A 144,179-nucleotide genomic window follows, 5' to 3' on the forward strand; every position below is an offset into this window, starting at 1 on the left:
GAATACACGCTAACTGTTCCTAGATAATTGTTCCTAGCTAACTGATTACATTTTATTTATCGCAATTTACATTTTCGCAATTTTATTTATCGTCATTTAATTTCTGTTATTTACTTTACGCACTTTATTATTCGTTATTTAATCTCTGTTATTTATTTTACGCACTTTAAATATCGGGACACGTATACAAGGTTTTGACATATCATATCGACGCATTTATATATATTATTTGGAATAACCATAACACTCTATATGCAGTAATGATCGAGTTCTCTATACAGGGTTGAGGTTGATTCTACAATAATATATATAATTTGAGTTGTGATCGAGTCTGAGACATGTACACGGGTCACGATATGTATTAATTAATTCGAATATTATATATTAAACTATATATGAATTATTGAATTGTTAACTGTGGACTATCGACTGTGGACTAATAACATTGGACAATTAAAATGAATTAAAATATTGATTATAACATATGAAACTAAACAATTCTTCAAGTTTGCCACTTGATTTCATTTTAAACCTCATTTGTATCTTGACGATTACAATCTGCGATTCAAACCTTTCATAATTCTTGAAAACACTTCAATCAATAGGATGAACCAACCGCACTACATCTACGAAAGAAGAGATTGATGCATATAGTTATGCACCTGAAAACACTCGGAACTTGTGTAAACGTTTAACACGTAGCTGTGCTAATTCCTTTAGCGTTATTATTACCGAAAATAACTTTGCAATCTCTTTCCAAAATAGCCAGTTTTGTCACAGCTTCAGCAAGTCAACTTCGACTTTTCATCCGGATTGGTCTTATTATAACCTTGATATATAAGTTTTCCTTTCGTCATTATTACCGGGGAATCGATTATATTCCACCACATTAGCAGTAAACTTACCAGCAATTTCTTTGATCTTTAATTTTTCGAAAAATTATTATATTCATTGAAACTCTATCATATACTAATCCGCATCATGTAACGAGAACTGTCATACCAAATACCGGAAAGCAGCAAATCTGTATTGTGAGTCTCGCAACGTTTCCACAACAACAGTTATATGTATCTATATAACATTTATTTCTTAGAACTATGATCTTCCATTTTGAAATTCTGAAAAGCACCCAGCCTGCGAATTAATAATCTGAATTTTGAAGAGTTGAATGAAGCAACAAAAACTGTAAACGACCTTAATAGCCAAAAGTTGATGATAAAGAATTGTATGTTTGCAAAGCTCAGAAAAAGTTTGAAACTGAAAAACTGATTGAGCAAACTACGAAGAAGTCTCTGAATAAATCACAAGGACTAAACTTGTACATTAAGAATCCTGATAATTCTGTTTCTGATGAAATCTTTAGCGAATACCTTACTCCTGACTCTAAACCTTTACGGACAAATTTTCTTCACCATCCTTCGATATTAGAAATTCCAAGATATTATCGTATCTTTCATTATAAATATCCTTCTTATTTCTGAAGATAATTTCATAACTATTCTTATCTGAAAGCATTAATCTCTTAGTGATATCAGTGTTACATCAAATAGAAACTGTTAGTTTCTATATTCTGTAAACTATCGAGTTTAAATTATGAATGTTTTTGAAGTAGTGTTGGAAATTGATGCATGAGTTAGTATAATATAATGACACTTGATCATGTGATTATATTACAGTAAGTCATGCTGAGTTTCTAAATGGAATGTGATGATTCACAGATCATAACGTCATCATGTGCTATGTTACACGACTCTTACGTTCTGTCTAATCTATAAACATATCAAGAACATATTTTTCTTAACAGTCCTATCTTTCCTTGAATTCTATTAATTTGACAAGTCAAATGGTGCAATTACCGTTTCTTTCTTAGGACATTAACAATGTTCATTCTGAAACTTATATCTGCGAATTTTGGACCATTACAAGAGATGCCCAATCGCAAGAAGAAGAAACGAAGGGACAAAGCTCCGAAATAGAATTTGGAGTATAAATCGCAGAAAATAGGGGGGGTATTAACTGGGGATGACAATGATTATAGAAAACAGAAGCAAGGACTTCGAAGTATAAGAGAAGATATAAAGCCCGATAACAACACATAAGTTACAAACCATGGATATTAATACGAATAGCAATATAAAGACATGGGAGAATGAGAAATACAATAATCCCTAGAGCATAGTAGACATAAACAGATTCCCCTGATGGTAGTTGAAAAAGAAGAGAGATTGATGCGATAATCAAGAAAATATCAAGGACTAGAACTGGATTAAGCATTTTCACAATTCTTGGAATTATGAATTAAGAAAGAAAGTATTGAAGTGGTGAAAGTAAGGGAACGGAAAAGGTAAATTTATAGTGAAAATATCAGACAAAGCACTCGAGGCAGATGATCGCATTTAATTAAAGAGATCCTAATTTTCTTATTCGTCGAAGAATCAAATCTTTTAGATTTCGAAGATTTTCTTTAAATCCCTTGAATTTCAAAATTCAACCAAGACAACGCCAAAAGTTAAGAAGCACCTGAATTTCTAATTTCCACCGTGACTATGTCAAAAATTAAATCTCTATCTCAATCTGTTGTGACAGCTTCACTCGTACGCTTCACTTAATCGAATCGTTTTATATATATTAGTCAATAATGATAAAACACCATTTATCAACTCATATTTGTCATGGAAACATTTTTATGGTTAGCCATGACCACCTCACTCAAATTTCGGGACGGAATTTCTTTAACGGGTAGGTACTGTGACGACCCGGCAATTTCCGACCAAATTTAAACTTAATTCTTATATGATTCCGACACGATAAGCAAAGTCTGTTAGGTTGAGTCACAAAATTGTGAACTGTTCACTTACCCTTAGACTGCTCTTGATGATTCACGAACAATTGTTTGTAAATAAATATGTGTATATATAGATTAGTAAGTACTATATAAAATATAATATTAACATATCAAACTTAATTACAAGTTATAATATAAGTTTTTTATTATTATTGTTAATATTAACATTATCATAATATTATTATCACTATTATCACTATTGTTATTAATATTAGTACTAGTCTCATTATTATTAATAAAATTAATGTTAATTACTAATGTGTATATATTTAATATTATTTTGTTTCTTTAAATAATTAACATACAATATATATATATATATATATATATATATATATATATATATATATATATATATATATATATATATATATATATATATATATATATATATATATATAATGATATATGGTATATGGTAATGCAGATACAAATATATACCTATACATATATGAAAAGCAAGTTTACATATATAAAATTTTATAAAGAAAATATATATACGTAAATACTGATTATAAGTAAATATAGATACAAATACATATTTTAAACATATACATATTCTGTTTCATCTCAACATCACCCTTTTTCTAAATTGTTTCTTATCTCCAATTCTGTGATAGGATTCGAATTCAAACAAATCGTACAATCAGTTAGACTTCACAATCACTTTATTTTTTTATTCTTCTGATTGATCTTCCTATCTAAATTCGTACAAATCAACACTAAATCCATAGATAACATCCAAGAATTTGTTAGAAATCCACATCTATCCTTTTCTTCTTTTATTTCTTTTGTCGTCTGTATTTGTAAACCACTCTGTTAATCACCAAACCCACCACTAGTGTTTACGTTTTCTATAGCCATCTTAAAGCACCTTGTAGTTTCATTTTTGTTTCCTCAATCACCAACACAACACCATAATCACCAAACCATCTTGCTTTTATACGATAACCATGTTCATCAATCATCATTCATCGACATCATCATTTTCATCGATGATCACCAACACGAAACCCACCTATTTAACTTGCTCATTACAAACCCACAATCATCAAATTTAGATCATCACCTACGAACAAAACCTTGACCACCACCTCCCATAACCCACCACCGTGAGCTTCCACATCCCTTTCTCTTTATCATTTATTTTCTCTCTTTCGTTGTTATTAATGATCCAAGCAAAGGACCATCGAACCACCATGATCACGACATCACCTTACTCTCTATCTTCTCTCAATCTCTTCTTATTTTTATTTTTTTACCTTCGTGGACAATCAAACCCGAGTACCTGCTTTGGGACTTTGATCGGGTTCTAAATGGGCCGTAAATACTTGGTCCATCTCCAAACATTAACCTTGGTCGAATAATCAAACCAGGCTACTCATAAAATTTGCTTATCTGTTTGCTGTTTTCAAAACCATCACACCCTTCTGTTCCTCCTCGTATTGTTGCAGTGTTCAACGACCAAAAACCGCCATTTAAAACGTTTTCTTGCTGCATGATAAATGCTAATGAAAGTGTTATTTTTTTTCTGTTTCATCTTACAAAACTGCCATCTATGTGCTTTTATTTCGAAACCCCATCTATGTGCTTTTATTTCCAAACCCCATTGCTAATAAAATTTGCATGATGATTTCCCTTGGTGGCCGACACTCTTTGGAACAAGTAAACCACTTGTGTTAATTTATTTACAAGACATATACTTTCTATTAAATGGACAGCTCGATAAACCCCACTTGGAATAATTAATCGATATAGTTTGATACAAGAGGAAGGAGATGCAAGTGGGAAACAAATTCACATGATTGTCAAGATAGGATATTTTTTTTTCTTTCTTGGATCCTAAAAAAGAACATCGTTTCTTTAATCTAATGTCCGATCCATATTGCACCTCGTGGGAGTGTGGGACAAGGATAGAAATAGGTATTCTGATTATGCTGTTCATGGGACTGCAACACTTGGCCACACAAATGATGAAGATTAATATTTTTTTTCCTTCTATCCCACCTGCACTTAACCATACAAGTGTTTAATATGGCAGAACTAAAAAAAATACGTATTTTTAGTTGGGTTTGTGAGGCTATTGAGCCGTGATCAGATTATTAGGCGTAGGCTGCGACTTCATTTTGTTATTGGACTTTTTACTTGGGCTTGAGTAAATTATAGTTTGGGCTGATCGATGTATAACCTACACTCACCAGGTTTCTATATTTTTTTTCTTCTTTCGAAACCTTTAATAGTGAAGAAGTAATTGATGATGATGAAGTGATAGGATGATCACGATAATGGGACTGGTATTAAGATAATATTAGATGATAATCTTAGGATTAATGATTAGGATGATGATGATAATTCGATTGTGATTATGTTGTTAAATGGTGATAAATGGGTGATGTTGAAATAAAGATAAAAAGATGAATACAAGTTGATGATTAAGAAGAAGCCAGGGAATTCGAATTAAAAAGGATTTAAGATCCTAATCATAACAGAAAATCAGAAATGGTTAGAAGGGCTATTCAGTTAGGGGAGGTCGTGGGTTCGAACCCGAACTTGGGCATTTTTTTAAGGGAATACTTCTTGAGGTAGTTCACTTGTTATTGTTATTATTATTATTATTATTATTACTATTATTATTATTACTAGTATTATTAGAAAAAGTATTATTATTATAATTATTAATGTCGTTAACAATATTATTATCACAAATATTATTATTATTATTAACATATGACTTTTTATTTATTTTAGTAGTATTATCTTTATTACTAATATAACTATAGTTATAAATATTAAAATACAAAATAAATATATATAACTTTAAAAATAACAAATATATGACTAAACTAAATAAATAATATATATAAATATAAATTAGTTTGATTATTAGTACATGTTAATTATATGTTTTAATATATATAACTGATATAGGTTCGTAAATCCGAGGCCAACCCTGTAATTGTTCAATGTCATCATATGTATTTTTTCTACAAAATACATTAGGTGAGTTCATTTGCTCCCTTTTACTCTTTATATAGGACTGAGAATACATGTGCTGTTTTTATAACTGCTTTATTAAAGGCTTTTGAAATATATTTTGAACTGCGAATACATGAAATGCTTTTATAAATGTTTGACGAGATAGACACAAGCAAAACATTCCTCGAATGAATTATTATGCAGACAGAAGTTCTGCGGATTATTATTGAATTATGTGGACATGATAATTGCCACTATTGAATTATGTGGACATGATAATTGCCACCAGTTGATGTGAATGTTATATATCGAGAGAATGATTTTATACACATGTTATGTGTATGTTTTTTTTGTGTGCACAAGATATGTGTACGGTTACTATGATTTATGAAAATGGTTCCGTACACGAGAAAGATGTACTGTATTTAAAAGATATAGCATGTACATTACATGTGGGTATAGGATTCGGGCCCATTTGTACCATGCAGCTTTTAAATCTTGTGGTCTATCAAAATGATAAATTTTATTGTTTTAAGATAATCCTATGAAGTCACCAACCTTTTAGTTGACACTTGAAAGCATGTTTATTCTCAGGTATGAAAGAAATCTTCTGCTGTGTATTTGCTCATTTTAAGGACATTACTTGGAGTCGATCATCGCTCTGGGATCAAATGTTGATGACTTCGTTCAGATGGATTAGGACGGGACATTTTAGTTGGTATCAGAGCGGTGGTCTTAGTGAACCAGGTCTTGCATTAGTGTGTCTAACTGATAGTCGTTAAGATGCATTAGTAAGTCTGGACTTCGACCGTGTCTGCATGTCAAAAGTTTTGCTTATCATTTTTGTCGGAAATCATCTGCTTATCATCCTTAGAAAATTACCTGCTTATCATTCTTAATCTAGACATGTCTTACTGCCTCTATTGCATAGACAGTGTATAGATAAGTTCATATCTTAGCGTATCTGTTATTGTTACCTTTGCCTGACAACTTCCGTAGATTCCTCCGTAACTTATGGGATTTTAGTATTATATATGCATATGTCAATTATGTATTACAGGGTACTAATTTACAACCTATAATCTATTTCTTATCAAAAATCCTTCATCTAATCGTACGAGATGAATCCCTCAACCAGTTCGAGTCCCTCAGATTTCGATAGCTATTTCGATAGTTATTCCGACAGCTATTACGACATGGATATTCACCTAAGCTCCGAAAGAGGTGTCACCAGAATGAATCAATAAATCAGCCATCCCCAATTCATCTGATGGATTCGTAGTCGACCTAAAAAATGGAAATGCGAAGAAGGCGATCCTTTCCACCAATCGAATTCATCTTTTGGCAGAGAACCTGAAGTACTTACCGGCGAACCACTTCGATACACTATATTCACTCTCATTTCCAGGATATCTCGCCATGATTATATGATATCCAAAATTCTCAACCTTATTCATCCTCTCGTTCCAACCGACAATCATTCTGGGATAATGGAAGAAGTCAGCGAACTTCACGCTTGAGTAATCAATTTGGAGAATATGGTGCAAAACGTACCAGCTTCAGCAACATCACCGGCACCAACAGTACCATCAATAACAGCACCAGTACCATCAACAATCCATGCCTCAACATCTCATTCTGTACCTCGAGTATAATCATCGTTCTACATATCGTTCTACATCAATTATCTTCGTTCTTCATGGAGATTATGTAATCTCTAATATTTTTGAGATTATATATTCTTGTTCTAATGGTAAATCTAATGAGTTTAATATCATATTGACTCATTAAATCCATGATTTCATCTGAAGAAAATATATATGTAAATATGTTTTCATAAAGAGTGTAATTAAAAATTCTTTTGTACAAACTGATAATGATGAAAATATTTTAACGGGTAGGTAATACTCGAGGAATATTTAAGATTTCACATTAACAAGTTACACTGTACATTCTTCAAGTCTGATTCAATGGTCGTTTACTATCCTATTTACATTCACCGTTATACAAATCCGTTCACCACGGAATAACCATTTTCATCCAATTTCATATTTGGATTTTGATTTATCAGAATCCAACAAGTGGCATAGTGAAGAAAACATTTGACAAAAATATAATTTGTTAGAAACAAACAAATTAACTATGAGAAAATTTTGTTAAGAATACACGCTAACTGTTCCTAGCTAATTGTTCCTAGCTAACTGATTACATTTTATTTATCGCAATTTACATTTTCGCAATTTTATTTATCGTCATTTAATTTCTGTTATTTACTTTACGCACTTTATTATTCGTTATTTAATCTCTGTTATTTATTTTACGCACTTTAAATATCGGGACACGTATACAAGGTTTTGACATATCATATCGACGCATTTATATATATTATTTGGAATAACCATAACACTCTATATGCAGTAATGATCGAGTTCTCTATACAGGGTTGAGGTTGATTCTACAATAATATATATAATTTGAGTTGTGATCGAGTCTGAGACATTTACACGGGTCACGATATGTATTAATTAATTCGAATATTATATATTAAACTATATATGAATTATTGAATTGTTAACTGTGGACTATCGACTGTGGACTAATAACATTGGACAATTAAAATGAATTAAAATATTGATTATAACATATGAAACTAAACAATTCTTCAAGTTTGCCACTTGATTTCATTTTAAACCTCATTTGTATCTTGACGATTACAATCTGCGATTCAAACCTTTCATAATTCTTGAAAACACTTCAATCAATAGGATGAACCAACCGCACTACATCTACGAAAGAAGAGATTGATGCATATAGTTATGCACCTGAAAACACTCGGAACTTGTGTAAACGTTTAACACGTAGCTGTGCTAATTCCTTTAGCGTTATTATTACCGAAAATAACTTTGCAATCTCTTTCCAAAATAGCCAGTTTTGTCACAGCTTCAGCAAGTCAACTTCGACTTTTCATCCGGATTGGTCTTATTATAACCTTGATATATAAGTTTTCCTTTCGTCATTATTACCGGGGAATCGATTATATTCCACCACATTAGCAGTAAACTTACCAGCAATTTCTTTGATCTTTAATTTTTCGAAAAATTATTATATTCATTGAAACTCTATCATATACTAATCCGCATCATGTAACGAGAACTGTCATACCAAATACCGGAAAGCAGCAAATCTGTATTGTGAGTCTCGCAACGTTTCCACAACAACAGTTATATGTATCTATATAACATTTATTTCTTAGAACTATGATCTTCCATTCTGAAATTCTGAAAAGCACCCAGCCTGCGAATTAATAATCTGAATTTTGAAGAGTTGAATGAAGCAACAAAAACTGTAAACGACCTTAATAGCCAAAAGTTGATGATAAAGAATTGTATGTTTGCAAAGCTCAGAAAAAGTTTGAAACTGAAAAACTGATTGAGCAAACTACGAAGAAGTCTCTGAATAAATCACAAGGACTAAACTTGTACATTAAGAATCCTGATAATTCTGTTTCTGATGAAATCTTTAGCGAATACCTTACTCCTGACTCTAAACCTTTACGGACAAATTTTCTTCACCATCCTTCGATATTAGAAATTCCAAGATATTATCGTATCTTTCATTATAAATATCCTTCATATTTCTGAAGATAATTTCATAACTATTCTTATCTGAAAGCATTAATCTCTTAGTGATATCAGTGTTACATCAAATAGAAACTGTTAGTTTCTATATTCTGTAAACTATCGAGTTTAAATTATGAATGTTTTTGAAGTAGTGTTGGAAATTGATGCATGAGTTAGTATAATATAATGACACTTGATCATGTGATTATATTACAGTAAGTCATGCTGAGTTTCTAAATGGAATGTGATGATTCACAGATCATAACGTCATCATGTGCTATGTTACACGACTCTTACGTTCTGTCTAATCTATAAACATATCAAGAACATATTTTTCTTAACAGTCCTATCTTTCCTTGAATTCTGTTAATTTGACAAGTCAAATGGTGCAATTACCGTTTCTTTCTTAGGACATTAACAATGTTCATTCTGAAACTTATATCTGCGAATTTTGGACCATTACAAGAGATGCCCAATTGCAAGAAGAAGAAACGAAGGGACAAAGCTCCGAAATAGAATTTGGAGTATAAATCGCAGAAAATAGGGGGGTATTAACTGGGGATGACAATGATTATAGAAAACAGAAGCAAGGACTTCGAAGTATAAGAGAAGATATAAAGCCCGATAACAACACATAAGTTACAAACCATGGATATTAATACGAATAGCAATATAAAGACATGGGAGAATGAGAAATACAATAATCCCTAGAGCATAGTAGACATAAACAGATTCCCCTGATGGTAGTTGAAAAAGAAGAGAGATTGATGCGATAATCAAGAAAATATCAAGGACTAGAACTGGATTAAGCATTTTCACAATTCTTGGAATTATGAATTAAGAAAGAAAGTATTGAAGTGGTGAAAGTAAGGGAACGGAAAAGGTAAATTTATAGTGAAAATATCAGACAAAGCACTCGAGGCAGATGATCGCATTTAATTAAAGAGATCCTAATTTTCTTATTCGTCGAAGAATCAAATCTTTTTGATTTCGAAGATTTTCTTTAAATCCCTTGAATTTCAAAATTCAACCAAGACAACGCCAAAAGTTAAGAAGCACCTGAATTTCTAATTTCCACCGTGACTATGTCAAAAATTAAATCTCTATCTCAATCTGTTGTGACAGCTTCACTCGTACGCTTCACTTAATCGAATCGTTTTATATATATTAGTCAATAATGATAAAACACCATTTATCAACTCATATTTGTCATGGAAACATTTTTATGGTTAGCCATGACCACCTCACTCAAATTTCGGGACGGAATTTCTTTAACGGGTAGGTACTGTGACGACCCGGCAATTTCCGACCAAATTTAAACTTAATTCTTATATGATTCCGACACGATAAGCAAAGTCTGTTAGGTTGAGTCACAAAATTGTGAACTGTTCACTTACCCTTAGACTGCTCTTGATGATTCACGAACAATTGTTTGTAAATAAATATGTGTATATATAGATTAGTAAGTACTATATAAAATATAATATTAACATATCAAACTTAATTACAAGTTATAATATAAGTTTTTTATTATTATTGTTAATATTAACATTATCATAATATTATTATCACTATTATCACTATTGTTATTAATATTAGTACTAGTCTCATTATTATTAATAAAATTAATGTTAATTACTAATGTGTATATATTTAATATTATTTTGTTTCTTTAAATAATTAACATACAATATATATATATATATATATATATATATATATATATATATATATATATATATATATATATATATATATATGTATATATATATATATATATATATATATATATATAATGATATATGGTATATGGTAATGCAGATACAAATATATACCTATACATATATGAAAAGCAAGTTTACATATATAAAATTTTATACAGAAAATATATATACGTAAATACTGATTATAAGTAAATATAGATACAAATACATATTTTAAACATATACATATTCTGTTTCATCTCAACATCACCCTTTTTCTAAATTGTTTCTTATCTCCAATTCTGTGATAGGATTCGAATTCAAACAAATCGTACAATCAGTTAGACTTCACAATCACTTTATTTTTTTATTCTTCTGATTGATCTTCCTATCTAAATTCGTACAAATCAACACTAAATCCATAGATAACATCCAAGAATTTGTTAGAAATCCACATCTATCCTTTTCTTCTTTTATTTCTTTTGTCGTCTGTATTTGTAAACCACTCTGTTAATCACCAAACCCACCACTAGTGTTTACGTTTTCTATCGCCATCTTAAAGCACCTTGTATTTTCATTTTTGTTTCCTCAATCACCAACACAACACCATAATCACCAAACCATCTTGCTTTTATACGATAACCATGTTCATCAATCATCATTCATCGACATCATCATTTTCATCGATGATCACCAACACGAAACCCACCTATTTAACTTGCTCATTACAAACCCCCAATCATCAAATTTAGATCATCACCTACGAACAAACCGTTGACCACCACCTCCCATAACCCACCACCGTGAGCTTCCACATCCCTTTCTCTTTATCATTTATTTTCTCTCTTTCGTTGTTACTAATGATCCAAGCAAAGGACCAACGAACCACCATGATCACGACATCACCTTACTCTCTATCTTCTCTCTATCTCTTCTTATTTTTATTTTTTTTACCTTCGTGGACAATCAAACCCGAGTACCTTCTTTGGAACTTTGATCGGGTTCTAAATGGGCCGTAAATACTTGGTCCATCTCCAAACATTAAACTTGGTCGAATAATCAAACCAGGCTACTCATAAAATTTGCTTATCTGTTTGCTGTTTTCAAAACCATCACAGCCTTCTGTTCCTCCTCGTATTGTTGCAGTGTTCAATGACCAAAAACCGCCATTTAAAACGTTTTCTTGCTGCATGATAAATGCTAATGCAAGTGTTATTTTTTTTTTCTGTTTTATCTTACAAAACCGCCATCTATGGGCTTTTATTTCCAAACCCCATTGCTAATAAACAAATAATAGTGCTTGTTGCATGATGATTTCCCTTGGTGGCCGACACTCTTTGGAACAAGTAAACCACTTGTGTTAATTTATTTACAAGACATATACTTTCTATTAAATGGACAGCTCGATAAACCCCACTTGGAATAATTAATCGATATAGTGGGATACAAGAGGAAGGAGATGCAAGTGGGAAACAAATTCACATGATTGTCAAGATAGGATTTTTTTTTTCTTTCTTGGATCCTAAAAAAGAACATCGTTTCTTTAATCTAATGTCCGATCCATATTGCAACTCGTGGGAGTGTGGGACAAGGATAGAAATAGGTATTCTGATTATGCTGTTCATGGGACCGCAACACTTGGCCACACAAATGATGAAGATTAATATTTTTTTTCCTTCTATCCCACTTGCACTTAACCATACAAGTGTTTAATATGGCAGAACTAAAAAAAATACGTATTTTTAGATGGGTTTGTGAGGCTATTGAGCCGTGATCAGATTATTATGCGTAGGCTGTGACTTCATTTTGTTATTGGACTTTTTACTTGGGCTTGAGTAAATTATAGTTTGGGCTAATCAATGTATAACCTACACTCACCAGGTTTCTATATTTTTTTTCTTCTTTCGAAACCTTTAATAGTGAAGAAGTAATTGATGATGATGAAGTGATAGGATGATCACGATAATGGGGCTGGTATTAAGATAATATTAGATGATAATCTTAGGATTAATGATTAGGAGGATGATGATGATGATAATTCGATTGTGATTATGTTGTTAAATGGTGATAAATGTGTGATGTTGAAATAAAGATAAAAAGATGAATACAAGTTGATGATTAAGAAGAAGCCAGGGAATTCGAGTTAAAAAGGATTTAAGATCCTAATCATAACAGAAAATCAGAAATGGTTAGAAGGGCTATTCAGTTAGGGGAGGTCGTGGGTTCGAACCCGAACTTGGGCATTTTTTTAAGGGAATACTTCTTGAGGTAGTTCACATGTTATTATTATTATTATTATTATTATTATTATTATTATTATTATTATTATTATTATTATTATTATTATTATTATTATTATTACTACTATTATTATTATTATTACTAGTATTATTAGAAAAAGTATTATTATTATTATTATTATTATTAATGTCGTTAACAATATTATTATCACAAATATTATTATTATTAACATATGAGTTTTTATTTATTTTAGTAGTATTATCTTTATTACTAATATAACTATAGTTATAAATATTAAAATACAAAATAAATATATATAACTTTAAAAATAACAAATATATGACTAAACTAAATAAATAATATATATAAATATAAATTAGTTTGATTATTAGTACATGTTAATTATATGTTTTAATATATATAACTGATATAGGTTCGTGAATCCGAGCCCAACCCTGTAATTGTTCAATGTCATCATATGTATTTTTACTACAAAATACATTAGGTGAGTTCATTTGCTCCCTTTTACTCTTTATATTTTTGGGACTGAGAATACATGCGCTATTTTTATAACTGCTTTATTAAATGCTTTTGAAATATATTTTGAACTGCGAATACATGAAATGCTTTTATAAATGTTTGCGAGATAGACACAAGCAAAATATTCTTCGAATGAATTATTATGCAGACAGAAGTTCTGCGGATTATTATTGAATTATGTGGACATGATAATTGCCACTATTGAACTATGTGTACATGATAATTGCCACCATTGAATTATGTAGACATGATAATTGCCACCAGTTGATGTGAATGTTATATATCGAGAGAATGATTTTTTACACAGGTTATGTGTATGTTTTTTTTTGTGCACAAGATATGTGTACGGTTACTATGATTTATGAAAATGGTTTCGTACACGAGAAAGATGTACTGTATTTAAAAGATATAGCATGTACAGTACAGGTGGGTATAGGATTCGGGCCCATTTGTACCATGCAGCTTTTAAATCTTGTGGTCTATCAAAATGATGAATTTTATTGTTTTAAGATAAACCTATGAACTCACCAACCTTTTAGTTGACACTTGAAAGCATGTTTATTCTCAGGTATAAAAGAAATCTTCTGCTGTGTATTTGCTCATTTTAAGGACATTACTTGGAGTCGATCATCGCTCTGGGATCAAATGTTGATGACTTCGTCCAGATGGATTAGGACGGGGCATTTCACAAAGTTTGAATATGAGTATTACCTTGTATTAGAAAGATATCTTACTGTAAATAAGAAAGATTTCTTGAGGTTGGATGATCACTCTACAAGATTGGAAGTAAGCTAGCAAACTTGGAAGTATTCTTGATTTTATGAAACTAGAACTTGTAGAATTTATGAAGAACACTTAGAACTTGAAGATAGAACTTGAGAGAGATCAATTAGATGAAGAAAATTGAAGAATGAAAGTGTTTGTAGGTGTTTTTGATCGTTGGTGTATGGATTAGATATAAAGGATATGTAATTTTGTTTTCATGTAAATAAGTCATGAATGATTACTCATATTTTTGCAATTTTATGAGATATTTCATGCTAGTTGCCAAATGATGGTTCCCACATGTGTTAGGTGACTCAGATGGGCTGCTAAGAGCTGATCATTGGAGTGTATATACCAATAGTACATACATCTAACAGCTGTGTATTGTACGAGTACGAATACGGCTGCATACGAGTAGAATTGTTGATGAAATTGAACGAGGATGTAATTGTAAGCATTTTTGTTAAGTAGAAGTATTTTGATAAGTGTCTTGAAGTCTTTCAAAAGTGTATGAATGCATATTAAAACACTACATGTATATACATTTTAACTGAGTCGTTAAGTCATCATTAGTCGTTACATGTAAGTGTTGTTTTGAAACCGTTAGGTTAACGATCTTGTTAAATGTTGTTAACCCAATGTTTATAATATCAAATTAGATTTTAAATTATTATATTATCATGATATTATGATGTATGAATATCTCTTAATATGATATATATACATTAAATGTCGTTACAACATTAAATGTCGTTACAACGATAATCGTTACATATATGTCTCGTTTCAAAATCATTAAGTTAGTAGTCTTGTTTTTACATATGTAGTTCATTGTTAATATACTTAATGATATGTTTACTTATCATAATATCATGTTAACTATATATTTAACCATATATATGTCATCATATAGTTTTTACAAGTTTTAACGTTCGTGAATCACCGGTCAACTTGGGTGGTCAATTGTCTATATGAAACCTATTTCAATTAATCAAGTCTTAACATGTTTGATTGCTTAACATGTTGGAAACACTTAATCATGTAAATAAAAATTTCATTTAATATATATATATATATATAAACATGAAAAAGTTCGGGTCACTACAGTACCTACCCTTTAAATAAATTTCGTCCCGAAATTTTAAGCAGTTGGAGGTGTTGATGTATCTTCTGGAAATAAATGCGGGTATTTCTTCTTCATCTGATATTCTCGTTCCCAGGTGAACTCGGGTCCTCTACGAGCATTCCATCGAACCTTAACAATTGGTATCTTGTTTTGCTTAAGTCTTTTAACCTCACGATCCATTATTTCGACGGGTTATTCGATGAATTGAAGTTTTTCGTTAATTTGGATTTCATCAAACGGAATAGTGAGATCTTCTTTAGCAAAACATTTCTTCAAATTCGAGACGTGGAAAGTTTTATGTACAGCCGCGAGTTGTTGAGGTAACTCAAGTCGGTAAGCTACTGGTCCGACACGATCAATAATCTTGAATGGTCCAATATACCTTGGATTTAATTTCCCTCGTTTACCAAATTGAACAACGCCTTTCCAAGGTGCAACTTTAAGCATGACCATCTCTCCAATTTCAAATTCTATATCTTTTCTTTTAATGTCAGCGTAGCTCTTTTGTCGACTTTGGGCGGTTTTCAACCGTTGTTGAATTTGGATGATCTTCTCGGTAGTTTCTTGTATTATCTCCGGACCCGTAATCTGTTTATCCCCCACTTCACTCCAACAAATCGGAGACCTGCACTTTTCTACCATAAAGTGCTTCAAACGGCGCCATCTCAATGCTTGAATGGTAGCTGTTGTTGTAGGAAAATTCTGCTAACGGTAGATGTCTATCCCAACTATTTTCGAAATCAATAACACATGCTCGTAGCATGTCTTCAAGCGTTTGTATCGTACTTTCGCTCTGCCCATCAGTTTGTGGATGATAGGCAGTACTCATGTCAAGACGAGTCCCTAATTCTTACTGTAATGTGTGCCAGAATCTTGAAATAAATCTGCCATCCTTATAAGAGATAATAGAGATTGGTATTCCATGTCTGTAGACGACTTCCTTCAAATACAGTCGTGCTAACTTCTCCATCTTGTCATCTTCTCTTATTGGCAGGAAGTGTGCTGATTTGGTGAGACGATCAACTATTACCCAAATAGTATCAAAACTACTTGCAGTCCTTGCCAATTTAGTGATGAAATCCATGGAAATGTTTTCCCATTTCCATTCGGGGATTTCGGGTTGTTGAAGTAGACCTGATGGTTTCTGATGCTCAGCTTTGACCTTAGAACACGTCAAAAATTCTCCCACGTATTTAGCAACATCAGCTTTCATACCCGGCCACCAAAAATGTTTCTTGAGATCCTTGTACATCTTCCCCGTTCCAGGATGTATTGAGTATCTGGTTTTATGAGCTTCTCTAAGTACCATTTCTCTCATATCTCCAAATTTTGGTACCCAAATCCTTTCAGCCCTATACCGGGTTCCATCTTCCCGAATATTAAGATGCTTCTCCGATCCTTTGGGTATTTCATCCTTTAAATTTCCCTCTTTTAAAACTCCTTGTTGCGCCTCCTTTATTTGAGTCGTAAGGTTATTGTGAATCATTATATTCATAGATTTTACTCGAATGGTGAGAGGACCCGTTCATATACATTATAAATGATTCACAATAGTTGATTACATCGCGAGGTATTTGACCTCTATATGATACGTTTTACAAATATTGCATTCGTTTTTAAAAGATAAACTTTCTTTACATAAAAAATTGATGGCCTGCATACCATTTCATATTACATCCAACTATAATTGACTTAATATTAATCTTGATGAACTCAACGACTCGAATGCAACGTCTTTCAAAGTATGTCTTGAATGACTCCAAGTAATATCCTTAAAATGAGCTAATGCACAGCGGAAGAATTCTTTAATACCTGAGAATAAACATGCTTTAAAGTGTCAACCAAAAGGTTGGTGAGTTCATTAGTTTATCATAATCCATCATTTCCGTAATAGTAATAGACCACAAGATTTCAGTTTCTATAAATATCCGTACACTCGCAAGTGTATAAAAGTATTCTATAAGTTGTAGGCACCCGGTAACAAGCTTTAATGTTCATGTTTTACCCTCTGAAGTACACTAGATCAGGTGTGTTTAAAATAACCTCGAAGTACTAAAGCATCCCATAGTCAGGATGGGGTTTGTCAGACCCAATAGATCTATCTTTAGGATTCGCGCCTACCGTACATAGACAAGTAGTTTAATGTTACCAAGATAAGGGTATATTTCTGGTTTAAACCCACGTAGAATTAGTTTTAGTACTTGTGTCTATTTCGTAAAACATTTATAAAACAGCGCATGTATTCTCAGCCCAAAAATATATATTGCAAAAGCAATTAAAAAGGGAGCAAATGAAACTCACAATACTGTATTTCGTAGCAATTATGTATATGACGGCACTGAACAAGTGCAGTGTTTGTCTCGGATTCACGAACCTATATTAAGTATATATATTTATATGTTGGTCAATATCTGTCTAACAATTTAGGTCAAGTCGTAGTGTATCACAATCCTAATGCTCGAGACCGACATGCAAAAGTCAACAAAAGTCAACTTAACCCAAAATGACTTCCAAAATCTATACATGTTTATTATATAACTTATATATAGTAGTTTTATATATTAAAATATTTATCAGATCTTATTATACTAAATAATACAAGTCATTTATTAATAAATAAAAATTTATATTAAAATTCATATATGATAAAAATATACTTTTATATATCTCAAATAATAAAATTTATAAAATTCACTTAATATCATAAAAATATAGTGGTATGTATTATTAATGTAATTACATTACGTGTGGTAAAAATATCTTTGTACGCATATTTATTTGATAAAATAATATTGAAAATAATAATAATGATAAAAATAATAAAATGATAGTTTCAATAAAAATAATAATTTTTAGTAATAAAGATAATTTTAGTAATAACATCAACTGATAACAGTTATAATAATCATTTTAATAATAATATTAAAATTAATGATAATTCAGTTGACCATATCTTTTAATCCGTTCATCGAAACCACACGATTTCTAAATGAAAAGTTATTAATTTTTTTCTTCAGATTTTCAACGACATGCATATCATATAACTTATCTTAGTAGCATATTTATCAAATTCGTGATTTATCATAAACTATTTAACGACGAAACTAAGCATACAAACATGCATAATCATATATACTCGAGCACTAGTCAGGGATACACTATTAATATATAAAAGATAAGATATGAATGCTCACGTATCAATATTGTGATTCAATATTGCAGGAAAGTACGTAGACGCAACGAAAATGATAAACGTTAGGTTGACCTCACGAGCAATACCCTCGATCAATACCCATAACCTTCATAGCTATAACCCATAATTTCCTTAGCTCTATCCCATTTGAAAACTTATTTTGAAATCGTCTGAATATAACTCCGTCGTAGTATTTTATGTACACTAATAATATCTTGAAATAATACTAAGTATATATATATATATATATATATATATATATATATATATATATATATATATATATATATATATGTAATTCGATTGAGAGAGTTTAGAGAAATATATTTTCAAGTTTCTATGAAATAATGAAACCTATTGAATTCTATTTATAATAGATTTTTGAATTATTAAAGTGAATTATTAAAGTATGAATTATTAAAGTGAGTTATTAAAGTATGAATTATTAAAGTGAGTTATTAAAATATGAATTATTAAAATGAATTATTAAAGTATGAATTATTAAAGTGAATTATTAAAGTATGAATTATTAAAGTGAATTATTAAAGTATGAATTACTAAAGTGAATTATTAAAGTATGAATTATTAAAGTGAAAGTAAAGTAAAAGTAAAGTAAAGGTAAAGTTAAAGTATAAAACTATGTACGTAGAATACGCGTATAAAAATATATATAATATTAATTTAAATCGTTATATATATATATATATATATATTTAATAAAATAAAATATAAATATCGTTATCTTTATCATACTGGTTAAGTAATGAGTTGTAAAAAAAAATAGATTTCTTAAATCACAGTGGACCTCATAACATAGGCCCGTAATCATATCATAATGTATCTGATAATTCAATCATTTGATATTATCTCTTAATTCTGTCGATAAATATATCGAAACAAATATGTTTATGTAAAGTATCATATATCTAATACTTTGTTAATGTTTTCAGTTAATATTATATATTATATATACATATCTATATACACATAATTGTTCGTGAATCGTCGAACACGGTCAAAGGGTAATTGATTACATGAATGTAGTTCTAAACTTTTTGAGATTCAACATTACAAATTCTGCTTATCGTGTCAGAAACATATAAAGGTTAAGTTTAAATTTGGTCGGAAATTTCCGAGTCGTCACAGTACCTACCCGTTAAAGAAATTTCGTCCCGAAATTTGATCGAGGTCGTCATGGCTAACTATAAAAATGTTTTCATGACGAATATGAGTTGATTAATAGAGTTTTATCATCATTGAGTAATATAGATAAAACAATTTGATTACGCGAAGAGTATAAGTGAAGCTATCGCAAGAGAGTGAAATGAGTAAACGTATATTCGTTTTAACCGATGACGTAGTTATGATTGATTTCCGGAATTCATGGGATTTAAAGAAAATCTTTGCAATAAGATTTGGTTCTTCGGCGATTAAGGAAATCAGGATCTTCTTTGATTAAATGCGATAATCTGTCTCTATTTCTCTGTCTGATATTTTACTATAATTCCACCCCCTTCGTTTCTTTATTTCCACAGCTCACACCTTCTAGTCTTTCTCCCCAATTCATACTCTAAAGCAGTCGTTAATATGCTTTATCCAGTATTGATTCTTGATATACTTTTAACTTTCATATCTGTCATTCTTCTTTTTCATCTACCACCGGAGGAAGTTATTTTCTTCTACCATTACCTTGGGGTTATTGTGTTTTTCATTCTCCCGTGTCTTTATATTGCTATACGCATTTATATACACGGTTTGTAATTTCGGGGTTGTTATCGGGCTTTATATTCTCCATTATATTTCGGAGCTTCATGCTTTCATTTTCTCTTCCCGATCTTAAGTCAAGCGAATAATAGTCCAGAATTCGTAGATATGAATTTTTGGATGAACATAGTTAATGTTCCAAGAAGAAAATCGTAATGGCACGATCTTGATTTGGCAAATTACCAGAATATCCGAAAATATAGAGCTATCAAGATGATATGTTCTTAATATGTTTGAAAATTGGGTAGAATGTAAGAGTCGTGTAAACAGTACATGATGACGGTATGTTCTGTGAATCATCACGTTCCATTAGAAACTCAGCATGACTTACTGTAATATAATCACGTTGATCAAGTGTCATTATATTATACTAACTCATGCTTCAGTTCCCAACACTACTTCAAAAACATTCCTATTTTAAATTCAATTTTTTTTTTTTAAATTTAGAAACTAACACAGTTTCTTTTTATGTTGTAACACAGATATTGCGAAGAGATAAAAGATATCGGATAAGAATAGTTGTGAAAATATCTTCAGGAATATCGAATATATTATAATAAAAGATACGATAATATGGATGATGAAGAAGATTTGTCTGTGAAGGTTTAGAATAAGAAGTAAGGTGTTTGCTAACGATTTCAGTAGACACTGAATCATTTGGATCCTTTGAAGGTAGGTTTAGTCTTTGTGATTTGTCCACAGCCTCCTTCATGGTCTGCTCAATCCGTTTTCCAGTTTTAAACCTTCTCTTTTTTCTCAGCTTTACCACCATACTATTCTTTATCATCAAACTTTTGACTGTTAAAGTCATTTACAGTTTTTGCTGCTTCATCAGCATTTTTCCAATTTCGAAGAACTAGTTCATAGATTGGGATGTTTTTCAGAAAATTCACATTCGAAGTACGTAAGTCTAGGAGATAGACGTTATATGTATAACTTTTGACGTAAAATTGTCGCGAAATTCAAAATACTGATTGCTAATTCCCAGTAGTTGGTGTGACAATTATTGTTACAGGATGTAGGTGAGTACATGATGGGGTTTTAATGAATAAGTATAGTGGCTTTTCGGAGAGGCTTAAGTCGAAGGTTAATGAAGTTGTTGATAAGTTTACTGCTAATGTGGCGAGATATGAAAGGTTCCCCGGTAACAATGATGAAGGGGTAATTGTTATAATAAGGTTTGTTCGTATAAACAAATGAAGGTGATTTGCTGGAGCTGTGACAAAACTGTCTATTTTGGAAAGAGATTGAAAAATTATATTTGGTAATAAATATCAAAGGATCTGACACGGATACATGTTAACCTATAACTTTGGTTTCGAGAGCTTTTCAGATGCATGACAGTGGGTAATATGTGGTTGGATCATCATCTCGCATGTCTTTAGGAATTTCGAAGTGTTTGAACACATATTGTAATTGTTAATATGCATATGATGTTCTAAGATTTTGAATGATACAAATATTTTTGTGAGTTCCATGAATAGAAATGAGGTTCTAGGACAGTTTTGAAGTCAAAGTATAGTTTTGAAAGATGTAGGAATCTAAGAGTGATGCTTTCGGTTATATCTTGAATCGAATTCTGAGATTTCAAAATCAGAATATGTAATTAGATTTTGAATGAGTATGGTTGTTTTGATTTCTATAAAAGAATGTATATTGTTGTGAAAGTAGGGAGTATAATGGATTATTTGCTGAATCAGATTCGAAGAATGTAACATATTAATTGTGAATTTATATATCTCTCGGGTATTACCTACCCGTTAAAAAAAATTTCACAATTAATATTTTGTACAAAAGAATTTTATTACAGTCTTTATGGAAATATATATGTGTATATTTCTTCAGATGTAATATTGATTTAATGAGTTAATATTAAATTAAACTCATTTGATTTATGGTTAAGGCTAAGATAGATAATTTCTAAACTTTAGAAATTACATAATCGCCGTAGAATGTTTCCTCAATGAAGTTATGAATCAATACTTCATCGTTGTGGTATTCCTTGGTATCTACATGGCGTATGACGTCGATGCTCGTGGGAAAGATTGTGAAGTTGAGGTTTGCGATGCGGTTGTTGTTGGTGGTGGTAATGGTACTGTTGATGTTGTTGATGGTGGTACTGGTTATGCTGCTGGTGCTACTGCTGGTGTTTGTAACCTTCGCACCATATTCTCCAAAGCCACTACCCGAGCGCGAAGCTCGTTGACTTCTTCTATTACACCGGGGTGATTGTCGGTTCGGATGAGCGGATAAATAAGATCTAGAATTTAGTGTAGTATATAATCATGACGAGATACTCTGGAAATGTGAGAGAAAATGGTGTTTCGGACAGGTTCGAAGGTAAGTGCTTCAGGTTCATTGCCAAGAGGGCAATGTGGTGGATGAAAGGGATCGCCTTCTTCTTGTCTCCAATGGTTAAGTAGATTACGAACCCATCCCTAATTCATCCAGAATAGATGATGGCTAATTGGTTGATCCATTCCGGTCACGCTGCTTTCTGAGCTCATGTGGAAATCCATATCGGCATAGCTGTCGGAATCCGAGGAACTCGAACTGGTTGAGGGATCCATCTTGTATGATCAGGGAAAGAATTTTTTTTGGTAAGAAATAGATTGTAGAATTTAGATTTGGTATTCTTCAATATATAATTTACATATGTATATATAATACCAAAATCCCATAAATTACGGAGGAATCTTTGAAAGATGTCAGTCAAAGTTCACAGTAACAGATATGCTAAGATAAGAATTCGTCTATACACTATTATGCAATAAATGTAGGAAAACGTGTCTAAACTTAAGAATGATAAGCAGGTAATTTCCTAAGGATGGTAAGTAGATGATTTCCGACTAAAAATGATAAGCAAAACTTTTGACATGCAGACACGGTCGAAGTCCAGACTCACTAATGCATCTTAACAACTATCAATTAGACACACTAATACGAGACCTGGTTCGCTAAGACCACCGCTCTGATACCAACTGAAAGTTGGGGACGCATCCCACTCAGTGCCTGCTCAGCTAACCGCCTGTGACCACTGAGCGTACCTCAGACACTGATTTTACGGCCCGCCTGTCGGCAGTATAGCCAACCCTAATAGGGACCGCGAGGAGTAAGAGCCAATGCTTCGTCACAGGTAACACTGTGAGAACCCCCTCTACGATTAACCCGCTAATAAACGGCATTAAACCAGCTCTGATACCAACTAAGAGGACCCGTTCATATACATTATAAACGATTCACAATAGTTGATTACATCACGAGGTATTTGACCTCTATATGATACGTTTTACAAACATTGCATTCGTTTTTAAAAGACAAACTTTCTTTACATCAAAAATTGACGGCATGCATACCATTTCATATTACATCCAACTATAATTGACTTAATATTAATCTTGATGAACTCAACGACTCGAATGCAACGTCTTTCAAAGTATGTCTTGAATGACTCCAAGTAATATCCTTAAAATGAGCTAATGCACAGCGGAAGAATTCTTTAATACCTGAGAATAAACATGCTTTAAAGTGTCAACCAAAAGGTTGGTGAGTTCATTAGTTTATCAAAATCCATCATTTCCGTAATAGTAATAGACCACAAGATTTCAGTTTCTATAAATATCCGTACACTCGCAAGTGTATAAAAGTATTCTATAAGTTGTAGGCACCCGGTAACAAGCTTTAACGTTCATGTTTTACCCTCTGAAGTACACCAGATCAGGTGTGTTTAAAATAACCTCGAAGTACTAAAGCATCCCATAGTCAGGATGGGGTTTGTCAGACCCAATAGATCTATCTCTAGGATTCGCGCCTACCGTACATAGACAAGTAGTTTAATGTTACCAAGCTAAGGGTATATTTCTGGTTTAAACCCACGTAGAATTAGTTTTAGTACTTGTGTCTATTTCGTAAAACATTTATAAAACAACGCATGTATTCTCAGCCCAAAAATATATATTGCAAAAGCAATTAAAAAGGGAGCAAATGAAACTCACAATACTGTATTTCGTAGTAATTATGTATATGACGGTACTGAACAAGTGCAGTGTTTGTCTCGGATTCACGAACCTATATTAAGTATATATATTTATATGTTGGTCAATATCTGTCTAACAATTTAGGTCAAGTCGTAGTGTATCACAATCCTAATGCTCGAGACCGACATGCAAAAGTCAACAAAAGTCAACTTGACCCAAAATGACTTCCAAAATCAATACATGTTTATTATATAACTTATATATAGTAGTTTTATATATTTAAATATATTTATCAGATCTTATTATACTAAATAATACAAGTCATTTATTAATAAATAAAAATTTATATTAAAATTCATATATGATAAAAATATACTTTTATATATCTCAAATAATAAAATTTATAAAATTCACTTAATATCATAAAAATATAGTGGTATGTATTATTAATGTAATTACATTACGTGTGGTAAAAATATCTTTGTACGCATATTTATTTGATAAAATAATATTGATAATAATAATAATGATAAAAATAATAAAATGATAGTTTCAATAAAAATATTAATTTTTAGTAATAAAGATAATTTTAGTAATAACATCAACTGATAACAGTTATAATAATCGTTTTAATAATAATATTAAAATTAATGATAATTCAGTTGACCATATCTTTTAATCTGTTCATCGAAACCACATGATTTCTAAATGAAAAGTTATTAATTTTTTTCTTCAGATTTTCAACGAAATGCATATCATATAACTTATCTCAGTAGCATATGTATCAAATTCATGATTTATCATAAACTATTTAACGTCGAAACTAAGCATACAAACATGCATAATCGTATATACTCGAGCACTAGTCAGGGATACACTATTAATATATAAAAGATAAGATATGAATGCTCACGTATCAATATTGTGATTCAATATTGCAGGAAAGTACGTAGACGCAACGAAAATGATAAACGTTAGGTTGACCTCACGAGCAATACCCTCGATCAATACCCATAACCTTCATAGCTATAACCCATAATTTCCTTAGCTCTATCCCATTTGAAAACTTATTTTGAAATCGTCTGAATATAACTCCATCGTAGTATTTTATGTACACTAATAATATCTTGAAATAATACTAAGTAAATATATATATATATATATATATATATATATATATATATATATATATATATATATATATATGTAATTCGATTGAGAGAGTTTAGAGAAATATATTTTCAAGTTTCTATGAAATAATGAAACCTATTGAATTCTATTTATAATAGATTTTTGAATTATTAAAGTGAATTATTAAAGTATGAATTATTAAAGTGAATTATTAAAGTATGAATTATTAAAGAGAATTATTAAAATATAAATTATTAAAGTGAATTATTAAAGTATGAATTATTAAAGTGAATTATTAAAGTATGAATTATTAAAGTGAATTATTAAAGTATGAATTATTAAAGTGAATTATTAAAGTATGAATTATTAAAGTGATTTATTAAAGTATAAATTATTAAAGTGAATTATTAAAGTATGAATTATTAAATTTAAAGTAAAGTAAAAGTAAAGTAAAGGTAAAGTTAAAGTATAGTAAAAGTATAAAACTATGTACGTATAATACGCGTATAAAAATATATATAATATTAATTTAAATCATTATATATATATATGTAATTCGATTGAGAGAGTTTAGAGAAATATATTTTCAAGTTTCTATGAAATAATGAAACCTATTGAATTCTATTTATAATAGATTTTTGAATTATTAAAGTGAATTATTAAAGTATGAATTATTAAAGTGAATTATTAAAGTATGAATTATTAAAGAGAATTATTAAAATATGAATTATTAAAGTGAATTATTAAAGTATGAATTATTAAAGTGAATTATTAAAGTATGAATTATTAAAGTGAATTATTAAAGTATAAATTATTAAAGTGAATTATTAAAGTATGAATTATTAAAGTGATTTATTAAAGTATAAATTATTAAAGTGAATTATTAAAGTATGAATTATTAAATTTAAAGTAAAGTAAAAGTAAAGTAAAGGTAAAGTTAAAGTATAGTAAAAGTATAAAACTATGTACGTATAATACGCGTATAAAAATATATATAATATTAATTTAAATCATTATATATATATATATATATATATATATATATATTTAATAAAATAAAATATAAATATCGTTATCTTTATCATACTGGTTAAGTAATGAGTTGTAAAAAAAATAGATTTCTTAAATCACAGTGGACCTCATAACATAGGCCCGTAATCATATCATAATGTATCTGATAATTCAATCATTTGATATTATCTCTTAATTCTGTCGATAAATATATCGAAACAAATATGTTTATGTAAAGTATCACATATCTAATACTTTGTTAATGTTTTCAGTTAATATTATATATTATATATACATATCTATATACACAAATTCTGCTTATCGTGTCAGAAACATATAAAGGTTAAGTTTAAATTTGGTCGGAAATTTCCGAGTCGTCACAAATGGGTTCTCTGTCCTTCCTGCTCAAGGCGTCGGCTACCACATTTGCCTTCCCCGGGTGGTAACGAATCTCAAAGTCGTAATCATTCAACAATTCAATCCACCTACGCTGCCTCATATTCAGTTGTTTCTGATTAAATATGTGTTGAAGACTTTTGTGGTCGGTATATATAATACTTTTGACCCCATATAAGTAGTGCCTCCAAGTCTTTAATGCAAAAACAATCGCACCTAATTCCAAATCATGCGTCGTATAATTTTGTTCGTGAATCTTCAATTGTCTAGACGCATAAGCAATCACCTTTGTTCGTTGCATTAATACACAACCGAGACCTTGCTTTGATGCATCACAATAAATCACAAAATTATCATTCCCTTCAGGCAATGACAATATAGGTGCCGTAGTTAGCTTTTTCTTCAATAACTGAAATGCCTTCTCTTGTTCATCCTTCCATTCAAATTTCTTCCCTTTATGCGTTAATGCAGTCAAGGGTTTTGCTATTTTGGAGAAATCTTGGATGAATCTTCTGTAGTAACCAGCCAATCCTAAAAATTGACGTATATGCTTTGGAGTTTTTGGGGTTTCCCACTTTTCAATGGTTTCAATCTTTGCCGGGTCCACCTGGATACCTTCTTTGTTCACTATATGACCGAGGAATTGAACTTCTTCTAACCAAAATGCACACTTTGAAAACTTAGAGTACAGTTTTTCTTTCCTCAATACTTCTAGCACTTTTCTCAAATGTTCTTCGTGCTCTTGATCATTCTTTGAGTAAATAAGTATGTCATCGATGAAAACAATGACAAACTTGTCAAGATATGTGAAACGACCCGTCCTTATCCACCTGGACGAAGTCATCAACATTTTGTCCCATTGCGATGATCGACTCCAAGTAATGTCCTTAACATGAGCAAATGCTTAGCGGAAGACTTAATTCGTACCTGAGAATAAACATGCTTAAAAGTGTCTGTGATGACCCGGGAATTTCCGACCAAATTTAAACTAAATTTTTATATGTTTCCGACACGCTAAGCAAAGTTTGTAATGTTGAGTCTCAAAATCTTTGAACTGTATTCAAGTACATATTTGATCTTTGACCATGCCCGACGATTCACAAAAAATTGTATGTAAATTAATATGTATATATATATATATTTATATATAAATGAAAGTATATATAATAATTAGAAAATAATAAAATATAATTTAAACATTTAAACTTAATATGTCAAATAAAATATAAATAATTAAGTTGTAATTGAATCGAATCGTTATAAAAATATATGATTTCTATATATAATTAACATTATTATATGTATATTTCAATATATGTTAAAATGTATAAAAGTTAATACTAACTATAATTTATTATGTAATGTATATTAGGTAGATGTGTTACCTACACAATATTATGTAATATTAAAATATAAAATTTTTATTATAAATATAGTTATTATAATAATGTTGTTATTATTTTCAATAGTAATATAAATACTAGTGCTATTAATATTGTTCTAAACATATATAATCTATAGATATGTATGTGATATATGTAAATTGTTAGAGTATTATTATTACTAATATTATTATCAACATTACTAGTATTAGTATTATTATTATTATTATTATAATTAGTATTATTGTTATTATTATTATTAATATTAATAATATTATTATCATAAATGTTATAGTTATTATTATGATTATCATCAATAATATTACTATTATTACTAATATAGTATTATAAATTATATTATCTATAATATTGAGGATATTATTAAAATAATTATATTTATAGGATTTATATAGTAATATAGTTATAATTAGTAAGATTAATTATAATTTATAAATATAAATATATGAAAAACAGATATATACTATTATATAAAATAAATACTAATTAATATATATATACAACATTACGCGTATTATATATCTTCATTTTTTTTCTGCCTCTGTACAATCAAGACACAACAAGTCAAGGAGTACAACCCTACAACTGACTTGATCGCCATTTTTTTGGATTCACTCATTCACATCACACCCTATATTCTACTTCTATTATTTGATAAGAGAAAGGAGTTCCTCATCTAATTATTATTATTATTATTTTTTCCTTTCGGTATCACAAACTGAACCCATATAATCAATACTTTGATTCGATTCAGATTGAAGAAAAGTAGAATTGTAGATATTTTCTCCTTTTGGTCTTGATTGTGCGTGTTAAATTTCATATTCCAATTCGATTTAACGAAAACGAATTTCTGAGTCAAAGATTTAAAGTGAAAAAGTCAACTATTGTTCTTCATTAAAATTCGAATTTGTTTCAAGGTTTTCAGTTAAATTAACGATTGATAAAGATTATATAAGTATTTTGAAACACAATTCATGTTATGAGTTTTCTCCAAAACTTAATCAATTGTAAAATCATTTTTTTTTCTTCTTCAAAAACAGCGAACAGCTGCTGTACATTTTTTTTATTTTTTTTTATTTCTTGTCTACTGTTAATCTCGGATCATTTGCAATTAAATTTGAAACTTTAATTTAAACTTTAAACTGTATTTGGAAGAATGAATACGAGCCCTGTCGATTTAATCTTGAATGAGGAAGAAGATAGAGGGAGAAGGAAAAGAGCAGGTTATTATATTTAGTATTAGATGTAAATCAGAAAAACAGTTTAACTTAAATGGTTAAGGAGTGTGTTGGTGAGCGAAAGGTCACGGGTTCAAGTCCCGCTTGGTGCGTCTTGGTGCAATTCTTTTTAAAGATGGTTCCTAAGGTAGTTTTTAATATCAAAAATTATTATTATTTGTATTTTCATTATTATTATTATTATTGAAATTGTTATTGTTATTGTTATTGTTATTATTATATTTATTAGTTATTAGTATTATTAGATTAACATTAATAATATGATTTATATTTAAGTAACATCATTAAATATTATAAGTATTACTAATATTAGCATTAATAATATTTATAAAAGTATTATTATGATTTTTATTATGTTTGTTATTATTAGTGATATAGTATTTATTACTAATATCATAGTTGCAAGAATTAAAAGTATTACTAGTACTATTTGTATTATCATTATCATTATAATTATTAGAGTTGCCATTATAATTAGTATTATAAGTATTACTATTATTATTATGATTAATTTTATTGTATTATTAAGGTATTATAATTATCATTGTCATTATTATTATTATTATCCTTAGAAATACCATTTAAAAGTATTATGATTAAAATTATAGAATTATCAATATTATTATTAGAAATTGTTATTTGGACTAACAAGATAGTTATTATTTTTAATATTACTAATAAAAGTATTAGTTATCTTTATTATTAGTATTACGAATTACGATTATAGTCACCAATATGAATAATATTATTATTATTAGAATTACTGACTAATCATTTTTTTGTAATTATTAGTATTGTTGTTATTATTAACCTAAGTATCATTTTAAACCATAACATTACTATTATTAGTATTATTATTATCAATAAGATTATTAACATTATTATGATAAAATCATTGTTATCAAAACTATCATTTTAACATATAAATATTTTGTACATAAAATATACTCTTTAAATATACTAAAAATACATTAATATTTTATATACAATATATCAAACATATTAATAGAATTTATATAAATACTTACATATAATCAACTAATGATTTTAAATATAATACTAACCATATATATATTAATATAAATAAATATATAAATATTAAACATTTTAAAGATATACACAAACTAAATAAGTATAAGATATAATTTAAGATATATATATAAACTTGTTCGATTACGATTATACATTTTAATTCATATACAAATGATATAGGTTCGTGAATCCGAGGCCAACCCTGCGTTGTTCTGTTGTTTAATATCGTCATATGTATTTTTACTACAAAATACATTAGGGGAGTTTCATTTGCCCTTTTTACTCTTTACATTTTTTTGTCCTGAGAAAACATGCAAATGCTTTATTAACTGTTTTACAATATTTATATGCGTGAGTTTCATTATTCCCTTTTTAAATGCTTTTGCAATATATATTTTTGCGACTGAGAATACATGCGCTACTTTTATAAATGTTTTACGAAATGGACACAAGTACGTGAAACTACATTCTATGGTTGAATTATCGAATCGAATATCACCCTTTTTAGTCTGGTAATCTAAGAATTAGGGAACAGACACCCTAATTGACGCGAATTCTAAAGATAGATCTATCGGGCCCAACAAGCCCCATCCAAAGTACCGGATGCTTTAGTACTTCAAAATTTATATCATGTCCGAAGGAGGATCCCGGAATGATGGGGATATTCTTATATGCATATTGTTAATGTCGGTTACCAGGTGTTCAATCCATATGAATGATATTTTTGTCTCTATGTATGGGACGTATGTTTATGAGAATTGGATATATGAAATCTTGTGGTCTATTAAAATTATAAAATGATTATTTATGCTAAACTAATGAACTCACCAACCTTTTGGTTGACACTTGAAAGCATGTTTATTCTCAGGTACGAAAGAAATCTTCCGCTGTACATTTGATCATTTTAAAGATATTACTTGGAGTCATTCATGACATATTTCAAAAGACGTTGCATTCGAGTCATTGAGTTTATCATGATCATTATTAAGTTAATTATAATTAGATATATTATGAAATGGTATATATGTCTGTCAACTTCAGATGTAATGAAAGATTGTCTTTTCAAAACGAATGCAATGTTTGTAAAATGTATCATATAGAGGTCAAGTACCTCGCGATGTAATCAACTGTTGTGAATCGTTTATAATCGATATGGACTTCATTCGGATGGATTAGGACTGGTCCTTTCAGTTGGTATCAGAGTAGAGGTCTTAGCAAACCAGATCTTACATTAGTGAGTCTAACTGATAGTCGTTAGGATGCATTAGTGAGTCTGGACTTCGACCGTGTCTGCATGTCAAAAGTTTTGCTTATCATTGCTAGTCGGAAATCATCTGCTTATCCTCCTTAGTAAATTACCTACTTATTATTCTTAGTCTAGACACATCTTATTGCATTGACTGCATGAATAGTGTATAGACAAAATTCATATCTTAGTGTATCTGCTAATTCATATCTTAGCGTATCTGTTATTGTTATCGTTACCTGACAACTTTCGCAAATTCCTCCGTAACTTATGAGATTTTAGTATTACATATGCATATATAAATTATGTATTGCAGGATACTAATCTACATCCTATAATCTATTTCTTATCGAAAATCCTTCATCTGATCGTACGAGATGAATTCTTCAACTAGTTCGAGTCCCTCAGATTTCGATAGCTATTCCGATAGTTATTTCGACAGCTATTCTGACCTGGATATTCACCTAAATTCCGAAAGCGGTGTCACCGAAATGAATCAATCAATCCGTTATCCCCAATTCATTTGATGAGTTCGTAGTCGACTTAAACAATGGAGACGCGCAGAAGGCAATCCCTTCCACCAACCTAATCCACCTCTTGACAATGAACCTGAAGCGTTTACTGGCGAACCTGTTCGAGACACCATTTTCAGTCTCATTTCCAGGGTAACTCGACAAGATTATATTCTATCCACAATTCTGAACCTTATTCATCCGCTCATTCCGACCGACAATCATCCTGGAGTAATAAGTCAACGAACTTCACGATCGAAAAATCAATTCGGAGAATATGGTGCAAAATGTACCAGCTTCAGCAACATCACCGGCACCAACAGTATCATCAGTAACAGCACCAGTACCATCAACAATCCATGCTTCAATATCACTATCTGTACCTCAAGCATAATCATCGTTCTACGAATCGTTCTACATAAACTATCTTCTTCCTTCAAGGCGATTACGTAATCTCTAATGTTTTAGATATTATGTACTCTAGTTCTAGCCGTAAGCCTAATGAGTTTAATATAGCATTGACTCATTAAATCCATGATTACGTCTGAAGAAAATATATATGTATATATATAGTGTTTCATAAAGACTATAATTAAAAATTCTTTTGTACAAAGTGTTAATGGTGAAAATATTTTAATGGGTAGGTAATACCCGAGGAATATTTAGATTTCACAGTAATAAGTTACATAGTACATTCTTCGAATCTGATTCAACAGTCAATTACTATCCTACTTGCAACCACAGCTATACTAATCCATTCATCACAGAATAACCATTTTCATTCAATTTCATATTTGGATTTTGACCTATCAAAATCTGACAAGTGGCATAATGAAGAAAACATTGTACAAAATAAAATTTGTTAGAAACAAACAAATTAACTATGAGAAATTTTGTTAAGAATCCACGCTAACAAAATCCTAGCTAACTGTTCCTAGCTAACTGATTACATTTTATTTATCGCAATTTATTTTATCGTAATTTATATTCTCGCAATTTTATTTATCGTCATTAAATTTCTGTTATTTACTTTACGTACTTTATTTATCGTTATTTAATTTTCTGTTATTTATTTTACGCACTTTAACTATCGGGACACGTATACAAGGTTTTGACATATCATATCGACGCATCTATATATATTATTTGGAATCACCATAGACACTCTATATGCAGTAATGATCGAATTCTCTATACAGGGTTGAGGTTGATTCTACAATAATATATATAGTTTGAGTTGTGATTGAGTCTGAGACGTATACGGGTCACGACACGTATTAATTCGAATATTAAACTATATATGAATTATTGGATTGTCAACTGTGGACTATCGAATGTGGACTAATAACATTGGACAATTAAAATGAATTAAAATATTGATTATAACATAAGAAACTAAACAATTCTTCAAGTTGCCACTTGATTTCGTCTTAAACATCATTTGTATCTTCACGATTACATTCTGCGTTCAAACCTTTCATGATTTTTGAAACCACCTCAATCGAGAGGATGAACCAACCGCACTCCATTTACGGGGGAAAATATTGATGCATATAGTTATGCACCTGAGAAACTCTCGACAACTGAGTAAAAGTTTAACACGTAACCACGTCAGATCCTTTGGCATTTATTAGCAAAAATAACTTTGCTATCCCTTTTCAAAGTAGCCAATTTTGTCACAGCTCCAGCAAGTCAACTTCGACTTTTCATTCAAAGTAGCCTTACTATAATTCTGATATATATACGATTACCCTTTTGATACCAGAGAATTCTTTTATATTCCACCATATTACCAACAGACGTACCAGCAACCTCGTTGCTTCTTAGCTTAAATCTCTCTGACAAATCATTATATTTATTCATTGAAACCCTATCATATACTCATCCACAACTTGTAACGAGAACTGTCATACCAATTACCGGGAATCAGCAATCAGTACTTTGAAAACTCACAGCATATCTACATCAACAGTTATATGTATGACCTTTATCTCTTAGGATTATGATCTCTCATTCTGAAATTATGAAAAGCACTCAGTCGCAAATCAATACTCTGAATGTTGAAAAAGCTGAATGAAGCAGCAGAAACCATAGACAACAGTAAACAACTTAATCATTGGAAGCTTGATGATAAAGAATAATATGTTGGAAAAGCTCAGAAACGTTGGAACTGGAAAACGGATACAGTTAACCATGAAGAAGACCAAGGACAAATACAAGGACCATATCCTATATTCAAAGAATCCAGATGATTCTGTATCCGATGAAATCTTTAGAGAATATCCTACTTCGAAGTCATGTTAAAATCTTGCGGAAAACCTTTCTCCATCAACCATCGAACTTAGAAATTCCAAAATGTCCTCATCAATATCTTCGATATTTCTGAGGATATTTTCATAAATATTCTCGTCCGAAATTATATACCTCCTCGTGCTTCCTGTGTATCATTATATTGGAAACATTCAATAGAAAATTTAGTACCGAAAAGCAGATTATGCGAAACTATGAAGAAAGCCGTGGACAATTCACAAAGAATAAGTTTGACTTCAAAGAATCCAAATGATTCAATGCTCGCTAAAGTCTTTAGCGAATATCTTGCTCTTTACTCTAAACCCTTGCGGACAATAGTTTCTATCATCCTCTGATCTTAGATATTCCGAGATATTATCGTATCTTTCATTATAAATATCCTCAATATTTCTGAATATATTTTCATAACTATTCTTATCTGAAATCATTAATCTCTTCGTGCTATCAGTGTTACATCATATAGAAACTGTTAGTTTCTATATTCTGTAAACTTTCGAGCTTAAAATATGAATGTTATTGAAGTAATGTTGGGAACTGAAGCATGAGTTAGTATAATATAATGACACTTGATCAACGTGATTATATTACAGTAAATCATGCTGAGTTCTAATGGGACGTGATGATTCACGGATCATAACGTCATCATATGCCATGTCACATAACTCTTTCATTCTACTTAACTCCTGAACAAATTAAGAAAATGTATTCTTGATGGTTCTATCTTCCGTGATGATTGATAAATTTGAAAATCAAATCGTGCTATCACGTTCCTTCCTGCTTTGAACATTATAATCATTCGAAACTCTATATCTATAAATTCTGGACCATTATTCGCTTGACTTGAAGTCGGGAAGAGAAAACAAAAGCATAGAGCTTTGGAATATAAGGGAGAATATAAAGCCCGATAACAACACACAAATTACAAACCGTGTATATCAATGTTTATCGCAACATAAAGACACGGGAGAATTAAAAACATTATAATCCCGAGGGCAAAGTAGAAAAGCAGACTCCTCTGGTGGAAGTTGGAAAAGAAGAACGATCATGGCGATAGTTAGAATAAGAACAAAGATCAGAACTGGATTAAGCATTTTCACAATCCTTTGGATGTACGAACTAAGAAAGAAAGTATTAGAATGGTGAATATAATGGAACGGAAGAAGTTCATTTATAATGGAAATACCTGACAGAGCAATCGAGATAAGTGATCGCATTTAATTAAAAAGATCTTAATTTCCATAAATCCCGAAGAATCAGATCTTATAGATTTCATAGATTTTCTTTTAAATTCCTTGAATTCCGAAATTCCACCATGACTAGTCAAAAGTTATGATGAAACATGTCTTTCTCATTTCACTAGTTGGTGATAGCTTCACTCGTACTCTTCGAGTAATCGAATTATCTTATCCATATTACTCAACAGTAAAAAAAAAAAAATTCTATTTATCAGCTCATATTCGTCAGGAAGACATAATTATTGTTAGCCATGATGACCTCACTCAAATTTCGGGACGAAATTTCTTTAACGGGTAGGTACTGTGATGACCCGGGAATTTCCGACCAAATTTAAACTAAATCTTTATATGTTTCCGACACGATAAGCAAAGTTTGTAATGTTGAGTCTCAAAATCTTTGAACTGTATTCAAGTACATATTTGATCTTTGACCATGCCCGACGATTCACGAAAAATTGTATGTAAATTAATATGTATATATATGTATATTTATATATAAATAAAAGTATATATAATAATTAGAAAATAATAAAATATAATTTAAACATTTAAACTTAATATGTCAAATAAAATATAAATAATTAAGTTGTAATTGAATCGAATCGTTATAAAAATATATGATTTCTATATATAATTAACATTATTATATGTATATTTCAATATATGTTAAAATGTATAAAAGTTAATACTAACTACAATTTATTATGTAATGTATATTAGGTAGATGTTTTACCTACACAATATTATGTAATATTAAAATATAAAATTTTTATTATAAATATAGTTATTATAATAATGTTGTTATTATTTTCAATAGTAATATAAATACTAGTGTTATTAATATTGTTCTAAACATATATAATCTATAGATATGTATGTGATATATGTAAATTGTTAGAGTATTATTATTACTAATATTATTATCAACATTACTAGTATTAGTATTATTATTTTTATTATAATTAGTATTATTGTTATTATTATTATTAATATTAATAATATTATTATCATAAATGTTATAGTTATTATTATGATTATCATCAATAATATTACTATTATTACTAATATAGTATTATAAATTATATTATCTATAATATTGAGGATATTATTAAAATAATTATATTTATAGGATTTATATAGTAATATAGTTATAATTAGTAAGATTAATTATAATTTATAAATATAAATATATGAAAAACAGATATATAGTATTATATAAAATAAATACTAATTAATATATATATACAACATTACGCGTATTATATATCTTCATTTTTTTTTTCTGCCTCTGTACAATCAAGACACAACAAGTCAAGGAGTACAACCCTACAACTGACTTGATCGCCATTTTTTTGGATTCACTCATTCACATCACACCCTATATTCTACTTCTATTATTTAATAAGAGAAAGGAGTTCCTCATCTAATTATTATTATTATTATTTTTTCCTTTCGGTATCACAAACTGAACCCATATAATCAATACTTTGATTCGAGTCAGATTGAAGAAAAGTATAATTGTAGATATTTTCTCCTTTTGGTCTTGATTGTGTGTGTTAAATTTCATATTCCAATTTGATTTAACGAAAACGAATTTCTGAGTCAAAGATTTAAAGTGAAAAAGTCAACTATTGTTCTTCATTAAAATTCGAATTTGTTTCAAGGTTTTCAGTTAAATTAATGATTGATAAAGATTATATAAGTGTTTTGAAACACAATTCATGTTATGAGTTTTCTCCAAAACTTAATCAATTGTAAAATCATTTTTTTTTCTTCTTCAAAAACAACGAACAGCTGCTGTACATTTTCTTTATTTTTTATTTTTTATTTCTTGTCTACTGTTAATCTCGGATCATTTGCAATTAAATTTGAAACTTTAATTTGAACTTTAAACTGTATTTGGAAGAATGAATACGAGCCCTGTCGATTTAATCTTGAATGAGGAAGAAGATAGAGGGAGAAGGAAAAGAGCAGGTTATTATATTTAGTATTAGATGTAAATCAGAAAAACAGTTTACCTTAAATGGTTAAGGAGTGTGTTGGTGAGCGAAAGGTCACGGGTTCAAGTCCCGCTTGGTGCGTCTTGGTGCAATTCTTTTTAAAGATGGTTCCTAAGGTTGTTTTTAATATCAAAAATTATTATTATTTATATTTTCATTATTATTATTATTATTGAAATTGTTATTATTATTGTTATTGTTATTATTATATTTATTAGTTATTAGTATTATTAGATTAACATTAATAATATGATTTATATTTAAGTAACATCATTAAATATTATAAGTATTACTAATATTAGCATTAATAATATTGATAAAAGTATTATTATGATTTTTATTATGTTTGTTATTATTAGTGATATAGTATTTATTACTAATATCATAGTTGCAAGAATTAAAAGTATTACTAGTACTATTTGTATTATCATTATCATTATAATTATTAGAGTTGCCATTATAATTAGTATTATAAGTATTACTATTATTATTATGATTAATTTTATTGTATTATTAATGTATTATAATTATCATTGTCATTATTATTATTATTATCCTTAGCAATACAATTTAAAAGTATTATGATTAAAATTATAGAATTATCAATATTATTATTAGAAATTGTTATTTGGACTAACATGATAGTTATTATTATTAATATTACTAATAAAAGTATTAGTTATCATTATTATTAGTATTACGAATTACGATTATAGTCACAAATATGAATAATATTATTATTATTAGAATTACTGACTAATCATTTTTTTGTAATTATTAGTATTGTTGTTATTATTAACCTAAGTATCATTTTAAACCATAACATTACTATTATTAGTATTATTATTATCAATAAGATTATTAACATTATTATGAGAAAATCATTGTTATCAAAACTATCATTTTAACATATAAATATTTTGTACATAAAATATACTCTTTAAATATACTAAATATACATTAATATTTTATATACAATATATCAAACATATTAATAGAATTTATATAAATACTTACATATAATCAAGTAATGATTTTAAATATAATACTAACCATATATATATTAATATAAATAAATATATAAATATTAAACATTTTAAAGATATACACAAACTAAATAAGTATAAGATATAATTTAAGATATATATATAAACTTATTCGATTACGATTATACATTTTAATTCATATACAAATGATATAGGTTCGTGAATTCGAGGCCAACCCTGCGTTGTTCTGTTGTTTAATATCGTCATATGTATTTTTACTACAAAATACATTAGGTGAGTTTCATTTTCCATTTTTACTCTTTACATTTTTTTGGCCTGAGAAAACATGCAAATGCTTTATTAACTTTTTTACAATATTTATATGCGTGAGTTTCATTATTCCCTTTTTAAATGCTTTTGCAATATATATTTTTGGGACTGAGAATACATGCGCTACTTTTATAAATGTTTTACGAAATGGACACAAGTACGTGAAACTACATTCTATGGTTGAATTATCGAATCGAATATCACCCTTTTTAGTCTGGTAATCTAAGAATTAGGGAACAGACACCCTAATTGACGCGAATTCTAAAGATAGATCTATCGGGCCCAACAAGCCCCATCCAAAGTACCGGATGCTTTAGTACTTCGAAATTTATATCATGTCCGAAGGAGGATCCCGGAATGATGGGGATATTCTTATATGCATATTGTTAATGTCGGTTACCAGGTGTTCAATCCATATGAATGATATTTTTGTCTCTATGTATGGGACGTATGTTTATGAGAATTGGATATATGAAATCTTGTGGTCTATTAAAATTATGAAATGATTATTTATGCTAAACTAATGAACTCACCAACCTTTTGGTTGACACTTGAAAGCATGTTTATTCTCAGGTACGAAAGAAATCTTCCGCTGTACATTTGATCATTTTAAAGATATTACTTGGAGTCATTCATCACATATTTCAAAAGACGTTGCATTCGAGTCGTTGAGTTTATCAAGATCATTATTTAGTCAATTATAATTAGATATATTATGAAATGGTATATATGTCTGTCAACTTCAGATGTAATGAAAGATTGTCTTTTCAAAACGAATGCAATGTTTGTAAAATGTATCATATAGATGTCAAGTACCTCGCGATGTAATCAACTGTTGTGAATCGTTTATAATCGATATGGACTTTGTCCGGATGGATTAGGACGGGTCCTTTCAGTGTCAACCAAAAGGTTGGTGAGTTCATAGGTTTATCATAAAAATCTTTTCAATATATTAATAGACCACAAGATTTCATAATCATAAACATAATACACTCGCAAGTGTATGTAAAGCATTCTAAGTGGTTGAGCACTTGGTAACCATACTTAACATTTAATCAACATCGCATATTCCCTTTATTATGAAATCTCACTACACTGTACCAAGTGTAGTCACTGAAACAAAGTACTGTGCAACCGTTGAATACTGGTCGTCCAGTCCGGTTGGGGTTGTCAGGCCCGATAGATCTATCAACAGGATTCGCGTTTACAATACCCATGTAAATAGTAGTTACCAAGCTACAGGAAAATATGCCAGTGGTACAACTCAACGTAGAATATATTTTTAAGTACTTGTGTCTATTTCGTAAACATTTATAAAAGCAGCGCATGTATTCTCAGCCCAAAAATATATATTGCAAAAGCAATTAAAAAGGGAGTAAATGAAACTCACCATACTGTATTTTGTAGTAAAAATACATATGACGTCATTGAACAAATAAATGGTTGGTCTCGGATTCATGAACCTATATCATTTATATATATATTAACACATTGTAATTGTAATCGAACAAATTTATATATTAATAGTGATTTTATTTTAATTGAGTGTTTCTACTTATTTATATTTATTAATATTTGTTATAAAAATATTAATATATTTATGTTATATGTAGTAAATATAGTTTTAAATAACTAGTAGTTTTTAATTAAATTATCTTGATAATAATAAATAAAAAGTTGTTTTATTTTATGAAGAAAAAAAAATGATAATTTCTAAAAATGATGCTTTTAATAATAATGATATAAAGGATAACTTTTTGGTAATAATAATAGCTTTAATGAGAGTGATAATAATAATAATAATAATAATAATAATAATAATAATAATAATAATAATAATAATAATAATAATAAATAAACTACCTTTAAGCTTTTCCCCCAAAAAAAATGTCTTAGACAGGTCTCGAACCCGAGACCTCTTGGTACACAAACAAACACCCTCCTAAACCATTGAACTATATCCCTAATCTTGTTTTAATTCATTTGATTTAGTACTTATTATGCCCGAATCCATTTACCCTTCTTCTTAACTAACAAACCATCATCATCTAATCATATATCATCTTGATTAACGTAGTCATCACCTTGATTCATCACGGATGTCATCATCGTTAATTATCATCGAATCATTAATAGAAATGTATGTACCATTTTCCTTTGATAGTAGTTATTGATTCGGCCCAACATCATCAATAACCATGGCCCAATAAAACAAACTTTACACAGCCCAACAAGCAACTAAAGTCTTCGGCCCATATGTTAGAAACCAAGCAAAAATCATCGAACATTGGTCAATCATGTAGGGTTCGCTTTCTTCTTTTTTTTTTATAACCGTATGGGACCAAGAATATAATAGCTATTATGGAATTTAGGATCCAATGAAAGAAATTCAAAGTTAGGTTGCAATTAGTGGAAGTTTACGTGTACTAATTTTTGTCCCACCTTCATATAAAAAAAATGATGTAATATTTTATGTATTCCATTTGACAATTATCATAAAGTGCACACAAACCACCTATTTCCCTTTGTTAAAATATGCAACAGATGAAAAACCATTTAACAACAATAGCGACTATTTCTTCGAGGTTGTTCATAGCTTGGTTTTGGACAGCAGTTAACAGTAAAGCAGTCGAGTAAAAGCAAAATTGGTGATGATTGTTTCGGCTAAAACAAGAAGAATAAGGTGGCAAGTATGGTGGTTTTAGGCGACGGTTATGGTGGTGGTGTGGAGGATGGCGATAGAAGATCATGGTGGTGAAGTTGTGGTGAGTCTTGGTGGCCGGTGTTGTGGTGTATGGAGTGGGATGAGGGTTGGTTGATGGGTTTTCATGGTGACTGTAGCAGTCGGCATCAAATAAAAAAAATAGAAAGTAGTAGTACCGATGGAGTTCTTGGTGGTTTGGTGATGTAGTTCTTGCTTTAATGGTGGTTGTTCGGAGGTTCACGTATGATGGAAAGGTGATGGTTCACGGCCAAAACATAAGAATAAGAGAGAGAGAGAGGGGTCACAGGTGGTGGCGGTTCATATGGGTCTCGTAGGGGGTGACGACATGATGCTCAACGAAAATGGTATTGATGAAGGTGATGATTAAAGTGGTTTAGAAGTGGTGAAGCGGGTCTTCGAATCACAGTAACAACAGTAGGTTGTAGAAGTTAAAACGAGCGTTTTAATTTCTTAAATGTAAATAGAAACAAACGGAAATGGGAACGAATTGTAGATTATGGTGATGGTTGTGATCGAAGTGGGATTGATGGTTCTCGGTTATGAAAGAGTAAAAGGAGAAATGAGGTTGAATAGTATTAGGAGAGAGAGTTTGATGAAGATAATGATAATATGGAGATTTCTAAATGATGGATACATATAAGTGTTATATAGAAGTTAAAAGCAATTACTGTAGCAAACATGTGTTCTAATTTGTGTGGTGTCCGTGTCAATCCAAAAGAAGAAAAATAAAATAAATTTTTGAAAGATTTAGATGGAAAGGAAGTTCACGAGTGTACAGAAAGAAAGAAGAAAATAAATAAAGTTGAAGGAGATGTGTAACCGATTTCATGTATTTAACTAGTGTATTATATCTATATGCATTATGTAAGTTATCATATAAATATCCAGATATATAGATATAGAAGATATATAGCATATATAATAGAAATAACAAATAATAGTTCAGCTAGTGGGAGTTTATGTGGGATCAATAACACATGATAAAAAGAGAAGATATATATGTGTGTGTTTCCATTTTCAACAAAGTTATTGGTATTAGTATAGATGTAAAGAAGACAAAACAAATAAAGAAATATAATAAACAAATATCCCAACATACAATCATAGCACAGTAATCTTAACGAATCAATCAATTAAGCACAGTATTTTAAATAGTAATTATAATATAATTTAACATATAAATGTGTGATAATGTTAGCCGTTGTCTATTAAATAAATTCGAAATTTACATATATATATTTAATATACTTCAGTTATATATATTGAAATATTTCAAATAATAATTATTATAATATTATATTTTATTTTATTTTACAATATAAATTAAATCATATAATATTTCAAATTATTATTATATATTCATATATTTAAATATATATGTACCTATTTAGAAATAGTGTGGTTCGTGAATCGTCGGAAATTGTCGAAGGTCAATTGAATATATGGAATAGTTCAAAGTTTTTGAGACTCGACCTAATAGACTTGGCTTATCTCGTCAAAATATAATATCGTATCGAGAGTTTGGTTTAAAATTAATCGGAATTTTCCGGGTCGTGACAGTACCTACCCGTTAAAGAAATTTCGTCCCGAAATTTGAGTGAGGTCATCATGACTAACAATAAAATTGTTTTTATGACGAATATGAGTTGATAAATAGAGATTTATCATTATTGAGTAATATAGATAAAACAATTCGATTACCCGAAGAGTACAAATGAAGCTGTCACAAGAGATTGAGATAGAGATTTAACTTTTGACGTAATCTTGGTTGAATTTTTGAAAAATAAGGTTCGTCTTAACTTTTGACGTTGTCTCGATTGAATTCCGGAATTCAAGGGATTTAAGGAAATCTTCTAATCAGAAAGAAAATGTAATAGCACGATTTATTAGCAAACTGTTAGAATTACGGAAGATCAGAAATATCGAGGAAATATTTCCATGATATACTTAGAAATTAAGTAGAATGAAAGAGTCGTGTAACATGGCAAATGATGAGGATAAGGTCTGTGAATCATCATCTCGTTACATTAGAAATTTAGCATGACTTACTGTAATATAATCACGTTGGCCGGGCGTCATTATATTATACTAACCCATGCTTTAATTCCCAACACTTCTCCACAATTCATTCATAATTTATACTTAGATTTTACAGAAGTTTTCAATATAATGGAATACAGAAAACACGAAGAGGTAGATAATTTCGGATAAGAATATTTATGAAAATATCTTCAGAAATATCGAAGATATTTATGATGGTATTTTGGAATTTCTATGTTCGAAAATTGATGACGAAAATTTTTTCGCAAGATTTTAACATGACTTCGGAGTAGGATATTCTCTAAAGATTTTGGTGGATTCAGAATTACCTAGATTCTTTGAATATAGGGTTTGGTCCTTGTATTTGTCCTTGGTCTCCTTCATGGTTAGCTCAATCCGTTTTTCAGTACCAAATTTTCTACGAGCGTTCCCAACACTCCATTATTTATCATCAAACTCTTGGCAGTTTAGACCATCTACCATTTTTCTGTTTCCTCTGCATTTAATGCTACGATGTTTGAATCATCAGTTATCAATTCAAGGTGGTTTCAGGAGAATTGTGTTTTTAGATGATTAAACGCTGATGGTAATATGGTGGAATATAAAAGGTTCCTCGGTAACAACGACCAAAGGCGAACTTATATATCAAAGTTATAATAGAGTTCATTCGAATGAAAAGTCGAAGTTGATTTGCTGAAGTTGTGATGAAATTGGCTAATTTGAAAAGAAATTGCAAAATTAATTTCGGTAATAACAACGTCAAAGGAGTTAGCACATATACGTTTCAAACGTTTACTCAAATTTCGAGTGTTTTCAGGTGCATAACTATATGCATAAGTCTTTTCTTCCGTAGATGAAGTACGGTTGGTTCATCCTCTCGATTGAGATATTTTCAAGAATCATGAAAGGTTTGAACGCAGATTGTAATTGTCAAGATACAAATGAAGTTTAAAATGAAATCAAGTGGCAACTTGAAGAAATGTTTAGTTTCATATGTTATAATCAATATTTTAATTCATTTTAATTGAACAATATTATTAGTACACAGTCGATAGTCCACAGTTAACAGTCCAATAATTCATATATAGTTTAATATATAATATCCGAATTAATTAATACATTTCGTGACCCGTATACGTCTCAGACTCGATCACAACTCAAACTATATATATTATTGTAGAATCAACCTCAACCCTGTATAGCTAACTCCCGCATTACTACATATAGAGTGTCTATGGTTATTCCAAATAATATATATAGATGCGTCGATATGATATGTCAAAACCTTGTATACGTGTCCTGATATTTAAAGTGCGTAAAAATAAATAACAGAAATTAAATGACGATAAATAAAGTGCGTAAAGTAAATAACAGAAATTAAATGATGATAAGTAAAATTGAGAGAATGTAAATTGCGATAAATAAATTGTGATAACTAAAATGTAACCAGTTAGCTAGGAACAGTTAGCGTGGATTCATAACAAAATTCTTTATAATTAATTTGTTTGTTTCTAACAAATTTTATTTTGTCCAATATTTTCTTCATTATGCCACTTGTTGGATTCTGATAGGTCAAAATCCAAAAATGAAATTGAATGAAAATGGTTATTCTGTGGTGAACAGGTACGTATATCGGTGATTGCAGGTAGGATAGTAAATGACTGTTGAATCAGATTCGAAGAATGTAAAATGTAACTTATTAATGCGAAATCTAAATATTCCTCGGGTATTACCTACCCGTTAAAATATTTTTCACCATTAACAGTTTGTACGAAAGAATTTTTAATCACAATCTTTATGAAAAAATATATATACATATATATTTTCTTCAGATGTAATTATGGATTTAACGAGTTAATATGCTATTAATCTCATTTGCTTTTCGGTTTGTGCTAGAATAAGTAATCTCTAAAACTGTTAGGAACCACATATTCTTCGCAGAATATCATTAAAGTTATGGATCAATACTTCATCGTTCATTGTTGCTGGTACTCCTGGGTATCTATGGTGCGTATGACGTTGATGTTCGAGGTATAGGTTGTGAAATTGAGGTTTGCGGTGCGGATGTGGTTGTTGTGGAAGGTGGTACTGGTTATGCTGCTGGTGCTGCTTCTGGCGTTTGTAACCTTCGCACCATATTTTCTAAAGCCACTACCTGAGCGCGAAGCTCGTTGACTTCTTCTATTACACCGGGGCGACTGTCGGTTCGGACGAGCGGATAAATAAAATCTAAAATTTGATGTAATATATAATCGTGACGAGATACTCTGGAAATAAGAGAGAAAATGGTTTCTCGAAAAGGTTCGTTGGTAAGTGCTTCAGGTTCATCGCCAAGAGGGCAATTTGGTGAATGGAAGGGATCACCTTCTTCTTGTCTCCAATAATTAAGTAAACTACGAACCCATCCCCAATTCATCCAGAATTGGTGATGGCTAATTGGTTGATCCATTCCGGTTACACTGTCTTCGGAGCTTGAGTCGAAATCCATATCGGAATAGCTGTCAGAATCTAAGAAATTTGAACTGGTTGCGAGTTCCGTCTTGTACGGTTAGATAAAGGATTTTTGGGTATGAAATGATTTTCGGATATCGGATGATATTCTAATTGCATAGAATACCTAAATATAGTACAGAAGATCTTGTAAATTACGGAGGAAATTAAGGAAACGTGTCAGACAAGACTTAATGTGAAGGGATGTGAATTTGTCTGTACACCGTCTATGCAATAATTGCAATAAGACGCGTCGAGACTGAAAATGACAAGTAGATATATTTCGACAAATGGTGGTAAGCAAACACTTTTAACATGTAGACCAGGTTCAAGTCTAGACTCATTAACATAACCTAACAACTACTAGGTCGAAGTCCAGACTCATTAATGCATCCTAACAACTACTAGTTAGACACACTAATGCAAGACCTGGTTCGCTACGACCACCGCTCTGATACCAACTGAAACAACCCATCCTTATCCACCTGGACGAAGTCCTCAACATTTGGTCCCATTGCGTTGATCGACTCCAAGTAATGTCCTTAACATGAGCAAATGCACAGCGGAAGACTTAATTCGTACCTGAGAATAAACATGCTTAAAAGTGTCAACCAAAAGGTTGGTGAGTTCATAGGTTTATCATAACAATCTTTTTAATATATTAATAGACCACAAGATTTCATAATCATAAACATAATACACTCACAAGTGTATGTAAAGCATTCTAAGTGGTTGAGCACTTGGTAACCATACTTAACATTTAATCAACGTCGCATATTCCCTTTATTATGAAATCTCACTACACTGTACCAAGTGTAGTCACTGAAACGAAGTACTGTGCAACCGTTGAATACTGGTCGTCCAGTCCGGTTGGGGTTGTCAGGCCTGATAGATCTATCAACAGAATTCGCGTTTATAATACCCATGTAAATAATAGTTACCAAGCTACAGGGAAATATGCCAGTGGTACAACTCAACGTAGAATATATTTTTAAGTACTTATGTCTATTTCGTAAACATTTATAAAAGCAGCGCATGTATTCTCAGCCCAAAAATATATATTGCAAAAGCAATTAAAAAGGGAGTAAATGAAACTCACCATACTGTATTTTGTAGTAAAAATAATATGACGTCATTGAACGAATAAAGGGTTGGTCTCGGATTCACGAACCTATATCATTTATATATATATATTAACACATTGTAATTGTAATCGAACAAATTTATATATTAATAGTGATCTTATTTTAATTGAGTGTTTCTACTAATTTATATTTATTAATATTTGTTATAAAAATATTAATATATTTATGTTATATGTAGTAAATATAGTTTTAAATAACTAGTAGTTTTTTAATTAAATTATCTTGATAATAATAAATAAAAAGTTGTTTTATTTTATGAAGAAAAAAAAATGATAATTTCTAAAAATGATGCTTTTAATAATAATGATATAAACGATAACTTTTTGGTAATAACAATAGCTTTAATGAGAGTGATAATATTAATAATAATAATAATAATAATAATAATAATAATAATAATAATAATAATAATAATAATAATAATAATAATAATAATAATAATAATAATAATAATAATAATAATAATAATAATAATAAATAAACTACCTTTAAGCTTTTCCCCAAAAAAAAATGTCTTAGACAGGTCTAGAACCCGAGACCTCTTGGTACACAAACAAACACCCTGCTAAACCATTGACCTATATCCCTAATCTTGTTTTAATTCATTTGATTTAGTACTTATTATGCCCGAATCCATTTACCCTTCTTCTTAACTAACAAACCATCATCATCTAATCATATATCATCTTGATTAACGTAGTCATCACCCTGATTCATCACGGATGTCATCATCATTAATTATCATCGAATCATTAATAGAAACGTATGTACCATTTTCCTTTGATAGTAGTTATTGATTCGGCCCAACATCATCAATAACCACGGCCCAATAAAATAAACTTTACACAGCCCAACAAGCAACTAAAGTCTTAGGCCCATATGTTAGAAACCAAGAAAAAATCATCGAACATTGGTCAATCCTGTAGGGTTCGCTTTTTTTTTTTTTTTTTTTTATAACCGTATGGGACCAAGAATATAATAGCTATTATGGAATTTAGGATCCAATGAAAGAAATTCAAAGTTAGGTTGCAATTAGTGGAAGTTTAGGTGTACTAATTTTTGTCCCACCTTCATATAAAAAAATGATGTAATATTTTATGTATTCCATTTGACAATTATCATAAAGTGCACACAAACCACCTATTTCCCTTTGTTAAAATACGCAACAGATGAAAAACCATTTAACAACAATAGCGACTATTTCTTCGAGGTTGTGCATAGCTTGGTTTTGGACAGCAGTTAACAGTAAAGCAGTCGAGTAAAAGCAACATTGGTGATGATTGTTTCGGCTAAAAAACAAGAAGAATAAGGTGGCAAGTATGGTGGTTTTAGGCGACGGTTATGGTGGTGGTGTGGAGGATGGCGATAGAAGATCATGGTGATGAAGTTGTGGTGAGTCTTGGTGGCCGGTGTTGTGGTGTATGGAGTGGAGATGAGGGTTGGTTGATGGGTTTTCATGGTGACTGTAGCAGTCGGCATCAAATAAAAAAAATAGAAAGTAGTAGAACCGATGGAGTTCTTGGTGGTTTGGTGATGTAGTTCTTGCTTCAATGGTGGTTGTTCGGAGGTTCACGTATGATGGAAAGGTGATGGTTCACGGCCAAAACATAAGAATAAGAGAGAGAGAGGGGTCACAGGTGGTGGCGGTTCATATGGGTCTCGTAGGGGGTGACGACATGATGCTCAACGAAAATGGTATTGATGAAGGTGATGATTAAAGTGGTTTAGAAGTGGTGAAGCGGGTCTTCGAATCACAGTAACAACAGTAGGTTGTAGAAGTTAAAATGAGCGTTTTGATTTCTTATATGTAAATAGAAACAAACGGAAATGGGAACGAGTTGTAGATTATGGTGATGGTTATGATTGAAGTGGGATTGATGGTTCTCGGTTATGAAAGAGTAAAAGGAGAAATGAGGTTGAATAGTATTAGGAGAGAGAGTTTGATGAAGATAATGATAATATGGTGATTTCTAAATGATGGATACATATAAGTGTTATATAGAAGTTAAAAGCAATTACTGTAGCAAACATGTGTTCTAATTTGTGTGGTGTCCGTGTCAATCCAAAAGAAGAAAAATAAAATAAATTTTTGAAAGATTTAGATGGAAAGGAAGTTCACGAGTGTACAGAAAGAAAGAAGAAAATAAATAAAGTTGAGGGAGATGTGTAACCAATTTCGTGTATTTAACTAGTGTATTATATCTATATGCATTATGTAAGTTATCATATAAATATCCAGATATATAGATATAGAAGATATATAGCATATATAATAGAAATAACAAATAATAGTTCAGCTAGTGGGAGTTTATGTGGGATCAATAACACATGATAAAAAGAGAAAATATATATGTGTGTGTTTCCATTTTCAACAAAGTTATTGGTATTAGTATAGATGTAAAGAAGACAAAACAAATAAAGAAATATAATAAACAAATATCCCAACATACAATCATAGCACAGTAATCTTAACGAATCAATCAATTAAGCACAGTATTTTAAATAGTAATTATAATATAATTTAAGATATAAATGTGTGATAATGTTAGCCGTTGTCTACTAAATAAATTCGAAATTTACATATATATATTTAATATACTTCAGTTATATATATTGATATATTTCAAATAATAATTATTATAATATTATATTTTATTTTATTTTACAATATAAATTAAATCATATAATATTTCAAATTATTATTATATATTCATATATTTAAATATATATGTACCTATTTAGAAATAGTGTGGTTCGTGAATCATCGGAAATTGTCGAAGGTCAATTGAATATATGGAATAGTTCAAAGTTTTTGAGACTCGACCTAATAGACTTGGCTTATCTCGTCAAAATATAATATCGTATCGAGAGTTTGGTTTAAAATTAATCGGAATTTTTCGGGTCGTGACAATATGGCCCACACACTCGGTTCATAAGGTCCATGAACACAGCTGGTGCGTTATGAAATGTCCCGTTCTTATTGATTAAAAACATTCCATATTAATTGATTTCGTTGCGAGGTTTTGACCTCTATATGAGACGTTTTTCATAGACTGCATTCATTTCAAAACAAACAATAACCTTTATTTCATCAATAAAGGTTTAAAAAGCTTTACGTAGATTATCAAATAATGATAATCTAAAATATCTTGTTTACACACGACCATTACATAATGGTTTACAATACAAATATGTTACAACAAAATAAGTTTCTTGAATGCAGTTTTTACACAATATCATACAAGCATGGACTCCAAATCTCGTCCTTATTTAAGTATGCGACATCGGAAGCTCTTAATAATCACCTGAGAATAAACATGCTTAAAACGTCAACAAAAATGTTGGTGAGTTATAGGTTTAACCTATATATATCAAATTATAATAATAGACCACAAGATTTCATATTTCAATACACATCCCATACATAGAGATAAAAATTATTCATATGGTGAACACCTGGTAACCGACATTAACAAGATGCATATATAAGAATATCCCCATCATTCCGGGACACCCTTCGGATATGATATAAATTTCGAAGTACTAAAGCATCCGGTACTTTGGATGGGGTTTGTTAGGCCCAATAGATCTATCTTTAGGATTCGCGTCAATTAGGGTGTCTGTTCCCTAATTCTTAGATTACCAGACTTAATAAAAAGGGGCATATTCAATTTCGATAATTCAACCATAGAATGTAGTTTCACGTACTTGTGTCTATTTTGTAAATCATTTATAAAACCTGCATGTATTCTCATCCCAAAATAAATATTAGATTTTAAAAGTGGGACTATAACTCACTTTCACAGACTTTTACTTCGTCGGGAAGTAAGACTTGGTCACTGGTTGATTCACGAACCTATAACAATATATACATATATATCAAAGTATGTTCAAAATATATTTACAACACTTTTAATATATTTTGATGTTTTAAGTTTATTAAGTTAGCTGTCCTCGTTAGTAACCTACAACTAGTTGTCCACAGTTAGATGTACAGAAATAAATCGATAAATATTATCTTGAATCAATCCACGACCCAGTGTATACGTATCTCAGTATTGATCACAACTCAAACTATATATATTTTGGAATCAACCTCAACCATTTATAGCTAACTCCAACATTCACATATAGAGTGTCTATGGTTGTTCGGAAATATATATAGATGTGTCGACATGATAGGTCGAAACATTGTATACGTATCTATGGTATCTCAAGATTACATAATATACAATACAAGTTGATTAAGTTATGGTTGGAATAGATTTGTTACCAATTTTCACGTAGCTAAAATGAGAAAAATTATCCAATCTTGTTTTACCCATAGCTTCTTCATTTTAAATCCGTTTTGAGTGAATCAAATTGCTATGGTTTCATATTGAACTCTATTTTAGGAATGTAAACAGAAAAAGTATAGGTTTATAGTCAGAAAAATAAGTTACAAGTCATTTTTGTAAAGGTAGTCATTTCAGTCGAAAGAACGACGTCTAGATGACCATTTTAGAAAACATACTTCCACTTTGAATTTAACCATAATTTTTGGATATAGTTTCATGTTCATAATAAAAATCATTTTCTCAGAATAACAACTTTTAAATCAAAGTTTATCATAGTTTTTAATTAACTAACCCAAAACAGCCCGCAGTGTTACTTCGACGACGTATATCCAGTTTTACGGTGTTTTTCGTGTTTCCAGGCTTTAAATCATTAAGTTAGCATATCATATAGATATAGAACATGTGTTTAGTTGATTTTTAAAGTCAAGTTAGAAGAATTAACTTTTGTTTGCGAACAAGTTTAGAATTAACTAAACTATGTTCTAGTGATTACAAGTTTAAACCTTCGAATAAGATAGCTTTATATGTATGAATCGAATGATGTTATGAACATCATTACTACCTTAAGTTCCTTGGATAAACCTACTGGAAAAGAGAAAAATGGATCTAGCTTCAACGGATCCTTGGATGGCTCGAAGTTCTTGAAGCAGAATCATGACACGAAAACAAGTTCAAGTAAGATCATCACTTGAAATAAGATTTTTATAGTTATAGAAATTGAACCAAAGTTTGAATATGATTATTACCTTGCATTAGAATGATAACCTACTGTAAGAAATAAAGATTTCTTGAGGTTGGATGATCACCTTACAAGATTGGAAGTGAGCTAGCAAACTTGAAAGTATTCTTGATTTTATGTAACTAGAACTTGTAGAATATATGAAGAACACTTAGAACTTGAAGATAGAACTTGAGAGAAATCAATTAGATGAAGAAAATTGAAGAATGAAAGTGTTTGTAGGTGTTTTTGATCGTTGGTGTATGGATTAGATATAAAGGATATGTAATTTTGTTTTCATGTAAATAAGTTATGAATGATTACTCATATTTTTGTAATTTTATGAGATATTTCATGCTAGTTGCCAAATGATGGTTCCCACATGTGTTAGGTGACTCACATGGGCTGCTAAGAGTTGATCATTGGAGTGTATATACCAATAGTACATACATCTAAAAGCTGTGTATTGTACGAGTACGAATATGGGTGCATACGAGTAGAATTGTTGATGAAACTGAACGAGGATGTAATTGTAAGCATTTTTGTTAAGTAGAAGTATTTTGATAAGTGTATTGAAGTCTTTCAAAAGTTTATAAATACATATTAAAACACTACATGTATATACATTTTAACTGAGTCGTTAAGTCATCGTTAGTCGTTACATGTAAGTGTTGTTTTGAAACCTTTAGGTTAACGATCTTGTTAAATGTTGTTAACCCAATGTTTATAAGATCAAATGAGATTTTAAATTATTATATTATCATGATATTATCATGTATGAATATCTCTTAATATGATATATATACATTAAATGTCTTTACAACGATAATCGTTACATATATGTCTCGTTTAAAAATCATTAAGTTAGTAGTCTTGTTTTTACATATGTAGTTCATTGTTAATATACTTAATGATATGTTTACTTATCATAGTATCATGTTAACTATATATATATATCCATATATATGTCATCATATAGTTTTTATAAGTTTTAACGTTCGTGAATCACCGGTCAACTTGGGTGGTCAATTGTCTATATGAAACATATTTCAATTAATCAAGTCTTAACAAGTTTGATTGCTTAACATGTTGGAAACATTTAATCATGTAAATATCAATCTCAATTAATATATATAAACATGGTAAAGTTCGGCTCACTACAGTACCTACCCGTTAAATAAATTTCGTCCCGAAATTTTAAGCTGTTGAAGGTGTTGACGAATCTTCTGGAAATAAATGCGGGTATTTCTTCTTCATCTGATCTTCACGCTCCCAGGTGAACTCGAGTCCTCTACGAGCATTCCATCGAACCTTAACAATTGGTATCTTGTTTTGCTTAAGTCTTTTAACCTCACGATCCATTATTTCGACAGGTTCTTCGATGAATTGAAGTTTTTCGTTGATTTGGATTTCATCTAATGGAATAGTGAGATCTTCTTTAGCAAAACATTTCTTTAAATTCGAGACGTGGAAAGTGTTATGTACAGCCACGAGTTGTTGAGGTAACTCAATTCGGTAAGCTACTGGTCCGACACGATCAATAATCTTGAATGGTCCAATATACCTTGGATTTAATTTCCCTCGTTAACCAAATCAAACAACGCCTTTCCAAGGTGCAACTTTAAGCATGACCATCTCTCCAATTTTAAATTCTATATCTTTTCTTTTAATGTCAGCGTAGCTCTTTTGTCGACTTTGGGCGGTTTTCAACCGTTGTTGAATTTGGATGATCATCTCGGTAGTTTCTTGTATAATCTCCGGACCCGTAATCTGTCTATCCCCCACTTCACTCTAACAAATCGGAGACCTGCACTTTCTACCATAAAGTGCTTCAAACGGTGCCATCTCAATGCTTGAATGGTAGCTGTTGTTGTAGGAAAATTCTGCTAACGGTAGATGTCGATCCCAACTGTTTCCGAAATCATTAACACCTGCTCGTAGCATGTCTTCAAGCGTTTGTATCGTCCTTTTGCTCTGCCCATCAGTTTGTGGATGATAGGCAGTACTCATGTCTAGACGAGTTCCTAATGCTTGCTGTAATGTCTGCCAGAATCATGAAATAAATCTGCCATCCCTATCAGAGATAATAGAGATTGGTATTCCATGTCTGGAGATGACTTCCTTCAAATACAGTCGTGCTAACTTCTCCATCTTGTCATCTTCTCTTATTGGCAGGAAGTGTGCTGATTTGGTGAGACGATCAACTATTACCCAAATAGTATCAAAACCACTTGCAGTCCTTGGCAATTTAGTGATGAAATCCATGGTAATGTTTTCCCATTTCCATTCCGGGATTTCGGGTTGTTAAAGTAGACCTGATGGTTTCTGATACTCAGCTTTGACCTTAGAACACGTCAAACATTCTCCTACGTATTTAGCAACATCGGCTTTCATACTCGGCCACCAAAAATGTTTCTTGAGATCCTTGTACATCTTCCCCGTTCCAGGATGTATTGAGTATCTGGTTTTATGAGCTTCTCTAAGTACCATTTCTCTCATATCTCCAAATTTTGGTACCCAAATCCTTTCAGCCCTATACCGGGTTCCGTCTTCCCGAATATTAAGATGCTTCTCCGATCCTTTGGGTATTTCATCCTTTAAATTTCCCTCTTTTAAAACTCCTTGTTGCGCCTCCTTTATTTGAGTAGTAAGGTTATTATGAATCATTATATTCATAGATTTTACTCGAATGGGTTCTTTGTCCTTCCTGCTCAAGGCATTGGCTACCACATTTGCCTTCCCCGGGTGGTAACGAATCTCAAAGTCGTAATCATTCAATAATTCAATCCACCTACGCTGCCTCATATTCAGTTGTTTCTGATTAAATATGTGTTGAAGACTTTTGTGGTCGGTATATATAATACTTTTGACCCCATATAAGTAGTGCCTCCAAGTCTTTAATGCAAAAACAACCGCGCCTAATTCTAAATCATGCGTCGTATAATTTTGTTCGTGAATCTTCAATTGTCTAGACGCATAAGCAATCACCTTCGTTCGTTGCATTAATACACAACCGAGACCTTGCTTTGATGCATCACAATAAATCACAAAATCATCATTCCCTTCAGGCAATGACAATATAGGTGCCGTAGTTAGCTTTTTCTTCAATAACTGAAACGCTTTCTCTTGTTCATCATTCCATTCAAATTTCTTCCGTTTATGCGTTAATGCAGTCAAGGGTTTTGCTATTCTGGAAAAGTCTTGGATGAACCTTCTGTAGTAACCAGCTAGTCCTAAAAACTGGCGTATGTGTTTCGTAGTTTTCGGGGTTTCCCACTTTTCAACAGTTTCTATCTTTGCCGGATCCACCTTAATACCTTCTTTGTTCACTATGTGACCGAGGAATTGAACTTCTTCCAACCAAAATGCACACTTTGAAAACTTAGCGTACAATTCTTCCTTCCTCAATACTTCTAACACCTTTCTCAAATGTTCACCGTGTTCTTGGTCATTCTTTGAGTAAATAAGTATGTCATCAATAAAAACAATGACAAACTTGTCAAGGTATGGTCCACACACTCGGTTCATAAGGTCCATGAACACAGCTGGTGCATTAGTTAAACCAAACAGCATGACCATAAACTCGTAATGACCGTAACGTGTTCTGAAAGCAGTCTTTGGAATATCATCTTCTTTCACCCACATTTGATGATACCCGAAACGTAAGTCAATCTTTGAATAAACAGACGAGCCTTGTAGTTGATCAAATAAGTCATCGATTCTCGGTAGTGGGTAGCGGTTCTTGATGGTAAGTTTGTTCAACTCTCGGTAGTCGATACACAACCTGAATGTACCATCTTTCTTCTTGACAAACAAAACAGGAGCTCCCTACGGTGATGTTCTTGGTCGAATGAAACCACGCTCTAAAATTTCTTGTAATTGGCTTTGCAGTTCTTTCATCTCGCTGGGTGCGAGTCTGTAAGGAGCACGAGCTATTGGTGCAGCTCCTGGTACAAGATCTATTTGAAATTCAACGGATCGATGTGGGGGTAATCCCAGTAATTCTTTCGGAAATACATCAGGAAATTCTTTTGCAATGGGAACATCATTGATGCTCTTTTCTTCAGTTTGTACTTTCTCGACGTGTGCTAGAATAGCATAGCAACCTTTTCTTATTAGTTTTTGTGCCTTCAAATTACTAATAAGATGTAGCTTCGTGTTGCCCTTTTCTCCGTACACCATTAAGGGTTTTCCTTTTTCTCGTATAATGCGAATTGCACTTTGTAACAAACGATCTCTGCTTTCACTTCTTTCAACCAGTCCATACCGATTATCACATCAAAACTCCCTAACTCTACTGGTATCAAATCAATCTTAAATGTTTCGCTAACCAGTTTAATTTCTCGATTCCGACATATATTATCTGCTGAAATTAATTTACCATTTGCTAATTCGAGTAAAAATTTACTATCCAAAGGCGTCAATGGACAACTTAATTTAGCACAAAAATCTCTACTCATATAGCTTCTATCCGCAGCCGAATCAAATAAAACGTAAGCAGATTTATTGTCAATAAGAAACGTACTCGTAACAAGCTCCGGGTCTTCCTGTGCCTCTACCGCATTAATATTGAAAACTCTTCCGCGGCCTTGTCCATTCGTGTTCTCCTGGTTCGGGCAATTTCTAATAATGTGGCCCAGTTTTCCACATTTATAACAAACTACATTGGCATAACTTGCTCCGACACTACTTGCTCCGCCATTACTCGTTCCGACACCATTTGTTCCTTTCATTCTATTAACCCTTGGTCCGTAGACCTCACACTTCGCCGCGCTATGACCATTTCTTTTACACTTGTTGCAAAATTTGGTGCAGAACCCCGAGTGATACTTTTCACACCTTTGGCATAGCTGCTTATGATTGTTGTTGTTGTTGCGGTTATTATTGTTGTTGGGATGATTGTTGTAGTTGCTGTTGTTGTTGTTGTTGTTGTTGTTGCTGTTGGGCCGTTTGTTGTAGTTGCGATTGATGTTGCGATTGTTGGGATAATTGTTGCGATTATTGTTGTAATTACTGTTGTTGTTGTATTGGTGATTCTTATCACCGTTTTCCTCCCACTTTCTTTTGACTTGCTTCACATTGGCCTCTTCAGCAGTGTGTTCTTTAATTCTTTCTTCAATCTGGTTCACTAGTTTGTGAGCCATTCTACATGCCTGTTGTATGGAGGTGGGCTCGTGTGAACTTATATCTTCTTGAATTCTTTCCGGTAATCCTTTCACAAACGCGTCGATCTTCTCTTCCTCATCTTCGAATGCTCCCGGACACAATAGGCACAATTCTGTGAATCGTCTTTCATACGTGGTAATATCAAATCCTTGGGTTCGTAACCCTCTAAGTTCTATCTTGAGCTTATTGACCTCGGTTCTGGGACGGTACTTCTCGTTCATCAAGTGCTTGAATGCTGACCACGGTAGTGCGTACGCATCGTCTTGTCCCACTTGCTCTAGATAGGTATTCCACCATGTTAACGCAGAACCTGTGAAGGTATGCGTAGCGTACTTCACTTTCTCCTCTTCAGTACACTTACTTATGGCAAACACCGATTCGACCTTCTCGGTCCACCGTTTCAATCCGATCGGTCCTTCAGTTCCATCAAATTCCAAAGGTTTGCAGGCAGTGAATTCTTTGTAGGTGCATCCTACACGATTTCCTGTACTGCCAGATCCAAGGTTATTGTTGGTATGTAGCGCAGCCTGTACTGCGGCTATGTTTGAAGCTAGAAAAGTACGGAATTCCTCTTCATTCATATTCACGGTGTGTGGAGTAGTCGGTGCAATTTCCTTCAAAATAATCAAATGGAACAAGTTAATCATACAGAATATTAAGAGTAGTTAATAGTATTTCGTAGCATAATATGAACTCATTTAAAAAAGTTTTTTCTTCATATTAGCGTTTTATAAGTTTAAATTCGGGTAGTACCTACCCGTTAAGTTCATACTTAGTAGCTAATATACAATTCAACTACTACAATTCTATATGAAAAACTGATTATAATAATATTTCGCGTTCAAACTTTTATACAATATTTTACAAACTTACAATACCACTTATTTTACATAAAGCATGAAATATAGCACATAATAACTTTGATACAATATAGTTGTGAAGATAATTCTAGTTAGTACACAAGTCGTTCAGCAAAGGCAATAAAGACACGTAATTCATACGTCCAGAAACAAGTCATGCATTCTGGTTTTACTAGGACTACTTCCCATCCTTGGTCTTGTGGAACATAACCGTTATGGCCGTTGATAAGACAGCATGTTGTAACGTCGTCAAAGGGACGAGGGTTACGTAACGACCAACAGTCTCGTAATTGTAGTGACCCGAACTTTTCCATGTTTATATATATTAATTGAGATTGATATTTACATGATTAAATGTTTCCAACATGTTAAGCAATCAAACTTGTTAAGACTTGATTAATTGAAATATGTTTCATATAGACAATTGACCACCCAAGTTGATCGGTGATTCACGAACGTTAAAACTTGTAAAAACTATATGATGACATATATATGGATATATATATATAGTTAACATGATACTATGATAAGAAAACATATCATAAAGTGTATTAACAATGAACTACATATGTAAAAACAAGACTACTAACTTAATGATTTTTAAACGAGACATATATGTAACGATTATCGTTGTAAAGACATTTAATGTATATATATCATATTAAGAGATATTCATACATGATAATATCATGATAATATAATAATTTAAAATCTCATTTGATATTATAAACATTGGGTTAACAACATTTAACAAGATCGTTAACCTAAAGGTTTCAAAACAACACTTACATGTAACGACTAACGATGACTTAACGACTCAGTTAAAATGTATATACATGTAGTGTTTTAATATGTATTTATACACTTTTGAAAGACTTCAATACACTTATCAAAATACTTCTACTTAACAAAAATGCTTACAATTACATCCTCGTTCAGTTTCATCAACAATTCTACTCGTATGCACCCGTATTCGTACTCGTACAATACACAGCTTTTAGATGTATGTACTATTGGTATATACACTCCAATGATCAGCTCTTAGCAGCCCATGTGAGTCACCTAACACATGTGGGAACCATCATTTGGCAACTAGCATGAAATATCTCATAAAATTACAAAAATATGAGTAATCATTCATGACTTATTTACATGAAAACAAAATTACATATCCTTTATATCTAATCCATACACCAACGACCAAAAACACCTACAAACACTTTAATTCTTCAATTTTCTTCATCTAATTGATCTCTCTCAAGTTCTATCTTCAAGTTCTAAGTGTTCTTCATAAATTCCAAAAGTTCTAGTTTCATAAAATCAAGAATACTTTCAAGTTTGCTAGCTCACTTCCAATCTTGTAAGATGATCATCCAACCTCAAGAAATCTTTGTTTCTTACAGTAGGTTATCATTCTAATACAAGGTAATAATCATATTCAAACTTTGGTTCAATTTCTATAACTATAACAATCTTATTTCAAGTGATGATCTTACTTGAACTTGTTTTCGTGTCATGATTCTGCTTCAAGAACTTCGAGCCATCCAAGGATCCATTGAAGCTAGATCCATTTTTCTCTTTTCCAGTAGGTTTATCCAAGGAAATTAAGGTAGTAATGATGTTCATAACATCATTCGATTCATACATATAAAGCTATCTTATTCGAAGGTTTAAACTTGTAATCACTAGAACATAGTTTAGTTAATTCTAAACTTGTTCGCAAACAAAAGTTAATCCTTCTAACTTGACTTTTAAAATCAACTAAACACATGTTCTATATCTATATGATATGCTAACTTAATGATTTAAAACCTGGAAACACGAAAAACACCGTAAAACCGGATTTACGCCGTCGTAGTAACACCGCGGGCTGTTTTGGGTTAGTTAATTAAAAACTATGATAAACTTTGATTTAAAAGTTGTTATTCTGAGAAAATGATTTTTATTATGAACATGAAACTATATCCAAAAATTATGGTTAAACTCAAAGTGGAAGTATGTTTTCTAAAATGGTCATCTAGACGTCGTTCTTTCGACTGAAATGACTACCTTTACAAAAACGACTTGTAACTTATTTTTCTGACTATAAACCTATACTTTTTCTGTTTAGATTCATAAAATAGAGTTCAATATGAAACCATAGCAATTTGATTCACTCAAAACGGATTTAAAATGAAGAAGTTATGGGTAAAACAAGATTGGATAATTTTTCTCATTTTAGCTACGTGAAAATTGGTAACAAATCTATTCCAACCATAACTTAATCAACTTGTATTGTATATTATGTAATCTTGAGATACCATAGACACGTATACAATGTTTCGACCTATCATGTCGACACATCTATATATATTTCGGAACAACCATAGACACTCTATATGTGAATGTTGGAGTTAGCTATACAGGGTTGAGGTTGATTCCAAAATATATATAGTTTGAGTTGTGATCAATACTGAGATACGTATACACTGGGTCGTGGATTGATTCAAGATAATATTTATCGATTTATTTCTGTACATCTAACTGTGGACAACTAGTTATAGGTTACTAATGAGGACAGCTGACTTAATAAACTTAAAACATCAAAATATATTAAAAGTGTTGTAAATATATTTTGAACATACTTTAATATATATGTATATATTGTTATAGGTTCGTGAATCAACAGTGGCCAAGTCTTACTTCCCGACGAAGTAAAAATCTGTGAAAGTGAGTTATAGTCCCACTTTTAAAATCTAATATTTTTGGGATGAGAATACATGCAGGTTTTATAAATGATTTACAAAATAGACACAAGTACGTGAAACTACATTCTATGGTTGAATTATCGAAATCGAATATGCCCCTTTTTATTAAGTCTGGTAATCTAAGAATTAGGGAACAGACACCCTAATTGACGCGAATCCTAAAGATAGATCTATTGGGCCTAACAAACCCCATCCAAAGAACCGGATGCTTTAGTACTTCGAAATTTATATCATATCCGAAGGGTGTCCCGGAATGATGGGGATATTCTTATATATGCATCTTGTTATTGTCGGTTACCAGGTGTTCACCATATGAATGATTTTTATCTCTATGTATGGGATGTGTATTGAAATATGAAATCTTGTTGTCTATTGTTACGATTTGATATATATAGGTTAAACCTATAACTCACCAACATTTTTGTTGACGTTTAAAGCATGTTTATTCTCAGGTGAATATTAAGAGCTTCCGCTGTTGCATACTAAAATAAGGACAAGATTTGGAGTCCATGTTTGTATGATATTGTGTAAAAACTGCATTCAAGAAACTGAATTCGATGTAACATATTTGTATTGTAAACCATTATGTAATGGTCGTGTGTAAACAGGATATTTTAGATTATCATTATTTGATAATCTACGTAAAGCTTTTTAAACCTTTATTTTTGAAATAAAGGTTATGGTTTGTTTTAAAAATGAATGCAGTCTTTGAAAAACGTCTCATATAGAGGTCAAAACCTCGCAACGAAATCAATTAATATGGAACGTTTTTAATCAATAAGAACGGGACATTTCAGTTGGTATCCGAGCGTTGGTCTTAGAGAACAAGAAAATTTGCATTAGTGTGTCTTATCGAGTTTGTTAGGATGCATTAGTGAGTCTGGACTTCGACCGTGTTTTCTTTAAAAATGATTGCTTAACATTTTTGTTGGAAACTATATATTTTTAACATATGAATATTATGTGATATATTAATCTCTTAACGTGTTTGATATTATGTGATAGATGTCTACCTCTAGAACAAGTCCCATTGACTCACCTAATAATAATGAAGAGTCAAATGTAAATTGGAATGATTTGTGGACTGATTCACAAGTTCTCGAAGAGGAACCGGAAGAAGAGTCGGAACCGGAAGAAGAATCGGAACCGGAAGAAGAATCGGAACCGGATGAAGAAATAGAACCGGTGGGGGAAATAATAAAACGGTTAAGTAAAAGAAAATCCTCAACCAACCGACCAAAGTTAATTATGGTCAATGGTGTTTCCGCCAAGGAAGCAAAATATTGGGAGGATTACCAATTCTCCGATGAATCGGATTCCGACGAGAATTCCGATGATGTTATAGAAATTACCCCAACTGAATTTAAAAAGGCAAAAGAAAATAATAAGGGAAAGGGCATAAAAATAGAGAAATCTAATTCCAACCCCGATGAACTTTATATGTATCGTCAACCCCCGAAGTCCTTAAGTTGTAACAATGACCCGGGAACCTCTAAACCACCAGGTTTTTCTAAACCAATGTGGACAACGACGGCTCGTATTAGGGGAACATCATATATCCCTAGAAACTTGGCAAAACGAACCAAAACCGAAGAAGAAGAAACGAGCGAGTCGGAATAAGATAGTTGTATTCGTGTGGTGTAATATATGTAATATAGTGTTCTTATGCTTTATGATATATGTAAAAATTTCTTGTATTAATAAGTATTTTTTTTATGAATCTAACTCTTGTCTATTTTACAGTTTAAAAACACAAAATGGATAGACAACCCAATATTTTAAGAGACCTACCCGGAGACATTATTGATGAAATCTTGTCTAGAGTCGGCCAGAATTCTTCGGCACAACTATTTAAGGCGAGATCAGTTTGTAAGACATTCGAAGAACGTTCCAAGAATGTCTTGGTTTATAAGAGACTTTCGTTTGAAAGATGGGGGATATCACATTGGGAAACCCATAAGTTACGATGTGTTTACTTTGACGCATATATTGCGGGGAACCCAAATGCTATTTTACGCAACGGGTTAAGAAATTATTTTGACTCAATATATCCGAATATTGGACTTCGTGATTTAGAAAAAGCGGCTAACATGCAACATAAAGAAGCATGTTATGCTTACGGATTAGTAATGTTCGCTTCTCACCAAAGTGAGAACAAGAACATCGGACTACAACTATTAAACAAAACGTTTCCACAAGTGACGGAGTCGGTAATTGGGGTAAGAAATGAGGTTTTTAGATTATTACGGGACTGTTGGACATTACGTAACCCTCGTCCCTTTGATGACGTTACAACACGCTGTCTTATCAACGGCCATAACGGTTATGTTGCACAAGACCAAGGATGGGAAGTAGTCCTAGTAAAACCAGAATGCATGACTTGTTTCTGGACGTATGAATTACGTGTCTTTATTGCCTTTGCTGAACGACTTGTGTACTAGCTAGAATTGTCTTCACAACTATCTTGTATCAAAGTTATTGTGTGCTATATTTCATGCTTTATGTAAAATAAGCGGTATTGTAAGTTTGTAAAATATTGTATAAAAGTTTGAACGCGAAATATTATTATAATCAGTTTTTCATATAGAATTGTAGTAGTTGAATTGTATATTAGCTACTAAGTATGAACTTAACGGGTAGGTACTACCCGAATTTAAACTTATAAAACGCTAATATGAAGAAAAAGCTTTTATAAATGAGTTCATATTATGCTACGAAATACTATTAACTACTCTTAATATTCTGTATGATTAACTTGTTCCATTTAACTATTTTGAAGGAAATGGCACCGACTACTCGACACACCGTAAATATGAATGAAGAGGAATTCCGTACTTTTCTAGCTTCAAACATAGCCGCAGTACAGGCTGCGCTACATACCAACAATAACCTTGGATCTAGCAGTACAGGAAATCGTGTAGGATGCACCTACAAAGAATTCACTGCCTGCAAACCTTTGGAATTTGATGGAACCGAAGGACCGATCGGATTGAAACGGTGGACCGAGAAGGTTGAATCGGTGTTTGCCATAAGTAAGTGTACTGAAGAGGACAAAGTGAAGTACGCTACGCATACCTTCACAGGTTCTGCGTTAACATGGTGGAATACCTATCTAGAGCAAGTGGGACAAGATGATGCGTACGCACTACCGTGGTCAGCATTCAAGCACTTGATGAACGAGAAGTACCGTCCCAGAACCGAGGTCAATAAGCTCAAGACAGAACTTAGAGGGTTACGAACCCAAGGATTTGATATTACCACGTACGAAAGACGATTCACAGAATTGTGCCTATTGTGTCCGGGAGCATTCGAAGATGAGGAAGAGAAGATCGACGCGTTTGTGAAAGGATTACCGGAAAGAATCCAAGAAGATATAAGTTCACACGAGCCCGCCTCCATACAACAGGCATGTAGAATGGCTCACAAACTAGTGAACCAGATTGAAGAAAGAATTAAAGAACAGACTGCTGAAGAGGCCAATGTGAAGCAAGTCAAAAGAAAGTGGGAGGAAAACGGTGATAAGAATCACCAATACAACAACAACAGCAATTACAACAATAATCGCAACAATTATCCCAACAATCGCAACATCAATCGCAACTACAACAAACGGCCCAACAACAACAACAACAACAACATCAACTACAACAATCATCCCAACAACAATAATAACCGCAACAACAACAACAACAATCAGAAGCAGCTATGCCAAAGGTGTGAAAAGAATCACTCGGGGTTCTGCACCAAATTTTGCAATAAGTGTAAAAGAAATGGTCATAGCGCGGCGAAGTGTGAGGTCTACGGACCAGGGGTTAATAGAACGAAAGGAACAAATGGTGTTGGAACGAGTAATGGCGGAGCAAGTAGTGTCGGAGCAAGTTATGCCAATGTAGTTTGTTATAAATGTGGAAAACCAGGCCACATTATTAGAAATTGCCCGAACTAGGAGAACACGAATGGACAAGGCCGTGGAAGAGTTTTCAATATTAATGCGGTAGAGGCACAGGAAGACCCGGAGCTTGTTACGGGTACGTTTCTTATTGACAATAAATCTGCTTACGTTTTATTTGATTCGGGTGCGGATAGAAGCTATATGAGTAGAGATTTTTGTGCTAAATTAAGTTGTCCATTGACGCCTTTGGATAGTAAATTTTTACTCGAATTAGCAAATGGTAAATTAATTTCAGCAGATAATATATGTCGGAATCGAGAAATTAAACTGGTTAGCGAAACATTTAAGATTGATTTGATACCAGTAGAGTTAGGGAGTTTTGATGTGATAATCGGTATGGACTGGTTGAAAGAAGTGAAAGCGGAGATCGTTTGTTACAAAAATGCAATTCGCATTATACGAGAAAAAGGAAAACCCTTAATGGTGTACGGAGAAAAGGGCAACACGAAGCTACATCTTATTAGTAATTTGAAGGCACAAAAACTAATAAGAAAAGGTTGCTATGCTGTTCTAGCACACGTCGAGAAAGTACAAACTGAAGAAAAGAGCATCAATGATGTTCCCATTGCAAAAGAATTTCCCGATGTATTTCCGAAAGAATTACCGGGATTACCCCCACATCGATCCGTTGAATTTCAAATAGATCTTGTACCAGGAGCTGCACCAATAGCTCGTGCTCCTTACAGACTCGCACCCAGCGAGATGAAAGAACTGCAAAGCCAATTACAAGAACTTTTAGAGCGTGGTTTCATTCGACCAAGCACATCACCGTGGTACATTCAGGTTGTGTATCGACTACCGAGAGTTGAACAAACTTACCATCAAGAACCGCTACCCACTACCGAGAATCGACGACTTATTTGATCAACTACAAGGCTCGTCTGTTTATTCAAAGATTGACTTACGTTCCGGGTATCATCAAATGCGGGTGAAAGAAGATGATATTCCAAAGACTGCTTTCAGAACACGTTACGGTCATTACGAGTTTATGGTCATGCCGTTTGGTTTAACTAATGCACCAGCTGTGTTCATGGACCTTATGAACCGAGTGTGTGGACCATACCTTGACAAGTTTGTCATTGTTTTCATTGATGACATACTTATTTACTCAAAGAATGACCAAGAACACGGTGAACATTTGAGAAAGGTGTTAGAAGTATTGAGGAAGGAAGAATTGTACGCTAAGTTTTCAAAGTGTGCATTTTGGTTGGAAGAAGTTCAATTCCTCGGTCACATAGTGAACAAAGAAGGTATTAAGGTGGATCCGGCAAAGATAGAAACTGTTGAAAAGTGGGAAACCCCGAAAACTCCGAAACACATACGCCAGTTTTTAGGACTAGCTGGTTACTACAGAAGGTTCATCCAAGACTTTTCCAGAATAGCAAAACCCTTGACTGCATTAACGCATAAAGGGAAGAAATTTGAATGGAATGATGAACAAGAGAAAGCGTTTCAGTTATTGAAGAAAAAGCTAACTACGGCACCTATATTGTCATTGCCTGAAGGGAATGATGATTTTGTGATTTATTGTGATGCATCAAAGCAAGGTCTCGGTTGTGTATTAATGCAACGAACGAAGGTGATTGCTTATGCGTCTAGACAATTGAAGATTCACGAACAAAATTATACGACGCATGATTTGGAATTAGGCGCGGTTGTTTTTGCATTAAAGACTTGGAGGCACTACTTATATGGGGTCAAAAGTATTATATATACCGACCACAAAAGTCTTCAACACATATTTAATCAGAAACAACTGAATATGAGGCAGCGTAGGTGGATTGAATTATTGAATGATTACGACTTTGAGATTCGTTACCACCCGGGGAAGGCAAATGTGGTAGCCGATGCCTTGAGCAGGAAGGACAGAGAACCCATTCGAGTAAAATCTATGAATATAATGATTCATAATAACATTACTACTCAAATAAAGGAGGCGCAACAAGGAGTTTTAAAAGAGGGAAATTTAAAGGATGAAATACCCAAAGGATCGGAGAAGCATCTTAATATTCGGGAAGACGGAACCCGGTATAGGGCTGAAAGGATTTGGGTACCAAAATTTGGAGATATGAGAGAAATGGTACTTAGAGAAGCTCATAAAACCAGATACTCAATACATCCTGGAACGGGGAAGATGTACAAGGATCTCAAGAAACATTTTTGGTGGCCGGGTATGAAAGCCGATGTTGCTAAATACGTAGGAGAATGTTTGACGTGTTCTAAGGTCAAAGCTGAGCATCAAAAACCATCAGGTCTACTTCAACAACCCGAAATCCCGGAATGGAAATGGGAAAACATTACCATGGATTTCATCACTAAATTGCCAAGGACTGCAAGTGGTTTTGATACTATTTGGGTAATAGTTGATCGTCTCACCAAATCAGCACACTTCCTACCAATAAGAGAAGATGACAAGATGGAGAAGTTAGCACGACTGTATTTGAAGGAATTCGTCTCCAGACATGGAATACCAATCTCTATTATCTCTGATAGGGATGGCAGATTTATTTCAAGATTCTGGCAGACATTACAGCAAGCATTAGGAACTCGTCTAGACATGAGTACTGCCTATCATCCACAAACTGATGGGCAGAGCGAAAGGACGATACAAACGCTTGAAGACATGCTACGAGCATGTGTTATTGATTTCGGAAACAGTTGGGATCGACATCTACCGTTAGCAGAATTTTTCTACAACAACAGCTACCATTCAAGCATTGAGATGGCGCCGTTTGAAGCACTTTATGGTAGAAAGTGCAGGTCTCCGATTTGTTGGAGTGAAGTGGGGGATAGACAGATTACGGGTCCGGAGATTATACAAGAAACTACCGAGAAGATCATCCAAATTCAACAACGGTTGAAAACCGCCCAAAGTCGACAAAAGAGCTACGCTGACATTAAAAGAAAAGATATAGAATTTGAAATTGGAGAGATGGTCATGCTTAAAGTTGCACCTTGGAAAGGCGTTGTTCGATTTGGTAAACGAGGGAAATTAAATCCAAGGTATATTGGACCATTCAAGATTATTGATCGTGTCGGACCAGTAGCTTACCGACTAGAGTTACCTCAACAACTCGCGGCTGTACATAACACTTTCCACGTCTCGAATTTAAAGAAATGTTTTGCTAAAGAAGATCTCACTATTCCGTTAGATGAAATCTAAATCAACGAAAAACTTCAATTCATCGAAGAACCCGTCGAAATAATGGATCGTGAGGTTAAAAGACTTAAGCAAAACAAGATACCAATTGTTAAGGTTCGATGGAATGCTCGTAGAGGACCCGAGTTCACCTGGGAGCGTGAAGATCAGATGAAGAAGAAATACCCGCATCTATTTCCAGAAGATTCGTCAACACCTTCAACAGCTTAAAATTTCGGGACGAAATTTATTTAACGGGTAGGTACTGTAGTGACCCGAACTTTTCCATGTTTATATATATTAATTGAGATTGATATTTACATGATTAAATGTTTCCAACATGTTAAGCAATCAAACTTGTTAAGACTTGATTAATTGAAATATGTTTCATATAGACAATTGACCACCCAAGTTGATCGGTGATTCACGAACGTTAAAACTTGTAAAAACTATATGATGACATATATATGGATATATATATATAGTTAACATGATACTATGATAAGAAAACATATCATAAAGTGTATTAACAATGAACTACATATGTAAAAACAAGACTACTAACTTAATGATTTTTAAACGAGACATATATGTAACGATTATCGTTGTAAAGACATTTAATGTATATATATCATATTAAGAGATATTCATACATGATAATATCATGATAATATAATAATTTAAAATCTCATTTGATATTATAAACATTGGGTTAACAACATTTAACAAGATCGTTAACCTAAAGGTTTCAAAACAACACTTACATGTAACGACTAACGATGACTTAACGACTCAGTTAAAATGTATATACATGTAGTGTTTTAATATGTATTTATACACTTTTGAAAGACTTCAATACACTTATCAAAATACTTCTACTTAACAAAAATGCTTACAATTACATCCTCGTTCAGTTTCATCAACAATTCTACTCGTATGCACCCGTATTCGTACTCGTACAATACACAGCTTTTAGATGTATGTACTATTGGTATATACACTCCAATGATCAGCTCTTAGCAGCCCATGTGAGTCACCTAACACATGTGGGAACCATCATTTGGCAACTAGCATGAAATATCTCATAAAATTACAAAAATATGAGTAATCATTCATGACTTATTTACATGAAAACAAAATTACATATCCTTTATATCTAATCCATACACCAACGACCAAAAACACCTACAAACACTTTCATTCTTCAATTTTCTTCATCTAATTGATCTCTCTCAAGTTCTATCTTCAAGTTCTAAGTGTTCTTCATAAATTCCAAAAGTTCTAGTTTCATAAAATCAAGAATACTTTCAAGTTTGCTAGCTCACTTCCAATCTTGTAAGGTGATCATCCAACCTCAAGAAATCTTTGTTTCTTACAGTAGGTTATCATTCTAATACAAGGTAATAATCATATTCAAACTTTGGTTCAATTTCTATAACTATAACAATCTTATTTCAAGTGATGATCTTACTTGAACTTGTTTTCGTGTCATGATTCTGCTTCAAGAACTTCGAGCCATCCAAGGATCCATTGAAGCTAGATCCATTTTTCTCTTTTCCAGTAGGTTTATCCAAGGAAATTAAGGTAGTAATGATGTTCATAACATCATTCGATTCATACATATAAAGCTATCTTATTCGAAGGTTTAAACTTGTAATCACTAGAACATAGTTTAGTTAATTCTAAACTTGTTCGCAAACAAAAGTTAATCCTTCTAACTTGACTTTTAAAATCAACTAAACACATGTTCTATATCTATATGATATGCTAACTTAATGATTTAAAACCTGGAAACACGAAAAACACCGTAAAACCGGATTTACGCCGTCGTAGTAACACCGCGGGCTGTTTTGGGTTAGTTAATTAAAAACTATGATAAACTTTGATTTAAAAGTTGTTATTCTGAGAAAATGATTTTTATTATGAACATGAAACTATATCCAAAAATTATGGTTAAACTCAAAGTGGAAGTATGTTTTCTAAAATGGTCATCTAGACGTCGTTCTTTCGACTGAAATGACTACCTTTACAAAAACGACTTGTAACTTATTTTTCTGACTATAAACCTATACTTTTTCTGTTTAGATTCATAAAATAGAGTTCAATATGAAACCATAGCAATTTGATTCACTCAAAACGGATTTAAAATGAAGAAGTTATGGGTAAAACAAGATTGGATAATTTTTCTCATTTTAGCTACGTGAAAATTGGTAACAAATCTATTCCAACCATAACTTAATCAACTTGTATTGTATATTATGTAATCTTGAGATACCATAGACACGTATACAATGTTTCGACCTATCATGTCGACACATCTATATATATTTCGGAACAACCATAGACACTCTATATGTGAATGTTGGAGTTAGCTATACAGGGTTGAGGTTGATTCCAAAATATATATAGTTTGAGTTGTGATCAATACTGAGATACGTATACACTGGGTCGTGGATTGATTCAAGATAATATTTATCGATTTATTTCTGTACATCTAACTGTGGACAACTAGTTATAGGTTACTAATGAGGACAGCTGACTTAATAAACTTAAAACATCAAAATATATTAAAAGTGTTGTAAATATATTTTGAACATACTTTAATATATATGTATATATTGTTATAGGTTCGTGAATCAACAGTGGCCAAGTCTTACTTCCCGACGAAGTAAAAATCTGTGAAAGTGAGTTATAGTCCCACTTTTAAAATCTAATATTTTTGGGATGAGAATACATGCAGGTTTTATAAATGATTTACAAAATAGACACAAGTACGTGAAACTACATTCTATGGTTGAATTATCGAAATCGAATATGCCCCTTTTTATTAAGTCTGGTAATCTAAGAATTAGGGAACAGACACCCTAATTGACGCGAATCCTAAAGATAGATCTATTGGGCCTAACAAACCCCATCCAAAGTACCAGATGCTTTAGTACTTCGAAATTTATATATGCATCTTGTTATTGTCGGTTACCAGGTGTTCACCATATGAATGATTTTTATCTCTATGTATGGGATATGTATTGAAATATGAAATCTTGTTGTCTATTGTTACGATTTGATATATATAGGTTAAACCTATAACTCACCAACATTTTTGTTGACGTTTAAAGCATGTTTATTCTCAGGTGAATATTAAGAGCTTCCGCTGTTGCATACTAAAATAAGGACAAGATTTGGAGTCCATGTTTGTATGATATTGTGTAAAAACTGCATTCAAGAAACTGAATTCGATGCAACATATTTGTATTGTAAACCATTATGTAATGGTCGTGTGTAAACAGGATATTTTAGATTATCATTATTTGATAATCTACGTAAAGCTTTTTAAACCTTTATTTTTGAAATAAAGGTTATGGTTTGTTTTAAAAATGAATGCAGTCTTTGAAAAACGTCTCATATAGAGGTCAAAACCTCGCAACGAAATCAATTAATATGGAACGTTTTTAATCAATAAGAACGGGACATTTCAGTAATAACCTAAAAACCTCATTTCTTACCCCAATTACCGACTCCGTCACTTGTGGGAACGTTTTGTTTAATAGTTGTAGCCCGATGTTCTTTTTCTCACCTTGGTGAGAAGCGAACATTACTAACCCGTAAGCATAGCATGCTTCTTTATGTTGCATGTTAGCCGCTTTTTCTAAATCATGAAGTCCTATATTCGGATACATTGAGTCAAAATAATTTCTTAACCCGTTGCGTAAAATAGCATTTGGGTTCCCCGCAATATATGCGTCAAAGTAAACACATCGTAACTTATGGGTTTCCCAATGTGATATCCCCCATCTTTCAAACGAAAGTCTCTTATAAACCAAGACATTCTTGGAACGTTCTTCGAATTTCTTACAAATTGATTTCGCCTTAAATAGTTGTGCCGAGGAATTCTGACCGACTCTAGACAAGATTTCATCAATCATGTCTCCGGGTAGGTCTCTTAAAATATTGGGTTGTCTATCCATTTTGTGTTTTTAAACTGTAAAATAGACAAGAGTTAGATTCATAAAAAAAATTACTTATTAATACAAGCATTTTTTACATATATCATAACGCATAAGCACACTATATTACATATATTACACCACACGAATACAACTATCTTATTCCGACTCGCTCATTTCTTCTTTTTCAGTTTTGGTTAGTTTTACCAAGTTTCTAGGGATATACGATGTTCCCCTAATACGAGCCATCGTTTTCCACATTGGTTTAGAAAAACCTGGTGGTTTAGAGGTTCCCGGGTCATTGTTACAACTTAAGGGCTTCGGGGGTTAACGATACATATAAAGTTCATCGGGGTTGGAATTAGATTTCTCTATTTTTATGCCCTTTCCCTTATTATTTTCTTTTTCCTTTTTAAATCCAGTTGGGGTAATTTCTATAACATCATCGGAATTCTCGTCGGAATCCGATTCATCGGAGAATTGGTAATCCTCCCAATATTTTGCTTCCTTGGCGGAAACACCATTGACCATAATTAACCTTGGTCGGTTGGTTGAGGATTTTCTTATACTTAACCGTTTTATTATTTCCCTCACCGGTTCTATTTCCTCCTCCGGTTCCTCCTCTTCCGGTTCTGATTCTTCTTCCGGTTCCGACTCTACTTCTGGTTCCTCTTCGGGAACTTGTGAATCAGTCCACGAATCATTCCAATTTACATTTGACTCTTCATTATTATTAGGTGAGTCAATGGAACTTGTTCTAGAGGTAGACATCTATCACATTATATCAAACGCGTTAAGAGATTAATATATCACATAATATTCACATGTTAAAAATATATAGTTTCCAAAAAAATTTGTTAAGCAATCATTTTTCAAGTAAACACGGTCAAAGTCCAGACTCACTAATGCATCCTAACAAACTCGATAAGACATACTAATGCAAAATTCTGGTTCTCTAAGACCAACGCTCTGATACCAACTGCAATGTCCCGTTCTTATTGATTAAAAACGTTCCATATTAATTGATTTCGTTGCGAGGTTTTGACCTCTATATGAGACATTTTTCAAAGACTGCATTCATTTTAAAACAAACCATAACCTTTATTTCATCAATAAAGGTTTAAAAAGCTTTACGTAGATTATCAAATAATGATAATCTAAAATATCTTGTTTACACACGACCATTACATAATGGTTTACAATACAAATATGTTACAACAAAATAAGTTTCTTGAATGCAGTTTTTACACAATATCATACAAGCATGGACTCCAAATATCGTCCTTATTTAAGTATGCGACAGCGGAAGCTCTTAATAATCACCTGAGAATAAACATGCTTAAAACGTCAACAAAAATGTTGGTGAGTTATAGGTTTAACCTATATATATCAAATCATAATAATAGACCACAAGATTTCATATTTCAATACACATCCCATACATAGAGATAAAAATCATTCATATGGTGAACACCTGGTAACCGACATTAACAAGATGCATATATAAGAATATCCCCATCATTCCGGGACACCCTTCGGATATGATATAAATTTCGAAGTACTAAAGCATCTGGTACTTTGGATGGGGTTTGTTAGGCCCAATAGATCTATCTTTAGGATTCGCGTCAATTAGGGTGTCTGTTCCCTAATTCTTAGATTACCAGACTTAATAAAAAGGGGCATATTCGATTTCGATAATTCAACCATAGAATGTAGTTTCACGTACTTGTGTCTATTTTGTAAATCATTTATAAAACCTGCATGTATTCTCATCCCAAAAAAAAATTAGATTTTAAAAGTGGGACTATAATTCACTTTCACAGATTTTTACTTCGTCGGGAAGTAAGACTTGGCCACTGGTTGATTCACGAACCTATAACAATATATACATATATATCAAAGTATATTCAAAATATATTTACAACACTTTTAATATATTTTGATGTTTTAAGTTTATTAAGTCAGCTGTCCTCGTTAGTAACCTACAACTAGTTGTCCACAGTTAGATGTACAGAAATAAATCGATAAATATTATCTTGAATCAATCCACGACCCAGTGTATACGTATCTCAGTATTGATCACAACTCAAACTATATATATTTTGGAATCAACCTCGACCCTGTATAGCTAACTCCAACATTCACATATAGAGTGTCTATGGTTGTTCGCAAATATATATAGATGTGTCGACATGATAGGTCGAAACATTGTATACGTGTCTATGGTATCTCAAGATTACATAATATACAATACAAGTTGATTAAGTTATGGTTGGAATAGATTTGTTACCAATTTTCACGTAGCTAAAATGAGAAAAATTATCCAATCTTGTTTTACCCATAACTTTTTCATTTTAAATCCGTTTTAAGTGAATCAAATTGCTATGGTTTCATATTGAACTATATTTTATGAATGTAAACAGAAAAAGTATAGGTTTATAGTCAGAAAAATAAGTTACAAGTTGTTTTTGTAAAGGTAGTCATTTCAGTCGAAAGAACGACGTCTAGATGACCATTTTAGAAAACATACTTCCACTTTGAGTTTAACCATAATTTTTGGATATAGTTTCATGTTCATAATAAAAACCATTTTCTTAGAATAACAACTTTTAAATCAAAGTTTATCATAGTTTTTAATTAACTAACCCAAAACAGCCCGCGGTGTTACTACGACGGCGTAAATCCAGTTTTACGGTGTTTTTCGTGTTTCCAGGTTTTAAATCATTAAGTTAGCATATAATATAGATATATAACATGTGTTTAGTTGATTTTAAAAGTCAAGTTATAAGGATTAACTTTTGTTTGCGAACAAGTTTAGAATTAACTAAACTATGTTCTAGTGATTACAAGTTTAAACCTTCGAATAAGATAGCTTTATATGTATGAATCGAATGATGTTATGAACATCATTAATACCTTAAGTTCCTTGGATAAATCTACTGGAAAAGAGAAAAATGGATCTAGCTTCAACGGATCCTTGGATGGCTCGAAGTTCTTGAAGCAGAATCATGACACGAAAACAAGTTCAAGTAAGATCATCACTTGAAATAAGATTGTTATAGTTATATAAATTGAACCAAAGTTTGAATATGATTATTACCTTGTATTAGAATGATAACCTACTGTAATAAACAAAGATTTCTTGAGGTTGGATGATCACCTTACAAGATTGGAAGTGAGCTAGCAAACTTGAAAGTATTCTTGATTTTATGTAATTAGAACTTGTAGAATATATGAAGAACACTTAGAACTTGAAGATAAAACTTGAGAGCGATCAATTAGATGAAGAAAATTGAAGAATGAAAGTGTTTGTAGGTGTTTTTGGTCGTTGGTGTATGGATTAGATATAAAGGATATGTAATTTTGTTTTCATGTAAATAAGTCATGAATGATTACTCATATTTTTGTAATTTTATGAGATATTTCATGCTAGTTGCCAAATGATGGTTCCCACATGTGTTAGGTGACTCACATGGGCTGCTAAGAGTTGATCATTGGAGTGTATATACCAATAGTACATACATCTAAAGCTGTGTATTGTACGAGTACGAATACGGGTGCATACGAGTAGAATTGTTGATGAAACTGAACGAGGATGTAATTGTTAACATTTTTGTTAAGTAGAAGTATTCTGATAAGTGTATTGAAGTCTTTCAAAAGTGTATAAATACATATTAAAACACTACATGTATATACATTTTAACTGAGTCGTTAAGTCATCGTTAGTCGTTACATGTAAGTGTTGTTTTGAAACCTTTAGGTTAACGATCTTGTTAAATGTTGTTAACCCAATGTTTATAATATCAAATGAGATTTTAAATTATTATATTATCATGATATTATCATGTATGAATATCTCTTAATATGATATATATACATTAAATGTCTTTACAACGATAATCGTTACATATATGTCACGTTTAAAAATCATTAAGTTAGTAGTCTTATTTTTACATATGTAGTTCATTGTTAATATACTTAATGATATGTTTAATTATCATAGTATCATGTTAACTATATATATATATCCATATATATGTCATCATATAGTTTTTACAAGTTTTAACGTTCGTGAATCACCGGTCAACTTGGGTGGTCAATTGTCTATATGAAACATATTTCAATTAATCAAGTCTTAACAAGTTTGATTGCTTAACATGTTGGAAACATTTAATCATGTAAATATCAATCACAATTAATATATATAAACATGGAAAAGTTCGGGTCACTACACGTTAGTCAATCCAAACGGCATAACAATAAACTCGTAATGACCATAACGCATCCTAAAAGTAGTTTTTGGAATATCATCCTCCTTTACTCGCATTTGATGATATCCAGAACGTAAATCGATTTTCGAATAAACCGACGAGCCTTGTAGTTGATCAAATAAGTCGTCAATTCTCGGCAGTGGATAACGGTTTTTGATGGTAAGTTTATTCAACTCTCTGTAGTCAATACACAACCTAAATGTACCATCCTTCTTCTTGACAAACAAAATAGGAGCTCCCCATGGTGATGTGCTTGGTCGAATGAAACCACGTTCTAATAGTTCTTGCAGTTGGCTTTGCAGTTCTTTCATCTCGCTGGGTGCGAGTCTGTAAGGAGCACGAGCTATTGGTGCAGCTCCTGATACAAGATCTATTTGAAATTTAACGGATCGATGTGGGGGTAATCCCAGTAATTCTTTCGGAAATACATCGGGAAATTCTTTTGCGACGGGAACATCATTGATGCTCTTTTCTTCAGTTTGTACTTTCTCGACGTGTGCTAGAACAGCATAGCAACCTTTTCTTATTAGTTTTTGTGCCTTCAAATTACTAATAAGATGTAGCTTCGTGTTGCCCTTTTCTCCGTACACCATTAAGGGTTTTCCTTTTTCTCGTATAATGCGAATTGCATTTTTGTAACACACGATCTCTGCTTTCACTTCTTTCAACCAGTCCATACTGATTATCAGATCAAAACTCCCTAACTCTACTGGTATCAAGTCAATCTTAAATGTTTCGCTAACAAGTTTAATTTCTCGATTCCGACATATATTTTATCTGCTGAAATTAATTTACCATTTGCTAATTTGAGTAAAAATTTACTATCCAAAGGCGTCAATGAACAACTTAATTTAGCACAAAAATCTCTACTCATATAGCTTCTATCCGCACCTGAATCAAATAAAACGTAAGCAGATTTATTGTCAATAAGAAACGTATCCGTAACAAGCTCCGGGTCTTTCTGTGCCTCTGCCGCATTAATATTGAAAACTCTTCTGCGACCTTGTCCATTCGTGTTCTCCTGGTTCGGGCAATTTCTAATAATGTGGCTCGGTTTTCCACATTTATAACAAACTACATCGGCATAACTTGCTCCAACACTACTTGCTCTGCCATTACTCTTTCCGACACCATTTGTTCCTTTTGTTCTGTTAACCCCTGGTCCGTAGACCTCACACTTCGCCGTGCTATGACCATTTCTTTTACACTTGTTGCAAAATTTGGTGTAGAACCCCGAGTGATACTTTTCACACCTTTGGCATAGCTGCTTCTGATTGTTGTTGTTGTTGCGGTTGTTATTGTTGTTGGAATGATTGTTGTAGTTGTTGTTGTTGTTATTGTTTTGCCGTTTGTTGTAGTTGCGATTGATGTTGCGATTGTTGGGATAGTTGTTGTTGTGTTGGTGACTCTTATCACCGTTTTCTCCCACTTTCTTTTGACTAGCTTCACGTTGGCCTCTTCGGCTGCCTGTTCTTTAATTCTTCCCTCAATCTGGTTCACTAGTTTGTGAGCCATTCTACATGCCTTTTGTATGGAGGCAGGCTCGTGTGAACTTATATCTTCTTGGATTCTCTCCGGTAACCCTTATACAAACGCGTCGATCTTCTCTTCCTCATCTTCGAACGCTCTCGGACACAATAGGCACAATTCTGTGAATCGTCTTTCGTATGAAGTAATATCGAATCCCTGTGTTCGTAACCCTCTAAGTTCTGACTTGAGCTTATTGACCTCGGTTCTAGGACGGTACTTCTCGTTCATCAAGTGCTTGAATGCTGACCACGGTAGCGCGTAAGCAGCATCTTGTCCCACTTGCTCTAGATAGGTATTCCACCATGTTAACGCAATACATGTGAAGGTATGCGTAGCGTACTTCACTTTGTCTCCTTCAGCACACTTACTTATGACAAAGACCGATTCAACTTTCTCGGTCCACCGTTTCAATCCGATTGGTCCTTCGGTCCCATCAAATTCTGAAGGTTTGCAGGCAGTGAATTCCTTGTAGGAGCATCCTACACGATTTCTTGCGCCGTTAGCTGTATTGCTAGATTCAGAGTTATTGTTGGTATGTAGCGCGGCCTGTACTGAGGCTATGTTTGAAGCAAGAAAGGCACGAAATTCCTCTTCGCTCATATTCAAGGTGTGTCGAGTAGTCGGTGCCATTTCCTTCAAAATAGTCAAATGAAACGAGTTAATCATATAGAATATCAAGAGTAGTCAATAGTATTTTATAGCGTAATATGAACTTATTTATAAAAGCTCTTTCTTCATATTAGCATTTTATACTCTTTAATTAGGGTAGTACCTACCCGTTAAGTTCATACTTAGTAGCTAACATACCATTTCAACTACTACAATTCTATATGAAAAACTAATCACAAAAAAAAATATATCATATTCAAACCTTTATACAATAACTTGCAAACTTACAATACCGCTATTTTACATATAGCATGCAATATAGCACATAAAACTTTGATACAAAGTAGTTGCGAAGATAATTCTAGTTAATAAATAGGGCGTTCATCAAAGGCAATAAAGACACGTAATTCATACGTCCAGAAACAAGTCATGCATTCTGGTTTTACTAATACCACTTCCCATCCTTGGTTTTGTGGAACATAACCGTTGTGACCAATAGTAAGACAATGTGTTGTAACGTCGTCAAAAGGATGAAGGTTACGTAATGACCAACAGTCTCGTAATAACCTAAAAACCTCATTTATTACCCCAATTACCGACTCCGTCACTTGTGGGAACGTTTTGTTTAATAGTTGTAGCTCGATGTTCTTGTTCTCACTTTGGTGAGAAGCAAACATTACTAACCCGTAAGCATAACATGCTTCTTTATGTTGCATGTTAGCCGCTTTTTCTAAATCACGAAGTCCTATATTCGGATATATTGAGTCAAAATAATTTTTTAACCCGTTGCGTAAAATAGCATTTGGGTTCCCCGCAATATATGCGTCAAATTAAACACATCGTAACTTATGGATTTCCCAATGTGATATCCCCCATCTTTCGAATGAAAGCCTTTTATAAACCAAGGCATTCTTGGAACGTTCTTCGAATATCTTACAAACTGATCTCGCCTTAAATAGTTGTGCTGAGGAATTCTGACCGACTCTAGACAAGATTTCATCAATCATGTCTCCGTGTAGGTCTCTTAAAATATTGGGTTGTCTATCCATTTTGTGTTTTTATACTGTAAAATAGACAAGAGTTAGATTCATAAAAAAATACTTATTAATACAAGAAATTTTTACATATATCATAAAGCATAAGCACACTATATTACATATATTACACCACACGAATACAACTATATTATTCCGACTCGCTCGTTTCTTCTTCTTCGGTTTTGGTTCGTTTTGCCAAGTTTCTAGGGATATATGATGTTCCCTTAATACTAGCCGTCGTTTTCCACATTGGTTTAGAAAAACCTGGTGGTTTAGATGTTCCCGGGTTATTGTCACAACTTAAGAAATACGGGTGTTGACGATACATATAAAGTTCATCAGGTTTGGAATCAAATTTCTCTATTTTTATGCCCTTTCCCTTATTGTTCTTTTTTGCCTTATTAAATTGTGTTGGGGTAATTTCTATAACATCATCGGAATCCTTGTCGGGATCCGATTCATCGGAGAATTGGTAATCCTCCCAATACTTTGCTTCCTTGGCGGAAACACCATTGACCATAATTAACTTTGGTCGGTTGATTTAGGATTTTCTTCTACTTAACCGTTTTATTATTTCCCCCACTGGTTCTATTTCTTCTTCCGGTTCCAATTCTTCTTCCGGTTCCGACTCTTCTTCCGGTTCCTCTTTGGGAACTTGTGAATCAGTCCACGAATCATTCCAATTTACATTTGACTCTTCATTATTATTAGGTAAGTCAATGGGACTTGTTCTAGAGGTAGACATCTATCACATAATATCAAACACATTAAGAGATTAATATATAACATAATATTCACATGTTAAAAATATATAGTTTCCAACAAAATTTGTTAAGCAATCATTTTTCAAGTAAACACGGTCGAAGTCCAGACTCACTAATGCATCCTAACAAACTCGATAAGACACACTAATGTAAAATTCTGGTTCTCTAAGACCAACGCTCGGATACCAACTGAAATGTCCCGTTCATATTGATTATAAACGTTCCATATTAATTGATTTCGTTGAGAGAGTTTGACCTCTATATGAGACGTTTTCAAAGACTGCATTCATTTTTAAAACAACCATAACCTTTATTTTATCAATAAAGGTTTCAAAAGCATTATGTAGATTATCAAATAATGATAATCTAAAATATACTGTTTACACACGACCATTACATAATGGTTTACAATAGAAATATATTACATCGACATATGTTTCTTGAATGCAGTTTTTACATAATATCATAAAAACATGGACTCCAAATCTTGTCCTTATTTTAGTATGCAACAGCGGAAGCTCTTAGTATTCACCTGAGAATAAACATGCTTTAAACATCAACAAAAAATGTTGGTGAGTTATAGGTTTAACCTATATATATCAAATCGTAACAATAGACCACAAGATTTCATATTTCAATATACATCCCATACATAGAGATAAAAATCATTCATATGGTGAACACCTGGTAACCGACATTAACAAGATGCATATATAAGAATATCCTCATCATTCCGGGACACCCTTCAGATATGATATAAATTTCAAAGTACTAAAGCATCCGGTACTTTGGATGGGGTTTGTTAGGCCCAATAGATCTATCTTTAGGATTCGCGTCAATTAGGGTGTCTGTTCCCTAATTCTTAGATTACCAAACTTAAAAAAAAGGGGCATATTCGATTTCGATAATTCAACCATAGAATGTAGTTTCACGTACTTGTGTCTATTTTGTAAATCATTTATAAAACCTGCATGTATTCTCATCCCAAAAATATTAGATTTTAAAAGTGGGACTATAACTCACTTTCACAGATTTTTACTTCGTCGAAAAGTAAGACTTGGCCACTGGTCGATTCACGAACCTATAACAAATATGTACATATATATCAAAGTATGTTCAAAATATATTTACAACACTTTTTATACATTTTGATGTTTTAAGTTTATTAAGTCAGCTGTCCTCGTTAGTAACCTACAACTAGTTGTCCACAGTTAGATGTACAGAAATAAATCGATATATATTATCTTGAATCAATCCACGACCCAGTGTATACACGTCTCAGGCTAGATCACAACTCAAAGTTTATATATTTTTGGAATCAACCTCAACCCTGTATAGCTAACTCCAACATTTCTACATATAGAGTGTCTATGGTTGTTCCAAATAATATATATACATGAGTCGATATTATAACGACCCGGAAATTTCTGACCAAATTTAAACTAAATCTTCATACGAATTCGACACGATAAGCAAAGTCTGTAATATTGGAGTCTCAAAAACTTTGAACTGTGTTCATGTATCCATTTGACCTTCGACTGTTCTCGACGATTCATGAATCATTGTGTATAAATAAGTATGTAAACATATATAAATAAAAACATAAGTGTATATATAATATTTCGAATTAATAAATATAAACTTAATCATTGGAATTAAAAATATAAAGTAATATACATAATAATTAAGCTGCTAATAAAATGAATTTATATATCTATATACTATGATATTTATAAAATTAATAAATATTAAATATTCAATATTTGTTATTTTATAATTTATATGATTAAGTAAATATGATATAATTAATAAATTGTACTATTAGTATATAAAGTGTAATTACAAGTTGAAATTTCAGATGTTATAGTAATATCGTTCTTATTTTCATTATTACTCTTAATATTAATTTTAATATCAATATCAGTATTATTAGTCTAATTATTAATGTTGGTATTAATATTAATCTATGTATTATTAATATTATTATTTCTAAAATAAAGTATATAGATATGAAAATTGGACACATGTAACTTGTCATATCTTAATTAGTACTTGTATTATTATTATCACCTTCATCATTAAAAATCATCATGTTTATTAGCATTAATAATATTATGATTAGTATCATTTTTATAATGATTATTATAAATATCATTATTTATTATTATTATTAATATTAATGTTATCTTTAGTTAATATAATTGTTATTATTATTATTATTAGTACTTTAATTTTATTATTATTGTTAATATTAATATTAATATCATTATTATTATTAGTATATTTATTAATTAATAAAATTATGTAAATATATACTTTAAAGACAAAACTCACGCGTATGAGCTGTATCCTATCTCTATTAGATTTTTTTTTATTTCTTTTATTTATTTATTTTTTTCCTGTAAGCTATTTACTCGTGATTCTTGGTCGATACTTAGCTGCTATATGGCAAAAATCGATCATCTCATCATGAGGAAAAATCAGTCGACTTCAATATCTTTACCAAATACTCAATTTATCTATTTTCTGATTAATATTTTTTTTAGCGAATATCTCTGTATTGTCTTCTAAAACTCAAAACCTTGAAATCAAATTAAATTTAAAAATGTAAAAATGCTATTCTATTAGGAATCTTGTATCTAATCTATCTGCAAAGTTTAAAACTCTAATTTTCAATATCGAGCAAGAATTTCGAAGTCAAAGTTTATGCTTCAAAAAGTCAACTTGTGTTCTTGAGTCAAATTCGATTTTTCTGTTTTGATATGAGATTAATTGATGTTTCCAATAGATTCTAGTATTGATTCTTAATATGTTTCGTGTTATAAATTTGGTCTAAAACCTTATCAAATTGTGAATCGATTTTTTTTTAAAGAGCCGTCCTGACAGCAGCAGCTCATATGCTGTTACTATTTTTTTTCTTCTTTCTTCTTTTAAAATAAACACTAGATAAACACTGGATATTCAATGGTTATTATTACTGTGATGTTTTAATTTTTTTTTTTGAATGATAACCTGTAATTGATTTTCAAGTTTAGAAAGAAGAAGATGAACCAATTTAAATACGAGTTATATACTTTTATTTCACATAGTAATACAGAAAAACGAACTTGGATGAATGGTTTAATGGGTGTGCAAGTGAGTGGATGGTCACGGGTTCAATCCCGGTTGGTGCAATTCTTTATAAATGGCTTTTAAAGGTAGTCTTTATTTTTTTTAATTATTATTATCATTATTATTATTATTATTATTATTATTATTATTATTATTATTATTATTATTATTATTATTATTATTATTATTATTATTATTATTATTATTATTATTATTATTATTATTATCTTTATTATTAATTATTGTGTTATCATTATGTTATTTATTGTTATTAATATCTTGATTATCATTATAAGTTAGGTTATTATCATTACTATGTATTATTGTTATTTATGATAAAAATGAATGTAAGGATTATAATTATATATATATATATATATATATATATATATATATATATATATATATATATATATATATATATATATATATATATTGATTATAGATACAAATATGAAAATTATTGTTATTACTAAATATTTAGAAGTATCACTATCATTAATAAAATTTAGAGTATTAACATTATCATAAGTGTTAGTAGTAGCATCACAATTATTATGATTAAAATGAGTATCATTATCATTATGGTTTTTATTACTATTATGAAAATAATACAAGTTAATATTATTTTCATTAATATTAGTATTAATATCATTTTTTAATTATTAGTTTTATTATTATTATTTTTATTAACATAAGTATCAATTTTAACAATATCGTTATTATTATTAGTAAATCATTATTGTCGAAACTATCATTTTTATTACAGATAAATATTTTGTACCTAAAATATACTTAATACATATATTGTAATTATATTAATAGTTTCTATACTTACATATTAAACATAATAACATTATTTATATAAACACTCATATATAACAAACTAATGATATTCTTATATATATATATATATATATATATATATATATATATATATATATATATATATATATATATATATATATATATATATATATATATATATATATAATAATAATAAAACTAATTATATAGATATTAAACATTTTCAATATTTACACAAACTAAATAAGTATAATATATAATTTAAGATATAATATATAAACTTGTTCGATTACAGTTATATATATTAATATATATACAAATGATATAGGTTCGTGAATCCGAGGCCAACCCTGCATTGTTCAATGTCGTTCTATGTATTTTTACTACAAAATACATTAGGTGAGTTCATTTGCTCCCTTTTACTCTTTACGTTTTTGGGCTGAGAATACATGCAAATGCTTTATTAACTGTTTTACAATATTTATATGCGTGAGTTTCATTTGCCCTTTTTTACTCTTTACGTTTTTGGGCTGAGAATACATGCAAATGCTTTATTAACTGTTTTACAATATTTATATGCGTGAGTTTCATTACTCCCTTTTTAAATATTTTTGCAATATATATTTTTGGGACTGAGAATACATGCGCTGCTTTTATAAATGCTTTATGAAATAGACACAAGTGATCGAAACTACATTATATGGTTGGATTATTAAACCGAATATGCCCCTTTTTATTAAGTCTGGTAATCTAAGAATTAGGGAACAGACACCCTAATTGACGTGAACTCTAAAGATAGATCTATCTGGCTCAACAAGCCCCATCCAAAGTACCGGATGCTTTAGTACTTCGAAATTTATATCATGTCCGAAGGAGGATCCCGGAATGATGGAGATATTCTTATATGCATATTGTGAATGTCGGTTACCATGTGTTCAATCCATATGAATGATATTTTTGTCTCTATGCATGGGACGTATGTTTATGAGAAATGGAAATATGAAATCTTGTGGTCTATTAAAATTGTGAAATGATTATTTATGCTAAACTAATGAACTCACCAACCTTTTGGTTGACACTTGTAAGCATGTTTATTCTCAGGTACGAAAGAAATCTTTCGCTGTGCATTTGGTCATTTTAAAGATATTACTTGGAGTCATTCAGGACATATTTCAAAAGACTTTGCATTCGAGTCGTTAAGTTTATCAAGATCATTATTAAGTTAATTATAGTTAGATATATTATTAAATGGTATGCCTGCCGTCAACTTTTGATGTAATGGAAGTTTGTCTTTTCAAAAACGAATGCAATGTTTGTAAAATGTATCATATAGAGGTCAAATACCTTGCGATGTAATCAACTGTTGTGAATCGTTTATAATCGATGTGGACTTCGTCCGGATGGATTAGGACGGGTCCCTACAGTTGGTATCAGAGCTGGTATAACGCCGTCCATGTGTGGCGGGTTAGTTGTAAAGGAGGTTCTCACAGTGTTACCTGTGACGAAGCATTGGCTCTTACTCCTTGCGATCCCTTACGAGGGTTGGCTGTAGCCGAGAGGCAGACCCTAAAATCAGTATCTGAGGTACACTCAGTGGTCACCAGGCGGTTAGCTTGGAAGGCACTGCGTGGGACGGTGGTTGTCCCCACTGTACCTACAGTTGGTATCAGAGCGGTGGTCTTAGCGAACCAGATTTGCATTAGTGTGTCTAAGTGATAAGTCGTTAAGATGCATTAGTGAGTCTGGACTTCGACCGTGTCTGCATGTCAAAAGTTTTGCTTATCATTTCTAGTCGGAAATTACCTTCTTATCATTCTTAGAGAATCACTTGTTTATCATTCTTAGTCTAGACACATCTTATTGCATTAATTGCATGATTAGTGTATAGACGAAATTTATATCTTAGCATATCTGCTAATTCATATCTTAGCGTATCTGTTACTGTAAACTTTGCCTGACATTTTCCATAGATTCCTCCGTAACTTATGGGATTTTAGTATTATATGCATATGTAAATTATGTATTGCAGGGTACTAATCTACATCCTATAATCTATTTCCGATCAAAAAATCCTTCATCTGATCGTACGAGATGAATCCCTCAACCAGTTCGAATTCCTCGGATTCCGACAGCTATTCCGATATGGAGTTGCACCTAAGCTCCGAAGGCAGTGTCACCAGAATGAATCAACCAATAATCCATCTCCAATTCATCTGATAGATTCGTAGCCTCCTCAATCATTGGAGACAAGAAGAAGGCGATCCTTTCCATCCACCACATTGCCCTCTTGACGAAGAACCTGAAGCACTTACCGGCAAACCTGTTCGAGACACCATTTTCAGTCTCATTTCCAGGGTAACTTGACAAGATTATATTCTATCCACAATTCTGAATCTTATTCATCCGCTCGTTCCGACCGACAATCATCCTGGAGTAATAAGTCAACGAACTTCGTGGTCGAATAATCAATTCGGAGAACATGGTGCAAAATGTACCAGCTTCAGCAACATCACCGTCACTAACAGTACAATCAATAATAGCACCAGTACCATCCACAATCAATGCTTTAACATCATCATCTGTACGTTGAGTATGATCTTCATTCAACGTATCGTTCTACCTCATTTATCTTCGTTCGACATGGCGAATATGTAATCTCTAAAGTTTTAGAGATTATTTATTCTAGTTCCAACCGAAAATCAAATGAGTTTAATATCATATTAACTCATTAAATCCATGAATACATCTGAAGAAAATATATATATGTATATATGTTTTCATAAGAATTATAATTAAAAATTCTCTTGTACAAACTGTTAATGGTGAAAATATTTTAACGGGTAGTTAATACCCGAGAACTATTTAAATTTCACATTAATAAGTTATATTGTACGTTCTTCGAATCTGTTTCAACAGTCATATACTATTCTACTTACATCCACCGATATACAAATCCGTTCAGCACAGAGTAACCATATTCATCCAATTACATATTTGGATTTTGACCTATCAGAATCCAAAAAGTGGCATAATGAAGAAATAATGGACACAATAAAAATTGATTAGAAACAGACTAATTAACAATATGTAATTTTGTTAAGAAACCACGCTAACAAAATCCTAGCTAACTGTTCCTAGCTAACTATTAATTCTATATTATATTTTATTTATCGCAATTTAATTACCACCATTTATTTTATCGCAATTTACATTCTCGCAATTTTATTTATCGTCATTTAAATTCTGTTATTTACTTTACGCATTTTATTTATCGTCATTTAATTTCTGTATTTATTTTACGCACTTTAAATATCGGGACACGTATACAAGGTTTTGACATATCATATCGACGCATCTATATATATTATTTGGAATCACCATAGACACTCTATATGCAGTAATGATCGAGTTCTCTATACAGGGTTGAGGTTGATTCTCAAATAATATATATACTTTGAGTTTTGATCGAGTCTGAGACGTATACGGGTCACGATACGTATTAATTAATTCGAATATTATATAGTAACTTATATATGAATTATTATTTATACACTGCTAACTGTGGGCTATCAACATTGGATAATTAAAATGAATTAAAATATTAACTATAACATATGAAACTAAATAATTCTTCAAGTTGCCACTTGATTTCGTCTTACACATCATTTGTATCTTCACGATTACAATCTGCGTTCAAATCTTTCATGATTCTTGAAACCTCTCAATTAAGAAACAACTGAGAAGAGGAACCAACCGCACTTCATCTACAGAAGAAAGATTTATGCATATAGTTACTCACCTAAAAATATTCGGAACCTGAGTAAACGTTTAACACGTATCTGTGCTAATTCCTTTAGTGTTATTATTATCCAAAATAACTTGGTAATTCCTTTCAAAATAGCAAATTTTGTCACAGCTTCAGCAAGTCAACTTCGACTTTTCGTCCGAAACAACCTTATTATAACTTTGATATATATGCGTGCTCCTTATTGTTACCGGGGAACCTTTTATATTTCACCATATTACCCTCAACGTTTAATCATCTAAAAATACAATTCTCTTGAAACCACCTCGAATTGATAACCAATGATTCAGATATGGTAGCATTAAATGCAGAGGAAACAACAAAAATCGTAGATGGTCTAAAAGGCCAAAAGTTTGATAATAAATAGTGGAATGTTGGGAACGCTCGATAGAAAATTTGGTACTGAAAAATGGATTGAGCAAACCAAGAAGGAGATTGTAGACAAATCACAAATAATAAATCTGCCTTCAAAGAATCCAAATGATTCAGTATCTACTGAAGTCATTAATGAATACCTTACTCCTGACTCTAAATTCTTGCGGACAAATTTTCTTCATCAACCTTCGAACTTAGAAATTCCAAAATATCATCATAAATATCTACGACATTTTTGAGGATATTTTCATAGATATTCTTGTCCAAAATTATTTATCTCTTCCTACTATCTATGTTACATCATAAAGGAAACTACTTTAGTTTCTAAATTTCTTTAAAATTCGAGTTTGAATTATGAATGAATTTCTTCATCACAACTTGATTCAAAAATTCTAAGATATCATCGTACCTTTATACCATCGATATATCTGAAGATATTCTTATCTGAAATCATTTATCTCTTCGCGCTATCAGAGTTACATCATATAAGAAACTGTTAGTTTCTATATTTTGTAAACCTTCAAGTTTAAACTATGAATGATTTTGAAGTAGTGTTGGGAGCTGAAGCATGAGTTAGTATAATATAATGACACTTGATCAACGTGATTATATTACAGTAAGTCATGCTGAGTTTCTAAATGGAACGTGATGATTCACAGATCATAACGTCATCATGTGCCATGTTACACGACTCTTACATTCTGTCCAAATCTATAAACATATCAAGAACATGATTTTCTTGATAGTCCTATTTTTCCCTTGAATTCTGGTAATTTGACAAGTCAGATTGTACTATTACCATTTCTTTCCTAGAACCTTAACTGTGTTCATTCTGAAATTTATATATGTGAATTCTGGACCATTACAAGAGATGCCTAACCGCAAGAAGAAGAAACGAAGGGACAAAGCTCCGAAATAAAAATTGGAATATAAATCACAGCAAATAGGAGGAAGTACTAACTATGGATGACAGTGTTTATAGGGAACATAAATAGGAACATTGAAATATAAGAGAGAATATAAAGCTCGATAACAACACATAAATTACAAACCGTTTATATCAATGCTTATCGCCACATAAAGACACGGGAGAATTAAGAGCGCTATAACGCCAAGGATAAAGTAGAAGTAAGCAGATTCCTCTGGTGGAAGTTGGAAAAGGAGAATGATTGTTAAGATAGTAAGGGTAAGGACAAGGATTAGAATTGGATTAAGCATTTTCACAATCTTGTGAATTTGGAAATTAAGTATAGGAATGGTAAAAGATACGAAACGGAAGAAGTTATTTTATAGTGAAATATTTGATAGTGAAATCAAGGTAGATCACCGTATTTATTTATAGAGATTTTAATTTCCTTATTCGCCGAAGAATCAAATCTTATTTGGATTATGAAGATTTTCAATTTCTTGAACTCCGGAAATCAACCTATCTACGTCATAAGATATGACGAATCTTTACTTTTCCTATTTCCATCATTTGTGATAACTTCACTCGTACTCTTCGAATAATCGAATTATTTTACCTTTATTACTCAATGGTAATAAAACTCTATCTATCAACTCATATTCATCATGAGAACATTTTTATTGTTAGCCATAACCACCTCACTCAAATTTCGGGACGAAATTTATTTAACGGGTAGGTACTGTGACGACCCGAAAATTTCTGACCAAATTTAAACTAAATCTTCATACGAATTCGACACGATAAGCAAAGTCTGTAATATTGAAGTCTCAAAAACTTTGAACTGTGTTCATGTATCCATTTGACCTTCGACTATTCTCGACGATTCACGAATCATTGTGTTTAAATAAGTATGTAAACATATATAAATAAAAACATAAGTGTATATATAATATTTCGAATTAATAAAATATAAACTTAATCATTGGAATTAAAAATATAAAGTAATATACATAATAATTAAGCTGCTAATAAAATGAATTTATATATCTATATACTATGATATTTATAAAATTAATAAATATTAAATATTTGTTATTTTATAATTTATATAATTAAGTAAATATGATATAATTAATAAATTGTACTATTATTATATAAAGTGTAATTACAAGTTGAAATTTCAGATGTTATAGTAATATCGTTTTTATTTTCATTATTACTGTTAATATTAATTTTAATATCAATATCAGTATTATTAGTCTAATTATTAATGTTGGTATTAATATTAATCTATGTATTATTAATATTATTATTTCTAAAATAAAGTATATAGATATGAAAATTGGACACATGTAACTTGTCATATCTTAATTAGTACTTGTATTATTATTATCACCTTCATCATTAAAAACCATTATGTTTATTAGCATTAATAATATTATGATTAGTATCATTTTTATAATGATTATTATAAATATCATTATTTATTATTATTATTATTAATATTAATGTTATCTTTAGTTAATATAATTGTTATTATTATTATTATTATTAGTACTTTAATTTTATTATTATTGTTAATATTAATATTAATATCATTATTATTATTAGTATATTTATTAATTAATAAAATTATGTAAATATATACTTTAAAAACAAAAATCACGCGTATGAGCTGTATCCTATCTCTATTAGATTTTTTTTATTTCTTTTATTTATTTATTTTTTCCTATAAGCTATTTACTCGTGATTCTTGGTCGATACTTAGCTGCTATATGGCAAAAATCGATCATCTCACCATGAGGAAAAATCAGTCGAATTCAATATCTTTACCAAATACTCAATTTATCTATTTTCTGATTAATATTTTTTTTAGCGAATATCTCTGTATTGTCTTCTAAAACTCAAAACCTTGAAATCAAATTAAATTTCAAAATGTAAAAATGCTATTCTATTAGGAATCTTGTATCTAATCTATCTGCAAAGTTTGAAACTTCAATTTTCAATATCGAGCTAGAATTTCGAAGTCAAAGTTTATGCTTCAAAAAGTCAACTTGTGTTCTTGAGTCAAATTCGATTTTTTTGTTTTGATATGAGATTAATTGATGTTTCCAATAGATTCTAGTATTGATTCTTAATATGTTTCATGTTATAAATTTGGTCTAAAACCTTATCAAATTGTGAATCGATTTTTTTTTAAAGAGCCGTCGTGACAGCAGCAGCTCATATGCTGTTACTATTTTTTTTTCTTCTTTCTTCTTTTAAAATAAACACTGGATAAACACTGGATATTCAATGGTTATTATTACTATGATGTTTTAATTTATTTTTTTTAATGATAACCTGTAATTGATTTTCAAGTTTAGAAAGAAGAAGATGAACCAATTTAAATACGAGTTATATACTTTTATTTCACATAGTAATACAGAAAAACAAACTTGGATGAATGGTTTAATGGTTGTGCAAGTGAGTGGATGGTCACGGGTTCAATCCCGGCTTGGTGCAATTCTTTATAAATGGCTTTTAAAGGTAGTCTTTATTTTTTTAATTATTATTATCATTATTATTATTATTATTATTATTATTATTATTATTATTATTATTATTATTATTATTATTATTATTATTATTATTATTATTATTATTATTATCTTTATTATTAATTATTGTGTTATCATTATGTTATTTATTGTTATTAATATCTTGATTATCATTATAAGTTAGGTTATTATCATTACTATGTATTATTTTTATTTATGATAAAAATGAATGTAAGGATTATAATTATATATATATATATATATATATATATATATATATATATATATATATATATATTGATTATAGATACAAATATGAAAATTATTGTTATTACAAAATATTTAGAAGTATCACTATCATTAATAAAATTTAGAGTATTAACATTATCATAAGTGTTAGTAGTAGCATCACAATTATTATGATTAAAATGAGTATCATTATCATTATGGTTTTTATTACTATTATGAAAATAATACAAGTTAATATTATTTTCATTAATATTAGTATTAATATCATTTTTTTAATTATTAGTTTTATTATTATTATTTTTATTAACATAAGTATCAATTTTAACAATATCGTTATTACTATTAGTAAATCATTATTGTCGAAACTATCATTTTTATTACAGATAAATATTTTGTACCTAAAATATACTTAATACATATATTGTAATTATATTAATAGTTTCTATACTTACATATTAAACATAATAACATTATTTATATAAACACTCATATATAACAAACTAATGATATTCTTATATATATATATATATATATATATATATATATATATATATATATATATATATATATATATATATATATATATTATATATAGATATAATAATAAAACTAAATATATAGATATTAAACATTTTCAATATTTACACAAACTAAATAAGTATAATATATAATTTAAGATATAATATATAAACTTGTTCGATTACGGTTATACATATTAATATATATACAAATGATATAGGTTCGTGAATCCGAGGCCAACCCTGCATTGTTCAATGTCGTTCTATGTATTTTTACTACAAAATACATTAGGTGAGTTCATTTGCTCCCTTTTACTCTTTACGTTTTTCGGCTGAGAATACATGCAAATGCTTTATTAACTGTTTTACAATATTTATATGCGTGAGTTTCATTTGCCCTTTTTTACTCTTTACATTTTTGGGCTGAGAATACATGCAAATGCTTTATTAACTGTTTTACAATATTTATATGCGTGAGTTTCATTACTCCCTTTTTAAATGTTTTTGCAATATATATTTTTGGGAATGAGAATACATGCGCTGCTTTTATAAATGCTTTACGAAATAGACACAAGTGATCGAAACTACATTCTATGGTTGGATTATTAAACCGAATATGCCCCTTTTTATTAAGTCTGGTAATCTAAGAATTAGAGAACAGACACCCTAATTGACGCGAACTCTAAAGATAGATCTATCGGGCTCAACAAGCCCCATCCAAAGTACCGGATGCTTTAGTACTTCGAAATTTATATCATGTCCGAAGGAGGATCCCGGAATGATGGGGATATTCTTATATGCATATTGTGAATGTCGGTTACCAGGTGTTCAATCCATATGAATGATATTTTTGTCTCTATGCATGGGACGTATGTTTATGAGAAATGGAAATATAAAATCTTGTGGTCTATTAAAATTATGAAATGATTATTTATGCTAAACTAATGAACTCACCAACCTTTTGGTTGACACTTGTAAGCATGTTTATTCTCAGGTACGAAAGAAATCTTCCGCTGTGTATTTGGTCATTTTAAAGATATTACTTGGAGTCATTCATGACATATTTCAAAAGACGTTGCATTCGAGTCGTTAAGTTTATCAAGATCATTATTAAGTCAATTATAGTTAGATGTATTATGAAATGGTATGCCTGCCGTCAACTTTTGATGTAATGGAAGTTTGTCTTTTCAAAAACGAATGCAATGTTTGTAAAATGTATCATATAGAGGTCAAATACCTCGCGATGTAATCAACTGTTGTGAATCGTTTATAATCGATGTGGACTTCGTCCGGATGGATTAGGACGGGTCCCTACAGATATGATATGTCAAAACATTTGCATACGTGTCTATGGTATCCCAAGATTACATAATATATTAGAATACATGCATAATACAATATAAGTTAGTTAGGATATGATTTGTATAGAATTGTTAATATTTCCCGTAGCTACAAAAATAAAAAAATATCCAATCTTGTTTTACCCATAACTTCTTCATTTTAAATCCATTTTGAGTGAATCAAAATGCTATGGTTTCATATTGAACTCTATTTTATGAATCTAAACAGAAAAAGTATAGGTTTATAGTCTGAAATATAAGTTACAAGTCATTTTTGTAAGAAGTAGTCATTTCAGTCGAAAGAACGACGTCTTGATGACCATTTTGAAAAACATACTTTCACTTTGAGTTTAACCATGATTTTTGGATATAGTTTCATGTTCATAAGAAAAATCATTTTTCCAAAAGAACAACTTTTAAATCAAAGTTTATCACAGTTTTTAATTATCAAACCCAAAACAGCCGCGGTGTTACTACGACGGCGTATGTCCAGTTTTACGGTATTTTTCGTGTTTCCAGGTTTTAAATCATTAAGTTAGCATATCATATAGATATAGAACATGTGTTTAGTTGATTTTAAAAGTCAAGTTAGGAGGATTAACTTTTGTTTGCGAACAAGTTTAGAATTAACTAAACTATGTTCTAGTGATTTCAAGTTTAAACCTTCGAATAAGATAGGTTTATATGTATGAATTGAATGATGTTATGAACATCATTACTACCTCAAGTTTTGTGGATAAACCTACTAGAATAGAGACAAATGGATCTAGCTTCAAAGGATCTTGGATGGCTTGAAAGTTCTTGAAGTAGAATCATGACACGAAAACAAGTTCAAGTAAGATTTCCACTCGAAATAAGATTGTTATAGTTATAGAAATTGAATCAAAGTTTGAATATGAGTATTACCTTGTATTAGAAAGATATCTTACTGTAAATAAGAAAGATTTCTTGAGGTTGGATGATCACTCTACAAGATTGGAAGTAAGCTAGCAAACTTGTAAGTATTCTTGATTTTATGAAACTAGAACTTGTAGAATTTACGAAGAACACTTAGAACTTGAAGATAGAACTTGAGAGAGATCAATTAGATGAAAAAAATTGAAGAATGAAAGTGTTTGTAGGTGTTTTTGGTCGTTGGTGTATGGATTAGATATAAAGAATATGTAATTTTGTTTTCATGTAAATAAGTCATGAATGATTACTCATATTTTTGTAATTTTATGAGATATTTCATGCTAGTTGCCAATTGATGGTTCCCACATATGTTAGGTGACTCACATGGGCTGCTAAGAGCTATCATTGGAGTGTATATACCAATAGTACATACATCTAAAAGCTATGTATTGTACGAGTACGAATACGGGTGCATACGAGTAGAATTGTTGATGAAACTGAACGAGGATGTAATTGTAAGCATTTTTGTTAAGTAGAAGTATTTTGATAAGTGTATTGAAGTCTTTCAAAAGTGTATGAATACATATTAAAACACTACATATATATACATTTTAACTGAGTCGTTAAATCATCGTTAGTCGTTATATGTAAATGTTGTTTTAAAACCTTTAGGTTAACGATCTTGTTAAATGTTGTTAACCCAATGTTTATAATATCAAATGAGATTTTAAATTATTATATTATCATGATATTATGATGTACGAATATCTCTTAATATGATATATACATTAAATGTCGTTACAACGATAATCGTTACATATATGTCTCGTTTCAAAATCATTAAGTTAGTAGTCTTGTTTTTACATATGTAGTTCATTGTTAATATACTTAATGATATGTTTACTTATCATAATATCATGTTAACTATATATATAACCATATATATGTCATCATATAGTTTTTACAAGTTTTAACGTTCGTGAATCACCGGTCAACTTGGGTGGTCAATTGTCTATATGAAACCTATTTCAATTAATCAAGTCTTAACAAGTTTGATTGCTTAACATGTTGGAAACACTTAATCATGTAAATAACAATTTCATTTAATATATATATAAACATGAAAAAAGTTCGGGTCACTACAGCTGGTACATCTGCTGGTAATATGATGGAATATAAAAGGATTTTCCGGTAACAATAAAAGAGTACGCATATATATCAAGGTTATATTAAGGTTGTTTCGAATGAAAAGTCGAAGTTGACTTGCTGGAGCTGTGACAAAGTTGGCCAATTTGAAAAGAGATTTGAAAAGTTATTTTCGGTAATAATAACAGTAAAGGAATTAGCATAGTTGCACGTTAAACGTTTACTCAGTTTCCGAGAGTTTTCAGGTGCATAACTATATGTATCAATCTTTCCTTCCCGTAGATGATGTGCGGTTGGTTTATCCTCTCGATTGAGGTGTTTTCGAGAATCATGAAAGGTTTGAACGCAGATTATAATCGTCAAGATACAAATGAAGGTTAAGATGAAATCAAGTGGCAAACTTGAAGAATTGTTTAGTTTCATATGTTATAATTAATATTTTAATTCATTTTTAATTGTCCAATCTTGATAGTCCACAGTCGATAGTCCACAGTTAACAGTCCAATAATTCATATATAGTTTAATTTATAATATTCGAATTAATTAATACGTGTCGTGCCCCGTATACGTCTCAGACTCGATCACAACTCAAAGTATATATATTATTATAGAATCAACCTCAACCCTGTATAGAGAACTCGATCATTACTTCATATAGAGTGTCTATGGTGATTCCAAATAATATATATAGATGCGTCAAAATGATATGTCAAAACCTTGTATACATGTCCCGATATTTAAAGTGCGTAAAATAAATAACAGAAATTAAATAACGATAAATAAAGTGCGTAAAGTAACTAACAGAAATTAAATGACGATAAATAAAATCGCGAGAATGTAAATTGCATTAAATAAAATGTAATCAGTTAGCTAGGAACAATTAGCTAGGAACAGTTAGCGTAGATTCTTAACAAAATTTTTCATAGTTAATTTGTTTGTTTCTAACAAATTTTATCTTGTCAAATGTATTCATCATTATGCCACTTGTTGGATTCTGATAGGTCAAAATCCATGTATGAAATTGAATGGAAATGGTTATTCTGCAGTGAACGGATATGTATATCTGTGGATGTAAGTAGGATAGTAAATGAGCGTTGGATCGGATTCGAAGAATGTACAGTGTAACTTATTAATGTGAAATCTAAATATTTCTAGGGTATTACTGAAATGTCCCGTTCTTATTGATTAAAAACGTTCCATATTAATTGATTTCGTTGCGAGGTTTTGACCTCTATATGAGACGTTTTTCAAAGACTGCATTCATTTTTAAACAAACCATAACCTTTATTTCATCAATAAAGGTTTAAAAAGCTTTACGTAGATTATCAAATAATGATAATCTAAAATATCCTGTTTACACACGACCATTACATAATGGTTTACAATACAAATATGTTACAACAAAATAAGTTTCTTGAATGCAGTTTTTACACAATATCATACAAGCATGGACTCCAAATCTCGTCCTTATTTAAGTATGAGACAGCGGAAGCTCTTAATAATCACCTGAGAATAAACATGCTTAAAACGTCAACAAAAATGTTGGTGAGTTATAGGTTTAACTTATATATATCAAATCATAATAATAGACCACAAGATTTCATATTTCAATACACATCCCATACATAGAGATAAAAGTCATTCATATGGTGAACACCTGGTAACCGGCATTAACAAGATGCATATATAAGAATATCCCCATCATTCCGGGACACCCTTCGGATATGATATAAATTTCGAAGTACTAAAGCATCCGGTACATTGGATGGGGTTTGTTAGGCCCAATAGATCTATCTTTAGGATTCGCGTCAATTAGGGTGTCTGTTCCCTAATTCTTAGATTACCAGACTTAATAAAAAGGGGCATATTCGATTTCAATAATTCAACCATAGAATGTAGTTTCACGTACTTGTGTCTATTTTGTAAATCATTTATAAAACCTGCATGTATTCTCATCCCAAAAATATTATATTTTAAAAGTGGGACTATAACTCACTTTCACAGATTTTTACTTCGTCGGAAAGTAAGACTTGGCCACTGGTTGATTCACGAACCTATAACAATATATACATATATATCAAAGTATGTTCAAAATATATTTACAACACTTTTAATATATTTTGATGTTTTAAGTTTATTAAGTCAGCTGTCCTCGTTAGTAACCTACAACTAGTTGTCCACGGTTAGATGTACAGAAATAAATCGATAAATATTATCTTGAATCAATCCACGACCCAGTGTATACGTATCTCAGTATTGATCACAACTCAAACTATATATATTTTGGAATCAACCTCAACCCGGTATAGCTAACTCCAACATTCACATATAGAGTGTCTATGGTTGTTCCGAAATATATATAGATGTGTCGACATGATAGGTCGAAACATTGTATACGTGTCTATGGTATCTCAAGATTACATAATATACAATACAAGTTGATTAAGTTATGGTTGGAATAGATTTGTTACCAATTTTCACGTAGCTAAAATGAGAAAAATTATCCAATCTTGTTTTACCCATAACTTCTTCATTTTAAATCCGTTTTGAGTGAATCAAATTGCTATGGTTTCATATTGAACTCTATTTTATGAATCTAAACAGAAAATGTATAGGTTTATCGTCGGAAAAATAAGTTAAAAGTCGTTTTTGTAAAGGTAGTCATTTCAGTCGAAAGAACGACGTCTAGATGACCATTTTAGAAAACAGACTTCCACTTTGAGTTTAACCATAATTTTTGGATATAGTTTCATGTTCATAATAAAAATCATTTTCTCGGAATAACAACTTTTAAATCAAAGTTTATCATACTTTTTAATTAACCAACCCAAAACAGCCCGCGGTGTTACTACGACGGCGTAAATCCGGTTTTACGGTGTTTTTCGTGTTTCCAGGTTTTAAATCATTAAGTTAGCATATCATATAGATATAGAACATGTGTTTAGTTGATTTTAAAAGTCAAGTTAGAAGGATTAACTTTTGTTTGCGAACAAGTTTAAAATTAACTAAACTATGTTCTAGTGATTACAAGTTTAAACCTTCGAATAAGATAGCTTTATATGTATGAATCGAATGATGTTATGAACATCATTACTACCTTAAGTTCCTTGGATAAACCTACTGGAAAAGAGAAAACTGGATTTAGCTTCAACGGATCCTTGGATGGCTCGAAGTTCTTGAAGCAGAATCATGACACGAAAACAAGTTCAAGTAAGATCATCACTTGAAATAAGATTGTTATAGTTATAGAAATTGAACCAAAGTTTGAATATGATTATTACATTGTATTAGAATGATAACCTACTATAATAAACAAAGATTTCTTGAGGTTAGATGATCACCTTACAAGATTGGAAGTGAGCTAGCAAACTTGAAAGTATTCTTGATTTTATGAAACTAGAACTTTTGGAATTTATGAAGAACACTTAGAACTTGAAGATAGAACTTGAGAGAGATCAATTAGATGAATAAAATTGAAGAATGAAAGTGTTTGTAGGTGTTTTTGGTCGTTGGTGTATGGATTAGATATAAAGGATATGTAATTTTGTTTTCATGTAAATAAGTCATGAATGATTACTCATATTTTTGTAATTTTATGAGATATTTCATGGTAGTTGCCAAATGATGGTTCCCACATGTGTTAGGTGACTCACATGGGCTGCTAAGAGCTGATCATTGGAGTGTATATACCAATAGTACATACATCTAAAAGCTGTGTATTGTACGAGTACGAATACGGGTGCATACGAGTAGAATTGTTGATGAAACTGAACGAGGATGTAATTGTAAGCATTTTTGTTAAGTAGAAGTATTTTGATAAGTGTATTGAAGTCTTTCAAAAGTGTATAAATACATATTAAAACACTACATGTATATACATTTTAATTGAGTCGTTAAGTCATCGTTAGTCGTTACATGTAAGTGTTGTTTTGAAACCTTTAAGTTAACGATCTCAATTAATGTTGTTAACCCATTGTTTATTATATCTAATGAGATGTTAAATTATTATATTATCATGATATTATGATATATTAATATATCTTAATATGATATATATATATACATTTAAATGTCGTTACAACGATAATCGTTACATATATGTCTCGTTTCGAAATCCTTAAGTTAGTAGTCTTGTTTATATGTATATAACTCATTGTTAATATACTTATGGAGATACTTACTTATCATAATCTCATGTTAACCATATGTATATCCATATATATATATCGTCATGTCGTTTTTACAAGTTTTAACGTTCGTGAATCGCCGGTCAACTTGGGTGGTCAATTGTCTATATGAAACATATTTCAATTAATCAAGTCTTAACAAGTTTGATTGCTTAACATGTTGGAAACATTTAATCATGTAAATATCAATCTCAATTAATATATATAAATATGGAAAAGTTCGGGTCACTACAGTACCTACCCGTTAAATAAATTTCATCCCGAAATTTTAAGCAGTTGAAGGTATTGACGAATCTTCTGGAAATAGATGCGGGTATTTCTTCTTCATCTGATCTTCACGCTCCCAGGTGAACTCGGGTCCTCTACGAGCATTCCATCGAACCTTAACAATTGGTATCTTGTTTTGTTTAAGTCTTTTAACCTCACGATCCATTATTTCGACGGGTTCTTCGATGAATTGAAGTTTTTCGTTGATTTGGATTTCATCTAACGGAATAGTGAGATCTTCTTTAGCAAAACATTTCTTCAAATTCGAGACGTGGAAAGTGTTATGTACAGGCGCGAGTTGTTGAGGTAACTCAAGTCGGTAAGCTACTGGTCCGACACGATCAATAATCTTGAATGGTCCAATATTCCTTGGATTTAATTTCCCTCGTTTACCAAATCGAACAACGCCTTTCCAAGGTGCAACTTTAAGCATGACCATCTCTCCAATTTCAAATTCTATATCTTTTCTTTTAATGTCAGCGTAGCTCTTTTGTCGACTTTGGGCGGTTTTCAACCGTTGTTGAATTTGGATGATCTTCTCGGTAGTTTCTTGTATAATCTCCGGACCCGTAATCTGTCTATCCCCCACTTCACTCCAACAAATCGGAGACCTGCACTTTCTACCATAAAGTGCTTCAAACGGCGCCATCTCAATGCTTGAATGGTAGCTGTTGTTGTAGGAAAATTCTGCTAACGGTAGATGTCGATCCCAACTGTTTCCGAAATCAATAACACATGCTCGTAGCATGTCTTCAAGCGTTTGTATCGTCCTTTCGCTCTGCCCATCAGTTTGTGGATGATAGGCAGTACTCATGTCTAGACGAGTTCCTAATGCTTGCTGTAATGTCTGCCAGAATCTTGAAATAAATCTGCCATCCCTATCAGAGATAATAGAGATTGGTATTCCATGTCTGGAGACGACTTCCTTCAAATACAGTCGTGCTAACTTCTCCATCTTGTCATCTTCTCTTATTGGCAGGAAGTGTGCTGCTTTGGTGAGATGATCAACTATTACCCAAATAGTATCAAAACCACTTGCAGTCCTTGGCAATTTAGTGATGAAATCCATGGTAATGTTTTCCCATTTCCATTCCGGGATTTCAGGTTGTTGTAGTAGGCCTGATGGTTTCTGATGTTCAGCTTTGACCTTAGAACACGTCAAACATTCTCCTACATATTTAGCAATATCGGCTTTCATACCTGGCCACCAAAAATGTTTCTTAAGATCCTTGTACATCTTCCCCGTTCCAGGATGTATTGAGTATCTGGTTTTATGAGCTTCTCTAAGTACCATTTCTCTCATATCTCCAAATTTTGGTACCTAAATTCTTTCAGCCCTATACCGGGTTCCGTCTTCCCGAATATTAAGATGCTTCTCCGATCCTTTGGGTATTTCATCCTTTAAATTTCCCTCTTTTAAAACTCCTTGTTGCGCCTCCTTTATTTGAGTAGTAAGGTTAGTGTGAATCATTATATTCATAGATTTTACTCGAATGGGTTCTCTGTCCTTTCTGCTCAATGCGTCGGCTACCACATTTTCTTTCCCCGGGTGGTAACGAATCTCAAAGTCGTAATCATTCAATAATTCAATCCACCTACGCTGCCTCATATTCAGTTGTTTCTGATTAAATATGTGTTGAAGACTTTTGTGGTCGGTATATATAATACTTTTGACCCCATATAAGTAGTGCCTCCAAGTCTTTAATGCAAAAACAACCGCGCCTAATTCCAAATCATGCGTCGTATAATTTTGCTCGTGAATCTTAAATTATCTAGACGCATAAGCAATCACCTTCGTTCGTTGCATTAATACACAACCGATACCTTGCTTTGATGCGTCACAATAAATCACAAAATCATCATTCCCTTCAGGCAATGACAATATAGGTGCCGTAGTTAGCTTTTTCTTCAATAATTGAAACGCCTTCTCTTGTTCATCCTTCCATTCAAATTTCTTCCCTTTATGCGTTAATGCAGTCAAGGGTTTTGCTATTTTGAAGAAATCTTGGATGAATCTTCTGTAGTAACCAGCCAATCCTAAAAATTGACGTATGTGTTTCGGAGTTTTCGGGGTTTCCCACTTTTCAACAGTTTCTATCTTTGCCGGATCCACCTTAATACCTTCTTTGTTCACTATGTGACCGAGGAATTGAACTTCTTCCAACCAAAATGCACACTTTGAAAACTTAGTGTACAATTCTTCCTTCCTCAATACTTCTAACACCTTTCTCAAATGTTCACCGTGTTCTTGGTCATTCTTTGAGTAAATAAGTATGTCATCAATGAAAACAATGACAAACTTGTCAAGGTATGGTCCACACACTCGGTTCATAAGGTCCATGAACACAGCTGGTGCATTAATTAAACCGAACGGCATGACCATAAACTCGTAATGACTGTAACGTGTTCTGAAAGCAGTCTTTGGAATATCATCTTCTTTTACCCGCATTTGATGATACCCGGAACGTAAGTCAATCTTTGAATAAACAGACGAGCCTTGTAGTTGATCAAATAAGTCATCGATTCTCGATAGTGGGTAACGGTTCTTGATGGTAAGTTTGTTCAACTCTCGGTAGTCGATACACAACCTGAATGTACCATCTTTCTTCTTGACAAACAAAACAGGAGCTCCCCACGGTGATGTGCTTGGTCGAATGAAACCACGCTCTAAAAGTTCTTGTAATTGGCTTTGCAGTTCTTTCATCTCGCTGGGTGCGAGTCTGTAAGGAGCACGAGCTATTGGTGCAGCTCCTGGTACAAGATCTATTTGAAATTCAACGGATCGATGTGGGGTAATCCCGGTAATTCTTTCGGAAATACATCGGGAAATTCTTTTGCAATGGGAACATCATTGATGCTCTTTTCTTCAGTTTGTACTTTCTCGACGTGTGCTAGAACAGCATAGCAACCTTTTCTTATTAGTTTTTGTGCCTTCAAATTACTAATAAAATGTAGCTTCGTGTTGCCCTTTTCTCCGTACACCATTAAGGGTTTTCCTTTTTCTCGTATAATGCGAATTGCATTTTTGTAACAAACGATCTCTTCTTTCACTTCTTTCAACAAGTCCATACCGATTATCACATCAAAACTCCCTAACTCTACTGGTATCAAGTCAATCTTAAATGTTTCGCTAACCAGTTTAATTTCTCGATTCCGACATATATTATCTGCTGAAATTAATTTACCATTTGCTAATTCGAGTAAAAATTTACTATCCAAAGGCGTCAATTGACAACTTAATTTAGCACAAAAATCTCTACTCATATAGCTTCTATCCGCACCCGAATCAAATAAAACGTAAGCTGATTTATTGTCAATAAGAAACGTACCCGTAACAAGCTTCGGGTCTTCTTGTGCCTCTGCCGCATTAATATTGAAAACTCTTCCGCGGCCTTGTCCATTCGTGTTCTCCTGGTTCGGGCAATTTCTAATAATGTGGCCCGGTTTTCCACATTTATAACAAACTACATTGGCATAACTTGCTCCGACACTACTTGCTCCGCCATTACTCGTTCTGACACTATTTGTTCCTTTCGTTCTATTAACCCCTGGTCCGTAGACCTCACACTTCGCCGCGCTATGACCATTTCTTTTACACTTGTTGCAAAATTTGGTGCAGAACCCCGAGTGATACTTTTCACACCTTTGGCATAGCTGCTTCTGATTGTTGTTGTTGTTGCGGTTATTATTGTTGTTGGGATGATTGTTGTAGTTGCTGTTGTTGTTGTTGTTGTTGTTGTTGTTGTTGTTGGGCCGTTTGTTGTAGTTGCGATTGATGTTGCGATTGTTGGGATAATTGTTGCGATTATTGTTGTAATTGCTGTTGTTGTTGTATTGGTGATTCTTATCACCGTTTTCCTCCCACTTTCTTTTGACTTGCTTCACATTGGCCTCTTCAGCAGTCTGTTCTTTAATTCTTTCTTCAATCTGGTTCACTAGTTTGTGAGCCATTCTACATGCCTGTTGTATGGAGGCGGGCTCGTGTGAACTTATATCTTCTTGGATTCTTTCCGGTAATCCTTTCACAAATGCGTCGATCTTCTCTTCCTCATCTTCGAATGCTCCCGGACACAATAGGCACAATTCTGTGAATCGTCTTTCGTACGTGGTAATGTCAAATCCTTGGGTTCGTAACCCTCTAAGTTCTGTCTTGAGCTTATTGACCTCGGTTCTAGGACAGTATTTCTCGTTCATCAAGTGCTTGAATGCTGACCACGGTAGTGCGTACGCATCGTCTTGTCCCACTTGCTCTAGATAGGTATTCCACCATGTTAACGCAGAACCTGTGAAGGTATGCGTAGCGTACTTCACTTTGTCCTCTTCAGTACACTTACTTATGGCAAACACCGATTCGACCTTCTCGTTCCACCGTTTCAATCCGATCGGTCCTTCGGTTCCATCAAATTCCAAAGGTTTGCAGGCAGTGAATTCTTTGTAGGTGCATCCTACACGATTTCCTGTACTGCTAGATCCAAGGTTATTGTTGGTATGTAGCGCAGCCTGTACTGCGGCTATGTTTGAAGCTAGAAAAGTACGGAATTCCTCTTCATTCATATTCACGGTGTGTCGAGTAGTCGGTGCCATTTCCTTCAAAATTATCAAATGGAACAAGTTAATCATACAGAATATTAAGAGTAGTTAATAGTATTTCGTAGCATAATATGAACTCATTTATAAAAGCTTTTTCTTCATTTTAGCGTTTTATAAGTTTAAATTCGGGTAGTACCTACCCGTTAAGTTCATACTTAGTAGCTAATATACAATTCAACTACTACAATTCTATATGGAAAACTAATTATAATAATATTTCGCTTTCAAACTTTTATACAATATTTTACAAACTTACAATACCGCTTATTTTACATAAATCATGAAATATAGCACACAATAACTTTGATACAAGATAGTTGTGAAGATAATTCTAGCTAGTACACAAGTCATTCAGCAAAGGCAATAAAGACACGTAATTCATACGTCCAGAAACAAGTCATGCATTCTGGTTTTACTAGGACTACTTCCCATCCTTGGTCTTGTGGAACATAACCGTTATGGCCGTTGATAAGACAGCGTGTTGTAATGTCGTCAAAGGGACGAGGGTTACGTAATGTCCAACAGTCCCGTAACAATCTAAAAACCTCATTTCTTACCCCAATTACCGACTCCGTCACTTGTGGAAACGTTTTGTTTAATAGTTGTAGCCCGATGTTCTTGTTCTCACTTTGGTGAGAAGCGAACATTACTAATCCGTAAGCATAACATGCTTCTTTATGTTGCATGTTAGCCGCTTTTTCTAAATCACGAAGTCCAATATTCGGATATATTGAGTCAAAATAATTTCTTAACCCATTGCGTAAAATAGCATTTGGGTTCCCCGCAATATATGCGTCAAAGTAAACACATCGTAACTTATGGATTTCCCAATGTGATATCCCCCATCTTTCGAACGAAAGCCTTTTATAAACCAAGGCATTCTTGGAACGTTCTTCGAATGTCTTACAAACTGATCTCGCCTTAAATAGTTGTGTCGAAGAATTCTGACCGACTCTAGACAAGATTTCATCAATCATGTCTCCGGGTAGGTCTCTTAAAATATTGGGTTGTCTATCTATTTTGTGTTTTTATACTGTAAAATAGACAAGAGTTAGATTCATAAAAAAATACTTATTAATACAAGCAATTTTTACATATATCATAATGCATAAGCACACTATATTACATATATTACACCACACAAATACAACTATCTTATTCCGACTCGCTTGTTTCTTCTTCTTCGGTTTTGGTTCGTTTTGCCAAGTTTCTAGGGATATATGATGTTCCCCTAATACTAGCTGTTATTTTCCACAACGGTTTAGAAAAACCTGGTGGTTTAGAGGTTCCTGGGTCATTGTTACAACTTAAGGACTTCGGGGGTTGACGATACATATAAAGTTCATCGGGGTTGGAATTAGATTTCTCTATTTTTATGCCCTTTCCCTTATTATTTTCTTTTGCCTTTTTAAATTCAGTTGGGTTAATTTCTATAACATCATCGGAATTCTCGTCGGAATCCGATTCATCGGAGAATTGGTAATCCTCCCAATATTTTGCTTCCTTGGCGGAAACACCATTGACCATAATTAACCTTGGTCGGTTGGTTGAGGATTTTCTTTTACTTAACCGTTTTATTATTTCCCCCATCGGTTCTATTTCCTCCTCCGGTTCCTCTTCTTCCGGTTCTGATTCTTCTTCCGATTCCGACTCTTCTTCCGGTTCCTCTTCGGGAACTTGTGAATCAGTCCACGAATCATTCCAATTTACATTTGACTCTTCATTATTATTAGGTGAGTCAATGGGACTTGTTCTAGAGGTAGACATCTATCACATAATATCAAACACGTTAAGAGATTAATATATCACATAATATTCACATGTTAAAAATATATAGTTTCCAACAAAATTTGTTAAGCAATCATTTTTCAAGTAAACACGGTCGAAGTCCAGACTCACTAATGCATCCTAACAAACTCGATAAGACACACTAATGCAAAATTCTGGTTCTCTAAGACCAACGCACGGATACCAACTGAAATGTCCCGTTCTTATTGATTAAAAACGTTCCATATTAATTGATTTCGTTGCGAGGTTTTGACCTCTATATGAGACGTTTTTCAAAGACTGCATTCATTTTTAAACAAACCATAACCTTTATTTCATCAATAAAGGTTTAAAAAGCTTTACGTAGATTATCAAATAATGATAATCTAAAATATCCTGTTTACACACGACCATTACATAATGGTTTACAATACAAATATGTTACAACAAAATAAGTTTCTTGAATGCAGTTTTTACACAATATCATACAAGCATGGACTCCAATCTCGTCCTTATTTAAGTATGCGACAGCGGAAGCTCTTAATAATCACCTGAGAATAAACATGCTTAAAACGTCAAAAAAAATGTTGGTGAGTTATAGGTTTAACCTATATATATCAAATCATAATAATAGACCACAAGATTTCATATTTCAATACACATCCCATACATAGAGATAAAAATCATTCATATGGTGAACACCTGGTAACCGACATTAACAAGATGCATATATAAGAATATCCCCATCATTCCGGGACACCCTTCGGATATGATATAAATTTCGAAGTACTAAAGCATCCGGTACTTTGGATGGGGTTTGTTAGGCCCAATAGATCTATCTTTAGGATTCGCGTCAATTAGGGTGTCTGTTTCCTAATTCTTAGATTACCAGACTTAATAAAAAGGGGCATATTCGATTTCAATAATTCAACCATAGAATGTAGTTTCACGTACTTATGTCTATTTTGTAAATCATTTATAAAACCTGCATGTATTCTCATCCCAAAAATATTAGATTTTAAAAGTGGGACTATAACTCACTTTCACAGATTTTTACTTCGTCGGGAAGTAAGACTTGGCCACTGGTTGATTCACGAACCTATAACAATATATACATATATATCAAAGTATGTTCAAAATATATTTACAACACTTTTAATATATTTTGATGTTTTAAGTTTATTAAGTCAGCTGTCCTCGTTAGTAACCTACAACTAGTTGTCCACAGTTAGATGTACAGAAATAAACCGATAAATATTATCTTGAATCAATCCACGACCCAGTGTATACGTATCTCAGTATTGATCACAACTCAAACTATATATATTTTGGAATCAACCTCAACCCTGTATAGCTAACTCCAACATTCACATATAGAGTGTCTATGGTTGTTCCGAAATATATATAGATGTGTCGACATGATAGGTCGAAACATTGTATACGTGTTTATGGTATCTCAAGATTACATAATATACAATACAAGTTGATTAAGTTATGGTTGGAATAGATTTATTACCAATTTTCACGTAGCTAAAATGAGAAAAATTATCCAATCTTGTTTTACCCATAACTTCTTCATTTTAAATCCGTTTTGAGTGAATAAAATTGCTATGGTTTCATATTGAACTCTATTTTATGAATCTAAACAGAAAATGTATAGGTTTATTGTCGGAAAAATAAGTTACAAGTCGTTTTTGTAAAGGTAGTCATTTCAGTCGAAAGAACGACGTCTAGATGACCATTTTAGAAAACATACTTCCACTTTGAGTTTAACCATAATTTTTGGATATAGTTTCATGTTCATAATAAAAATCATTTTCTCAGAATAACAACTTTTAAATCAAAGTTTATCATAGTTTTTAATTAACTAACCCAAAACAGCCCGCGGTGTTACTACGACGGCGTAAATCCGGTTTTACGGTGTTTTTCGTGTTTCCAGGTTTTAAATCATTAAGTTAGCATATCATATAGATATAAAACATGTGTTTAGTTGATTTTAAAAGTCAAGTTAGAAGGATTAACTTTTGTTTGCGAACAAGTTTAGAATTAACTAAACTATGTTCTAGTGATTACAAGTTTAAACCTTCGAATAAGATAGCTTTATATGTATGAATCGAATGATGTTATGAACATCATTACTACCTTAAGTTCCTTGGGTAAACCTACTGGAAAAGAGAAAAATGGATTTAGCTTCAACGGATCCTTGGATGGCTCGAAGTTCTTGAAGCAGAATCATGACACGAAAACAAGTTCAAGTAAGATCATCACTTGAAATAAGATTGTTATAGTTATAGAAATTGAACCAAAGTTTGAATATGATTACTACCTTGTATTAGAATGATAACCTACTGTAAGAAACAAAGATTTCTTGAGGTTGGATGATCACCTTACAAGATTGGAAGTGAGCTAGCAAACTTGAAAGTATTCTTGATTTTATGAAACTAGAACTTTTGGAATTTATGAAGAACACTTAGAACTTGAAGATAGAACTTGAGAGAGATCAATTAGATGAAGAAAATTTAAGAATGAAAGTGTTTGTAGGTGTTTTTGGTCGTTGGTGTATGGATTAGATATAAAGGATATGTAATTTTGTTTTCATGTAAATAAGTCATGAATGATTACTCATATTTTTGTAATTTTATGAGATATTTCATGCTAGTTGCCAAATGATGGTTCCCACATGTGTTAGGTGACTCACATGGGCTGCTAAAAGCTGATCATTGGAGTGTATATACCAATAGTACATACATCTAAAAGCTGTGTATTGTACGAGTACGAATACGGGTGCATACGAGTAGAATTGTTGATGAAACTGAATGAGGATGTAATTGTAAGCATTTTTGTTAAGTAGAAGTATTTTGATAAGTGTATTGAAGTCTTTCAAAAGTGTATAAATACATATTAAAACACTACATGTATATACATTTTAACTGAGTCGTTAAGTCATCGTTAGTCATTACATGTAAGTGTTGTTTTGAAACCTTTAAGTTAACGATCTCAATTAATGTTGTTAACCCATTGTTTATTATATCTAATGAGATGTTAAATTATTATATTATCATGATATTATGATATATTAATATATATTAATATGATATATATACATTTAAATGTCGTTACAACGATAATCGTTACATATATGTCTCGTTTTGAAATCCTTAAGTTAGTAGTCTTGTTTATATGTATATAACTCATTGTTAATATACTTATGGAGATACTTACTTATCATAATCTCATGTTAATCATATGTATATCCATATATATACATCGTCATGTCGTTTTTACAAGTTTTAACGTTCGTGAATCGCCGGTCAACTTGGGTGGTCAATTGTCTATATGAAACATATTTCAATTAATCAAGTCTTAACAAGTTTGATTGCTTAACATGTTGGAAACATTTAATCATGTAAATATCAATCTCAATTAATATATATAAATATGGAAAAGTTTGGGTCACTACAATTACCTACCCGTTAAAATATTTTCACCATTAACAATTAGTACAAAAGAATTTTTAGTTACAATCTTTATGAAAACATATATACATATATATTTTTTCAGATGTAATCATGGATTTAATGAGTCAATATGATATTAAACTCATTTGATTTACCGTTAGAATAAGATTATATAATCTCTAAAACATTAGAGATTATATAATCGTCATGTCGAACGAAGATAAATGATGTAGAACTATTCGTAGATTGATGATTATTCTCGAGGTACATAATGAGATTTTAAGGCATAGATTGTTGATGGTACTGGTGCCGTTATTGATGGTACTATTGGTGTCGGTGATGTTACTAAAGCTGGTATGTTTTACACCATATTTTCCAAGGCTACAACTCGGACGTGAGGCTTGTTGAATTATTATTCCGGGATGATTGTCGGTCATAACAAACGAATGAATAAGGTTTAAAATTTTAGATAGAATCTACTCGTGGCGAGGTATTCGGGAAATGAGTATGAAAATGGTGTTTCTAATAGATTCACCGGTAAGTGCTTCAGGTTCTTTGCCAAGAAGGAAATTTGGTTGATGGAAAAGATCACCTTCTTCTTGTCTCCATTGATTAAATAGGCTACGAACTCATCAGATGAATTGGGGATGACTGATTGATTAATTCATTCTAGTAACGCTGCTTTCGGAGCTGGAGTGGGACTTCATATCGGAATTCGAGGGACTTGAACTAGTTTTGAGTTCCATTTCGTACAATTAAATAAAGGATTTTTCGATATGAAATGATTTTCGGATATCGGATGATATTCTAATTACATAGAATACCTATACATAGTACAGAAGATCCCGTAGATTACGAAGGGAATTAAGGAAACGTGTCAGATAAAGTCTACAGTAATAGATACGCTAAGATATGAATTTTGTCTATACACTATTCATGCAATCATTGTAGTATGATGTGTCTAGACTAACAATGATAAGAAAGTGATTCCCTAAGATTGATAAGCAGGTAATTTTTTACACGAATTGATAAGCAAAACTTTTGACATGCAGACACGGTCGAAGTCTAGACTCACTAACGCATCTAAATAACTATCAGTTAGACACACTAATGCAAGACCTGGTTCGCTAAGACCACCGCTCTGATACCAACTGTAGAGACCCGTCCTAATCCATCCGGACGAAATCCATATTCATTATAAACGATTCACAATAGTTGATTACATCGCGAGGTACTTGACCTCTATATGATACATTTTACAAACATTGCATTCGTTTTTAAAAAGACAATCTTTCATTACATCGAAAGTTGATGGCAGACATATCATTTCATAATATATCTAACTATAATGGACTTAATAATAATCTTGATGAACGCAACGACTCGAATGCAACGTCTTTTGAAATATGTCATAAATGACTCCAAGTAATACCTCTAAGATGAGCAAATGCACAGCGGAATATTTCTTTAATACCTGAGAATAAACATGCTTTAAAGTGTCAACCAAAAGGTTGGTGAGTTCATTAGTTTATCATAAAGAATCATTTCATAATTTTAATAGACCACAAGATTTCATATTTCCAATTCTCATAAACATACGTCCCATGCGTAGAGACAAAAATATCATTCATATGGATTGAACACCTGGTAACCGACATTCACAATATGCATATATGAATATCCCCATCATTTCGGGATCCTCCTTCGGACATGATATAAATTTCGAAGTACTAAAGCATCCGGTACTTTGGATGGGGCTTGTTGGGCCCGATAGATCTATCTTTAGAGTTCGCGTCAATTAGGGTGTCTGTTCCCTAATTTTTAGATTACCAGACTAACAAGGGGCATATTCGGTTCAATAATCCAGCCATAGAATGTAGTTTAATTTAATCGTGTCTATTTCGTAAAACAGTTATAAAAGCAGCGCATGTATTCTCAGCCCAAAAATATAAAGGGTAAAAAGGCAAATGAAACTCACCTAATGTATTTTGTAGTAAAAATACATAAGACGACATCTAACAATGCAGGGTTGGCCTCGGATTCACGAACCTAGATCATTCATATTTTTATTAAAACATATACTTGTAATCGAACAAATATATATATATATATATATATATATATATATATATATATATATATATATATATATATATATACATATTATTAGTGATATAGTTTTTATATTATTACTTATATATTTTGTTATTTAATTAGGTTTATTCATTTTATATATTTTAATAAATAAAATATTAATATAGTTTAAGTATGTGTATTAAGTATATTTCTATTTATTTATTAAATTATTTATTATGATAACATCAATATTAATAATAACAATGTTATTTTATAATAATAATGATAAAAGTGATAATAATAATGTTAATAAAATATTGATATTAATAATGATAATAATACTAAATTGTATCATAATTATAATAAATATGATAAGAATAGTTATAATAATTTTACTTATTCCATTAAATCATATCTTGATTAAAGTTCTAGTCATTTTCATAATAATAATATTTATATCAAAATTTCTATATTTAATTTTAATAATATTTTGAAAACCTTTATTTTTATGGTCATAATAATCATAATCTTCGTAGTTAATAACTACGGCTTCTCATAACCTTAATTTGTATCAAAATTATAATTTTACATGTATCATATAATTATAACAAATTTCTATAATCTTTAATATAACAACCTTTACTATATACTTGTGTTATTAACCTGTTTAATAACCTTGAAATCATAATAATAATACTAACAATAATAATATAATGATAATAATACTAATAATAACAATAATATTTGTAGTAATGATAATACTAATAATCATAATATGGTACATGTATTCGTTTTAATAAAAATGATATTAATAATAAGCTTAATAATAATAACTGATAACTAATACTTATCTTACTAACAATAATAATAATCATAATATTATAGGATAATACTAATAATAGCAATAACAATAATATTTACAATAATAACAACAATAATAATAATAAACATAATAATAATAATAATTGATAAATAATAATAAAAATATATAAATGTGTATACCCTTAGAATCCTTTTTCTAAAAAAGAGTTGTCAGAGACCGGACTCGAACCCCCGACCTCTTATTACACGCAAACACCCAAGACCACTCCACCAAATCCATTTTTTCTGAACTAATACTAAACCTATGAATATTTAACCGAAAATAACTGTTTCCATTTTCTCTTCTCCTTCTCAGTTTCAAACTCGACCCAGAACTTCAAGTTTAATAAACAGTGAATTATTTTGATGGTTTTAGAATAGGAAATTAATTCATAAATGTTCTTATATGTGAGGTATCAGATTAATAAACGCGAAATAAATTAAAAAATACAGCGACTGCTGCTTCGATACTTTTAAAAAAAAATTTGATTTTAAGAATGAGAATGTTTTGAACAAAGATTATAGAACGAATTATATTTGAAATCATTCCTAGAAACTGCTGTGATCATCAATTGATCTTGATTTATAATAGAAAACTCGAATTGATTTGAAGAACACCCGTTTGACTTTTGGATTTTTGAACTTTGACTCAACAATTCATCTTCGTTTCTAAGAATTGAAAGATGAGATTTTAAAGAAAGATTGAATATCAAATTCCTAACCTAACTGCATTTATACATTTTTAAATTTGTTTCAAAATCGTGATCTTGCAGTTTGGGTTTCAAAACACCCGTAAGAAAAAAAATAAATAAATATATATATATATATCTATTAAAATTTTGGGTTGTAGTGATGAGTAGCGATTGTTGATGAATAATTGACAAGTTGGATGATTTTATTCATAAAAAAAATGATCGATCGTTGTTGTAGGGTTGGTTATTCACGGGTGTAAAGAGAAGAATAGAAGAGAAAAAGGATAGCAGATAAAGAAAATAAAAACATGATTCTGATAATTGATACACTTTATGCGAAATTTTCTGTATCTGCTTTTTATAAATATTGATCTTAATATTTAATAAATATATTAATAATATTAATACATTTAATATTATAAATTCTGATAATAATATTAATAACATAAAAATAACTATAGTACAATATTAATAATAATAACAGAAATAATAATAATAACACTAACACTAAAAGTAGTAATAATATAAATGATTGAAATATATTGGTATTAATAACTTTAAACTTTATATCCTTTAATTTGTTATTAATAATAATTGTGCTAATTTTATTAATCCTATTTATAAGAATACTAGTTACAACTAATATTAATAATATAACAATTTATATATATATCAAATATCATATCTATTATATTAGTAATAATACTGATTCTAATACTAATATAATATTGATTGACAATGGTAAAGAAAGTAATAATATATTCTCAATATACAACTATACTTTTAATCTGTAATTACCTTGTATATGTTGATATCACACCTTATTTAATATTACAGTATTTGATAATTTGTTTATAACATGTATTGAATACTGAACATTTATACATTTTATATAATATGAGATTGCATATTATTTATATTATTCTATATATATATATATATATATATATATATATATATATATATATATATATATATATATATATATATATATATATATATATATAATGCTTTATTTACTTAAGTACTATATATTATTCTATAATAGATCTTATAAATTTTTCCAGCATGTAATAGTTATACAATATATTTATAATAATACTTATGTATAGGAACTTTATATATATCTATAGATTTACTTTATAATATATAATTATTTATATGATGATTAATTTTTATGTACATTTCTATCCACTTCTATCCACTTCTAAAGGGTATTTGAATATATGAACAAAGTTCTAAAATTTTCGAGACTCAACATTACAGGTTTTGCTTATCGTGTCGACAACATATAAAGATTAAGTTTAAATTTGGTCGAAAATTCCCGAGTCATCACAACTGGTGCTATTACTGATGGTACTGTTGGTGTTGATGATGTTGTTGAAGCTGGTAAATTTTGCACCATATTCTCCAAATTGATTACTCGAGCGCGAAGTTCGTTGACTTCTTCTATTATTCCGGAATGATTGTCGGTCAGAACGAGCGGGTGAATAAGGTTTAGAATTGTGGATAGAATATAATCGTGTCGAGCTATTCTGGAAATGAGAGAGAAAATGGTGTTTCGGACAGGTTCGCCGGTAAGTGCTTCAGGTTCTTCACCATGAGGGCAATGTGGTGGGTGGAAGGGATCGCCTTCTTCTTGTCTCCAATGATTAAGTAGACTACAAACTCATCAGATGAATTGGGGATGGATGATTGGTTGATTCATTCTAGTGACACTGCTTTCGGAGCTTAGGTGAAACTCCATATCGGAATAGCTGTCGGAATTCGAGGAATTCGAACTGGTTGAGGGATTCATCTCGTACGATCAGGTGAAGGATTTTCGATAAGAAATAGATTATAGGATGTAGATTAGTACCCTGCAATACATAATTTACATATGCATATATAATACTAAAATCCCATAAGTTACGGAGGAATCTATGGAAGCTGTCAGGCAAAGGTAACAATAACAGATACGCTAAGATATGAATTTTGTCTATACACTATCGATGCACTAAATGCAGTAAGATGTGTCTAGACTAGGAATGATAAGCAGGTAATTTTCTAAGGGCAATAAGTAGATGATTTTTTGACACGAATGATAAGCAAAACTTTTGACATGCAGACACGATCGAAGTCCAGACTCACTAATGAATCTAAGTAACTATTCGTTAGACACACTAATGCAAGACCTGGTTCACTAAGACCACCGCTCTGATACCAACTGAAGCAACCCTTCCTAATCCACCCAGACGAATTCATCAACATCTGGTCCCATTGCGAGGTACTGACATAAATATGCTATGTACGACTTCAAGTAATATCTTTAAAATAAGCAAATGCACAGCAAAAGATTTCTTTCATACCTGAGAATAAACATGCTTAAAAGTGTCAACCAAAAGGTTGGTGAGTTCATAGGTTTATCATAACAATCATTTCAATATGTAAATAGACCATAAGATTTCCGTTTATAAATATATGTACACTCGCAAGTGTATAAAACCGTTCTGCTTATGTTGAGGCCTCAGTAACCAACCTTAACAATAATAAGTCATCTTCGCAAAGATGGATACGTACACTCGCAAGTGTATAAATAATCCTCAAAGTACTAAACATCCGCCCACTAGTTCTTATGTCTAGTGCAGCCTATAGGATGGGGGTGTTAAGCCCGATAGATCTATCTTTAGGATTCACGCTTATATGCTCTTATAACATATAACTAAATTATCTAGCACATCAATCCGCAGAATATCATTTTTACTCACTTATCTCTATTTCATAAAGCATTTATAAAAGCAGCGCATGTATTCTCAGCCCCAAATTATATATTGCAAAAGTAATTAAAAAGGGAGCAAATGAAACTCACTATACTGTATTTCGGAGTAAAATACATATAACGTCATTGAACAAGTGAAAGGTTGACCTCGGATTCACGAACCTATATTAATTATATATATTTATGTGTTGGTCAATATTTGTTTAATAAATTAGGTCAAGTCATAGTGTACCACAATCCTAATGCTGTATATATCGTAAAAGTCAAAAGTCAACAAAAGTCAGCTTGACTCAAAAATGTTTTTCTAAAATTTATACATGATTAATATATACTGTATATATCGTCTTTTTATATTTTTAAATAATTTAAAAAGATTTACTAGAGTAAATAATATAATTCTTTTATTAATAAATAAAATTTTATATAAAAATATACTTTTATATATCTTAAGTAATAAAATTTATAAAGTTCATTTGAAATCATAAAAATATTATGATAGGTTTTATTAAGATAATTATATTATTTGTATTACATATTTATTTGATAAAATAACGTTGGTAATAATAATAAGTAAAAGTTATATTATTTTGTAATAATAATGATAATAATAATTTGATAAAAACTAGAACGACGATAATAACGACGATGAAAATAATCATTTTTAATAACAATATCAAAAATTCAATTGACTATAACTTCTAATCCGTTCATCGAATCCATTCGACATCTAAAGGAAAAGTTCTTAATTTTTAGCTAGCTTTCCAAGGACATGCATATCTTATACCTTATCTCAACCGCAGGTGTAACTAATTCAAAATTCAACATAATCTATCTAAGGGTAATATCAAAAATACAAGCATGCATAATCCTATATTCTCGAGCACTAGTCATGGATACACTATTAGTATGTAAAAATTTATTTACGAGTACTCACGTATCAATATTGAGACTCAATATTGCAGGAAAGGTACGTAGACGCAACGGAGATGATAAACACTAAATTGACCTCATAAGCATGACCATGAACCATACCTATCACATCCATAGCTATAACCCATAATTTCCTTAGCCCTATCCTACTTGAAAAAAAATTATTTTGAAATCACGCGAGCAGAACTTCGTCGTTGTATTTTATGTATAATACTAATAATAAAACTAATGCTACTAATAATAATATAATCTTTAATAATAATAATAATAATAATAATAATAATAATAATAATGATAATAATAATAAACTAAATAAATATAACAGAGTATATATGTAGAGTTAGAGAGATAGAATGAATTGAACCAGATTTCGAGAGATTTTAAAGAAGTTTTTTTTTTTTCGCGCATGCTTCCAACTCATAAAGGTTGCCGACACTCTTATAGTACGCATCTTATATTACATGTTGTAATTTTATATATTATTTAATATATATATTATATTTAATCTTTAGAATTAATTAAATATTATATTATATTTACGTGCGTAGTAAAAATGTAATTTTTACTAAAATGACACGGACGTGATCTCACGACTCATGTACCACTTTCGATTTTTTGAGCGCACTTTCGTACGTTTAGAAAAGTAGCCTTTTACGTTACGCGACGCGTATCCTTATTAATAATTTGACTTTTTCATCAACAAATTACTTTATAAAAATGTAGCTTATATAATTGACTCGTTGTTCATCAAAATATGTTATTTTAAATTAAGACGTTTTATAACTAAGTAAAAATATATATATATTTTTATTTAAAATTCTAAATTTGTACATAATATATAAATGTTTGAAATATTTATTTACTGATATAATATTCAGTCTTTCAATTCCAATTACATTTCAAAGTTTTTAAATAATAGTAGTTATGTTACCAATTAATGTTTTTAAGATAACAACTAACGAGTTGATTTATCGAGAGACACGAGTAAATCAAGTAAAGTACGCTTTTGAATTTTAAACGGAAACGATTACTAACTTTTGAATATCTCTCGTAAATGACACTTTGGCAAATCACTTTTACCAACTATTCCGAATACCTTTAAAAGGAAAAGGTTTTCTAAATCAAAGTGGACCTCTTAATAGAGACTCGTAATCATAATTCAATGTACTGTTAAATCACTAATTTGATAACATCTTCTAATTCCATCGATAACTATTTGAATATATATTTTGAGACGATTACGTTTATGTAAAGTATTATACGTTTAATACTTTGTTGACGTTTTTAATTTAATATATTTACACATAAACATATCTAATCATATACGTTCATTTAGTGATTCGTGAATCATTGAAATTTGGTCGAGGTTAAATGAATGTATGAACATAGTTTAAAATCCTTTATATTTAATTTAGCAAACTTTGCTTATCATGTCGAAAACATATAAAGATTTAAGTTTAAATTTGGTCGGAAATCTTCGGGTCGTCACAATGTGTATTAATAAATTTGCAAATGATATAGGTTCGTGAATCGGAGGTCAACCCTACACATGTTCAATGCCGTCATATGTATTTTTACTACAAAATACAGTATTGTGAGTTTCATTTTCTCCCTTTTTAAATGCTTTTGCAATATATATTTTTGGGACTGAGAATACATGTGCTGCTTTTATAAATGCTTTACGAAATAGACACAAGTAATCGAAACTACATTCTATGGTTGAATTGTTATACCAGATATCGCCCTTGTTGAACTTGGTAACCTAAGAATTGGTGTTTATTATAATTGCCACAAATTGACGCGAATCCTAAAGATAGATCTATGGGCCATTGACAAGCCCCAGTCAGAGAATTTAAACTGCTTTAGTACTTCAACTATATGTTTGAGGATATTCTAGATGCATTTTGTTAATGTCGGTTACCAGGTGTTCAATCCATATGAATGAATTTTAAACACTTGCGAGTGTATGATTATTGAATAAATGAAATCTTGTGGCCTATTAAATTTGTGGAAATAATTGATTACGATAAACTAATGAACTCACCAACCTTTTGGTTGACACTTGAAAGCATGTTTATTCTCAGGTATTAAAGAAATCTTTCGCTATTCATTTGCTCATTTTAGAGATATTACTTGGAGTCATTAATGGCATATTTCAAAAGACGTTGCATTCGAGTCGTTGAGTTCATCAAGATTATTATTAAGTCAATTATAGTTGGATATATTATGAAATGGTATGCATGCCATCAACTTTCGATGTAATGAACGTTTGTCTTTTAAAAACGAATGCAATATTTGTAAAATGTATCATATAGAGGTCATGTACCTCGCGATGTAATCAACTATTGTGAATCATTTATAATGTATATGAACGGGTCCCTTCATGTTTAAATCATCGTTTTTATTTTTCTTAATCGTTGTAGTAGTAGTAGCGAAACAAGGATGGTATGGTAAGAGTGGTCAAGCTGCATATATAGAATATAAAGGTATAGCAGCTGTAGCTGCTGCTGCATAAATAGGAACGATATGTTGCAGCTTGATGAATGATTTAGAGATGGGTTTTGATTCGAGGTTCGATCGAAGGAAATTAAAGAGAAAAATAAAATGAAAAGCAGTTAGCATAGTTTAAAAATGGTGATGATTGTTTTCTGTTTTTGAAAAGGAAAAAATATATATATAAAATGTGAGAGTGGGTTAGGTTGGTGAGTGTAACCGGTGATGGAGGACGGCTGAATGGAAACGGAAAAGTGTAGCTGTAGCAGTCGATAGTAACAGAAACAGAAGAGTGTATCTGTTTTGATGGGAGGTGTGTACTCGGTTGTAGACAAAACAGGTGATTGTGGATTCTTGATGGTGATGAGGGTTTAACGAGCGTGATGATGATGGATAGTTGGTCGATGGTGATCTCCAAAATAGAAAACATGAAATAAGTATGGTGGTTGATTTTGGGTTTCATTAGAGATGAAGGTGGTGGAAGTGAAGGGGTTACTCAAGGTGGCGGTTTTTCATGATCATGGTGGGTTGAGTGTGAGACGACCCGTCCTAATCCATAAGGACGAATACAATAACATAGGATTACATCGCGAGGTACTTGACCTCTATATGATACATTTTACAAACATTGCATTCATTTTTAAAAGACAAATTTCATTACATCGAAAGTTGACAGCATGTATACCATTTCATAATATATCCAACTATAAATGACTTTATAATATTCTTGATGAACTCAATGACTCGAATGCAACGCCTTTTGAAATACGCCATGAATGACTCCAAGTAATATCTCTAAAATGAGCAAATGCACAGCGGAAGATTTCTTTCATACCTGAGAATAAACATGCTTTAAAGTGTCAACCAAAAGGTTGGTGAGTTCATTAGTTTATCATAATCGATCATTTCCATAATTTTAATAGACCACAAGATTTCATTTATTCAATAATCATACACTCGCAAGTGTTTAAAATTCATTCATATGGATTGAACACCTGGTAACCGACATTAACAAAATGCATCTAGAATATCCCCAAACATATAAACATCGAACTACTAAAGCAGTTCAAATTCTCTGACTGGGGCTTATCAAGGCCCATAGATCTATCATTAGGATTCGCGTCAATTGGTGGCAATTATAATAAACACCAATTCTTAGGTTACCAAATTCAACAAGGGCGATATCCGGTATAACGATTCAACCATAGAATGTAGTTTCGATTACTTGTGTCTATTTCGTAAAGCATTAATAAAAGCGCATGTATTCTCAGTCCCAAAAATATATATATATTGCAAAAGCATTTAAAAAGGTAGCATATGAAACTCACAATACGATATTTTGTAGTAAAAATATGCATACGACGGAACTGAACAATGTAGGGTTGGCCTCGGATTCACGAACCTATATCCAATTGTTTATATTAACACATATAATAACAATTAACAAGTTTGCATATATATTTAATATATAGTATATTACTTATTTAAATTAGTAATATATTTGTTCTTTCAATTGTAATATATATAGATATATGTTATATTAATATTATATATATAAGTATTTTTTTTATATGATGTTAGTAATAATAATGATAATAAAAATAATGTTAATTCTAATAATAATAATAATGATAAAAGTAACAATAATAATGATAAGAATAATAATAACAATAATGATAATAATAATAATAATAATAATAATAATAATAAAGAAAATTTTAATAAAAATGATAATTTTAATGATAATTTTAATCATTTTCATGATAGTATTTTTGTTTATAATTTTTATTTTTATAATATTATTAACTAAATCATAATACTTAGAATTTTTATAATAATATTAACTATAACTATAATATTAATACAAATAAAGAAATTATACCATTTAAAAAATATGTGAGCTTAAAAGGAGTCCATAAAACTTGAATCCCAATTAGCAAAACCCTAGTAGTCCATTAACCGCAAATTAGCCCAAGTTACAAGTCCATTAGAAAAAAAAGTTTATGTTTTCTTCGTGAGTCTGGTGTTCGATCAACAGAGAAAACGACTTGCAGAAACGCAGAGAGAACTTACGATGATACATGTGGTTTTCGGTTCATCATCATCATATTGAACATAAAATCATCATCATTATCATTCACAGTATCACTTCACGATCATCATCATCATCTACTTTTTATCATTATCGTATCATAATGTTATCATCAACATCATCTTAATCGTACACTATCATCACATTATCCCTCGTCATCAGCATTCTATATCTTCTCATCATCGAATTTTCTAGTCCTCTATCACCATCGTTTATCGCTATTGTATCTATTCATCATCATTCCTATATTATTCGAACAGTACCTCATCTTCATCCTACTGTTCGAAAAGAAAAAAAATATAAACGATGCAGCAGGAGCTGCAGCTCGTACAGCAGTAGCAGATAAAGGAGTAGCAGTTGTAGGTGACGTTGGGTGGTTTCGCAATGATTTAAAGCAGAAAAACAAGGTGTAATATCATGGGTTTAAGGGTGATTGAATGGTGATTTAGGGTCTTGATAGGATGGCGGAGGTGTGGTGTTAATGGTTGCAGTGATGGTGGTTTCGGATTCATTTGATGGTGAGTTTCGAAAGAAAACAGAAAAAATTGATGGTGGTTAAGAGAGGGAACAAGAGAGAGAGAGTGGTGAATGAGTGTTCCGATCGTGGTGATCCTTGGTGGTTCACATCTGCACAACGGCAGTAGGGACAGCTACTCTATGCAGCTTCTTGATTGACAGAAACATAAAACCCATTCAAAAACAAATTGTAGAGAGGGAGATATGGAGAGAAATAAAAAGGTGGATTATGGTGGCCGGAGATGGTGGATGGTAGCCGTAGGGGTGGTGATTTGATTGTGGGTGTTGGTGGTCATTAAGGTGGAAGGTGGCAATTTTATTGAAGAGCAAGGGTGGAGATGACAACAAGGAGATGATGGTTGCAGTAGTATGATCAAACTTATCTCTATATGTATGATTTATATGTATATGCTAGTGTTTATGTACATGTATATGTAAGAAAATATAATATGAGAATAAAAGGATGAATGGATTGGATAAATTTAGAAGGCAACCCACTTGCTATAATACAAGTTGATGATGTACTATGTAAAAGAAACCTCCAGAGGCTAGTATTAATATATGGTTAGTTGCACAAACTTTTCATAAGATTAGATATTTATTGAAAGAAATAAAAAAAATGGGTTTAATACTAGGATGAGAGAAATTTGGGATTGGGAGAGATGGAAGGCTCATGTTGCAAATATGGGACCAGTTTATGTTGGTTAAATGGTGATCTAGTAAACACAAACGAATATCAAATAGCAAATTGGTGGGGTTTGTTAAGATATTGATATTGCAAGTTGTTCAAGTATATATATATACATATATATATATATATATACATATATATATATACATATATATATATACATATATATATATATATATATATATATATATATATATATATATATATATATATATATATATATATATATATATATATATATATAATATGACTTAAAGATGCAATTAAAAACAGTACTAACAATCTTTCAATCAATTTGATACATTATGCCTTCATTCAAAATCACGGATATATCATCCAATTGAAAACAAAATATTTATAATATAATAATATTTATAGTCATATATTAGTCAAAAGAAGGAATCGTTTGATTGCAAAAGAAACAGTTAAGCAGCCATTGAATTGGCACCTTCTAAAGACAGTTTTCAGGGACTAATATTTCGTACTCCGTTGTTACTCAGTGGCGAATAAAAGTTTTCAGAAAAATCCCAAATTTTTAAATTAACTATATTTATTTATTTTGGTCATTATGGGATAAAATTCGGGCCTTAATTTGTTAAATAAAAATTACATAAACCGTCCCTCTCAATTCTGGGTAAAATATAAAAAGTGTTAAAACTTAACAAATAGTTCTTAAATACATTTTTAATAAGCCTAAAATTTATAGAACTCATTTTCGTATCACCGTTTATTTTAAAATTACATAAGTTTGAATTGAACTTGCTTAATATCAATTGGAACATTAAACGAGTATTACAATCATATAATATTTACTTTTAATATACCTTATTTATATATAGAGATATATTTTAAATAATAATTATTATAATATCCTTTTTTTTATTTTATTAATTTTTTTATAACAACAACATATAATACATCAAATTATATTTCAAATTATTATTTATATATACATACACACATATCTATTTACAATTAATTTTCGTGAATCGTCGAGAGCAGTCGAAGGGTAAATGAATACATGAACACAGTTTAAAGTTTTTTTTTTGAGATTTCAATATTACAGACTTTGCTTATCGTGTCAGAAACATATGAAGATTAAGTTTAAATTTAGTTGAAACTTTCTGGGTTGTCACAGTACCTACCCGTTAAGGAAATTTCGTCCCCGAAATTTGATTGAGGTTGTCATTGATAACAATAAGAATGTTTTCATGACGTATATGAGTTGTAACATAGAGTTTTATCATCATCGAGTAATATAGAAAAAACAATTCGATTTTGTGAGGAGTACGAGTGAAGTTATCACAAAAGTGTGAAATGAATAAATGTAGATTCATCATATCTTTTGACGTAGATAGGATTGATTTTCGGAGTTCAAGGGATTTAGAGAAAATCTTTGTAATAAGATTTGATTCTTCGGTAATTAAGGAAATAGGATCTTCTTTGTTTAAACGCGATGATCTGTCTCGATTGCTCCTTCTGATATTTCACTATAAATCCACCCTCTTCGTTTCTTTATTTTCACAGCTCATACTTTCTATTCTTTCTCCCTTAATTCATACTTTTATGTATTCGTCAATACGCTCCATTTCGTTCTGATCCTTGATATACTTCTAACTTTGATATCTGTCATTCTTCTTTTTCATCTACCACCGGAGGATTTTATTTACTTTTACTATTACCTTGGGGTTATAGTGTTTTTAATTCTCCCGTGTCTTTACGTTGCAATACGTATTGATACACACGGTTTGTAATTTCTTCCCTTATGTTTTGATGTCTCTGCTTATGTCTTTCTATAATCATTGACATCTACGGTTAATAAGTATTTCTGTTTGCTGCGATTTATACCTCCTTTCTATTTCGGAGCTTCATGCTTTTGTTTTCTTTTCGCAAGTAATCGTCCATAATTTGTAGGTATGGAGTTTCGAATTATCATAATATACAAAGTAGAAAGGAAAGGTAGTAGCACGATTTGATTTGTCAAATTACCAGAATATCTGGAAAAGACTGAATCATCAAGGAAATATTTTCTTGATATTTTTAGAGGTTAAATAGAATACAAAAATCGTGTAACATGGCACATGATGACGGTATGGCATGTGAATCGTCATGTCTCATTAGAAACTCAGCATGACTTACTGTAATATAATCACGTTGATCAAGTGTCATTATATTATACTGACTCATGATTCAGTTCCCAACACTACTTCAAAAACATTCATATTTTAAACTCGAAGGTTTCAGAATTTAGAAACTAAAATAGTTTCTTTTATGATGTAATACAGATAGCGCGAAGAGGTAAATGATTTCAGATAAAAATAATTATGGAATTAACTTCAGAAATATGGAGGATATTTATAATGAAAGATACGCTGATATCTTAGAATTTCTAATATCAGAGGATGATGAAGAATATTGTCCGCAAGGGTTTAGAGTCAGGAGCAAGGTATTCGTTAATGACTTCAGTAGATGCTGAATCATTTGGATTCTTTAAAGGCAGGTTCAGTCTTTGTGATTTGTCCACAGCATCCTTCATACTTTGCTCAATCCGTTTTCCAGTTCCAAAACTTCTCTTTTTCTGAGCTTTGCCAATACACTATTCTTTATCATTAAACTTTTTACTGTTACATTCGTTTACAGTTTTTGCTGCTTTATCAGCATTTTCTAAGATTTCGAGAACTAGTTCGCAGTTTAGGGTGTTTTTCAGAAACTTCACATTCGAAGTATGTAAATCTAGGGAATAGACATTATATGTACACATATAACTGTTGGCGTAGACCTGCTGCGAGAATTTCAAAATACTGAGTGCTGATTCCCATAAGTTGTAGATGAGTACTTGATAAAGTTTCAATGAATAAGTATCGTGATTTTTTTTTTGGAGAGGCTAAAAGATCAATGAAGTTGTTTGATAAGTTTACTGCTAATGTGGCGAGATATGAAAGGTTCCCCAGTAACAATGATGAAGGGGTAATCGTTATAATAAGGCTTATTTGAATAAATAATTGAAGTTGGTTTGCTGAAGCTGTGACAAAACTGTCTATTTTGAAAAGAGATTGAAAAGTTATTTTAGCTAATAAATTCCAAAGAGTCTGACACGGGTACGTGATAAACTATGACTTTGGTTTCGAGGGTTTTTCAGGTACAAGACCGCGGGTAACATGTGGTTGGATCCTCATCTCGAGTGTCTTCAGGAATTTTGAAGGGTTTGAACACAAATTGTAATCATTATTATACATATGATGTTCTGGGATATTGGGTGATACGATTATTTTTTTTCCTGGGTTCTATGAATAGAAATGATGTTTTAGCATAGTTTTGAAGTCAAAGTATAGCTTTGAGAGATGTAAGAATCTAAGAGTGATGTCTTCTGTTAAATCTTTGACTTGGATTTTGATTTGTCAAAATCAGAATACGTAATTAAATTTGGATGAGAATGGTTGTTTTAATTTCTATAAAAGAATGTATATTATTGTGAAAGTAGTGAGTATAGTTGGTGATTGCTGAATCAGATTAGAAGAATGTAACATATTAATTGTGAATTTATATACCTCTCGGGTATTACCTACCCGTTAAAAAAAAATTTCACAATTAATATTTTGTACAAAAGAATTTTTATTACAACTTTTATGACAATATATATGTGTATATTTTCTTCAGATGTAACATACGTTTAATGAGTTAATATTAAATTAAACTCATTTAATTTTTTGCTGGAACTAGAAACGAATAATCTCTAACATTAGAGATTACATAATCTTCATAGAGTATTTCACTGCTCTGATCAATACTTCATTATTTATTTTTATGGATATTTCTTTAGTGAATCATGTTGATGCTCATAGAACTCTTGCTAACTTCACAAGGTACGAATGATGTTTTCTAGAAAGTTTCGAGTATATCGAAAGTGTAAAATCAAACATGTAATTGAATAATACACTTAGTTTATTATGAAACGGAATTCATTGAGTTGAAACAAAGATCGTATTAACGATGATTAAGTTGTTAAGGAAGGATGTATATCTTAGCATATTAGTAATATGAATTTAATCGAGTAGTATCTACCCTTATTTAATTCATACATAATAGCTTAGTACGAAAAGATTTATTTTGATCTCAAAATTCATATATATATAAAATATACATATAATTTCTTCAGGGGGAATGAGTTAATACTTCATAACTCATTGATACAATATACGCGTTGTTGATTACTGATGATGTCCACTGTGATTCTTGAACTGACAGAGCTTGTGATGTTATAGGTGTTGCTAGTGCAGATGATGCTGACGGTACTGACGGTGTTGGTGATGATGACGGTACTGTTGATGCTGCTGGTAAACAAGTCTAGCTTGTAATTCGTGCACCATCCTTGTCAGGGTTTTTATTCTTCCCTGTATCATCTCTATCCATCCATTCATCTTGGTTTACGGCTATGATTAGAATACATAATCTCTAAAACTTTAGAGATTACATAATCACCGTAGAATATTTCTCCGATGAAGTTATGATTTAGTAATTCATCGTTTGTTGTTATTGATATTCCTTGGTATCTACAGGACGTATGACGTTGATGCTCGAGGTACGGATTGTGATGTTGAGGTGTAGGATGCGGATGTTGTTGTTGGTGGTGGTAATGATACCGTTGGTATTAATGATGGTGGTGATGTTGATGTAGGTGTTGCTGCTGATGCTTGTAACCTTTGCACCATATTCTCTAAAGCCAATACTCGAACGCGAAGCTTGTTGACTTCTTCTATTACACCGGGATGATCGGTGGTTCAAATGAGCGGGTGAATAAGATCTAGAATTTGAGATAATATATAATCATGATGAGACACTCTGGAAATGAGAGAGAAAATGATGTCTCGGACAGGTTTGCCGGTAAGTGCTTCAGGTTCTTCACCAAGATGGCAATGTGGTGGATGGAAGGGATCGCCTTCTTCTTGTCTCTAATGATTAAGCAGACTACGAACCCATCTCCAATTCATCCAGAATAGGTAATGACTGATTGGTTGATCCATTCTGGTCACACTGCTTTCGGAGCTCGAGTGAAACTCCATATCGGAATCTGAGGAACTTGAACTAGTGACGAATTCCATTTCGTACGATTGAATAAAGGATTTTTTTTGTCGATATGAAATGATTTCGGTTATCGGATGGTATTCTAATCACATAGAATATCCATATATATAGAACAAAAGATTTCGTAGATACGGAGGAATTTACGGAATATGTTAGGCAAAGTTTACTGTAACAGATACACTAAGATATGAATTAGCAGATACGCTAAGATATGAATTTTGTCTATACACTATTGATGCAATCAATGCAATAAGAAGTGTCTAGACTAAGAATGATAAGCAAGTAATTTCTGACAAAAATGATAAGCAAAACTTTTGACATGCAGACACGGTCGAAGTCCAGACTCACTAATGCATCCTTCTGACTATCAGTTAGGCACACTAATGCAGACCTGATTCGCTAAGACCACCGCTCTGATACCACATGAGACGTCTCGTCCTAATCCATAAGGACGAATACAATAATATATGATTACATCGTGCGGTACTTGACCTCAATATGATACATTTTACAAACATTGCATTCGTTTTTAAAAGACAAACTTTCATTACATCAAAAGTTGACAGCATGTATACCATTTCATAATATATCCAACTATAAATGACTTAATAATATTCTTGATGAACTCAACGACTCGAATGCAACGCCTTTTGAAATATGCCATGAATAACTCCAAGTAATATCTCTAAAATGAGCAAATGCACAGCGAAAGATTTCTTTCATACCTGAGAATAAACATGCTTTAAAGTGTAAACCAAAAGGTTGGTGAGTTCATTAGTTTATCATAATCGATCATTTTCATAATTTTAATAGACCACAAGATTTCATTTATTCAATAATCATACACTCGCAAGTGTTTAAAATTCATTCATATGGATTGAACACCTGGTAACCGACATTAACAAAATGCATCTAGAATATACCCAAACATATAAACATCGAAGTACTAAAGCAGTTCAAATTCTCTGACTGGGGCTTGTCAAAGCTCATAGATCTATCTTTAGGATTCGCGTCAATTGGTGGCAATTATAATAAACACCAATTCTTAGGTTACCAAGTTCAACAAGGGCGATATCCGGTGTAACGATTCAACCATAGAATGTAGTTTCGATTACTTGTGTCTATTTCGTAAAGCATTTATAAAAGCACATGTATTATCAGTCTCAAAAATATATATATTGCAAAAGCATTTAAAAAGGGAGCAAATGAAACTCACAATACAATATTTTGTAGTAAAAATATGCATACGACGGAACTGAACAATGTAGGGTTGGCCTCGAATTCACGAACCTATATCCAATTGTTTATATAAACACATATAATAACAATTAACAAGTTTTTATATATATTTAATATATAGTATATTACTTATTTAAATTAGTAATATATTTGTTCTTTCAATTGTAATATATATAGATATATGTTATATTAATATTATATATATAAGTATTTTTTTATATGATGTTAGTAATAATAATGATAATTAATGGTGTATCCTATCGAATAAACGCATAAAAGGCATAATGGTTGCATAAAAGTAGCATCAGGAAGGCTGGAAATAATAGTTTTGTGGAGTTAACCGTCCAGCATTCTCCGTTGTACAGGCTGCTCTGTCATGCGTAAGCCCTGAAGGCCGCCTAGCGTGTAAGCCCTCGCCGGAGAACGGCACTTTCAGCATAAATTTCGGATCACGAATAACAGAACGTATCATCATCTGACACATGTCCCCAAATAATTTGGTGGATCTGACACTATAAATAGACCCCTCGGGTCGTCATTTTACACAGTTCAGACATTCTGATAACTTTGAGAGCTGAGACTTTACCTCTCTCTTTCTCTCTCTATTTTCTCTTACTAGAAGTCATCCGGCTAGTACTTTTACGCTATACGGACGACAGATTGATTAAGCCACCCCACAAGTTTCTACACTTGTGAACCGGGTCTCCAGGGATTATTTCCCAAGGGTAAAAATCAATCGGTAACACTCCGCCCTCCTAAAGCTAGATTACTTCTAGTATCTTGTTGACACACTATGTAGTGACCCGAACTTTTCCATGTTTATATATATTAATTGAGATTGATATTTACATGATTAAATGTTTCCAACATGTTAAGCAATCAAACTTGTTAAGACTTGATTAATTGAAATATGTTTCATATAGACAATTGACCACCCAAGTTGACCGGTGATTCACGAACGTTAAAACTTGTAAAAACTATATGATGACATATATATGGATATATATATAGTTAACATGATACTATGATAAGTAAATATATCATTAAGTATATTAACAATGAACTACATATGTAAAAACAAGACTACTAACTTAATGATTTTTAAACGAGACATATATGTAACGATTATCGTTGTAAAGACATTTAATGTATATATATCATATTAAGAGATATTCATACATGATAATATAATAATTTAAAATCTCATTTGATATTATAAACATTGGGTTAACAACATTTAACAAGATCGTTAACCTAAAGGTTTCAAAATAACACTTACATGTAACGACTAACGATGACTTAACGACTCAGTTAAAATGTATATACATGTAGTGTTTTAATATGTATTTATACACTTTTGAAAGACTTCAATACACTTATCAAAATACTTCTACTTAACAAAAATGCTTACAATTACATCCTCGTTCAGTTTCATCAACAATTCTACTCGTATGCACCCGTATTCGTACTCGTACAATACACAGCTTTTAGATGTATGTACTATTGGTATATACACTCCAATTATCAGCTCTTAGCAGGCCATGTGAGTCACCTAACACATGTGGGAACCATCATTTGGCAACTAGCATGAAATATCTCATAAAATTACAAAAATATGAGTAATCATTCATGACTTATTTACATGAAAACAAAATTACATATCCTTTATATCTAATCCATACACCAACGACCAAAAACACCTACAAACACTTTCATTCTTCAATTTTCTTCATCTAATTGATCTCTCTCAAGTTCTATCTTCAAGTTCTAAGTGTTCTTCATAAATTCCAAAAGTTCTAGTTTCATAAAATCAAGAATACTTTCAAGTTTGCTAGCTCACTTCCAATCTTGTAAGGTGATCATCCAACCTCAAGAAATCTTTGTTTCTTATAGTAGGTTATCATTCTAATACAAGATAATAATCATATTCAAACTTTGGTTCAATTTCTATAACTATAACAATCTTATTTCAAGTGATGATCTTACTTGAACTTGTTTTCGTGTCATGATTCTGCTTCAAGAACTTCGAGCCATCCAAGGATCCATTGAAGCTAGATCCATTTTTCTCTTTTCCAGTAGGTTTATCCAAGGAACTTAAGGTAGTAATGATGTTCATAACATCATTCGATTCATACATATAAAGCTATCTTATTCAAAGGTTTAAACTTGTAATCACTAGAACATAGTTTAGTTAATTCTAAACTTGTTCGCAAACAAAAGTTAATCCTTCTAACTTGACTTTTAAAATCAACTAAACACATGTTCTATATCTATATGATATGCTAACTTAATGATTTAAAACCTGGAAACACGAAAAACACCGTAAAATCGGATTTACGCCGTCGTAGTAACACCGCGGGCTGTTTTGGGTTAGTTAATTAAAAACTATGATAAACTTTGATTTAAAAGTTGTTATTCTGAGAAAATGATTTTTATTATGAACATGAAACTATATCCAAAAATTATAGTTAAACTCAAAGTGGAAGTATGTTTTCTAAAATGGTCATCTAGACGTCGTTCTTTCGACTGAAATGACTACCTTTACAAAAATGACTTGTAACTTATTTTTCCGACTATAAACCTATACTTTTTCTGTTTAGATTCATAAAATAGAGTTCAATATGAAACCATAGCAATTTGATTCACTCAAAACGGATTTAAAATGAAGAAGTTATGGGTAAAACAAGATTGGATAATTTTTCTCATTTTAGGTACGTGAAAATTGGTAACAAATCTATTCCAACCATAACTTAATCAAGTTGTATTGTATATTATGTAATCTTGAGATACCATAGACACGTATACAATGTTTCGACCTATCATGTCGACACATCTATATATATTTCGGAACAACCATAGACACTCTATATGTGAATGTTGGAGTTAGCTATACAGGGTTGAGGTTGATTCCAAAATATATATAGTTTGAGTTGTGATCAGTACTGAGATACGTATACACTGGGTCGTGGATTGATTCAAGATAATATTTATCGATTTATTTCTGTACATCTAACTGTGGACAGCTAGTTGTAGGTTACTAACGAGGACAGCTGACTTAATAAACTAAAAACATCAAAATATATTAAAAGTGTTGTAAATATATTTTGAACATACTTTGATATACATGTATATATTGTTATAGGTTCGTGAATCAACCAGTGGCCAAGTCTTACTTCCCGACGAAGTAAAAATCTGTGAAAGTGAGTTATAGTCCCACTTTTAAAATCTAATATTTTTGGGATGAGAATACATGCAGGTTTTATAAATGATTTACAAAATAGACACAAGTACGTGAAACTACATTCTATGGTTGAATTATAGAAATCGAATATGCCCTTTTTTATTAAGTCTGGTAATCTAAGAATTAGGAAACAGACACCCTAATTGACGCGAATCCTAAAGATAGATCTATTGGGCCTAACAAACCCCATCCAAAGTACTGGATGCTTTAGTACTTCGAAATTTATATCATATCCGAAGGGTGTCCTGGAATGATGGGGATATTCTTATATATGCATCTTGTTAATGTCGGTTACCAGGTGTTCACCATATGAATGAATTTTTATCTCTATGTATGGGATGTGTATTGAAATATGAAATCTTGTGGTCTATTGTTACGATTTGATATATATAGGTTAAACCTATAACTCACCAACATTTTTGTTGATGTTTAAAGCATGTTTATTCTCAGGTGAATATTAAGAGCTTCCGCTGTTGCATACTAAAATAAGGACAAGATTTGGAGTCCATGTTTGTATGATATTGTGTAAAAACTGCATTCAAGAAACTGATTTCGATGTAACATATTTGTATTGTAAACCATTATGTAATGGTCGTGTGTAAACAGGATATTTTAGATTATCATTATTTGATAATCTACGTAAAGCTTTTTAAACCTTTATTTATGAAATAAAGGTTATGGTTTGTTTTAAAAATAAATGCAGTCTTTGAAAAACGTCTCATATAGAGGTCAAAACCTCGCAACGAAATCAATTAATATGGAACGTTTTTAATCAATAAGAACGGGACATTTCAGTTGGTATCCGAGCGTTGGTCTTACAGAACCAGAATTTTGCATTAGTGTGTCTTATCGAGTTTGTTAGGATGCATTAGTGAGTCTGGACTTCGACCGTGTTTACTTGAAAAATGATTGCTTAACAAATTTTGTTGGAAACTATATATTTTTAACATGTGAATATTATGTGATATATTAATCTCTTAACGCGCTTGATATTATGTGATAGATGTCTACCTCTAGAACAAGTCCCATTGACTCACCTAATAATAATGAAGAGTCAAATGTAAATTGGAATGATTCGTGGACTGATTCACAAGTTCCCGAAGAGGAACCGGAAGAAGAGTCGGAACCGGAAAAAGAATCGGAACCGGAAGAAGAATCGGAACCAGATGAAGAAATAGAACCGGCGGGGGAAATAATAAAACTGTTAAGTAAAAGAAAATCCTCAACCAACCGACCAAGGTTAATTATGGTCAATGGTGTTTCCGCCAAGGAAGCAAAATATTGGGAGGATTACCAATTCTCCGATGAATTGGATTCCGACGAGAATTCCGATGATGTTATAGAAATTACCCCAACTGAATTTAAAAAGGCAAAAGAAAATAATAAGGGAAAGGGCATAAAAATAGAGAAATCTAATTCCAACCCCGATGAACTTTATATGTATCGTCAACCCCCGAAGTCCTTAAGTTGTAACAATGACCCGGGAACCTCTAAACCACCAGGTTTTTCTAAACCAATGTGGAAAACGACGGCTCGTATTAGGGGAACATCATATATCCCTAGAAACTTGGCAAAAAGAACTAAAACCGAAGAAGAAGAAGAAACAAGCGAGTCAGAATAAGATAGTTGTATTCGTGTGGTGTAATATATGTAATATAGTGTGCTTATGCTTTATGATATATGTAAAAATTGCTTGTATTAATAAGTATTTTTTTTATGAATCTAACTCTTGTCTATTTTACAGTATAAAAACACAAAATGGATAGACAACCCAATATTTTAAGAGACCTACCCGGAGACATGATTGATGAAATCTTGTCTAGAGTCGGTCAGAATTCTTCGGCACAACTATTTAAGGCGAGATCAGTTTGTAAGACATTCGAAGAACGTTCCAAGAATGCCTTGGTTTATAAAAGGCTTTCGTTTGAAAGATGGGGGATATCACATTGGGAAATCCATAAGTTACGATGTGTTTACTTTGACGCATATATTGCGGGGAACCCAAATGCTATTGTACGCAATGGGTTAAGAAATTATTTTGACTCAATATATCTGAATATTGGACTTCGTGATTTAGAAAAAGCGGCTAACATGCAACATAAAGAAGCATGTTATGCTTACGGATTAGTAATGTTCGCTTCTCACCAAAGTGTGAACAAGAACATCGGGCTACAACTATTAAAAAAAACGTTCCCACAAGTGACGGAGTCGGTAATTGGGGTAAGAAATGAGGTTTTTAGATTGTTACGGGACTGTTGGACATTACGTACCCCTCGTCCCTTTGACGACGTTACAACACGCTGTCTTATCAACGGCCATAACGGTTATGTTCCACAAGACCAAGGATGGGAAGTAGTCCTAGTAAAACCAGAATGCATGACTTGTTTCTGGACGTATGAATTACGTGTCTTTATTGCCTTTGCTGAACGACTTGTGTACTAGCTAGAATTATCTTCACAACTATCTTGTATCAAAGTTATTGTGTGCTATATTTCATGCTTTATGTAAAATAAGATGTATTGTAAGTTTGTAAAATATTGTATAAAAGTTTGAACGCGAAATATTATTATAATCAGTTTTTCATATAGAATTGTAGTAGTTGAATTGTATATTAGCTACTAAGTATGAACTTAACGGGTAGGTACTACCCGAATTTAAACTTATAAAACGCTAATATGAAGAAAAAGCTTTTATAAATGAGTTCATATGATGCTACGAAATACTATTAACTACTCTTAATATTCTGTATGATTAACTTGTTCCATTTGACTATTTTGAAGGAAATGGCACCGACTACTCGACACACCGTGAATATGAATGAAGAGGAATTCCGTACTTTTCTAGCTTCAAACATAGCCGCAGTACAGGCTGTGCTACATACCAACAATAACCTTAGATCTAGCAGTACAGGAAATCGTGTAGGATGCACCTACAAAGAATTCACTGCCTGCAAACCTTTGGAATTTGATGGAACCGAAGGACCGATCGGATTGAAACGGTGGACCGAGAAGGTCGAATCGGTGTTTGCCATAAGTAAGTGTACTGAAGAGGAAAAAGTAAAGTACGCTACGCATACCTTCACAGGTTCTGCGTTAACATGGTGGAATACCTATCTAGAGCAAGTGGGACAAGACGATGCGTACGCACTACCGTGGTCAGCATTCAAGCACTTGATGAACGAGAAGTACCGTCCCAGAACCGAGGTCAATAAGCTCAAGACAGAACTTAGAGGGTTACGAACCCAAGGATTTGATATTACCACGTACGAAAGACGATTCACAGAATTGTGCCTATTATGTCCGGGAGCGTTCGAAGATGAGGAAGAGAAGATCGACGCGTTTGTGAAAGGATTACCGGAAAGAATCCAAGAAGATATAAGTTCACACGAGCCCGCCTCCATAAAACAGGCATGTAGAATGGCTCACAAACTAGTGAACCAGATTGAAGAAAGAATTAAAGAACAGACTGCTGAAGAGGCCAATGTGAAGCAAGTCAAAAGAAAGTGGGAGGAAAATGGTGATAAGAATCACCAATACAACAACAACAGCAATTACAATAATAATCGCAACAATTATCCCAACAATCGCAACATCAATCGCAACTACAACAAACGGCCCAACAACAACAACAACAGCAGCAACTACAACAATCATCCCAACAACAATAACAACCGCAACAACAACAACAATCAGAAACAGCTATGCCAAAGGTGTGAAAAGTATCACTCGGGGTTCTGCACCAAATTTTGCAACAAGTGTAAAAGAAATGGTCATAGCGCGGCGAAGTGTGAGGTCTACGGACCAGGGGTTAATAGAACGAAAGGAACAAATGGTGTCGGAACGAGTAATGGTGGAGCAAGTAGTGTCGGAGCAAGTTATGCCAATGTAGTTTGTTATAAATGTGGAAAACCGGGCCACATTATTAGAAATTTCCCGAACCAGGAGAACACGAATGGACAAGGCCGCGGAAGAGTTTTCAATATTAATGCGGCAGAGGCACAGGAAGACCCGGAGCTTGTTACGGGTACGTTTCTTATTGACAATAAATCTGCTTACGTTTTATTTGATTCGGGTGCGGATAGAAGCTATATGAGTAGAGATTTTTGTGCTAAATTAAGTTGTCCATTGACGCCTTTGGATAGTAAATTTTTACTCGAATTAGCAAATGGTAAATTAATTTCAGCAGATAATATATGTCGGAATCGAGAAATTAAACTGGTTAGCGAAACATTTAAGATTGATTTGATACCAATAGAGTTAGGGAGTTTTGATGTGATAATCGGTATGGACTGGTTGAAAGAAGTGAAAGCAGAGATCATTTGTTACAAAAATGCAATTCGCATTATACGAGAAAAAGGAAAACCCTTAATGGTGTACGGAGAAAAGGGCAACATGAAGCTACATCTTATTAGTAATTTGAAGGTACAAAAACTAATAAGAAAAGGTTGCTATGCTATTCTAGCACACGTCGAGAAAGTACAAACTGAAGAAAAGAGCATCAATGATGTTCCCATTGCAAAAGAATTTCCCGATGTATTTCTGAAAGAATTACCGGGATTACCCCCACATCGATCCGTTGAATTTCAAATAGATCTTGTACCAGGAGCTGCACCAATAGCTCGTGCTCCTTACAGACTCGCACCCAGCGAGATGAAAGAACTGCAAAGCCAATTACAAGAACTTTTAGAGCATGGTTTCATTCGACCAAGCACATCACCGTGGGGAGCTCTTGTTTTGTTTGTCAAGAAGAAAGATGGTACATTCAGGTTGTGTATCGACTACCGAGAGTTGAACAAACTTACCATCAAGAACCGCTACCCACTACCGAGAATCGACGACTTATTTGATCAACTACAAGGCTCGTCTGTTTACTCAAAGATTGACTTACGTTCCGGGTATCATCAAATGCGGGTGAAAGAAGATGATATTCCAAAGACTACTTTCAGAACACGTTACGGTCATTACGAGTTTATGGTCATGCCATTTGGTTTAACTAATGCACCAGCTGTGTTCATGGACCTTATGAACCGAGTGTGTGGACCATACCTTGACAAGTTTGTCATTGTTTTCATTGATGACATACTTATTTACTCAAAGAATGACCAAGAACACGGTGAACATTTGAGAAAGGTGTTAGAAGTATTGAGGAAGGAAGAATTGTACGCTAAGTTTTCAAAGTGTGCATTTTGGTTGGAAGAAGTTCAATTCCTCGGTCACATAGTGAACAAAGAAGGTATTAAGGTGGATCCGGCAAAGATAGAAACTGTTGAAAAGTGGGAAACCCCGAAAACTCCGAAACACATACGCCAGTTTTTAGGACTAGCTGGTTACTACAGAAGGTTCATCCAAGACTTTTCCAGAATAGCAAAACCCTTGACTGCATTAACGCATAAAGGGAAGAAATTTGAATGGAATGATGAACAAGAGAAAGCGTTTCATTTATTGAAGAAAAAGCTAACTACGACACCTATATTGTCATTGCCTGAAGGGAATGATGATTTTGTGATTTATTGTGATGCATCAAAGCAAGGTCTTGGTTGTGTATTAATGCAACGAACGAAGGTGATTGCTTATGCGTCTAGACAATTGAAGATTCACGAACAAAATTATACGACGCATGATTTGGAATTAGGCGCGGTTGTTTTTGCATTAAAGACTTGGAGGCACTACTTATATGGGGTCAAAAGTATTATATATACCGACCACAAAAGTCTTCAACACATATTTAATCAGAAACAACTGAATATGAGGCAGCGTAGGTGGATTGAATTGTTGAATGATTACGACTTTGAGATTCGTTACCACCCGGGGAAGGCAAATGTGGTAGCCGATACCTTGAGCGGGAAGGACAGAGAACCCATTCGAGTAAAATCTATGAATATAATGATTCATAATAACCTTACTACTCAAATAAAGGAGGCGCAACAAGGAGTTTTAAAAGAGGGAAATTTAAAGGATGAAATACCCAAAGGATCAGAGAAGCATCTTAATATTCGGGAAGACGGAACCCGGTATAGGGCTGAAAGGATTTGGGTACCAAAATTTGCAGATATGAGAGAAATGGTACTTAGAGAAGCTCATAAAACCAGATACTCAATACATCCTGGAACGGGAAAGATGTACAAGGATCTCAAGAAACATTTTTGGTGGCCAGGTATGAAAGCCGATATTGCTAAATATGTAGGAGAATGTTTGACGTGTTCTAAGGTCAGAGCTGAACATCAGAAACCATCAGGTCTACTTCAACAACCCGAAATCCCAGAATGGAAATGGGAAAACATTACCATGGATTTCATCACTAAATTTCCAAGGACTGCAAGTGGTTTTGATACTATTTGGGTAATAGTTGATCGTCTCACCAAATCAGCACACTTCCTGCCAATAAGAGAAGATGACAAGATGGAGAAGTTAGCACGACAGTATTTGAAGGAAGTCGTCTCCAGACATGGAATACCAATCTCTATTATCTCTGATAGGGATGGCAGATTTATTTCAAGATTCTGGCAGACATTACAGCAAGCATTAGGAACTCGTCTAGACATGAGTACTGCCTATCATCCACAAACTGATGGGCAGAGCGAAAGGACGATACAAACGCTTGAAGACATGCTACAAGCATGTGTTATTGATTTCGGAAACAGTTGGGATCGACATCTACCGTTAGCAGAATTTTCCTACAAAAACAGCTACCATTCAAGCATTGAGATGGCGCCGTTTGAAGCACTTTATGGTAGAAAGTGCAGGTCTCCGATTTGTTGGAGTGAAGTGGGGGATAGACAGATTACGGGTCCGGAGATTATACAAGAAACTACCGAGAAGATCATCCAAATTCAACAACGGTTGAAAACCGCCCAAAGTCGACAAAAGAGCTACGCTGACATTAAAAGAAAAGATATAGAATTTGAAATTGGAGAGATGGTCATGCTTAAAGTTGCACCTTGGAAAGGCGTTGTTCGATTTGGTAAACGAGGGAAATTAAATCCAAGGTATATTGGACCATTCAAGATTATTGATCGTGTCGGACCAGTAGCTTACCGACTAGAGTTACCTCAACAACTCGCGGCTGTACATAACACTTTCCACGTCTCGAATTTGAAGAAATGTTTTGCTAAAGAAGATCTCACTATTCCGTTAGATGAAATCCAAATCAACGAAAAACTTCAATTCATCGAAGAACCCGTCGAAATAATGGATCGTGAGGTTAAAAGACTTAAGCAAAACAAGATACCAATTGTTAAGGTTCGATGGAATGCTCGTAGAGGACCCGAGTTCACCTGGGAGCGTGAAGATCAGATGAAGAAGAAATACCCGCATCTATTTCCAGAAGATTCGTCAACACCTTCAACAGCTTAAAATTTCGGGACGAAATTTATTTAACGGGTAGGTACTGTAGTGACCCGAACTTTTCCATGTTTATATATATTAATTGAGATTGATATTTACATGATTAAATATTTCCAACATGTTAAGCAATCAAACTTGTTAAGACTTGATTAATTGAAATAAGTTTCATATAGACAATTGACCACCCAAGTTGACCGGTGATTCACGAACGTTAAAACTTGTAAAAACTATATGATGACATATATATGGATATATATATATAGTTAACATGATACTATGATAAGTAAACATATCATTAAGTATATTAACAATGAACTACATATGTAAAAACAAGACTACTAACTTAATGATTTTTAAACGAGACATATATGTAACGATTATCGTTGTAAAGACATTTAATGTATATATATCATATTAAGAGATATTCATACATGATAATATCATGATAATATAATAATTTAAAATCTCATTTGATATTATAAACATTGGGTTAACAACATTTAACAAGATCGTTAACCTAAAGGTTTCAAAACAACACTTACATGTAACGACTAACGATGACTTAACGACTCAGTTAAAATGTATATACATGTAGTGTTTTAATATGTATTTATACACTTTTGAAAGACTTCAATACACTTATCAAAATACTTCTACTTACCAAAAATGCTTACAATTACATCCTCGTTCAGTTTCATCAACAATTCTACTCGTATGCACCCGTATTCGTACTCGTACAATACACAGCTTTTAGATGTATGTACTATTGGTATATACACTCCAATTATCAGCTCTTAGCAGCCCATGTGAGTCACCTAACACATGCGGGAACCATCATTTGGAAACTAGCATGAAATATCTCATAAAATTACAAAAATATGAGTAATCATTCATGACTTATTTACATGAAAACAAAATTACATATCCTTTATATCTAATCCATACACCAACGACCAAAAACACCTACAAACACTTTCATTCTTCAATTTTATTTATCTAATTGATCTCTCTCAAGTTCTATCTTCAAGTTCTAAGTGTTCTTCATAAATTCCAAAAGTTCTAGTTTCATAAAATCAAGAATACTTTCAAGTTTGCTAGCTCACTTCCAATCTTGTAAGGTGATCATCCAACCTCAAGAAATCTTTGTTTCTTACAGTAGGTTATCATTCTAATACAAGATAATAATCATATTCAAACTTTGGTTCAATTTCTATAACTATAACAATCTTATTTCAAGTGATGATCTTACTTGAAATTGTTTTCGTGTCATGATTCTGCTTCAAGAACTTCGAGCCATCCAAGGATCCATTGAAGCTAGATCCATTTTTCTCTTTTCCAGTAGGTTTATCCAAGGAACTTAAGGTAGTAATGATGTTCATAACATCATTCGATTCATACATATAAAGCTATCTTATTCGAAGGTTTAAACTTGTAATCACTAGAACATAGTTTAGTTAATTCTAAACTTGTTCGCAAACAAAAGTTAATCCTTCTAACTTGACTTTTAAAATCAACTAAACACATGTTCTATATCTATATGATATGCTAACTTAATGATTTAAAACCTGGAAACACGAAAAACACCGTAAAACCGGATTTACGCCGTCGTAGTAACACCGCGGGCTGTTTTGGGTTAGTTAATTAAAAACTATGATAAACTTTGATTTAAAAGTTGTTATTCTGAGAAAATGATTTTTATTATGAACATGAAACTATATCCAAAAATTATGGTTAAACTCAAAGTGGAAGTATGTTTTCTAAAATGGTCATCTAGACGTCGTTCTTTCGACTGAAATGACTACCTTTACAAAAACAACTTGTAACTTATTTTTCCGACTATAAACCTATACTTTTTCTGTTTAGATTCATAAAATAGAGTTCAATATGAAACCATAGCAATTTGATTCACTCAAAACGGATTTAAAATGAAGAAGTTATGGGTAAAACAAGATTGGATAATTTTTCTCATTTTAGCTACGTGAAAATTGGTAACAAATCTATTCCAACCATAACTTAATCAACTTGTATTGTATATTATGTAATCTTGAGATACCATAGACACGTATACAATGTTTCGACCTATCATGTCGACACATCTATATATATTTCGAAACAACCATAGACACTCTATATGTGAATGTTGGAGTTAGCTATACAGGGTTGAGGTTGATTCCAAAATATATATAGTTTGAGTTGTGATCAGTACTGAGATACGTATACACTGGGTCGTGGATTGATTCAAGATAATATTTATCGATTTATTTCTGTACATCTAACTGTGGACAACTAGTTGTAGGTTACTAACGAGGACAGCTGACTTAATAAACTTAAAAAATCAAAATATATTAAAAGTGTTGTAAATATATTTTGAACATACTTTGATATACATGTATATATTGTTATAGGTTCGTGAATCAACCAGTGGCCAAGTCTTACTTCCCGACGAAGTAAAAAATCTGTGAAAGTGAGTTATAGTCCCACTTTTAAAATCTAATATTTTTGGGATGAGAATACATGCAGGTTTTATAAATGATTTACAAAATAGACACAAGTACGTGAAACTACATTCTATGGTTGAATTATCGAAATCAAATATGCCATTTTTTATTAAGTCTGGTAATCTAAGAATTAGGGAACAGACACCCTAATTGACGCGAATCCTAAAGATAGATCTATTGGGCCTAACAAACCCCATCCAAAGTACTGGATGCTTTAGTACTTCGAAATTTATATCATATCCGAAGGGTGTCCCGGAATGATGGGGATATTCTTATATATGCATCTTGTTAATGTCGGTTACCAGGTGTTCACCATATGAATGAATTTTTATCTCTATGTATGGGATGTGTATTGAAATATGAAATCTTGTGGTCTATTGTTACGATTTGATATATATAGGTTAAACCTATAACTCACCAACATTTTTGTTGACGTTTAAAGCATGTTTATTCTCAGGTGAATATTAAGAGCTTCCGCTGTTGCATACTAAAATAAGGACAATATTTGGAGTCCATGTTTGTATGATATTGTGTAAAAACTGCATTCAAGAAACTGATTTCGATGTAACATATTTGTATTGTAAACCATTATGTAATGGTCGTGTGTAAACAGGATATTTTAGATTATCATTATTTGATAATCTACGTAAAGCTT

The sequence above is a fragment of the Rutidosis leptorrhynchoides genome, chromosome 2 (assembly GCF_046630445.1).
Source record: "Rutidosis leptorrhynchoides isolate AG116_Rl617_1_P2 chromosome 2, CSIRO_AGI_Rlap_v1, whole genome shotgun sequence".
NCBI lineage: Eukaryota > Viridiplantae > Streptophyta > Magnoliopsida > Asterales > Asteraceae > Rutidosis > Rutidosis leptorrhynchoides.